The 136,450-nt window shown below is 35.1% G+C and overlaps 2 protein-coding genes and 2 pseudogenes across 2 annotated transcripts in view; 2 read left to right on the top strand and 2 right to left on the bottom strand.

Annotated features, from left to right (window-relative positions):
* LOC138314665 (uncharacterized) overlaps positions 1 to 5,033 on the top strand; it is a 10,171-nt gene extending 5,138 nt beyond the window's left edge. The window contains exons 7-12 of the mRNA XM_069255121.1: positions 265 to 794; positions 1,562 to 1,630; positions 2,035 to 2,097; positions 2,273 to 2,404; positions 2,825 to 2,878; positions 3,322 to 5,033. Coding sequence (XP_069111222.1) covers positions 265 to 794; positions 1,562 to 1,630; positions 2,035 to 2,097; positions 2,273 to 2,404; positions 2,825 to 2,878; positions 3,322 to 3,614 — 1,141 coding nt within the window. The 3' untranslated portion in view covers positions 3,615 to 5,033. The remainder of the gene's footprint in view (positions 1 to 264; positions 795 to 1,561; positions 1,631 to 2,034; positions 2,098 to 2,272; positions 2,405 to 2,824; positions 2,879 to 3,321) is intronic.
* Positions 5,034 to 6,094: 1,061 nt separating this feature from the next.
* Positions 6,095 to 11,694, bottom strand: LOC138314666 (uncharacterized; annotated as a pseudogene).
* A 3,171-nt stretch (positions 11,695 to 14,865) lies between these two features.
* On the top strand, positions 14,866 to 46,742 carry LOC138314664 (methylmalonyl-CoA mutase, mitochondrial-like). The gene is made up of 17 exons (XM_069255120.1): positions 14,866 to 15,033; positions 16,576 to 16,707; positions 17,362 to 17,493; positions 17,623 to 17,729; positions 18,235 to 18,418; positions 19,006 to 19,140; positions 19,354 to 19,471; positions 19,894 to 19,973; positions 20,378 to 20,509; positions 20,673 to 20,933; positions 21,247 to 21,489; positions 21,702 to 21,827; positions 23,423 to 23,524; positions 28,132 to 28,272; positions 42,558 to 42,685; positions 45,000 to 45,088; positions 45,882 to 46,742. The coding sequence occupies exons 1-17, from the start codon at positions 14,962 to 14,964 to the stop codon at positions 45,941 to 45,943; spliced, it is 2,244 nt and encodes a 747-aa protein (XP_069111221.1). The 5' UTR covers positions 14,866 to 14,961; the 3' UTR covers positions 45,944 to 46,742.
* A 13,059-nt stretch (positions 46,743 to 59,801) lies between these two features.
* Positions 59,802 to 87,812, bottom strand: LOC138314663 (5-hydroxytryptamine receptor-like; annotated as a pseudogene).
* Positions 87,813 to 136,450: the final 48,638 nt, after the last annotated feature.

Below are 136,450 nucleotides of genomic sequence, written 5' to 3'. Positions count from 1 at the left end.
CTTCTTCATGTGTTAAAGTTTCATTGATGTATTTTAAACTTAAATGGATATCAGACAGGCGAAGCTTTATTCGGAACTATATGATAATAAATAAACAAAACAAAACACAAAAATACAACATCCCTAAATTCATACACAGGATACTATCTATCTACGATAAGTTGTTACATTTATATTACCGATTGTCTATCGAAGGTTGTCGCTGCTGTTTTACAATAATGAATATGCAAACTTGATAGCTACACATATATCACTTCCTTTCAGACGACAGCTGTCATTGGTGAACAAGAAAGCCCAGCCAAGGTTTATAAAATCCTCTGTTAGAGTGGCAGCCGGTGACAAAGTGCGATGCCAAATTCTGGTCTTCACCGCTGCCGCCAACGATAGAACAAGAACATTGAGGTTCGAGTGCGTGCATCTGAAGCGAGTAAACGAAATAGTAGCGGTCTGTGAGAGCGAGTACGACCTAACGGAGTTGAAGCAATGTCGATCCACTGAGATTCGGGTATCCGTTGGTGACAGAATCCGGGTGGACATCGGAGGGTGTGGACGCGTGCAGAGAGCGATACCGAAGGAGCACACCTTCATCCCGTTCTTTGGCGCAATGTCAGACAACCATATCTCACTTCCTATTGATATTAATGGGGCTTTTGGCCAGTCTATCTTCGTATTACTAAATTTCACACTAATTTCACGGACAAAAACAGCAATTCATAGCACTCACTTTGACCCACAAATGGCAGGAAAGAAACCGAGGAGGAGGCGATCAAGATCACCATACTACAGTCATGTTGGTACGTATATCAAAGTCAAAATATTGAACATGGAAAACGAGAAATTATCATTGAATGGCATGTAATAGTAAATGAAATATGTAAAAATGATAGATAGATATTTTCTATACACATGTCAGGTTTATATGGTATAATGTGTGCATTTAATGAATATTAAAGAGAGTAATTTTGCTTCTCAAAATCATGGCGGATTTTAGATGGACAGTTCTGTGATTATTTGATAATTTTTATCTCGTATTATGCCAACCAAATATGCCGTGACTGTCAAAGCGGGTTTTTAAAAATAACAAAAATCTTGATTCAAACATCGATGTATTAAGTAGTATCACAATTTCCAACAATATTCTTTGTCGTGTAATGTTACGGTCGCTGCATTGTAAAAATCGAAAACCAGAAATGTATCACATCATTTTACAAAGATAACAATTAAAGTAATACATTCGCTAACTTGTAGCTAGCAATTCCATCATCAAAGTAGCTAGCAATTCCATCATCGCTAGTAGCTAGCAATTCCATCATCGCTAGTAGCTAGCAATTCCATCATCGTTTTCGATTTTAAAAGGAAAATAACTGAATTAAGAAATCGCACATAGACAGTTTATTGTACTATTTCATAAACTATAAATGCTCGACATTATACGCATTGGAATAAAAAAAAATAATAGCAGTCTGGTTTTTATTTAATGGTGGGTATTTTGAGGATATTTTTTATGTATTGCTATGTTCCGTCAATACCAAACTTTGTTAATTGCAATGTCTTATTTCAGGTGATGTCGAAGATTCAAACTACGGTCTGGCCAATCGGCGTAGTAACTGTCCTTATATCGCGATCAGAGGTAGATATAATATTTGTCTGCTATACAAGTAAATCTAATATGAAAATATATTACACTAATTCAATGCATAAGTTGACAAAAATAGGATATAAGTTTATTGAATTCTATTAATGTTGACTGTTTGGATAAGGTTACATCCGTCCAAAGCAATTTAATAGTGTAAGAAATAATAAGCAATCGTTTGTCTAATTAATTAATGCACTTATAAGATATGCATCGTCTGTGCATCGAATTAATTAATGCACTTATAAGATATGCATCGTCTGTGCATCGGGACTTTTCTACGAGTAGATGTTCATTCTACTGGTTAAAGCCACATATTACGAAGGCCGTGTATTAAAAATGTGTACACTTTTTATTCAGAATTCACGGTTCTATCTACCTTTTACTTTGATTCATTTCAGAACCGACACCGAATCCATCGGAGTTGATCAGTAATGCTAGTATCAATATCATTACATTAGCAGGTAAGTGTCTATAATGAATAATACAAAGCATTAACAACTATCCGGGTTTAAGGAATATGCATATATTTTAGTTCGTTGTTCAATTTCAACTTTTCATGCATAGTACTTCTTTTGTAACCTAGGACATATCAGAGCACTTGCATTTCTAATGATCTTTGATTTTTATATATGAAAGACAGCCAATGGACGTCACCTCCGACGAGTCCGATAGTACCGACGCCTGATTCGTCGAGGGCGACATCTGCAGGAACTCGTGTGATGATAACGTCGGGAATAAACCGTCAAAGTAGCTTGGAGGTCCTTCTAAGTATGTTAAGTATTACTGTCATTGCTGCTAAACGAAACGTCTATTTCAAAATATTTCAACATCATGTTTTACTGCTTACCTTACAAAAACATCGGGTTCAAACAAATAATATAACTTTAGTGAATATGAAAACACGTTTGTTACCATAGATGCTTTGATGTCGATAATGTCAGCGAAAACAAATATAACGACATAATTATATTCAATCTATCCGCCAAATCAGCCCCTCGCTAGGAAATTGTAAAACATAACATTAGAGTAATACTTGTACATGTATATCATGGCAGTCATAATATGACTTTGAAATAAAACAAATTGCTTCCGAACGATGTTTGTTTGCAAACAAATTTAAGAATATGAATGTACATATTACGTTTATGTACATGTTTTTATTATGGTGTGCACCGTTGTCTTTTATAGATCAATTAGACGATAGCATAGCCTTGGAAAGAGCAACTCCCAAGTTTGGTAACGGTAAATAGCATTACACTAAAGGAAAATTGTGTTAAAGAATCACTATTAATTTGATAATGCCAGATTATCATTATCTAGCGTGTCTTTGTATCAATTCCACCAATTTCATTGTTTGCTTGTTCATTTCAGCTCCAACTCTGAACAAAATACAAATGTAGCACAAAACTGATATGTAATGTTTCTAGTTAATATATTGGTGTAACTTAGCATATGGCACAAAATCAGTAATGATTAGTCCGATAAAAAAATATTTTTAGAATTGTTTTAATATTGAACAAAATCTATTTTATTTCAAGTATTATGATACTTAATTAAAATTTAACTATCATTTAATTCTAAACTACTATGTTAAACAGCAAATAGTTATTCGTAGGAAGCCAAATAATTTTATAAACATAATTGGATAACATTTATTAAGCGCATCAACATAACATTAATTTCAGAGGTGTTCGGAGACAGATCACTGTATAAACTCGCCACGAGAGTGTCACCACACCACACACTGGGACTTACAGTACACCTGGGTTTGGATACCACTAACGTGGAGCATGTACTCCAACAAAACCAGAATAACAGTGTAGCGGCTAACTTCAGAATCCTAACGGGATGGCTAGGCCTCGAAACAGGATCACCAGAGGACGCCTTACAAGTGCTGTGTAACGCTTTAGAAGAGATCGATTACCACGACTTGAAGGATGAACTTCAGATTGCTTTTAGAGAAAACAGGTCAATATAGTCTTTATGTTGTAACAGGAAGGAAGAAAATGTAGTGGTCAAACCGGGATTCGAACCTTTGGCCTCGTTTGGAGTAAGCTAGGCGACTTATTGTGAGGCACTGAATGTCCCTACACAGATCTATGATTCATATTTTAGTAGGCTTTCAAATGGTAATATTTTAAGTGAGCTGCTCTGTTACATCTTCAACGTGAGGATTAAGGTATCACCAGTCAAATTAAAGTATCCTCGGTCAAATTGCAGTAAAGCAATGAAACGAGAAAATGGTAATAGACCAGTGCACAAGGAGTCTAAACAATACTTTTCTGATTTATTTTTTAAAGATGCTCCACCGCTGACAAATGGTATTTTTTCACTATCAAAAACAGCAGCAGACGATTTAGTATTTTTCTTCAGTTACAAAAGTTACTTACTTTACACCATTACCGCCGTTGAAAAGTTTGAGCTTCTAATTTTACTTCAAGTTAAAAATATAAAAAAATAATTAATTGCATCCCGAAAAAATTCCGTGGCACTATATCCTATATGGAAAGAAGTACTGATTACGCATGACCCAAAGGCAAAATAAATTATTTTATATTATTTTTTGTGTTAATTAGACTTATGTATACACTATTAAACACAAATTATTGTTCAAATGATGAATGTCATTTATGCTCTGTCGGCGGTGAAGCATCTTTAATCAATCACATTGATGTGTGTGATTTTTTTTCTTTAAATGCTATATACATGTATATATTTTGTTTATGCTAATTATATGCAGTTCAGTTTTGTATATATTTTTTTTCTTCAAAATATTGAGTGACAATTATTGATAAGACACGTATTTTGTTTGCCAAATAATATAATACCATGCTGTGAAGTAACCTTTTTTTCCACACGATTTATTTTCCCGAATTTTGCGGTCCAAATATTCTCCGCGAATTAACAATTTTCATTGAATTTTTAAATCCGCGAATAATTTTTTCGTGAACATGTTTTGAAACGGAAAAAGGAAAATTTAGTAGCCAAGAAAGAAAGATGATTTACAGTATCATTTAAGAAGACCTCTTACTTGATTTTTTATTTAATTTTCCCTAACAGATTAAAGATGCTCAACCGCTGACAAATGGTATTTTTTCGCTATCAAAAACAGGAGTAGACGATTTTGTATTTTTCTTCAGTTGCAAAAGTTACTTACTTTACACCATTACCACTATTGAAAAGTATTAGCTTCTAATTTCACTTTAAGTTAAAAATATGAAAAATAATTAATTGCATCCCGAAAAAATTCTGTGTCACTATATCCTATATGGAATGAAGTACTAATTGCGCATGCACCAATGGCGAAATAAATTATTTTATATTATTTTTTGTGTTAATTAGACATATATATACACGATTAAACACCAATTATTGTTCAAATGATGAATATCATTTATGCTCTTTAATTTTTCTTAACAGATTAAAGATTTGTCATAATGGCGTCACTATGTGTAAATTGTAATCCCATTTTGATTTATCTGAGTTACATTCTTCCTTCAGTTTCAGTCAAAAGAAACAGGGGAAGTAACTCCGATAGGTCAGGAATATCAGTATTGTTGTTAATTATGAATGAATCTGTTATGTTTTGACTTAATTGTTACGTTATGGTTTTACAACTCATCACATTGAATGCAATGGACATTTCCAAGTTGTTATTCCCGTTATTATTTATATAGATACTGTTATTTATTATTTGTGAATTATTCCCTTTACTTTTTAAGTTGTATATTTTTTTTATTTGTAAATTGTCTTAAGGTATCTTTGTCTCCATATATCCTTATCTTCTGATATGCTATATAATTTTACTACCGTGCTTATTGTCAACTATGATGTATTAAATCATCTTGTATACAATTAATGTAGGCGATTGATTCGTCATGTTTATATTTTTCTTTTATGATACATTTAATTTACGATGTAACAACATGCATTGGTAAGGAATGTTATAAAAATGGTTATATGACACAACCAACGAAATTATTACTCGTGACGTTTCGATAACAACACTGCTATCTTCATCTGACGTAAATAACCTTTACAATATGTTTACACTGAGGAGGCATGTTGGTACGAGATGGAACCTCAGTGTTTAAGTGTGTACGAGATAGTAAAAATTGTCGACAGGTGAGCATATGCTTGTGGGAACACCGTACCATTCGGCCTGTCCTTCCCCATAAGTCAACTCGACGTACCACTAACCAGTGGCTGAGTTGCATGCCGAATGGGCTGTACTCCTTTCATCCTTTTCCCGCCAAAGGATAGTGAAGAATGACTGCACCTATTTCACTTTTAAAATAGTTATTTGTATCATATCTTATCTATAATATATAGTTACCAATGATAGTTTGTTATCTAATCGTTTGGTTGTAACCGGATACATATTATCTGACTATGGCGATTTTTTACATAAAAATTAAAACCTCTATAAAGAAAATATCGCGTACATTACTTTTTAGATCCAAAATATTTATTTTCAATGTTTAACCGAAGTCGAATGGTATATAATTCCCTGTCTGTCCCCTAGTCATTGTGGAAATTGGAGTAAATGTGCCGACCACTTAGTGGCTGTATTGGCCGACAGTTCCCATTCTTGGTTATTGCTTCATCTCCGTGTCCGTCATGCATTTTTCTGAACACCTTCATCTGAAATAATCACACTATGTAGAGCACATACCACATTGTAATATTTTGAGAATATACCAATTATAGCTCTGTTTATCGGTATTTATTCAATGATACAGGTACTTAATTTTCCCTATATCTCGGAAAGTTATTATCACTTAGTGTCAATTAAATCTAAAACAGCTAAAACTGTGAAAACAGCACCTCAATGCAGATTTAGGACCTTCAACCAATTTTGATTTCAACTAGTGGGGAGTTTAAAACAAGTTTACATCCATATATTTAAAAATGTATACATTGTACTAAGGGAGATAACCTACCGTATCTGTACTGATAGCGACCGGATTACGAAGGATAACCCAGTTTACACTTTCCAAACAGCCCGGTGTAGTGAGCGAACCACTGTATACATACGCATCCTTAAGTTTGGGTATCAGAAGGAATGGGTTAAATATCGTCTCTTTTCCTGTTGCTACATAAATTAGAAAGATAGTTAGGTATTAACACAGTCTATCAATTGTCATCTGTCAAGTATAAAATGGTACTCCAATGGTCGTTGTGATATCCCTAAACATTGTAAAATGCTAAACAGTTTAAAATTATCAATTTGTTTCTGAAATGTTCATCATCTGTGACCTAAATATTAACAGGACATTTGACCATGCTTATGAATGAAGAAGATGAAAAAGGTGAGTGATAATTCGAGAAGCTTGAAATTTGCAGATCAATTGTGTCTATTTAAATATATTTTTATGATGCAACAGTTTATGTATAAAAATAGTTTTAATCTTACACGAAACATCGAGTATATACTTTTCATTTGTCTCCATGAATTTATCGAATCGCCCTCTTGTGTTTGATGAAGCCTTAAAAACAAAGATGTTAATGTATAGAATAGTATTTGTCCGAGTTGCTTATATACATGTACCTGCACATAATGTTCTCAGAAGATGTGAAAGATCTACATTGGTGGTATTTTACACAATAAAACAATGGACAACATTGAACGGATCTGACATCCGTGTATAACCATTACACATCCATTAATGTGTCTAGTCTATTGTATCCCCCTATATAACGAAAGTCACCAACATGGAAAGATTAACGTTAAGCTGGTTATGATCAGTATGATTCTCCATTCCCATTTCCTATAGTACGGGAATCACATCTATAAAGCTAGCAGGCAATTAGGGCACGATACTTTGTAACACAAACGAGTTCGATTTTCGTATTTAACACACATAAAACTGACATATCCATTGAAAGACTACCATCGAGATTTACTTTGATTTTGGAACTATTCATATTACAAAATATGAAATGGCCGTACAGTACACAGACAGACTAGAAAATCTGTTTCAGTACTGCACCGAAGGACTACCTATATTTAGGCCTAATTAAGATTTCAACGACAAATCCGATATACCGCCAAACTCGATATATCGCCAAAATCTAGGAAAACAGAAGGTGGCGATATAACGGGGTTTTAATGTACAGATAAGTAACATAAAGGCTAGCATTTGTCATGTAGATGGCAACAAATGCTTTGGTAGCATTTTAAAGAAAAACAGTAAGTGTAGCAAGTTCTAACTCACTATAAACAGTTACCCTTTTGGTCACCCTAGGATAAAATTAGAATAGTAGAGATGCCTTGTGGTTCTGTCGCAGCGCTCATTTTGAAACGTTGACAACTCAAAAATAAAGACCAGATGTTGGCAATAACACATGCAACGTTACTAGAATCTATAATCATCGTAAAATTTCCTTTATTGGTTGTCTTTCAAAAAGGCTAAGCATTAAGCTTTATCTTTCTTACCTGAAAGAAGACTGCAACTACTGCCAGTCCATCGGGTTCCTCCATCGCCTTATCAAAGCTCTCGTACTTAGTGTTATAATGTACCATATGCATCTGCAAAACAACAAAAATGACATCTATATTAGTAAACAATACGAGAATTATAACTACTGTAAACCAACATTTTTTCGCGTGCGGCTTACTTTCGCTTCGCGATCCAAGTAAATTCGCTAAAGTTAATACCCGTATATTAATATCTACAACATTTATATTGATAGGAATTTATCTTCAACTTTCAAATCCGCAAATGTTTGCTTTCGCGAAATTGTTTTACAATGGAAATCACGACATTTAGAAGCCGCGAAAGAAAGATGGTTTACCGTTTGCAAATGATAAGTGATTGCAGATATACGTAAAAGTTAGTATATCATTTAAGGTAGAATGCTAATTGTATCTAGGACTTAAACAGCATTGTATTTTGTATCTATATGTTATATCATAATAATGTTACATTTTAATGATGATAGATCATTGTGTATACCTCAGCATCCATCCTGTGACCATTGATTTTTGTGTTCGGAGCCACCTTCTTCATCACAGGCGAAGTGGAAGTGAAACTGGATCAGTTTATATTTATCGTCGGGTACAAATGGTATACCCCGTACCGTGCTGCCTTCGCCAAGGAGTGTAAATGTTGGAGCATGACCTGTTCAATATGTAAATAGGGAACAAAGTCTAACAATATTGACGACTACAATAGAAGATTTTAACATCAATGTTAACATTAACGCTTATGGCAACTACAAGAAAAGTAACTTTCATCATCATCATCGTTATCATCCACACATTACTAAAAAGTTGACCAAATACGTACATGTATGTATTGAAGACTTTGGTTTGGTTTTTATTTGTTTATTAGATTCAATCATTTAATCATCGTGGTCTTATAAGGACGGCCTCCCAACGTGCAGTGTGTTGTGGTGTGTGGATGTCGGTATGCTTGGAGAGGCTGCGGTATATTCGTGTTGTGGTGCGTGGATGTCTGTATGGTTTGAGAGGCTGCGGTATATTCGTGTTGTGGTGAGTGGTGTCTATGCTGAGGGCTGGTATATTCGTGTTGTGGTGTGTGGATGTAGACCTATATGCTTAGAGAGGCTGTGGTATATTCGTGTTGTGGTTTGTGGATGTCTGTATGCTTGGAGAGGCTGTGGTATATTCGTGTTGTGGTGTGTGGATGTCTGTAAGCTTGGAGAGGCTGCGGTATATTCGTGTTGTGGTGTGTGGATGTCTGTATGCTTTGAGAGGCTGCGGTATATTCGTGTTGTGGTGTGTGGATGTCTGTATGCTATGAGAGGCTGCGGTATATTCGTATTGTGGTAAGTGGATGTCGGTATGCTTGGAGAGGCTGCGGTATATTCGTGTTGTGGTGAGTGGATGTCTGTATGCTTGGAGAGGCTGCGGTATATTCGTGTTGTGGTGTGTGGATGTCTGTATGCTTGAAGAGGCTGCGGTATATTCGTGTTTAGGTGACTAGATGTCTGTATGCTTGGAGAGGCTGCGGTATATTCGTGTTGTGGTGATTGGATGTCTGTATGCTAGGAGGGGCTGCGGTATATTCGTGTTGTGGTGAGTGGATGTTTTTATGCTTGGAGAGGCTATAATAGAGCAACTATTTTAAACATTGTTAAAAAGACTAAAATCTAAGCCAATAATACCGTTGTTAAAAAATTTTCCTCGAAATCCCAAAATTGGTAGGTTGCTGAACTTTATTGAAAAGTCTTTGTAGGTAGTCAATGAGTCCTTCACATCAATAGGAGACTGGCGAACTCCCACACAATGGCCCCAAAAGAATGACCAATTCTCAGGTCCTGAGAATAAAACGAATTTTTATGACATACATTGTAAATCGATAAATCTCTCACTGCATTGAATATTTAACATGACTTTTATAATGATATTTATTACACAACCAGTGATTTATTCGTGTATGGCGTTTCGATGACTAGTATGATGTACACAATATCACCTTCATAAGAAAAGTGACCAGGTCGCATAGATACACACAAAAAATGTGTATTGTACACATCGTACTAGTCAGCGAAACATCACATTTACACAAGAACCCACTGATTATGTAAGAAAAATCATTGCATGAAACATATTTTCCAAACTGAATAACTAAAAATTCACCATGACATGTAATCAAATAAATACACTTGTAAACAGCTGAGAGAGTAAAAAGAACAGTAATTGCGTGGTATCTTCCCAATAAATATATGTTTTATTGAAGTATACAGGTCAAACAAACCACCAGAAGACCATATTAGTACTACAAGGTAGTGATGTGATAGGGGAGGGCAACAAAGGGTCATGAGACAACCCTGAGTCTGAATGAACACGGTTGAATTGAATAAACAAATATGTACAATCATTCATTTTATTCAAAAGTACGCTGGTTTTATCTTTCCAGACTCCAAGAACAAAGATCACCTAAGTATGTCTTTATATGCATCAGTTGTGTTGGCTGTGATGAGTGGTTTTGAAGACTATAATAAGTTCGCATTATCAGTTTACGGAAATTTTAGAGTTTTTTTTTTTTTTTTTTAAGAAACACTGAATAACGAGAATGTCTTGTTTAGTGTTTCATTAGTTAAGTAGCAAAGGTTAAACTTGATTTAGCAATGGAAGGAAAGCAATTAAAATTTTAGTTTATTGAATATAAATCTAAACCATGACCAATGATAGAAATAAAGTATATTTCCAGTGCAATAATACATTTGGAGACATACGTACCATAAAAACTAGCTCTGTCATAGTCAAAGTCATGCTTATCTTCCTTCTTGTCTTCGTCCTGATCTTGATCATTTTGATGCACTTTCACGTAATATCCTCCCCTCTCTAAACTTGTTTTCCACGGGTCTTGAAATCCTTGGAAGCCTTTCTGAAGCCAGGAAGAGATCTTTTGTCTCCAAAGGTCTCTGGTTGACATTTGGGAGTCATGTGATCCTCCATTACTACTAAATGTCCCTGTGTAGAAATGACGTTCGGTCCAACCCCGTGAGCCGTCGTCTGCTACGTATGAGTCCCGCGATACTACATGGTTGTTGCCCCACGTTCCATGAGATCCATCATTCCCATCCCATGTTCCTTGCTGTACATTATTCCAGCTTCCAACCTGTCCATTTTGACTGCTGCCCTCGGTGAACCCCTGCTGTACATTTTCCCAGTCTCTACCCTGTCCAGTATCACTGCTATCCCAGTCCCCATATGATCCTTGCTGGGTATTGTCGACTACAGATCTTTGTTGATCATCTGTCCCGCCGTTATTCAAACCTTGTTGAGTATCACCCCATCCTCCTGCTGATGCTTGTGTACCTGTAGATCCAGAAGAGCCTTGATACGTATTCTGTGATCCAGTACCTCCATTCCACGGCTTTTGAGACCCAAATGAACCTGACCATCTACTGTTAGACCACGAATTCCCTCCGTTGGCAGAGCTTCCTCGGTCTTCATTGCTGCCCCAAGCGTAACCATGGACACTCAAACTACGGAGTAGAAAGATGACGAGCAGCAACACTGGTCTGTCCATGATAGCAAGGTTACCTCTATCCTTTTCCTGTCCCAATCGAAACTTTATATCGTTCCCTTTTTCTTACCCTTAAGATATTAATTTACATGTATATCTGCCAAAAGTTATCATAATAGTCACTTACGTCAATGTCGGCGAACAAACATCATGGATAAGGACAGGTAATAGTATTAATCGCAAACAATTTTGTGTGTGACTGAGTCAGCAGAGAAACACGACCACCTGCCACTGACAATACCGAAATCAAAGTCATCTGTTCCAGAATCGATGGTATTAGATGGTATAACATATTAGGTGCATTCATGAACAAACAAGTACACATACTTTCATTGAATTGGATAGAAGATAACACCCAGCTAACATAGTTACTTTAACGGGATTGGTGACACGGACAGCTCCAGTGTCTTTCCATTTAATATGCATTTCACTTTATATCTTGCAATGTGTTTAAGATACAAAACTTTATTTTGTATAACTTTAATTCTCTTGAATAAAAACGTAGCAAAATTTACGGAAAACCCACAGAAATATTTAAATAGAAATAATAATATTCAATTAAAATTGATGACGCATTTAAGACTGTATTCTTTATTGTATGAATTAAACCCATACATAAAAAAGGCGTACCAATAAGGTGCTTGCTCTTTGTTTACAATTGACGCGTAGCTAACGTTATTAAGTTTCTGACATCGATATGCTCAATATTTTGTAATTGTAACATCATTATGCATAGTGAAATAGATTTGTCAATGCTTTATTGCAAATGTTACTCAAAGCTTTTGAAAAGATTAGGAAGGTTTTGTGATGTCAAGGATTGGCGATATTTCCCCCGAGCGAAGGCGTGTACAATGCTGTCTGTACTTATTATTAATAAAATGATATCCTACTACGAAAACAAATAATATCATTCGTATCAGAAGTCAAATTTAATCTCTTTTTGTACACTAATTTGTATTTACAGTTTATGTACAATTTCAGTATATTAAGTAACCCTGGCCAAATATCGATAATTGCTTTTAGAACAATTGACCATAAAACTCACATGACAAGACTTTAGAACTAATACTAATTAAATGTAACGGCTAAACGTTGCCTTCAGGAAAAAAGTTAGACACGGCAAAACATATTGTCTTTAGAAGTATTGATAATTATTCATGGCAATGTAAAACGTTGTCTTCAGGGCTCTTGACATTATGACTACATGTATATTGATTATTAATAAATAGCGATTCTTAATTTGTAGTCTCAGTTTTGTATAACCAAATACATGTATTTATCCATCTCGATGCCCTTAGTAAAGCAATACATATAAAATCCCATCCTCAACACTCCAGGGGTTACTATCACTGACGTCATATACCCCCCTGAATTATCTCATAGCAAAACGTAAGGCAACATAAGACACGGGTAATTTCAGCTGGATTTGGTCCTTTGATGTACATCAAAAGAATCGAACAACGGTACACTGTATTTGACTGAGCGACTTTGAAGTGGGCTTCACTCTCTCTCTCTCTCTGTGATCTTCAAAGGAAGTTTCTCAAGGCTTGGGATAAGTTAGTTTTCTTTCTCCTGGGCTGCCTCCAGTTTTACAATGATATAGTCCTAGGGTGATTATAACGACAGTGAGTATCTAGGATGATAGACTCTATGTTTTTTTTCTCATTAGATTTTTAGAAATTTGAGTTCATGCCAGTGAAGGAAATGGGATATAAAGAAAACAAATGTCAGTGTGCTCGTTTTTGAGCTGTGGTCACTGAAAGATACCTATTTGAAAAAAAAATGGATTTTAAGAGAATTGTGCCGTTTTTACCATATAGATGTACACGATAGATTTATGCGTTAATTTACTAGTCAGGTGTTTGATACAAATTGGTGTTTGCAAAATGTATTGTATAGTGTATTTTACTAATCAGGTGTTGTACATGTACATGTATGGGTGTTTGTAAAATGTATTGTATAGTGTATTTTACTAATCAGGTGTTGTACATGTATGGGTGTTTGTAAAATGTATTGTATAGTGTATTTTTACTAATCAGGTGTTGTACGTGTATGGGTGTTTGTAAAAATGTATTGTATAGTGTATTTTACAATCAGGTGTTGTACTGTATGGGTGTTTGTAAAATGTATTGTATAGTGTATTTTACTAATCAGGTGTTGTACATGTATGGGTGTTTGTAAAATGTATTGTATAGTGTATTTTACTAATCAGGTGTTGTACATGTATGGGTGTTTGTAAAATGTATTGTATAGTGGTCTTATAACATTAAGTATGGTGTTGTAAAATTATTGTATAGTGTCTTCATTAATAAGACTATCATTATTTTTTTTTCTCTGAATAACAACATATGTTACCCATACCCCTTAATTTGGAGCTGCAAAATCCACCCTTTTCAGCCATTTTTTGCCAGATTTTACCTTTTTAAAGAAAAACTATAGTGAAAAGTTTGTTCTTTCTAAATCAGGCAAAAAATAGGGGGTTGGTGTGCTTACTTTTTGTCCCATTAATTTAATTTAATTTTTTTTTTAATTTTAGAATTAAAAAAAGTGCTCAATTTACCATTAAAATAATGTAAAAATAGGAAGCCAAAAGGCTTTCATTACACACACTGATGTTCAATATCTTAATAACCAATGACCTGGTAAAGATTTACTGTAACAGCTAAAGTAGCTGATACAGCTTAACATGCTAACATAGTGATGATTTAAGTAAAAACAATTTAAGCAAAAAATACCCAAATTAAGCTGTACTGAAAGCGAAAAAAAACAATCTTTTCAAAATGACCACCAAATGGGTCATTTATTAATTAAAAATCCCCATATAAAAAAATCTACAGAATGTATTAAGAATACAATGTTGTTTCTTTTAACAAAATTTACAACTGACAACTTGCTAAAGAAACTGATAAATTTCATTGGTCACATTGAAAATCTCATAACCTCTTTCAGCTACATGTACATTTTTTGTATGTCAAAACGAGACATTTTGTAGGTTTATTTTTTTTTTTTTTTTTTTTTTTTTTTTTTTTTTTTTTTTTTTTTTTGTAAACCATAAAATATATATTATATGCATTACGTACACACTATACTTGAGCTTTTAAAGAACTTCAACATTATTTTTTATAATCAACTATGAACGATTTACTTATTATTTTGTAACATTCTGTTATTTATTTTAAAGCTCGCACGGAATACATCCGGAAATTATATTCCGCCATTACTCGAAACTTATCTTAAGACCTTACACATCCGGTTGGCTAAATTGTCCTTGGTGGAGTCAACACCGTTACGAAAAACATCTTCAAAAACCTTTCGTATGGAATGGCATCGAGAATGATCAAGTCAGCAGGAATCTTGCGTTCCTGTATTCACCGGAATAGCTCCTCTACGAAGGTTAATTACCTTCGTTATCTCAAAATCTGTATTTACATAACCGTGCACTCAATACCTAACATGAACATTTTCTGTTTCTACAGTACGTTAATCCAATAATATTAGACGTCGATAACTTCTGATGGGCAATACCGAGGTTAAAGACGACGTTATGATCAAAAGTGTCTCGTGGTGCTATACATCTAACAGTATTGGAGTATTTGTACATGTGAACTTACATGTATTTTTTATTTGCATTCCGTTTTACTTTTATCAGCTGTTTATGCATCACTGCACAAACAATATATTTAATATAACGTACCTGGTGTTACCATCTGATCATATCTTAACGTAAACTGTAAATGTTCATCGTACTATATTTATCAGGTCTTAGAGATATCCTGATACCACTATTATAACGGAATAATTTAATTTCATATGTTATACTCCTTTCTATTGGTTAGATCTTTTGAAGTTATTTTTCCATAGACTGAAAGAATAGTACGTCAAGTATTATGACGTCATATATACGAAATATTTTTGCTTGGAATTTTAAAAGCGGCACAGTAATTGGAAAAAACTGAATTATTGGATAAGGTATCACTGCGCCACAACTCAATTTGATTTATTGTAAAAGTAAGTAAAATCATGGAAATATATACCTAATCAGTACTTCAGTGAATTATCTGAATTAAATTATAAGCATTATTCTCAATATCTTTTGGGGTTATGAAGTCATAAACAAAAAACAGATGGAAATTCTGTTTCTTAGATGCTTTGTGTCTATAAAGAATGTCCTTTTGTTTTTCGTCTATGACTTCATAACCCTAAAAGATATTGAGAACAGTAATGCTTAAATACCCCTATAATAGCGAAATGTAGCTATGTAATCAGTAGCATAACACATGGAATCTGTCGAAAAAGGTATTTATAACAGGACATCTCCCCGACCTGTATATATATATATAATACATGATTACATACATGCAATACAATGAATTCAACAAATACCTTACCATTACATAAAATATACATGTGTAATGGGAGCAGGTCTGTATGGTTTGTAAATACGGTCAACGTCACTCAGCTGACGGAGCATGCTTCTTTTGCTCAGCCGGTATAGCCGAAGTTTTTCACACTGGAGACCCAGGTTAGATTCCTGATCGGGGCTCTTGTCAGGAATCATGTGTAGTGTATTTTCCCTGTTCTTCTTAATTGGTGGCAAACTAAATAACCCATGAAAGGTGGTTTAAGAGTCTTGAGTTGAGATTTAGAAAATCCCAAGAATAACAGGAGGAGTAGTGTAAAAGGAGCGAGTCGGCCAGGACATGGTTTGTACAATACAGTACATTTGTACATGTACATACCTGGTAGTGTTTTATACGGTCTCTGTCACTCAGCTGATGGAGCATGCTTCTTTGGCTCTGTCAGTAGAGCCGTAGTTTTTCACACCGAAGACCTGTCATGGGTTCGATTCCTGGTTGGGGCAATCGACAGGAATCGTATGTATTTTCCCTGTACATTAATGTGGTTGTACATGTATACACTTTTTTATCTGAACAGAAATCATCAGCACCACTGACATGGTGTAGATGTTTACATAGACAGCCACTAGACCCTGTCTGGGAGGAGAAAGCAAAGAAGGAAATCAAAGGCAAGGATCCACTGGAAACCTTGACCTGGAGAACACCAGAGGTAAATGGTTTGTTAGATAGCTTAAATGTACATGGCAATGTCTGCAGCATGAAAGGCAGTGTAGAGCATAGTTCTTGAGGGTTTAAAAAAACAGTAAAAAAACACAACATGGCATAAGGGAAGTAACTCTTCACAATCAAACGATCAACTGAAATACATATGTATTATTATAATTTTATTTTTTCACCATTATTATATATGAGTATATACAATTCACAGATACCTGCATACATATTTGTTACTTGAAAGCCCTATTATTTAATTGTATCAGATATCAAAAAAAAATTGCAGTTGTACTATAACCATGACCTTATAATTTGAAAATCAGTTTATGTGTTGGTGATATGTGAATTAGTTACATGTACAAGGGACAACCAATCATGACATATTGTAGATCTGTATGAAATAAATGTAAAGGGTACTTAATTGTGATATCTATCTATGAAAATAAACAGTAAGTAGTGAAATGTTAAAGCATTGGGACCAATATAGATGTATGTCACCTGTAGCTGGTGATCTATGTACATTGTAGATAATTATACAGGTAACATGCTCATGTAATCTTATAAATAAGTGCATGTCTGTATCTGGTATATACAGTACTCATGCTAACCAAAGTTCAATCTAGTTAGTCTTTATATTGTATTTTGTCAGGGAATAAACATCAAACCAGTGTACACAAAAGATGATACTGCAAACATCGAAAGGGAGATCCCAGGGGAATACCCCTACACCCGTGGTCCCTACAGTACCATGTATACATTCCGGCCATGGACCATCCGACAGGTAAAACCATACATTTCTTAAAAAGATAAACATTTATGTCATTGATGATAAAGAAATCAATATTAATATACAAATGAGAATATTGAAAAAGTGGATACATTATGAAATTGTTTTTGATTTCCATTTCAGTATTCGGGATTCAGTACAGTACATGAAAGTAACAAATTCTACAGAGACAACATTGCAGCAGGACAACAGGGACTCAGTGTGGCCTTTGACCTGGCTACTCACAGAGGGTAGGCATATTTTGATCTATAAAGCAAGCATGAATTATCCTTTCTTGTGAATATTGTATTCAACAATTTACAGGTTATATGTAAAAGAACATTGTTTTAATGTAAGTTACTTAAACAAATAAATAATCACATACATGTACATATCAATTTTACTTGTATGTACCGACAAGAAGACTAAAGTAATTTTCATAAAAATAAATCATTATGATATTAAAAAGTTTATTATAATAATTGTTTCAAGTTAACTTATATCTGTAATTGGGACTTACAATAAAATGATTCATTTTGACTGATTAAAATATCATTAGTGGACATTTAAAAATCAAACTAATGGGCAATATTCTAGATGACATTTCGTTTTCAGATGATTTTTCATCTATCTTAGCAGTGATAAATAACTTGTTATTGTTGACATGACACAAATTCACAATATTTTTTTCCAGAGTGACATATAGTAACTGTGGTATCTTTGTACCTATGATAATCAAATTAATATTTTTTATAGATATGACTCTGATAACATCCGTGTACAGGGTGATGTAGGAATGGCTGGAGTGGCTATAGACACAGTGGAGGACACTAACATCCTCTTCAGTGGTATCCCTCTCAACAAGATCTCTACATCCATGACCATGAATGGGGCAGTCCTCCCTGTGATGGCTATGTTTGTAGTGTCTGCCGAGGAACAGGTCAGTAAAACAGACAGAAATAAAGCATCAACCTGTTCCTCCCCGATATAAGCTTACTCAGCTTTAAATACATTTGTTTTGCTATGATAGTGAATGGATTCTCATGATAGAAAATATTAATTGTTGTGTCATTTTTAGGCATTAATTATTTTTTAAAAATCAGAACCAATTCCTAAGGGCAAGATACTCTCACTCAAAGGAATAAGGTGGTGATCAGAACACATCTCAAGGGTAGATAACTCTTACCCATGGTGTAATAAGGTAGTGATCAGAACCACATATCAAGGGTAGATAACTATTACCCATGGTAATAATGTAGTGATCAGAACCAAATCTCAAGGGTAGATAACTCTTACCCATGGTAATAATGCAGTGATCACAACCAAATCTCAAGGGTAGATAACTCATACCCAAGGTTATAAGATAGTGATCAGAACCACCGTTCAAGAGTAGATAACAAGTGTACTCTTGAATTAAAGTATTACTTCAATATATAGCCATTGTAAATATACATGTAGTGAATTTTGGTGTGCCACTTATATGTTATGTATATTTTTATGTATATATGTATTATTTATCTATTTTAGGGTGCCAAACAATCTGAGCTAGCAGGGACCATACAGAATGACATCTTAAAGGAGTTCATGGTCAGAAACACATATATATTTCCACCAGAACCTTCCATGAAGGTCATCGGAGATATTTTCCAGTACACATCAAAGGTAAGACAGTAAAGGTTATTGACTAACATTAACTTCTGTATGTAGATCAGGGTAATCATTAAGGTCCCTTAAATTTAAAAAAAAAAAAAAAGTTCCATACGTACATGCATGTTTTACAGCTGGTATTTCAGGAAGTATTGCATTGTAATAATTACCAAATGCGAAATTTGATAATGCTACTCTAAGATTATGACTACTTTTTGTTGTCTTCAGAATATGCCAAAGTTTAACTCCATTTCAATATCTGGCTATCACATGCAAGAGGCTGGAGCAGATGCTGTGTTAGAGCTGGCCTTCACATTAGCAGACGGTCTTCAATATATCCAAACTGGTAAGAAAAAGTGTTAAAAGCAAAGAAGATAACATGTAATAATTGTATGAATTAAGTAAACTTGATTTAAATATTACAGGAGATTTTCTGTAATATCTTTGTTCTATGTCATTGTCTCAAATTCTACAATAGTCGAGGAAGCTTGCAAGGCTAAGGTGTTGCTATTCTAACGATAGTGGTGGCAGGGCTACCAACATCCGATAGGAATAAGTCAAAGTGAGAGAGGCAATTTAAGATATACTGCAGTGTTATGCATAATTCTTTTTTCACAGATTTGTTGAAATGATGCTTATTTATAATTTCATTGAAAAGCATGTATTCTTCATGTTACTACAATAAACATCAGCATCCATCAGATTCCATCACTTGTAATTTACCACAATGTTTTGTTCTTACAATTGTAATTAATTTGATTTTAATAGGGTTAGAGAGAGGTCTAGATATTGACAAATTTGCTCCAAGACTATCATTCTTTTGGGGAATCGGAATGAACTTTTATATGGTAAGTACACTTGGCTTTAGAAAATAATAATGTTGAATATTAAGTAAACATGTAACTTGTATATGAAAAAAATGCTGTTGATAAATTAATTGTGTTGTTTGATGTTTTCCGTAGTTTTGTCCAGGCACATACATAGAAAATTCTGTTGAGGTGGCTTGATATTTGAGAGAGTAATAATGATAGATTAAACTAAAATTTATAATGTTTATATTAACATCTCTTTGTCAATTTAACACATTTGTCCTCCTAAATGGTAATAAGATACTGATTAAAATACAAATGTAATTTTCTGGTATAGAATTGAACTACTCATACATTTGTATTCTTTTATTTGGAATCCAATATTTAGGATGATGTTTAGTAATATATTGTTTCATTATCTTACAAATATTGGTATGTTGTAGGAAATAGCTAAACTGAGAGCAGCTAGAAGACTTTGGGCACATCTCGTTAAGAAGAAGTTTCAGCCCAAAGATCCTAAGTCTTTGTTGTTGAGGGCACACAGTCAGACATCAGGCTGGTCACTCACAGAACAGGTATACATATGTATTATCATTTCATTAAAATATGATTTTTACTCATTTGGTTCTTGCAGTATATCAGAATAACTTATTGAAATAACAAATAAATTGAAACTCTTTTGGAATACATTACTGCTCACAAGTAATAATAATATTGAATGTACATTTATTTTGACAGGACCCCTACAATAACATCATGCGAACTGTAATTGAGGCTATGGCGGCTGTGTTTGGCGGTACACAGTCACTACACTCTAACTCCTTTGACGAAGCCCTTGGTCTACCAACCCCGTTCAGTGCCCGTATTGCCCGTAACACACAGATCATCCTACAGGAGGAATCTGGTATCCCTAATGTGGCTGACCCCTGGGGCGGCTCGTACATGATAGAGAGTCTGACTGAGGACATGTATGAGGCTGCACTCAAGGTCATCAAGGAGGTCAGTGAGATACCTTCTTTCTACTGTCTATATCAATTTTATGTTAAGATGATGAATCAGTCACTTTTCTAATCATTAATTTCTTAACTATTCACTATTCAGCTTTTGTACTCATCTTTCATTAATCATGCAGTGGTTTGTACCTTTTGGTAAGCAGACAGTTTCTCGTTCGCAATTTTGCCAAAACTCAATGTTAAGTTATCCTTAGAAAAGAATGTTGAAAGAATGATTGATTTTCAATTAATATCAAGTAAAGATTGAAAGAAAGTTTGGATATATTTGCTAATGGATGAAATTAACCTGTAAACTATAGATAGAAGATATGGGTGGAATGGCCAAGGCAGTAGCCTCAGGGATGCCCAAACTGAAGATAGAGGAATGTGCAGCCAAACGACAGGCCAGAATTGACAGTGAGCAGGAAGTGATTGTGGGAGTGAACAAACACAGATTAGCAACAGAGGAACATGTGGAAGTACGGTCTATCGACAACAATCAGGTCCGCACAGAACAAATAGAACGACTTAACGCTGTCAAGGCAGCACGAGACCAAAATAAGGTAAAGTTATATTGTTTAAAGTCAATAAAAATATCAAATGTATGGTTTGTTCTCTTCATTTAATAAATTGGATTATGATTCCTATATGACACAGATCATTGAAATTGTTCACAAATTATCTAACTGACAGTTTATGTTAGACTATTATGAAACACCTGTTTTCCCCCCACCTCAAATCACTATTTGTAATTTATGATTTGTTTCACCAATAGGCAAAAGAAGCATTAGAGGCTATTTCTAAGGCCTGTGAGAGTGGAGATGGGAATCTGTTGGGTCTCAGTATGGAAGCAGCTAGAGCTCGGTGTACTGTAGGAGAGATTACTGAGGCCATGACAAAGGTACATTATTGATTGTAACTTGTGTTAATTATTGATCTGTTGCGTTGATTGAAGTATTTGGTAAAAGCTACTTTGAAATCTACTCTTGATATGATATTTTTAATTCAAAATAAATTTATCAGCATGGGATATTTTTTTCTAAAGTTTATTAAGTTCGATTTTTTCTTCAAAGTTCATGTTTTAATTAGTATTCATTACAGCTAGCCTAGATACACTGTTCACAACCCTTACTGGTTTGCAACTACATGTATTACAAAGCATTGATTTTAATTCTTGAGTATTCAGACATTCAGAAACGGAGGTCAGGTGAGATACCATCCTTTTACTGTCTATATCAATTTTATGTGTTAAGATGATGAATCAGTCACTTTTCTAATCATTAATTTCTTAAAACTATTCAAAACTATTCTCAGCTTTTGTACCTCATCTTTCATTAATTCATGCAGTGGGTTTGGTACCTTGTTGGTAAGCAGACAAGTTTCACGTTTGCAATTTTGCTAACAAGTAAATTCAGAGAAGGAAAACTTTAGATAGAAAGATATGGGTGGAATGGCCAAGGCAGTAGCCTCAGGGATGCCCAAACTGAAGATAGAGGAATGTGCAGCCAAACGACAGGCCAGAATTGACAGTGAGCAGGAAGTGATTTGTGGGAGTGAACAAACACAGATTAGCAACAGAGGAACATGTTGAAGTACGGTCTATCGACAACAATCAGGTCCGCACAGAACAAATAGAACGACTTAACGCTGTCAAGGCAGCACGAGACCAAAAATAAGGTAAAGTTTATATTGTTTAAAGTCAATAAAAAATATCAAATGTGTGGTTTGTTCTCCTCATTTAATAAATTGGGTTATGATTTCTTATATGACACAGATCATTGAAATTGTTCACAAATTATCTAACTGACAGTTTATATGTTAGACCATCGGTTTATGGCATATGATCATAACACCTGTTTTCCCCCCACCTCAAATCACTATTTGTAATTTATGATTTGTTTCACCAATAGGCAAAAGAAGCATTAGAGGCTATTTCTAAGGCCTGTGAGAGTGGAGATGGGAATCTGTTGGGTCTCAGTATGGAAGCAGCTAGAGCTCGGTGTACTGTAGGAGAGATTACTGAGGCCATGACAAAGGTACATTATTGATTGTAACTTGTGTTAATTATTGATCTGTTGCGTTGATTGAAGTATTTGGTAAAAGCTACTTTGAAATCTACTCTTGATATGATATTTTTAATTCAAAATAAATTTATCAACATGGGATATTTTGTTCTAAAGTTTATTAAGTTCGATTTTTTCTTCAAAATTCATGTTTTAATTAGTATTCATTACAGCTAGCCTAGATTCACTGTTCACAATCCTTACTGGTTTGTAACTACATGTATCTTGTACAAAGCATTCATTTTAATTCTTCGAGATTCAGAAATACTAACATAAATTCAGAGAAGGAAAATAAATATCATGCAAACGGTTTAAATGATGGCAGATAAAACTGTATAAAGCTTAATTTAAAAGGAATTTATTCATGAATATACCTATACTCCTTAGAATTGTTCTTCGTCATAGAAACAAATGATTGTTGTTGCTTGTTTAGGTGTATGGTCGTCATACAGCCTCTGACAGAATGGTCAGTGGAGCATATAAATCAGCTTTTGGAGAGGACGATGAAATCAGCAGGGTAACAAAAAAAGTGGAGGTAGGTATCTCAGACATTTATATAAATAAAGACTGATGTGAATAACCCCAGTCATTAATCTAGTAATCTGCTTGAAATCACCCTAAACCTATTGGTTTTCAAAAATGGCTCAACTAAACAGAATGTACCAATTACAGTGATGTGATACGCACAATGATTGCACGATATGCAGACGGATGTGCGGTCTGTGCCATATTATAGAAAGCGCACGATGTACGGTCTGTGCGGTAGTAAGAATGGTGTTTGGGCGGGCGATAGATATCGTGGTTGATATAAATTTAGGAATTCAATATTTTATTGAGTAAACATGCGAAACGATGATGAGGTTTTAATGCTACTGTATTGGAGACATGGTAGATCTAAAATGTGATATATAAAGAATATCCATTAAATAGTAAATATATATTTTGTTTTCTTTTGTTCACCTGACTATTTATGTACTTGAGGCTACTAAACAAGTCTACTGCACTGGGCTAATTAGACCTTTACAATGATGATTTGTTACGTATTTAATAAACATATCAATCTTCAAAAACTTTTATCTAACAAAACTAATCAGGTTATACAGGTTCAGAGACGGTCACAGCATGCTATCAATTGAATTGAATGCTATAATAGACCCCCTGGGGTTAAAGAAAATGGATGAAATATTATACAACTTACCTGTGATGCCCGACTGATCATCATCTCAGGTAAAGGTATTGTCAGCTTCTTAGGTGGTGGGAATGGGGAAAGTGTAGGAGAAAAGGGTTCTAGGCCTAGTGACAATATATAGATTACAGTACAGTTGGCGTAGGGGAAGATGAAAACATATATGGGGGAGGTGGGGGGCAAAGGTCCGTCAATATTTCAGTAACACCACCACCCTCACCACCCACTTCGCAGCACCCAACTGGAGATAATTGGTATATAACTTTTTTCATATGTTATAACATAGTATGTAATACGATGATATATTTTGATGATGGATGTGGTGGACGCCAAAAGTCATAGATATTTTTGGTGATTGGGAGGGTTCGGGGTCTCCCCGGGAAAAATGATACGATTTAGAATAGGCAGAGATAAGTTTTACAATACGATGATACATCTTTGAATTTGCGAGCGCCGAAGACATGATTTTTGGTGTTTGAGGGGTTCGGGGTCTCTCGTGAAAACTTCGTAACAATTTAGAATGGCTGAGATGAGATTTACGATGTATTTTGATGGATTTTAGCGAGCGCCGAAGGCGTAAGTATTTTGTCGTGTGGGTTGGTTCGGGACGGTGTCCATCGGGGTCTCCTACGGGTAAAAAATGTACGATTTAGAATGGCAGAGATGAGTTTGAACAATGCATTTTGTTGAATTGGTCGGCGAATGCTGGAGGCGTGAGATTTGTTGTTTAGGGTGTCGGGGTGTCTCCCCAGGAAAAAAAAGTTTTAGATTTTAGAATGGCTGAGAAGAGTTTTACGATGCATTTTGTTGAATTTGCGAGAGCTGGAGGCGTGAGATTTTGTTGTTTGGGGGTGTCGGGGTCCCCCGTCGAGAAAAAATAATACGATTTGAGAATGGCGAAGATGAGTTTTACAATGTCTTTTGATGAATTTAAGGAGTTTTTAACACGGTTCATTTTTTTATTAGCTCACTGGTCCGAAGGACCAAGGTGAGCTTATGCCTCATACCGTGGCGTCCGTCGTCCGCTCGTCCGTCGTCCCGTCGTCCGTCGTCCGTCGTCCGTTCGTCCGTCGTCCGTCCGTCTCCGTCTAACAATCGACTTCGTTCCCTAAACCTCCGCTGGTCGTGATTTTCAACACAAAAAATTTGGTGGTAGCTATCCTTATGGTGCTACTAACTGGAAAATTGTACCTATGATGGGGCTGAGACCCCCCAGGGGCCTGGTGGGTGTGCGGGGCCTAAAAGATGGGTCATTTGGCTATTTCCATATAAACGACTTCTTCTCTGAAACCAAGCATGGGATAGCACCCATAATGCAATGGTAGCATCCTTTATAGGGTGGGGATTCAAAATTGTACAAATGATCGGGGCTGACCCCCCGGGGGCCTGAGGGGTGTCTGGGCGTCAATTGGGGTCCATTTGGCTATTTCCATTTTAAACGACTTCTTCTCTGAAACCAAGCATGGATAGCAACCCATAAGATGCAATGGTAGCATCCTTATAGGGTGGGGATTCAAAATTGTACAAATGATAGGGCTGACCCCCCGGGGGCCTGAGGGGCGGGGTCAGAAATGGGGTCAATTTGGCTATTTCCATATAAACGACTTTTCTCTGAAACTAAGCATGAGATAGCACTCATATTGCAAATGGCAATTAGTATCGTTATAGGGTAGGGATTAAAAAATTGTACAAATGATGTGGCTGACCCCCCGGGGGGGGGGCCTGAGGGGCGGGGTCAAAAGGGGTCAATTTGGCTATTTCCATATAAAAACGACTTCTTCTCTGAAACCAAGCATGGGATAGCACCCATAATGCAATGGTAGCATCCTTATAGGGTGGGGATTCAAAATTGTACAAATGATGGGGCTGACCCCCCGGGGGCCTGAGGGGCGGGGTCAAATGGGGTCAATTTGACTATTTCCATATAAACGACTTCTTCTCTGAAACTAAGCATGGTATAGCACCCATAATGCAATGGTAGCATCTTTATAGGGTGGGATTCAAAATTGTGCAAAATGATTGGGGCTGACCCCCCAGGGGGGCCTGAGGGGCGGGGTCGAACGTGGCCAATTTGGCTATTTTCAATATAAACGACTTTTTCTCTGAAACTAAGCACGGTTATAGCACCCATAATACAATGGTAGTATCCTTATAGTGTGGGAATTCAAAATTGTGCAAATGATAGGGCTGAAAACCCCCGGGGGCCTGAGGGGCGGGGTCAAAAGTGGTCAATTTCCCTATTATAAATGACTTTTTCTCTGAAACTTAACATGGGATTACGCTCATTAATGCTGAATGTGTGGATAGCATACTTTATAGGGTTTGGGATTCAAAATTTTGCAAAAATGATGGGGCTGAGCCCCCGGTGGGCCTGTTGGGCGCGGGAGTCTTCAAGGGGTCGTAATTGTAGCTATTATTCCATCATCAAACGATCTTCTTACTCTGAAACTGAAAGAATGAGTAAGCACTTATAATGCAATGGTAGCTTCGATTTGAAAATTGACCCCCGGGGTCTTAGAAAGCTTACCTGCATTTAGAAATGATAATTGTGAGTGTCGTCATACCATGCAACCCAGCTCGATCTGAACATACCAGATTCACACCATCGGCACATTGTTGTGTAACTTCAAAATAATAATGAATCGATTGTCTTGCTAAGACATATAAACAAATTAATATTTTAAGAAGCATTTTGTTTGAAATAGTATAATCCCTTGATGGACATTTTTAGTTTGTGTGTATCAAATTTTCATTTTTAAAGGATGGAACATTCGAACGTTTTAGGAAACACGTCACACAGCGGAAAATTTTCTAAAATGAAGTACAAAAATGTGCAGGAGGACCTTTTTTCTTTCAAATGTGCATTTTTAGAACATTTCACTCGGCGGAAATGGGTGGGCAAAAATACATGTTTGCTCCCCCCCCTGGGAACGGGGCCCCCACCCCCCCCGCTTCCTACGCCCCTGCAGTACACAAGTCATATATGTATATGCAGGTAGAGTGTATACCTGTATACCCACGTACATATATGTACACTTTACAGTACATATATAGTGTATGTGACACACTTTTGTACCAAATGCATTGGGTATACTACACGCGCATCTACGTACATGTTAATATGATAATATGATGTAATATTGTATTTTATGTGTATGTGCAAAACACTAAAACAGATCTACATGATCTCTACATGTTATGATTAACTCCACATTATGATATACATGATCAACTTGAATTATATAACATGACTTTTACTAAATGACACAACTTTTGCTTTATTTTGATATTTCAGGTTTATAAATAATCATAAAGAGATCGCCCAAACTGACAATACAATGAATAAATCAAAATAAATATATGTCAATCAAAATATATTTCAAATATTACGATGAAATATTACATGTGTAGAAACATGTTTAAACAGAAATGATGCATGAGATTTAGATATCGCGCATGACTGACCGATCGCCCCAATCGCACAGCTGTGCGGTGTGCGATCCAAACCGCACAGATGTGCGCACGATGTATGCGTTTTTGGTACGTTATGCAGTCACACAACTGTAGCTGCTTGAAATCACCCAAAACTATTGGTTTCAAAAATGGCAACTAACAAAACTTTTGGAAGAGCATTGAATTGTTACAAGATGACATCCAAGTGAAATTTTCAATTCACTTTAGAATTGATTTGTTTTTAATTTACTAAACTACATTGATATTAAAGATATAATAGAAACCTATATTTACCAGAACTTATGTAATAGCATTTCAGCTTTTCCTTTATTTTTATTAGAGTTATTCCCCCTCTATCACTTTGAGGACAGGGTACAGATCACCAAATATTGGCATGCTCTATATGTTATCCTCTTAGATATTTTTGTTTATTGAAATACATACAAAAATATATCTGTCATCTAAAATATGAAAAATAATGATACAATTTGCTTACTTTTCAGAATTTCTCAGAAAAGGAGGGTCGTCGACCACGTATCCTGGTTGCTAAGGTAGGACAGGATGGCCATGACCGTGGTGGTAAGGTCATTGCTACAGGATTTGCTGACCTTGGCTTTGATGTTGACATTGGACCATTGTTTGCTGTAAGTATAATTGTGTGTATAGACATTAAAGCCAATGTATATGTAGAGCTGTGAAAAGTCTTTGTGTCCAACAGACTTATTTATAAAATATATATTATTATATGCGTGACCAAAAGGTTGATCCCATATAATTGATCACTCTATATTCCATGTACATTTGTACAATTGATCACTTCTCTATATTCCATGTACATTTGTTTTTACTATATTGGGTTTCTGAATGTAACTGATAGAAGATATAGCAGAACTTCCTCATAATACATACAAACTTCAACCAAAATGTGATCCGCCATAGGTAGATACACAAAAGAGGACTATATGAACATGTCTCCTGTATTACTGACTAACGGTTTCATGAATACAAAAAGGCTACCAACCACATGCATGTATTCCAGGAGTATATAAAGATAGTGAACATGGACATTGAATTTGAATATGTACCAAATATTTAGTGGAGTATTATCCATTGGCAGCCAGACTGTCAGTCTGTAGACGTTTCAACCCATGTTCACCAGAAATGTCCTGGATATTGTTGGTCAACTGTGTGATTAGCTTAATGCTTGTCATTGGATTACATTCCAGTCTTTCACCTGTCTGCTCCACAGCCAGCAGGATGCACATTCTGCAGCTAATCAGTGTACTCGCAACCACTGTTCCTGCCTGACTACATCCACTAACAGCTCCAATGCCAATCAACAAGGCTGTCTTGCCTGTATAACAATTGTTTAAAAAAAAATTTCATATATTCTTTTGAAAACGTGTGATATGAACTGTCAAAACAATATTGACCCCTACTCCATCTGATTCAGTATTACTTTTCCATATCACATCGTATTCACAAGGTAGTAACATATTGATACAAAATGGAGGAACAAATGATGACCGTTGATTTGAAACCCGTCATCTGTTAATGGTGGGCTAAAATTACATAATAAACTAAATATTAAACAGTTTTATTTGTAATCATGAATTTTCAAATTTAATGCATCATATATTTCTGCAGCAAAGAGTTGCATTGATGTTTTGGTCACACATCACAATCAATGCAAATTGGCAGCAGTTAAGGAATGGACAAAGGTCTGATTTTGGAACTGATTCTCTCCAGGCTTAGGTAGGAATAGAGCAAAAATTTACATAGAGTTCTGGGTATGATCTGGAAGAGTTCTGGGTATGATCTGGAGCAGTCTATAAACAGGAATAGGGGATGAAGTGATTTATAGTGGGCATGGGAAGGGTTGAAGCAAGTTGAAAACAATTCAGCCACTTGCCAATCTTTTAACGGACGGAGCTACTTGTATATTCTATATGTACTAACAGTCACGGAAACAGGCCTGAGTGTGTAGCATATTAAAGTTGATAAAGGTCTAATATCACACTACTTTGTTAGGTTATCGTGCTTATGCCACTATTGATATATATAGTTTCCTGCATTTTGTCAGAATTATTATCTTTGACCACCATCTACATTTTTCTATAGAGACCGCAGAACCAAATGATTTCGCTATATACGATATATTAACGTTTGCCACTGTCCAGGTTAAATGGAGTTTTCAAGTCTGGTCACCTGTCACTAATTTTGAAGAATGGCATCTGGCATACCTGTGAATGAAAAGAAATAAAGATCTACCATCTTGCTAAACTTTTATGTGGGGGGTTCCATCTTATGTTGAATTCCGCACCAAAAATTGACCAACATATTCATGAAATTCCAATATTGATTACCTCCCCCTGTCAGACACACACTTGCCAGAATTTTAAAATTTCTTTACATATTTTACATCTACATGTATTGCCCAACCCACACATTAAACATTTGAAACTGATGCGCCCTGAGTACCCAATCAGCAGGCTCCGAAACATTCACCTCTCTATGAAATCTTGTGCCCAAAAGGGGATTTCCAGGAATCTATTTTTGGTTTGATTCTGCGGTCCCTCTATCACAATACCATATGGCCCTATACTGTACCACCTTACACACTAGTCTTCCCTTGATTGACAGACTGCGGCTGAAACTATTGCACTCTATTGCACTATCGGAATCTGCATTATGAGCTATCGTTGGAAAAACTTTCTTCATAAATTCAGTGTTTTTTGATGATTTAAGATCGTTGCTTATTGTGCTTCAATGATTTGTTGACTGCTTTATTTGAAAAAGATCATACCCAGTAAAATAATGTTCATTATTGACTGTGAAGTACATAGATGGAAGACAACAGATCAGAAACCAATTCCTTGGATTTTAGCCACTTATGACATTCATATCTAACATATGTTTTTGATTTTTCTATTTGGTAAATGTCAAACGTCAGAATAAAGATAACTGGCAGTACTATAGGTATATTACCTCATGTTGGTGACAACAAGGACTTAGCTAGTATGGAGTACAACTGTTGTGTAGTGTGGCTGTGCCATGCTCCCGATATGAAATTGAGGTATATACTCGTAGTTTTAATCTATGTCTCTCATGTCCTGTCCTTTACATATGTAGGTGGCATGGACATTTCTATTTAAATTGATCTGCTGTTTGTCAAGAGACAAAAATACTAATTTAGTGGTTCCGTCACAAGACAATTCTGCAAATAAGATAAATGTATTTCATTTTTCTTAAGTATGTTATTATAAATGGCCTAGGTCAGGCATATATATTTCATAATAAAATATAATTGCATTATACAAGCAAAGCTCCACCACACCTACATCAGTTCATAATGGTATGTATGAAATGTGATAAGACATAATTACTTGGCTTTATGGGAAAATATGACCACAATGTGAATAAAAAGCTCTAGCTTAAAGACGATATTAATATCTAACAGATTGTTTTTCATAAACTAGTACTTAAAAATAAATGTAATCCACTCTTGTAAGTTATAAAACCGAAATTCCCGTTGAGTGATAAAATGGAAAGACATTATAAAAAGGAATGAAATTGAAATCAAAGTGTGCGGCCTGTATGATTTTATGTATACATAATTATCCACAGATAAGTAGGCCATAATATATCATTCGAAACCTTCAATGCTGTTATATATACTGGCAAAAAACCATCCTCATAACCTGATGCTAAAAACAAAAATGAAAAAAAGTTAGAGTGAGCTCAATATCTAGGCCAAATCATGACATGAATTATGTACATTTGGAACAAATTTATACTCAGACGGAGATTTACCATTATTCCTTGTGAACATCAGAAAAAGTGAATACAGACAGAAATACGTCACTTGTTGATTTTCGGTAAATACGTCACTTGTTGATTTTCGGTGCATGTCTGCCACCAACTTCAGAATCTGAAGCGGACATTTCTTTGTCTTGTTTGGATTGCTATATGCATGTATTATGATAGCCGTTTGATTAAACGATTAACATCGTAGAGTTGAATAAATGCCATTGGTTTTTTTTCAAAATAGTAGATGCTTTGTAAATTAATTATGTAAACTATTAAATTTATAATTTTGTATTTAGGGTAATAAAAACTATAGTTAAGATTTAACTAAAATTTCGTTTTGATTGTTTTTAGTAAAATTTATCAAATTTTTATGTTAAAAAAATGATTTCAAGACAATTTCTCCAAACTCGGTGTAACTTCAAAGACCAACCTCTAGAGAACTTACCGAGTTAACTCTGGTTGTTGGACCAGTTGAGTTGGGATAATTCTGGTTGTTGGACTAGTGAATTGGGGATAACTCTGGTTGTTGGGCCAGTGAAATGGAGGATAAGATAGAAGATGCTATCCAGTTTGTGGTAACGAGGGGCCTAATTATACTAATGTGCGATTAAGGGTCCTGTAGTGTTTATAATCTTACAGACAGTTGGCTGTCATTATCTAAACACAAGCCAAACGTTTACCCCCTCGCCAGCATTAAAGGTATCTAAATAGCCAATCATATTCTGATGTAAATCACAATGCAACTGACACTGATCCAGGTCTCAATAATGTTTTAGCTGAAGTATTCGATAGTTTCATTTTATTGTACAGACATTTTTTAGGTTTCCACGTATTTACTCTAAATGTTGGTTATCTGCAATGTATTATGTTTGTCTCTATTGCTTAAAAAGACGAACATGTCATTGCTTTTAATACAAAAAAATGTAAAGTTACTGACAGCGTAAAAATTACTCTGTTTTGGTATTTGTTTGAAATAATTCCGAGAAAGTGATGTATTTTAATAGACAAACTACCCGAGTTACTATGTACAATGTACAATTCATTGGTACATGTATCACCGGAAAACATAAAATGAAATTCAGAAAATGAAAAAAAAATAAAAAATATTTCTATATGTATTATAACACCTGGGAAGTTTTATGATATCAACAAATGTAATGCAATACTGATCTAGGGTACAGCGTGTTTGACCTAGAAGCCGATCAAGCTTTCTTCTTTGTTGTCCATCTGGTTTTATTTTCATTGTTTTCCATAATCGTCTTTCTTACTTACCGGTAATTTTGTACCTTATCTTACCGATAGTGATAGTGATTGTCTTTTTGCAGGTATTCGTTTCTTTGATGCATCACTGATAATTTTGGACTGGATTTTACGAACAGATACGTGTTGTGTTGTGTGTTCCTATGTCGGTTCAAGTAATTTTCGTTACACTGCAGTTTACGCCAGTTTTATTTAATCCACGTGTTTATACTGGCGGTTATAGTTGCTGCTAGGAGATCGAGTATAAGTTCACGCAAGGATGAATATGTCGTTCTGGACGCAGTGTCTTCAATAAAATTCCTTTTAGATTAATTAGACTGATGTGAAAATTAAATTTAGGCATCCACATGTTGATGCCAATGTGTCGTGACGAGAAGATATCATCAGTACCCACCTTTTATCATTTCAATAAATGTTAATATGTTGCGTAATAACACGGTGTGAAATTGGCTCGATGTTTCGTGTTAATTTGGAAATCATAGGCTAAGCAATAGACTGAGACATGTTGATTATACGACAATGCCACAATTTCTTCTCATTAGCATCTCGTGTAGCACTTAATGACATGTTTTTCATCCTTTTTTGGATGCTTTCAAACTCAATTTAAAATAATCCATCTGATTACTATTAGCTACAAATTCGAAATAAACTGGATTTGTAAACGTGTAACTTGAATTAAAAGTTGCTTCACTGTGATGGCTCAAGTTACTAACAGAAATCGCGATGGCATCATATCCAGTAGTAACTGAGTTTGGATCTAAACGTCACGTTTATTTAGAATACACAACCTTTTTGAGTATACAGATGTTATGCTGTAAGTAAAGCTCATTAAAATACATGCAGTATATACCTTACATTCCTAGGTATAACCAAGTCAAAAAGCAGACAATTGATATGTCCCACCAGTCAGTACCCGATCGCGAAAACTATTGATATATTTCATTCGTTTTTAGAACTGATCTTCTGAACACCATACCTGGAAAGAAAGTTTTAAATTCAAGAAGGTTATCTCGTACCAGATTAATTATGGCATACGTCTAGATTATTGCCACACTTTTCCCTTATAGATGCCTAAGATTTTAATTAAATGAGATTGCAAAGCTGAATTGAAAATGTTTGAGTGATAGATGACTTTCCTCAGGGAAAATATTGCCAGATCAGGATCTCAATGTATTTTTGTGATATCTATCAAATGTAGGTACCAGACGATTTATTGTTTTAAATGCAAAAACACTTAACATGCCATAACTAGAATCCAATGAATGGTCCCTGGTCCATATAGTCTTTAGTCTTGACACTAAGGAAACAACTGTTGAGATTGAAATTGGCCGACAGAAGTGTCATAACACAAACGTGCTTCAAATGTTTTATTTAGGAAAAACGTCATAGAGTCGGTTTCGGTACTGGATGTGATGTATTTGCTTTCTGAATTCTCAAAATATGTATCAGAGGAAATATAACAAATATGTAAAACTCCCCTTCGTAAGGTTTGGGTGTCACGACTTGACTGTGTTTTGAGTGTATGTCTGTTCTAGCTGTCGAACTGTAAGTAAATAATAAGTACCCGAGGGAGTAGGATTGGGTTTATTTCGTGTGTTGTAGTAAGTTAGGGGATGCTATAACTAAGCTAGGTCTGTCAGTGTTGTTTACCACTGAGAAGTAGCCTAGCTGATGACACTAATATATGTTCTAGCCAATGTAACATATGTACAAATTTAACTTCCCCAGGAAAGTCGGCGGATCAAGGCCGTGGTCTGGCGGTAGTTTTATTGGTAGACCTTTGTCATTGTGACAGAATGTATTGTATTGGTAACAGCGCGCCCACGGCCAGGAATAATTGGTTCTTCTTTTCAAAATTAAGATTAACAGCTAAGGCATTAAACAAGGTAACATGGGTTGGTACTGTTTTTTCGGAATGTAAACCTTTCTTCCATGCCGACGTGCTTATGTTTGATCTTCGTAATAGTGAAGTATTTTGTGTATGCTGGGAGATAATCAGAATTCTGTGATGTATAAATTATTTATACATTAAGGCTTTTCGAGTAAACAGCATTAATCGTTACGATACTGTAACTACCAGGAGAAATTGGTATTGTGTAAATAGCAATAAATATATTAAAGCTTCGCTACCATTATACAAATGTGTCATGTACGGTAGAAATGGAATTGTGATTTCCATAGTTGGGATAGTTTTCTTGATTATAATTCAAATAAACTGTGTTAGTCAAATTACATTTTTATTATATTAGCACACTCAGAATATCATGTAATGTATAACACTTGATAAAACATATTATATTTCGTGATAAAACAATGATTTACTCCGTGATGTATAAGTTTCATTACAAAATCAATTAGCTCCATCTGGACATTACAATCACTGCCGGGCTATATTGGTCATGACCTTCATTTCGATACTGAGCTACAGCAGATGTAACAGAAACTGGTTCACTGACCTGATCTGATGGACGCTTGACCTAGACACGTGGCAGCCTGTTACAGTAAAACATTCTGCTGACCTCCTACGCATATTTCTTTCTCTTGTAGTTATGGCCTTGGAGATGGTATATTTCAGGAAAATAACAATGACACGTGACTTATCGTTGTTTTTGTACGTATGGTTATATTTGTTCGGCGAATATGTTTTTGCATTACTTTCACAGCAGTTTTAAGTACAGTTGTTACAAATTACTGTAAACGAGATAATTTTAACATCGGAAATGTATGTCTACTTTTAATATACCGACATTTATCGAATATATTTTCTCTCAAAAGAATGTTTCTCTTAAACGCAATAGTGTGACGTCGGATAATCTGCTTCGAAATTTACATTTGAGGTTGTCCGTCGGACTTTACCACTAAACCATTTTCAAGTATTCTGTTTGTAAAACCAACCGAAACTGTCTATGTTTTTACGCCGATTTGACTAAAGAAAATAACATTTTAAAGGTAAAATTAAAAATCTTTTTGCATCAATTTAAATGAATATAACAAAAATATTCGTGAAATATTTTTACAATGTATCAGCCTACTATTTGTGAAAGTTTTTTTCTGTAATAAATTTAAAGTATATATATTGACTATTAAGGGTAAATTGATATTTTCTAATCTTCTAAAAACAAACCCAAATTGCAATGCATTCCTTTAATGCTAGATTTAAAAAAATAATAATCATCTGAAATGATTGTGTGTACCAGTGACTAATGAAGCTGGGAGTTATAACAAATACTGTCTATGAAGGAACTTTCTTTCGCGGCTACTAAATTTCGAGATTTCTTTTTAAAATATTTTCACGGATTTAAAATTGAATGAAGGTACTTTAGAATTTTAAATTGTGCAAGAATTTTCTGAGAGATCAATTCGCAGAGATAATCTTTGGCGAATTAACATCGATTGCTAAATTCGCGAAAATAAATTACACGCGAAAGAGAGTTGGTTTACAGTATACAATTATCAAAATAGTACAATGTAGATATCTTTACCATATATTGTCCTTACTTAATGTTTCCAGAAGTTCAAATGTTGTAAGGAAATTTATGGGAAAGGATGATTTTAAACTGTTTTAAACGATGTGAAAATAAGCTACTCAATGGCATCGTAGCCTATATATATGACATATGGTAAATAGCTGAGTTTACGAGAGAAGACAGCTGCCGGTGTATTATAAACAACATACCTTGACAAACAACGACCTTGCTTTCCTGTATTGAGCGTTGACCTTTTACGCTGAAGATTGCAAGACTTAATCAATGAAGGGTTCCTACGTTATGTAGTGCATCATGAAAAGTAAATGAAACTATCTTATAAACCAATTTAGTTAAGACCCTTAACAAAAAAAACTATATATTATGAGAGGAAGATATAACGAAATTTAAACCAGAAAGTGGTGTTAGGTATGTGACTGGGAAATTGGTTCCTTTGGCAGCCTATTTACAAATTCTACACAAATCACTTAATTGAGTTTCGTTCGCATTGTTCAGCAACAAAATATAGTAACTTAAAATTGCCAGAAAGAATGAACAAGTTTGTATAGTAATCACCCTCTTTGAAAGGTTTTCCGCTTGTTCTCTTTCTCGTAGTACGAAAATGTTATTTCTCTTTAAAAGCAAAGTGTATATACATGATGTGATGAGGTTTGAGAGTTTGTTTGTAGACTTACTGTCAGCATAAAAATCAAATGAAAGTACTCTATTGTATTATAGGTGCGATGTACTTACCTAATGAATCACACAGGCTCATGTACTATAAACTATTTCGTTTTTACAAATACCGATACATAATCTGCCGCTAATGGTGCCATTTCGATGCTTTGTTGTGAGCTGCAAGGAAGTTTAAGTCTCAGACGTTTGTAATCCACTGAATGCCGTCTCTAGAACATCCGGATATCTCACGAGGTCACCTAAATAATAACCGGATAAAATACACATACCTTGACCTCCCATCATTATTATGACCCCCGTACCGAAATGTCCGTCCGTTTGTCCGTTGTTTTTTAAGGGATTGAAATATTCTCAAATTTAGTAGGAGGATTTCCTATGCCATCTGGATCCACTGTTTAACGTTTTGGGTTCACCGGATTCAGAACGGCTGCTCAGTCATCTTTAATTTTAACAATGACAAAAATGAAATTTTGTAACTGTAGCTAATTGATTCATAGTTAATACTGCAACATGGTAACGTCGGCCCTGCGTATAGGACGTTAGAGTTGTACAAGCTGCCCTTATTGCATGATCGTAAAAGGCGACTTAATTTAGGATTTATCTTTTCATTCCTTCCTAATTGACTTAATTCTTTCTAACGTCTTCCTTGATACCGCATCACATTTGGCCATTAGTCGAGTACTCCTGTGAGGCTTTGGGTATTTTCCCCCTACCCGAGATACACCATAGTCTATAAAAGTGGTAGTTTCTGCTCCTGCTTAGCGCTCAGGATTCAGGGACGACTGGTTTGCCCGTTGTCAGTATAATGTGTCCGGTTAGGGTGTGTTGATTGGTGTCTTCGGCGGCATGTTTCAGTTATATAACACTATAAAAAGGCCAAGGGTTCAACTATACAAGAAGACACGACATGAGCATACCAAAACATGAATCTTGCACTTCACGGAAGGTATCACATCAACAGGAGGCTGTCTTTACCTGACCCTGGCTTTTAATAGGAAGTACATATAATAAATCAAACCAACCAAATCAAAGCATGTTAACGTGGACAATATTGTAGTATCTGATACGTTGGTGGGTCAGTTATTTAACGGGACCTTTCCTTACGCTTTGACCACAATCCCTTCCGGTAGTCTTGATTAGGCATGATTTTTAGCCTTTTTGGCCTGGTCCCCGGCAGGACACCATACATGACAGGCCTGAAGCCGGGGCTTTTAGGCAACATCGTAGACTTGCCCGAAGTGAAAGTCTCTCCGGTGTCCCGTAGATTTTTGTATCATGTGAAGGATATGTGGTTGATTACGAAAATCTTCGAGACACTGGAGAAATTTTACCTTTGAGAGCCTTGGCCACCGGCCGGCTATGTTTAGTGTCCGGCCAGGGACTAGGCCAATATGGCAAAAATCGGAAGGGGCTGTACTTGTATTTGACACTTTTTTGCGACGATTGGTTTTCGCAAATTATTATCGACAGCAAAACTAATTGCTTGCAAAAATAAATCTGTATGCCGTATTACACTTTAATTTTGGTTATAGGTCACGATATTCATTTTTAAGGCCCGCCGTATTATCAACTGAAGGCCAAACGTGAGGCGCTGTCAATGGATGTACAATGCTCACGCTCTACCTGCAGGGCCAAGATGCGGACTTGTGAAAGCTGGTATTGGTTTCAGAATTGCAGTCGCCTCTTTAAATCTTATTTTACCCGACAGGTACAATTTAATAACTTGTTCTTGTCAATCGCATTCTTAGGATGCATGATAAAAGATAAAAGAATTGTAAGTATTGATTTCCAACCTCTCTCGGATAAAAATAGGTAGGCCTTATGGGTGTATATATTAATTAAGACACATGACAATCCATTGTTGTAAGTCAACATTCTGGATATGTCATTGCAACTCAACTTCTTTAAACCTTGAATTGTTTTGCTTAAACACCTTTTTATTATTTTTACGATATATCTAGTCACCGAAATATATGATTCTTAGATGTCATTAGATATAAGCGATTGAGATACTTTTTTGTATAAAAATGTTCAATCCTGCAACGTATTCTATGGTAACAGATTTCGTAGCCATTTGTATGTCATACAAATGTATTATTATACATGTTAGGTACCAAATTTCAACTTTATACTTTATATTGCATGCCTATTACTTTGAGATATTTTGACAGAAAAATGCCATTTATCCTTTCATTTATATACACCCATGTGAGAATGTATTTCACTACTTTAAGAATGTTGTCTATATACATTTGAACGGAATATTCTCATTTACTATTTCAAATAATTTAAATTGAATGTATAAAGAATTTAATGTAATTGAATCACAGATTTGGATGAGTACAAACAGAAAAGAATTATGAATATATGCATGCATATATGTAATTGTGCATTAATAAACTTAGGCTTGTGTATATATCTATTTGTTTTTGGGGATGCGTTGATTAGTTGAAACAACATGTGACCAATCCCATGTTGTTTGTATTTTCAACAATTGATATTTTTAAATCAATCCATTCAACTCAAATCGAACATGGCTGTTTACAACTTCATGTCGATGCCTGTTTACAACTTCATGTCGATGCCTGTAGGCCATGTCATTTTCTGCCTATGATAAACTTTCCGTTCTTTGTTGGTGTTTACATTACAAAAGTAGGACACATATACATTATGTATTAGTCTGCTTGCATCTGTAAGTATTCTCATCGATTCACGTGCATTAGAACATATTATGGAGGTCAGAATGGCCATCTTTTTACCAATAACTCTATTTGGTATCAGTTTGAGATCAGACTCGATGTAATATGATGCTAATACAGTGGTTCTATTTTGTCCATTTTCCACTCCACTCCCCCTATCTATGACAGAATTCTACGTTGTATAGACTTTGATGTTTCACCAGTTTCATGTTGGAGAATGCTTGATTATAGACTATTCGTGTAGTACCGTGATAGGAGATAGTAGGCGGATTATTAGAAAAACAGGAGCCTAGGGAACGTCAACTTTTATGACCATGTAAAAGAAGCAGTCCTAAGATGTAACACTAGTCGCTAGTGCGTATTGTATATCCACCTTCTTGGATAAAGCGCCATTTGCTTGTTTGAGTATTGGATGTAAAAATGCTATCCTGTTAACGTCCTGTTAAGAACAAGGAACATCAAGGTGCCTTTGGGAGGTATATTATTGTTGTGTCTCTTAGTGATAGTGAAGTTCTTGCCGTTATTATAGTGCTATCACAAAGACGCATACCGACAAAGATACCAAACAGCACACCCCATGTGGCCACCTTACATTACACTGATAACAGACGAACCAGTCACTACAGCTCCTTAAAAATGAACTAGCGCTTACTGTAACTATCATGAAAATGCTTTTGAATTTCCCGTTTCTATCAATATTTTGCATTGGATACAACGAAGTGGAAAACTTATAAATTTTTTGATCGGTGATGGCACAGTGTCGATGGATTATCGCAGTTAATACTAAACCAAACATAATAATGAACCTGTTTCTGTGACCTTTTTAATTTACTTCGTTGCTCCAAACACAATGTTATTCAGAAACTTTAACGACCAATATATGATCCGTAATTTTAATCTTGTAAAATAATGAGCTTCGTTGCTCTGAAATTAGTTTGTGCCTCACGGAACACTAAATACTGATACATTTTGTCACGCTGACCTAAATTCAATAGAATCCCCATATACATGACCCTTTGGTTATGTTTCCCTTGTCGTTCAATACGGCCTCATGTCCATATTAATTATACGATAATTTACTATACATTGTGTATGATAAAAATCAATTCAATTTCTGCGACTTTTTTTTTTGTTTTTTTTATAGGCTCCTGATGTTTATACGATACTCAAAGTATACTTACTGTTCAACACAACCCTGTCCTGTCCTTTCAGTAAATACTATTAGCGTCATATCTAGCATTTCTCAAATTGAATATTTAAATGCCAATAAATTATGCAATATCTATAATAATGATTGTAGACCATTTGTATGAGATGTCCCCTACTAATTCCTTTTTGCCTCCCCAATATACAAGTATAGTCAAATATTGTTTGATATTTGTTTATTACACACAGCCGAATTGTTTTTAAATCCAGCAGTTCTTTTTCTTAACTTCTATAAAACAATATGTATATTTTACGAAGACAAATTATAAAAGATTGTTTTTCAGAATTTTCAGTTAAAAGGTGTATCTTTAATCCTTATGCCAATTAAAACGACTTTATGTAGAGTTAACCTGTACTTTTGAAAACAATACAATAAATAGCAGTCTGAGCTATTGATTATTTCTGTTATTCAAATTTTATATCCTATTACTGCATGGTTGACGTTTAGTCATTTGTAAGCCCTACGTTTAAAGCACTTATGTAACAGCAGAGACCAGCTGTCTACCGCCAAACAGGCTCTCGGAGTTGACAAATTATGTTGATATAAACTTTCATTTGTTTTAAAACCTAATGACAGCATGGTGTTAATACTATTGACAAACACTGGCCCTTCTGTAACATAAAACAGTAAATCAGTAATACAATTGTGAACTTCAATTTATATTGCTACAACTTACTTTATACAAAATGATTACGATGAACAAGCATTCCTGTTTGGATGTTTGAGGAATTAAGCTGTGGAAACCATTCAAAGGCACGGACAATCATGTATGATACTTTATAGGCATCTTATTTTAACACTGTAATAGTTCTTGTTTATGTATATCTTGATGAAAACGTATCTGAATAAGTCACGTTAAATGTAATAACCGTAAAATGTGAAATGAAATAGAAGATCAAAATTTGGAATCTTGATTTGGCCGCGTGTAGTTACTGCTCCGGTGACATACATATCATGATTAGTACTCATTTTGAGCTCTTCTTTGGTTTTGTAAAATTAAAAACTGTGGATTTTAAATATTGTAATTCTCAAAATGTTGGTAAATTGTGGTGGTGAATATCATATTAAAATCTATTCTTGTTACGTGATAATGACGCATATAACCTCAATCAATAGTTTGAGGTCCTCTCTTCGCTATAGGCAGACAACAATACGAAGCTATAACCAAAATTGATATCTGAAACGTAAGAAGGAAGTTAATTTGGGCAGTTTTAATTCATTTCGGTTTAGAACAAAATCTACTACATGTATTCAACTTCACATTTATTTTGACCGGCGTTTAATCTCGATCATTAATTTTACCGTTATGATCTAACGAAGAATACTACTGTAAGCTAAGTTATTTTCGTATGATATACATTAATATCGCGGGATACTGAAACGCGAATTAAAGTAATTCGCAAACCACTGTATAAAGCGTTATTACAATGGTAATTAAACTTAACAGTCCTAGAAAAACGCGTATTCAAATAATTCGCAAATAATGGTATAAAGCGTATCTACAAAAGGTAAACATAACAGTCCAAAAGAAACGCAAATTTATGTTCGCGAGTATGTTGAAATCAATTAAGACGTATACGGGAAATTAAAGTGGTTTAAAGAAGACAGTTTGAAATTCAGGTTGGTTGGACGTTGCTGACGATCAGATTTCCACATAGAATGGCTAATAAAGTGTACATGGAACCGCTCAAGACAACAAATCACTGAAATAAAAACCGTTCGTCTATTGATATGTTATTTATTTGTGTTGGGCATTATTCAGCACAAATTTAGTATTTTTGTTTTTTTGGCAGACACCTAAAGAGGCTGCTCAACAGGCCATTGATGCCGACGTCCATGTTGTAGGAGTCAGTTCACTGGCTGCCGGCCATAAGACATTGATCCCGCAGCTAATTGATGAGCTGAAGACCATGGGACGACCGTACGTATAGAATATAAGTCTTATAATAGGTTCACACATCTTATGCTCATTCCTTGACAGGGCACATGTAATCAATTTTCATACATTAATTCTGTGGTATTATGTAACTTTGAGTTTATTGAATGGACGTAATTGGTTGATAACATAATTGTACATACAAAGGCACAATTTAGTTAGCTGATTTTGCAATTGATTTTCAATAAAATCTGCCAATACATTATATCATAGGTCAAGGCCTGCAAACACGTTTAAAACTCATATACAAAAGTTTGATATCAAAGGGAATATGCTTATATACAAGACACGAGATGCAGGATTCGTTTGTAAACTCTAAAACAGTGGATTTCATGAACTTTACAAGTTGAACTAAAACCCGATACATTTGCTGTGGAATTGCCTTAGGCTTCGTCATCCTTCTGTATCACAAACGTTACGTAATTGAATTTAGTTTACGAGTGGATTTTATGTCGTTTCATGTAAATATGTAAGGTATATAAATATATCATTGTTTGTTCACCTGTGTCAGACAATCGGTAGAACTGAGCCTGTTACACATGTTACACATACTTTAAGTCAATCAACCTGCACCGCGAAGCTGTTCTCGCCTATATTCTGTCTCGTTCAAGTCTGTTTGTCAAATGTACTGGACTTTTCGTTCTCAGCAACGGTCATTTATTGGCATGATTTCGTAGATGGCAGTCATAAGTAAAAGAATCAGAACCCTTCGAGGAAAGCGAAAGGTAGATGGTAGATTTCGACACATCTGACCATAGTCGTTAAAGTGGTCACAAAGCGTCTTTTACAAAACTTAAATTTCACGTTTCTGCGTATTTGTAGTTTTCGACATTAGCAAATCATGTTTAAAGTATATCCCCAAGTTACATCACAACTACCCTTTAAATAGTCCGATGTTTTTTTTTACATAAACATTTTCGTCTAAGAGTATTCACAATCAATATCTACTTCATTCTGGAAAACTCATTATTTTCTATTTCTTTATCTGCAATGTTGCTGTACCATGCGCTCTAACACCTCCGCTTTTACGCAGTAAATCTTAACCAATATCATCGTAATCTACAGCCTCTCAATAACATACACTAGACACACTCTGCTTGAACAAAGTACTAATAAACCTCGGACGCCATCTCCCATTTTGAATATCTCAAGGCTCTTCCTAATTTCATACTCGAAAAATTTCCCATTAGTTTTGCGGTTATTGTTGATTGCGTTGTGATGGTGAGGTGACCCACTAGCCTTGGTGGTTGGAGAGCAGTTCTAGGTCACGGATCAGTAAGAGCACGTTTTCTCATCATTACCCCAAGGCTGCTATATGGTGTTCTTCTAATAGTTATACCAGTATCCTATGTAAATCTAGCGGTCGGCTTGTTCGGGGTATCGCTGTGTTTTGACCTCTGCTCGACTTCCAAAGCCGACCCATAGGGAAAACTCTGAATACTGAACATGTATTTTGAGCCAAGTTGATTGTCTGAAGGGTTATCTGGCGTCAGTCTCTCAATGGTTCGAAATCTGACTGACATTTAGGAAAGTGAAGTTCAAGTTTCATATTTATCATTAAATTGTGAATACATCTGACGATGGTATTTCGATTACTTGTTGATGTTACCTCTCGCTTTTAGACGGGTCGTATATACATTGACGGATCATTCATCAACGACTTGAGATAAATTATGTTTTGATAGATTAAATGAATTCAAACGACCTGTAAAGAGTTATTTTGACCCTAATATCTCAATACGTACTGTTAGGTCATTCATCATAATCCTGTGTAAAATTCCACAAAATTCCAAAGGTAGGGCAGATAAGAATAATGTTCACGGTACTGTCACAGGCACAGGGATAAATGAAATATCATTATCAAAGCTTTATTCTGGGTTTTATTTTCTTATACCTTTCATACATAATATCCAATGTTTTCAAATGAACGTCTTTTATTATTCTTTACAAATTACATGTCATTCGTGCATGGTACTTTGCTCGATGAATGATTCCTCGAATTTTTTGATAATAAAAATGAATTATATTTCACCGCTTTTCGCGTCACGGATGCATTATTTTCACTTTCAGATTATCTTTTTTTTTATAAATTCAGCGTCAGTAATTCCGGCATACTACTTGCTGAAATGCCCGTTCCGTCTCATTGTACTTGATCAATTTGCCATTCATTAACAATAATCTCTTCCCGCAATGGAACGGGGGTCTAATAGAATCACATGGGTCAATCAAATATCTCAATATAATTCATTGGTTTTATTTACGATTTTGAATAACCGATGTTTTGATTTTGACATTGCAGGGATATTTTAGTTATTGCCGGCGGGGTCATCCCTCCTCAAGATTACGATTTCCTCTTTAACGCTGGTGTCGCGCAGATATTTGGTCCAGGTATGTTGAAGAGTGTGGTCTAAACCGCATGCATATCAAAACTCCATAGCATGCAATGGTTGTGTTTACTTTCTTTTGTGTTGGAGCTTTTTCTTTACTCTCTAGGAACAAAATCGTGGTTAGCCATTTAAACAAAGAAATTGCGGATGTATGCTACCCGTTATAATATTAGGCTACCGAAGAATGGAAATGTTTCCGCTATAAAGTATACCGTAATATGAAAGCACTTGAAGTCTGAATTACTATAGGTATACAGAAATGCGAACAAAGGAAAGATTTATGCTTTCGTCTTGCTTTTGTAAGAACTTTTCAGATCGATAATTATAGTATTACTCCTGTTTTTGAAATAAATGCCCTGAGTTGCGTTGAAAATCTGCCCATTCATCATCTGTTTCATCGCTACAGCTCTCCATTGTTTACATGAAATATACATATTCAGCTCATAACTTTTTATCTCCTCAAGGAGAAATTTATATATTCGAAACCGCAAAGTGCTTAATTTGTGCCATAAATCTCCATTTCGTTTCATTTGTTTAATGCATGCTAAATTGCCTTTTCCAATGGATTTTCCTTGAGGAATCGTGTTGCCTGTTATATGCATATCATTCACTTCTAACTTCATTCAAATGCTTTGTATCATCAGTCACCAACGCGATATAACGTAACATATTCCACTTTGTCATGGAGAGTTTTCCTAAACAGGTTACAAGTTCTAAGATGACATAATTTACGAAGCACTTTCCTCATATTGTGAGAATAAGACATTAATTTTGTTCTTTTTATGTTGCTATAGGAACGAGGATTCCTGACGCTGCTGAGAAAATTGTTGATGAATTAGATAAAATAATGAATTGAACATTTATAAGTGACGAGAGAATGGGTTAGTTAATTGCGTGTGGCCTAAATTTACAATATTGTGCGAATGAAGACAATTTTAAGTTTGCCTATGTGTGGCGAGAACAAATCTACCAAGTTGACTCCAATGGAAGGATGTGATATTTTCCCAAAAGTTTTATCCTATACAGAATGATATTGACATTACTTTTCACCATTTGGTGCTACTCTGCCACTGGTTTCTGTATAATACTCCTGTGCTTTAGATAACTCAATTTAAACTTCAAATATATTGTAATGTGTTTATAGCATGAAAAGTTCTATATGAACAACAGTTTCAATATCACGAATATATAACACTGCACAATTTATGCCTGAAATATGGATATTTCTATCAAGGAAAATGTAAAGGAAAGTTTGTAAGGTTTTAATGAATTTTCATTATTACTTTTACCGATACATTTTTCTGTTCATGATTTGTTGTCAAATAATACCTTAGAAGATATTGAGTGATTCCTAAAACATGACAACTCTGATGAAAAGGATGAATTTGATAAAAAGGATGGAGTATACAAATTTTATGAATATTTTATTCTTCCGTAATCGCCTGAATGGTGTACCTGTTTTAAGAATTAACATACAACTGTATATTTTGTATGGTTAATTAGTGTACATTCACGAGCAAGCGGACAGACAAAAACAAAGGGAAATTCGAACACTTATTCCGTGTCCTAAAACTAATGAACAAACAGTCATACCACGATAAAAGAAATGTTTGCGACCATAAACTACTGATCTGTGATAATTTAGATTCATAAACTACTGATCTGTGATAATTTAGATTCGTTGAACATTGAAATTAGTTTGCACCTAATCTAGGCTTACAACTTGATGATTGAGAATGCTAGAGATATTTGATTGTATTTATCTGTCTGTAATGTATGTTTGGTGTGATCAATAATAAATAATATATAATACTATTCATCTTGTTTTTTATTGTATCGAAATGCAATATAAAAACCAAGCAGTGTTAAAGAACGAATCATATCACATACACATAGCCTAAGGAACGTCCTGTAAATCTGTTTAATTAGCCTAATGAACGTCCTGTACATTTTATTTAATATGTTAAGTTTAGAATACACTTGCAGTTTGGTCATACAAAACAGAATATTAATATAATCTTTTTTGAATCGTTCATATAAAACAATGAACTTTTTTAATCTTCCTTCTATAAATCCAAAATGACCCTTTGTGCGTCCACATAACGCCTTTCTTTTATGAAAGGTTCTGTAGTATGTCATAAGATGCATATTAACGTTACAGATATAAGGTACGCCAAAGATTCTATTCTTAGTATGCGTATGACATTATAAAGGGATTATTCTTGCCCTACTAAATACTTCAGCAGCAAAACAGATTCCATTATCTCTGACAAATAATGATAGATCATTGGAAAACCTCGAGACGAATTAGCTGAAAATACGCGAGGTATCTTACGCATTACACGATCAGCACGGTAGGAAGTGTAATGTAGGGCCAAGTCGGCGACGGACACAGAGGGATTAAAGTACCATTATACATCACATTAACAGAATGGATGTAGGGGCTCACAGTAGAACAAAAGGCGTGGACAGAAATATATATTCAGTTTGGTTCTGTGTACTTTAGTTTTACAATTTGTACTTTAAGTCGATGTAGAGTTTTGTGTTGTTATATGACATATAACGATGAGATATACTAGCAGTCTATTTCAATACAAGTTAGTAGCTGTATTTTTTCTTACTATGATCGCAAAACTTTTATCCGAGAAATAAGAAAAAGAAATGGTTGAATCATACTAAACTCTGAAATCCAGATTGCAAAAAAATCCAACTATTTTTAGTTGAAATTTTAGAAATTGCAAAACATTTGAGCCGCATATATAACACTTTATGAGCAATACACAATATGGAAGGAAGAGAAACTATATTGACTATATTGAACACGTCAATATTGGCTCATGGGCAAAAAAGTGCAAAGAAACCAAAAAAAAAGGATAATCGGATGAAATAGAATTAGAACAATCGATGAGTGTTAAGTACATCGTATTGCAGGAGGGGATTAATGAGCAGATTAAGATTCCATAAATATGTTATTATCTGTGTAAAATACAAAGTCCATCATTATCTTCGTTATTTCTGGCTTACATTATTTGTATAATCCTTCTTCAATTATCGATAGACTTTTCCTGATTACATGTTACCCGATATCTTTTGATACAAGCCCCGCTCGCCTGAACAGAGTGGAACAAACACCGGGGTTCCTGAGTAAAATGTTGTTTTTTCATTTGTTTTGGAGACGAAAATATAATTCAATAACTTGCACATTGACATATTTTACCTGACTGGATATATTTTGTCACTTTAGCTGCACACCCAGTTTATTACACTACAGATGTGCTTTACAATATGCAGACAAGTCGAGTATAACTATTTCTGGAAAGGATTATTTGTCAATAAGTTTTGAACATGTTTAATTAAACGCAACATTAAAAATCCTATTATAATCAACATATTAAATTCCAGTATGTGTATTCAAATCGTACATTAAGTTATTTTCCTTTTTGAAAATCATACTTAATTATACTGATTTAAACCATATCCAAGCGTTGAATTATCTACAATTCCAGATATAGCTATACGAATCTTTTCCGCATACTGCACAAATGATTACACGCATTGGGGGAAACATTCTGATATGTTTCTATTTTGATAATTACTGTCTAATATGTTACCTTTGTTCCATTCAGTTTTAATTTATAGGGCATCTACTGCAAAGGTTTGTGATTTCTATTGAATAGTGTACTCGAATCTCATTGGATGAGACTACATGTTTTAATCGACTTTTGATAATGACACGTCCTCTAACATAACCTGTCTGTGTTTAGTATTCGTGGTGCAATAGGCATGTCGTGTACCTATACGGAATGGACATATTACCTATACTCTTGTAAGGAGATTGTCCTTTATACTTAATCATCATGAGGAATTACACTACATGGGAATGCTGCAATGTATGAGAGGTACTCCAAAGTTTACATCAATATTGCGATTAAGTGTTGCCCAACCGTACAGTGTAGATGCATATCTCCTATCCTATCACTGTCTATACATTTAGTTATCTATATATATCTTGATTGAGTTATCACAAATGCGTCGACCAATCAACGTCACATTTCATTAAGCAGTATTTTGACATTAATTTTTTTGCATTTGCAAATGTGTTTAGAGTTGCGATGCCAGTATGATTAGGTATATAGAAGTCGGGTGGCAGTGGTTCAGCAAACACTTTAAATTGATCCTGTATATAAACTTTAGTGTTTATGTTACTTACTGTCAACTGATGGAGGTGACGATCTGTCACCGTAAAGGTGAAGGTCATGATACTGAAACATATCGGACGAAAGGCGGAATGCATTCCATAAAAAAACATACAGGTTAAACCATATTGCATTAAAATATGAGTCTTGGAAAAGTGGTAAGTGGATTGTTTTATGTTCTCTGTGAAAGGTGAAAAGTCTTCCAATAACTTAAATGTACTACCATGACCTGTCAACTTCCTAACACAGATCCTCACTTCAGGCTTGATACGTTTAGAGCTGCTGATATGTAAGGTAAAGACAACTCTACCACTTGACTTCGGTGAACTCTTGATATTTTTATATAATGCTATTACAGCTATGCATATTCCTTTGCATAACACATGGACTGTTCTTTGTGTCAGATATCGATTGTTACTTACGAATATAACGTCGTTTTACTTCTAAGAAATGACGTTACGCTCACAAATACGATTCTCATTTAACCACAATTTGCAAATACAATATAGATATAATGGATCGGGTAAAATATTTGAGGGGCTTTACAAACTTGCACTTCATCGCCCTGCATAGATTTCGAACTCGTGAACTAAATTGGTCGGTTTGAGGACGCATCACCTGTGATTCTGATATAATTTGACACCCCCATACTAGCAACACACCTCGTCTTGTAGTTAAACAAGGTGACCTGACTTTGTAATGGGAATGTTAGACCCATTGAGGATGACATAGGACTATGTAGGTCATAGATCATCATGGTATCGTCTGTAATAAAGATGTGCTGTCTATCTACGGACATTTAATATTCCGTTAGGGATTAGTTTTTTGTATAGCTATGTAACGTAGTTCTTTCTTATGATAACGAGACTTGATTAATACTCTTTTATCATCGTCTGAATATACAAAAGTAATCACCTACCCGAGCTCTTTATGTTCTAATTTCAACCTCATGTCATCATAACATCAACGCTCGTTATATGGATCAAGAAGCTATATTGTACAACGCAGCGAGGACATTGGGAATCTAACGAGAATCCGAGAGTGTTAGTTATATTTTCATTGAAGAAGATTAAACATGCTTATTCGTGATTACGTATTTTTGTTTTAGTTATTACCTTGCTAAAATATAGCGTTCTCCCGGATCTTTTTGTGATATTGAAATTGAAAGACGGAATAATATCATTATTAAAAGGTGCGTTTATTATTCAAAGTGATGCAATAAGTGGTGGTGTCGAGATGGTAAGGGATTCTTGCTTTGCAACTACAACTCCCTCTCTCGCTCTCTCGATCACGTTGTAGCAAAACAAGGTTGGTGTAAGACAGTTGATAGGTAGTGCCACCTTTAGGTGCAACGATTTTCGAATACATATCAAATACATATAACATGAAAAAATGTTCTTTGAATAAATGTCTACTACCGTGCTTTTTATAATTCGACCTATTGTGTGCATACCTTCAGTCCGGTGTATTCGTTACTGCATTCATTTGACACTGTAAATAAACCCAAACACAACTGAGATAGGTAATATATTCCGTCGTCAGTATCATGTGTCCCCATTGGGCCATTCAGGAGCATTGATGGTGGTGTTTTGTCACCGTATTACCATTAAAAACCTCATATTAATCACACCGGTGAGATTCCAAATTGACTTATAATTCTTCATCAAAGGTATCGCCGACGATTTGTACTTGTTAATTACCTTTGATCTGTGCACGTGCACTGCTCGCGAATTGTTATTGTTATTGTCACTGGCCATTACTACCAGTTGATTGTTGGGGTAATTGGTTTCACACTTCCTCGCTGCACTTTCTCTACTTAACAGTGAAGTTAAAACTATATCAGCAGGTCACGTGATCAGCCTCTTATGGCAATGTCAAACAAAATATCAGATCATCAGTTTTGTCTAAAAGGTCGTTTAGGCGGAGTTATCAATTTAACTTTCGAATGCAGTAATTCATCCTTTCAAACATCGATTGAAACTAGTCATTTGCCGGCAATTTCAATATTTCGAATAATCTTTCGGTCTGGTAAAACTGTGTCAAAGGAAAATTTTACGTCAAAAATGCACTTTCGATGATACATTTAGATTTTTAACACGAGTGGGAGTTCTAAGCGTGGGATTTTTTTATAATGATACTTCTTTTATGTGAAAGGGGCAAGTGTTCAATCGGGCTTTAGAAGCTGTTTGAGCTATGGCAAATAGTACGTAGCCGTATTTTGTATTATATTAATACGTTTTCCTGGAGAACCATATCATTCTCAAAATCAAATTGAGTTTGTATACCGTCGCTACTCCATGGTGCATTGTAACACATTTACCTTTATAGATATTTACAGAATAACATGTTCTGCTAATTAATTGTTTTTCTTTTCGATAACCGATATTTGTGTTAAGTTTGGTAGAACGTCGTGAATTCTAATAATTCGTTTCATGAGTGGTTTGGACAGGGGAGATACTCACTCAGGTTTTTGTGACAAAGTGTTGCGTTGCAAAACGCGTAAACGATCTACCCAATCACTATTGTTTTGTTTATCTTTTTCAAATCTTCAATTTATATGCTGTTTCGTCAACAGATCATATTTAAATATCATTTGAATACTGTGGTTGTCTTCTCTGATTAACTGTTGCTGTGAGCGATCCATGGATTAAATTAACTAAACTGTTGATCACTTTGTTACTTATCAAAACATTCAAATTCAACTTAGATGGCCAGAGGCCATCAAACTTCTTGGAAAAGTTTTTGCACTTTGTTTTAGTCCCAAAATTCATGAAAACATTCCCATATACATTCAAGAGAGCTGGCATTACCTATTTTAATGCAACGTGCCGCTGTTTCAATTCACACAAAAATACATGTATTGAAATAGGGGATCATACATGTGTGGCTGCATTATGTATCTACTATAAAATGCATGACTACATCAACGATTTAACATGTCATGAACATGTATGGGGTGAGTGGTATATTTTTTATGAATTTCATATAACGAAGTCACCATTTTAATATTCTATATACCATATCCGTCTACGGTGACAATAATTACGTTTATGACGTCATGAATACTTCTTAAGTTACAATAGTACTATCATACGTGTGTTTCTTACGAGGTTTATGACGCGACTAAATGCACCAGTCGGGTAATAAATATAAATAATTCTAGGAGTGATAGGTGATAGGTTGGTTATACTCAATCAGACTGAACATTATTTCTATTACCCTATATTAGCTTACAACAAAAACCAATAATACAAATACGGAGTATACAGTGTCGTCCTCTGTCCTCCATTCCCAGTGATGCTGATTGATCGTTGGTTGACATCCAGAATCCCATCAGCCTTGTTGTTTTGGCTGTTTGCCGAGGGACTGTCCAGAATACTTTCATGTGTCCGTCACTTCTATAGTTTGATTAATGTTCTCTCACGGCTGATCAGGCTCGACAAAACTATTTATAGATCTTTCTCTACCCTGGGGTATCCATCCTCGACAAAGGTTAATCTCTGTGGAAACAAAACTGATTTTTCTATGAAATTATTACGTCTTATATTAGTACGATACTATACCTAAATGTAGCATTTATATCATAGTCCCAAAATTGCTTTTCATATGAAATAGCCATGCAAATGAAAAGTTCCGTTATCAGGGGGCAGTGTCGGTATGTGAGACAACAGTAAATATTATTGTGATAATTTGCCTGCACGTTATTTGTTCGTTGTTTGTTTCAGTTTTGTATCAAATGCAGCTTTTTATTTACACAGCAATACATGCTGATGATAAATGACTTGATCAACCTTGTCGAATATTATAAAAATGATATAGTCAGAACATACTTGATGATTTGTAGGACTGTGAAAATAATATTCGCTATAATGATTATCATTAAAAAGAAATCGGTAAAAGAGGTTCAATTGACATGTTTGCTGCTTTCGTTGTTAATTTAGTTCATGCAATTTTCTTTATTTCTATCTTTCAAGAGGATCACCAACAAGCCAATGACTGTGAGATGAAAACTTAACAATACAAGATATAAACACAAAATGCTCTCGTCGACATACTAAGGACGGCCTTCCATGTATGCGGTGTGCTGGGTGTAGAGTCTGTGGCCGTTTTAGGAGGCTGCGGTATATTTGTGTTGTGTCTCTTTGTAATTGTGTCATTTAATAGTGCTATATCACTCAAACATTCTGCAAAAGACAACAAACAGGCAAAGATATTTTTTTATTTCATTTGGATGTCCAAACAAATCTAGTTTCATATTCGAAAAACAAAATGAAATAATTCTGAGGATTTGAATTGAAGAATTGCACTTCAACACGTTATGTAACGTGGATGACTTATATTGTTTGGTTGTTGTCTAGCCTATAGAACAAATGAATATAAACCATGTATATAAGATGTGAACTGACCTACATTGTACATACCACTTCAGTGTTAACGTTATACAACGCTTCTTCATTGTTTCATCCCAGTGCGCCAACGTCTATGGTTACTAAGGCTTTGATAACAGCTATGTTAAAACAGTTAACCCATAAACTGCAGACAGTTGGCGCTTACAATTGCAGGAAATAAGATTGTTATGAGTTAAAAGAAAGGTAAAATGTACACCCATTTATCAAAGCGAAACTTTTCTGTGCGTGATATCACGTAGCTAGATCATTGAAACAGCATTGACACGTGTCTGAATCCGTCAAATATCTGAACCATTACAATTATCTAAGTTCTGCCAAATGTATCATTATAAACAGAGCATTTTTAAAACGAAATTGATATGAACGAGAAAGGCGGACGATCCGGGTCTTAGTGAAGATTTATACGCTACGTAGTTCATCACTCTAACTCCGATTTATCTTAACTCACTGGGATATATGGTCACACTCTCGATTTTAATCAGACTCGCTTCCATCTACTGGCCTCTGTCATCGGGATAAGACTCCTTAATTTCCCGGTAGTGGATCGATGTCATGGACTAATGTATGGTGTATCCCTGGGGTCATCGCTGTCAGGCCAGCCACGCACATCCTACCTGTTACCCCGTATTTGGTACGAGCTGTCGACTTGTTGGTATGACGTCTTGGGCAGCTTAATCTGATTTGTGACCCTCTAATCAGTTTACAATGGCTATACATTATGATAGTAAACACTTTATTCGCCTAAACAAAGAGCATCTCTCCACTTTTAATTCCCCTTAGTTTGACGCCTTCTCTGTTGTCTCCATCTAAAAATCGAATTGCTGTTATATTGACTTAATTATTGCAATTCGTGCTCTCGAGGTTGTGATCAACCATAAAGCTGGTGTTAAACAGTTTCTTCACGTGGGTTGCATGTCCCGAGTAAAGCATGTTTGATAAATATAGCGATTATAAAATGAGTGGTTGTTTCCTATAGACAGTATTTAACAAGAGTCAGGACTTTTAAAAGGTTACAAAAGGCGCAATTTCTATAGAAGGTTTTTAATCGCTTTAAAACCTTATAAGGTTGAAATGTATTTTATAATTATTTAAGAACGGGTTTGTGTGACTGCTGCATTATATATCTAGCAAACATAAGCTTATATGATTCGCAAACACAGCTTTAAAAAAAATCCTAAAACCGCCCTTCAAACTTAAAATTACTTTCATAATGTTCGTAGAACAACCCTTTTACTTATAAGTTCTAGTTTCTACCCCTATTTAGCGCTCTGATTGTGGGAGTGGGACGACTGGTTAGCCCACACACAGGACACCACATACACGGAATGTTAAATGATCCTGGCTGTTAATAGGACGTAGAGGTAATAAACCAAATTAAACCATATATTATATTGAACGAAAACCCACTGTCTATAAACTGTGCAATTCTGTTGTATGCGTTATGGTTGATATGTAGACTTGTAAAGAATGTTTTAGACATTGACTGTGTTTTAATTTAACCTGAATTGTTCAAAGAATCTTACCTACCAAGCATACTTTTTCATTCTGTCACATGTAACGGTCTGTGAAATTACATGAGCAGTCTTGATCGTACGCTAATACGTTTTGTTAGTATCAAACAGTATTTACAAATGCAGTCCGCAGTTTTAATCACTTAACATCTTTATAAACGTGGCAATAAAGTATTTGTTTTAGAAACTAACTTTAAATTTTAAACAAAAAAACAAAACAGTTACATAAAGCAGCAACTTAAAATATTTTGACTATTTGGTTGTTTCAATGGGCGTGAGCATCTAAGTTCTGAATTCGCCAAAATTCACCATGGATACTCAAGAGATGGTGAAGAATTTGGAGTGCAAAATCAATTAAGAAATTGTTTACAGTTATGGGAAACAAGGAACCTTACTTTTAAATGTAAAACATTAATAACAAAATGATTGGTATATTTAGTATTAACGATTATTGTGAAAGAGGAGTTTACAAGGGGAATATAAGGTGAAAATACCAAATAGATATGGGAATGGAACACACATCATTTAGAAAGAAAATGTGTTACTTTAGCATTTTAAGTTCTATCGGTATCATCGCAAAGGAATGATATATCTGGTGGAAAGGTATATAGTAGGCTAGTTACGTGTATTCGTTCTAAGTTGCAACCTGACAAACAACATAACGAAGATTGGTCTCTGCATTTACCCTGTTAAAATCATGAGATCGTATTCTGAAAGGGCAGGTCGAATATTTAATCAAGGTATCACTCCTTTTATATCAATGATATTTTGCGTGTATATAGATGTTAACTTCACCTGATGAGTGTCTGTTTCCGACATTACATGATCGTGAAAGGCGACTAAATTTGGATTATTATCTCCCTAACGTCTCCATTTACACCGCCTAACAAGGACATGGCCGCGACACTCATGCTTAGTGCTCAGCATCAAGGGTTATGTGACGACTGTGGCGGCAAATTTCACGTAGCTTTCACGTAGCTTTACAAAAAGGGTAAGTGTTCTATTGTATCAAAGAGAATATACTGCAGACCATACGCACGCATTTCACACACACACACACACACACACACACACGCGCAACACACAAGAGCTATAGCTAATTAGCTAAACTCTTGTCCTCATTATAGTGCTATCTCACTGAATGATGTCATCGAAGACACCACACAACCACAGCACATCCGATCACATTATACAATCAGTTATTATGGACCATGGTGTATCGGCCAGGCGAGCACTCAATTGTAGTCTAAAAAAGAGTCAGTCTCTTTTTACACCGGCTCTGGTCTTTTGTCTGGAATTGAGTGTCCGTCCCCTGTGCGGAAAGGCCCTGGATTCTGCCCCTGGCCGAGACACATCAAAATATGGTATAATGATAGTTTTTTGTTACAATCGCGTTTGGCGTGATGCAGATAGGGTGACTGGTTTGTCCGTTGTCAGTATAGTGTGGTAGAGTAAGGTGTGCTGTTCGGTGTCTTTGGTGACGATATATATAATGTATAAGAGTTTCTCCATTACAAGGAGGTGCAGCTCGAATACACCGAAAACTTACATATACATATGCACATACAACACAAGCCATACCCAGGATGCCATCCTTAAATGACCATTGTTATGAGGACGCTTGGTGTCTTCGGTGGCATAATGTAGTGATATAGCACGATACAAAGGATACAAAGGGTACAGAGTTCGTCCGTTACAAGAAAAGTAGACACAACACGAATATAAGGGAAGCCGTCCTTAAATGAAACTAGTTTCGATAGAATATCAAACGTTATAAACCAAACCATGCCGTTTAAGTTGAATTTTGACGAACTTTGGTTACCCCGAATATAGTTCTTATGTAATGTTAATACTGATAATTCATGTTGTTATATTGTAAGTGTAATAATTAGATGGAATTTCTAGGCACTTACTTATGTCAGAGACCCTAACTTTATTGGAAAACTTTTCTAAAATCAATATGATTTGTTAATTGAAATCCCATCCATCATCATAACAGTAAGTTTCCGTACATAATATCTTGATAAACATGATGGTATATCACATCATGTGTTAATCGCAACGATTTTATATTACGTGTTTCTACCATGTGGCGACAGTAATAGGATTAATGAATATGTGTCAATTAAAGTTAAAAAGTCATCATTAATGATTCAGAGAGCACACGTCGATGTAACAGTATCTACTCAGGACGTATGGGTTAGTAGAGCAGACAGGATGGTATTAAAACAGAGCACGAGTGGTGATGTAGACAGGGTATATGGGGCAGATTAAAGATGGATTGGGTGGAGATCAGGGTATGGGTATATTAGGCCTTTCTAGGATGGCCCATCCTGTATGTAATTTATTGCGTATATTAACTGCGGGTATGCTTGGGAACCTTCGGTATGTTCGTGCTGTCTTTTAATAATGTAACATTAGCCATATTCTAGTGCTATCTCTCTGAATATCATTATCAAATCAATGAGCGACACACCCTATCCGCTCTTCTAATATACACATTCACATTACACTGAAACGGACCAAACCAGTTGTCCTAGCAGAACCCAAAGTCTTCCTCTGAGGATGGAAGAGGCCGCCAAAAGTGTGATGGTGGCCTTGTAATCGTGGAATCGTCGCACCTTATATATAGTGCTATGTTATTAAAGCATGCTGCTTAGACATTAAAGTTGTATTTCTTGTAATTTTCGCTGTATCGATATGTCGTTTTAACATCTGATATTTGAATATTGACATGTAACTTGATGATTTAGCTCCCCAAAACCATATGTCAGTCTATAAAAGAGCCGAAATCTAGGTAATATATTCCTGGTTGTGAATAAAACGCCTTCAATCTCCGCCATATTCAGTACCTTCGGGTTTTGTCGGAATTCCGAATCGTATCACGTCCTGCACGTGGTGATCCAGGTAACTAGCGTAAGCGCACATATGTTTGTTTACGTTTTCCTTCTGGCTAATATGAGCAAATCGTGCTTGTTTATGTCCACAGTGCGGGTATTTGAAACATCTAATTCAAACATTGCCGTAATTCAATATTGTGTGTATAAAAAATTGTAATGTGCGAGCATTAGTTTCTTTGTAAATCCAGTCTGCTATGGTCGACCACGTGTTTTGTTTACGAAAAATTGTTGACACTTCTCTTGGTTTCACAACTCTCGTGTTACTTCGAGATTGTCGCGACGATGTTCGGAAGAGTTCGGCATCTTTCGAGCCTATTTTTTACGTGTACACGTTAAAAAGATTTTTTCACTTTTATAATTAAAATACTTCCAGTGCTGCAACTTTATAAAAAGTGGTAAAATTAGAAAGTTTAAACCTCGGACAGACGGAGAAAAATGTGTATAGCACCTATACAGTTTTTACTATGACAAAAAGATCGAAAGTGATAGACCATACAACTTTAATTGATGAGACGTCGGCGGACAAAGGTTAAGTTAAGATAAGACGTTATGAGTTAAGAGCACTGACAGATCGGTAACACATTGTGGATGGTTTTTGTTACCTTAACCTGATACCTGCATTTCCTGAGGCCGTCCTTACATGACCGTGGCTGACAAAAGGACATAGATTTAACCAAACAAACAAAGTATCTTATCAGTATGATTAATCCAGTGATGCTTGTTACAGTATGTAATCAACATATTATTTATTATTTATACATGAATGTACCACAGTCTCCCAAAACAAGCACTTTAGGAGAGGTCGTCCTTAAATGACTCTAGTTGTTAATAGGACGCAAATATACCAAACAACTATACAGGTAAATACTTATATTGTTTACAATATTGGTTACACATGGAATGCAGTTTATTTATTTATTTTTTTTTTTTTTTAAATCAAACAATAGAATATATAATAATCACAGAATCCGTGTATCATTTAAAGATGCTCCAACGCTGACAAATGGTATTTTTTCACTATCAAAAACAGAAGCAGACGATTTAGTATTTTTCTTCAGTTACAAAAGTTACTTACTTTACATCATTACCACCATTGAACAGTTTGAGCTTCTAATTTTACTTTAAGTTAAAAATATGAAAAATAATTAATTGCATCCCGAAAAAAATCCGTGGCACTATGTCCTATATGGAATGAAGTACTTATTTAATATTATTTTCTGTGTTAATTATACATATATATACACGATTAAACACTGAATATTGTTCAAATGATGAATATCATTTATGCTCTGTCGGCGGTGGAGCATCCTAAAGTAAAGTACAGTCTTCGTCGTTTTTTACCGGACAGAAAAATGAAATTTATTGTGACATCGTAATTATGATTATTAACATAATAATGTATTATGTGTTAACATCGTCTTGCATTGTAGCTTTTAAATTGAAATAAAGTGATAAGCTGAACCAAGCTGTCCTATCTCGTTGTCCTCACTCCACCCTGTCGGTAATTTTTTGATCCATGGTTTCTCCAATAATGTCTGATCGGTGCATTTCGTTCTCTTGTACACAAGAAACATCGTTTTAAAATGATTATATAAAAGCTTCTCTTCAATCACATCTCCATTTCACTCTCTTTACGACACATCTGGTAGAGACCTGGATTAAGAAACAATTACAGAAAAAGCAACACCATGTTTTTATTGCAGTCATTTACTGTTTGAACGTCATACATATGAACTACATACGAATAATGATAAACAATGATTAACTCTCACATATCACACGATAGCATGAACTTGTAACGTTGGTTCCACTCACGTGTCGGTATGCCATTTACGTGCGCTATGCTTTGCACAGATACTATGTTAATGCCCAAGAATTCACCATGCACATGTACCGTATGATAGTATTGTACAAGTTAATCCATGCTGAATTGTGTTCGAATTATGTGTTGTAAAGTGGTTTACTGGAATATTTCTGAACAGAAATTATTTGTATAAATACGAATTATTTAAACGATAATTTAATCGCTATAAATACCTTTCACGTGATATTTTATTGTTTTCTTATAGCGTTTTACAGTCATAAATGATGTTGTTTATATTAATTCAGGAGCTAAGACCTACCAAACCAAATCAAACATATTAATTCATTGTTCTAAGTTACACCACAACTGTACTTCCTATCAAACATGGCATACCGGGCATCTTTTTATACACTTACTTCCATCTTACTGATAATAACAACGAAATCACCTACGCCTTTTCTTTGATTCATTCCAGGCATAGAACCTGTATGAACACATGTTAAGATGTTCCTCCGACTTTATAATAGTTTTGTTATGGGTATCCGGTTTTGTACATAGAATAACAAATAAATGTTTGTGATTAACAAAAATGAAAACATAACAATAACTATTCCCCATGTAAAAGACTCTTACAAAAGAATTAATAAAATGTGAAAATGTGATGATTTAAGACGTTAAACAGCCAAATAGGAATGATAATGAATGGTGACACATGATTCATGTACCGGAATTAGATGTGCACACCAACACGGTAAATGACAGCGCCAATACCGGAAGTAGCGGCGGTATCTGGGGACCTCGCTACCGGAAGTGTACTGTATCAATAACTCTTGTCTGTTCCAACACGAGATAATTGGTATGGATGAGCGATGACCGGGATCACAACACATACTTATAAACAGCACAATCACTTGGTTGTAAAAATAGTTATTTACAGTTATTCGCATATTTATAAGACATTTACAAATAAATTCAATTGATCTGTTTCCAAATCTATATCACATAGTTTATACTCTTTGATCAGATATACAACTCTCCCGAAACGGCACTCGGTGGTCCTTTCTCACATTATATTTATATTTTGAAACATATGCTACTTTTTACAATGTATCAATATACACGGAGGCGGGAAGGGGCAGGTATGGATGAATTGTAGCACAATGAAACTGGCAATAAAGGCAAACATGTACAAGTTTCTTGTGTCTGTATTGACAAGTACATTTTATTGTGTCTGTTTTAAAACATATCTTAAAATAGGTTTTATTGTGTTTTTATAAACACAACATTATATAGAAGCCATTATCTAATAAAAATAGACAATTACATTCAATTACTGATAATACTTCACAGAGCGAGAGTTTGTTTGATACAGACACTAATGCAGTGATTACGTCACATAGCGTACGAAAATATATTGCATTAGTACCGTAGTCCTTATCATAGACTTGTGTTGTATATGTGTATAAAAAGGTGCACTATTTTACAGAATGAAAATTCACATCACAGATATTGGTAGAGTATTTAGTAACATACAATTTAAATAATGAACAAAAACAAGAGGCACAAGAGACATGCATCGTCTCCGAACTGTGTAACGGAAGATATAGGTTAGAAATAGAAACTGGCACTGGATTTGGCCCCATTTTCAACGTTTTTATACATTTAAGATATGTTTAATTTCTGATTCTTTATCCCTAAGAGGTTGTTATATATTCTGTAATTATTATATTAAGTGCATCATAAATCCTGCCGACATAGGTCCGATTGCAGCGCAAACTAGACTTATTTTAACAATTCTTTTCTACCTATCGCATAACTCCAAAAATCAATTTTATAATTAATTTCTTCAAATAAAATTAGATTAGAAGGCAAATGTAAAATAAACCAATGGGTAAAGACACTGTAACGAATGTCTTGTTTGTTTATTCGGCTCCACTTTACCGCAATGCTCAGCGCTGCAATAATGATCATATATATTACCTAGTACTTAGTACTTACTCTGATTTGGAACTGGATTTTAAAAAATCAGCATCACAGGGTTTCGACAATTTAGATGTTAAATATTGTCTATAATTTGCGTGTTTTTTTTTGCTCAGCCAGTCTAAAAGAACTACCCCGTGGTGTTGATTTCGTCTGAAAACCCGTTCCACTAAATGATACTACAAGTACTTCATACCTTTAGTTTGTTGGTCTCGAACACACCGGAATGTTTGAAACCACCAAATCCCTTATTTACGCTTACACACATACAAGTTCCAGTTTTACACAGTCAGCAAAACATTCATACATATATAATATTAATCAGAACCATGGAAACTACCCATACCCTTCGATTCTTCATTCATATCATTCAACAAAGCCGACGAGGCCTTGGACCTCTTTCTGAATATACTTTGATACCTCCATACTCAATTTAAAAATAATCTTTTAGTTTTCCAGTTTAAGCAAAAACACATAACTGTGAAAGAAATGTTAAATAATAAGATATTTCGGACATTGAATCAGTATCGTAACGATTTAGCTATACACATATTGTACATCGATAAACGCATTTCATTATAACAGAAAACAGGTATGGCGGTCGCGCCACCTTAAGAAACACAAATGTATATAATGCACATGTACTGTTACCTCCTATAACGATATTTTCTGTAGATTAATTTACGAAAGGCTGTTCGAAATGATGGGTTGAATATAGTATAAATAATGGGATTCAGCAGGCTATTGAAGTATCCCAACCACAAAAATGTACTCATCATATCCACTGATAGGAAACAATTCTCGCCGCAGAATGGCCCTAGTAAGGCCCCGAAAAAGAAAGGCAGCCAACAGGCAATGAATGCGCCAGTAATAATCCCTAACACACGTGCAGCTTTTCGTTCCCTTTTCATCTCTACTTTCGCTTTTCTTGTTCGTTCTTTATCTCGCTGTCGAATTCGTTTGTGGTTGTTGTTATTTACCCTTGCGTTTGAACTTCCCAATTGTTTGTTGACAACATACACTGCCGATGGTACGGCGAGATATTGCTCACCACCATTCACAGTTACTGTACCGTTCGTTTCAGAAACGTTCATCGCTGTTTCTTCATTGACAACACACGACCCATTGTATACCGTATACTCGTCGTGGCTGACGTCACTTCCGGAAGAATTATTCCGTGTTGTGGCTTCAGCCTTAGTTATTGTCGGACAGCCGACGGGTCGAGATATACCACTAAAATGTTTCCGTCTTATTCTCGACCGAGCTGCCATGTATATTTTAAAATTCAACACAATCATAAGGGTCATTGGAAAATAAAACGCCCCGACTGTTGAAAATACGGTATACGCTAAATCCTGACTTATCATACACACACCAAGCACATCCGGGTCATTCCCTGGGTCTTTCCACCCAAATATTGGTGGAATAGAAATAATTGCCGCTACAATCCAAACAATGGCTATCATAAAACATATCTGTTTTGCACATCTCCGTCGTATGTAGTCGATATTAGATACTGCCCAGAACCGGTCCAAGGAAATCGCCACAAGGTGAAGAATGGAAGCTGTACAACACAAAACATCGAAACAAATCCACATATCACACAAATGGGCACCGAGGTACCAAAATATGCTAACTTGATTCACGAGACTGATTGGCATCACAAGTACTGCTACCATCAAGTCAGTCACGGCCAAAGACAGTATCAAATAATTCGCAACACCTTGTAAACTTTTCTCCATTAAAATGGCGGCAATGACGAACACATTTCCAATTATTGTCGAAATAATCATAATCCCAAGAAGAATCACGATAAATAGAAAGATCGGGAAACTGTACCGAGGTACGTACCACATCGGAACAGGTGCCACGCCAACAACAGACGAGTTCGACACATTGTTAAAACTTCCATTAGAAAACACAGTTGTGTTTAACATGTTGGTACCGTTTGGGTCAACATACCCTGTTATGTATATGGAAGTTTGGTTAAATGGCAAGCTTCCGTACATCATCATGGAAGTAGGATGGTCAGCGTCACGTGATGCAGTGTAAAGAACTTGCACATATCCATCTTTTGTTTAAATATAGTGCCCTGTAATCCATTTCAAACTCATTGAAATTCAAAACAATGGAATATACGTTGACAGTGTAATTATCTGTTCGTTTTGCATCACTAAACCGCTGTGTTAATGAACCGTCATTGTCACAGTTACATCAACCTTAGTATTACAGTTTTCTGATTGGACACTCCACGACCGGTATGGTACCAAGATAATCCCTTGACGACAGCGCGGAGGGTTAGGTGGTAGTGCGGTCGGCGCTACAGACATTGTCGGTCCATTTGTCAGATGATGGCGATGCTCTGATGCCGCAACGAAACCGGAAATTGTTTAACTACACCAACGGGGCGTCCCTGAAAGGAGAAAAGAGAAGTAATACACGAGGACACAACCAGACATTATATTTTTACATTTAGTAGGAAACAGAGAAAACTTGACTGCAGTAAATATTAAAACTGGAGCATTACCGTTATTTCCTGTCACTGGGGGAATACATTGGTCTAGTGACGACGTATTACATGGACAGGAAATGTCATTAAAAGTTTCCGCTAGCCGACCGTAACTGTAAATGTCCAACAGCAATATAGAATATTGCTCTGCATGAGTGTATTGTGTACATTATGCTTCTTATCGCACTGTTTTGATTATAACTGGAAATTAAATTGCATATTCTAGGTAGAATGCGGTTCGAAACATGCGACAGATGCTATGTATAAACATGCCATTACAGTTAAGAAAATACACCTGTTTCAGGTATGTTGTGAAATCTTGAAAAATGCTTCCATTAACAATTTGTTTTGTTTCTTTAACAAAACATCAACCGTATGCGTCGAAAATCTATTACAGTCTAAGCGTATTGCCCTTTACGCTCACGATTTGTGTATTACGTTAAGATGAATGATTCATAGTGGTAGGTTTATGTCATAACAATTGAGCTTTCCCTCGAGATCACGTGACAGGCTGTCGCAGTCTAGCTCAAACAAGTTGATTTGCGGAGAAAAAATATCTTCTCCGTATGTTAAGTTACTGTAGTGTGATCGCCATAGATATAATGTTAAAGATCACCTATCTCTCAGCAAGTGTCGAAACACCGTTAACCTGTGACCTTCCATAGTTAAAAATAACGGTCTGATATGAGAATCCCCTAAAATTGGTTATCCCATCACCTGTATTGAGCTGACTTTAAAAACGCACGGGCTGTAATCTACGTGTACGTCATTAGATGCGTCTTTGACATTTCAACGTTGGCAGTGATTAGAGAGAGATGTTAGCTCAGACCTCTGTCGTCCAGATTTGTCCTTTGACATTCACTTTCGATGCAATTACAATTTATATATCTACACGGACAGAAGTAGCAGCATTCAGACAGTGTTATCGCCGTAAGAAACGTATTGAAAAAGTGTAGCTGATTCAACCAATCAGATATCATATTGTACTTTGTAGTGAATTGTTAAAGTGCTCACGGTACATAATTGTATTAAGATCGTATAATGTATAAGTCAATAGTCAGGAATATCCAGGACATAAAGGTTCCCATTTAAACTATATACTGCATATACATTAAAGACCACCAACCTAGCAACAATGGATGATAACGCGATTTCCATGAGCAAAACATGTCTGCTTTCACTTTTCTTTTCATTTCTTTGTGCTTTATCGTTTTATTTAATTTTGCATAATAATGTTGTTTGCGTTTCATGCTTTTTTTCTGTTATTGATATTGTTAACTTATAAATCTACTTCTAGCAAATAAGTTTTACTAGCCTGACTACCTATTTCCGACAGAAACAACGACATAAAACAAAACATGTCCTCATTTCCAAAAATAAATATTAGGCCGCAATACTCATGAAATGTTTAATACAATACCGGCACTTTGTAACAAGCCGAAGTGTTGCGTGATAAGATAATGATTTGTTCCCACATCCAGACAACTCAGATCCATTCATTTCTACACTTACTGAAGTGGATATATAGGTATTAATGTAGTCTCAATGAGAGATTATATCCAAGGATGGTGCCATCCATAAACAGGTCATGACCCAGTTTTAGCATATTATCATAGTCGTTGAGAGTTTATGAGCGTTATCAGCGCTCTTGAAATAGTTGAAGCATTAAATTATGCAGAACAGCTAAGCGAAAAAGTAACTTAATGAGTAAGCTGGTCTGAAACAAAAGTTACCGAAGACGTGATTCAATGAATGAGAAAACACAAATTAGGATATGCATTTTAAAATACTTTCTGGTAGTTAGATTTTCCTATGGGACGATGACATTTTCCGTGACAGGTTTTCCCGGAGCCAGTCTGCGTGCTCCTTGTCCGCCATAGAGTAATTAGGTATTTGAGAACTTAGAGTACGGAGCACTTTGTAGCCGGCTACTTATTTGGCGTTTGATTTGACGAGTTGATGAGCTCCATGATGCATACTGACTGGGCGCACGCGCTATATAATTGGACCACGTGACCATCGCACGAAATTCATGCCGTGACAAAATTGTTAGACCGACAACAGGAGACAATATGAAATTGTCGCAGACAATGCTAAATTGAAGTTAAATTTCACCAGAAACTATTATTCACTTTGGTTTTCCAAGGATTCATTTACTGAAAAGGTTATTTGATATAGCCTACTCCTTATTCTTACATTTCTTTTACGGTTGATTTTACACTTTTACACTAATCATAATAGTGTTTATCTTAAGATTTTTCTATAGCTAAAATGGGCTACACTATGGAAACGTTTACAATATTGAAGACTGAACTATTTGAACTTGATTAAGATTACCAGCTACATGTACAACACGAGAGCGGCTACAGTCTCCTGCTGAGCCTACAGGGTGATATCCGTAATGTTCTCGTCTGTGTTGTTATTCATTGATATTTCACTCTACTAATAAATACATATCACGGATATAAACACGATGCCCAATGGACATGCCATGCTTCAAACTTCATTTTCTTTATGAGAATTCTGAATAAAATCTTTTCAAAATGATAAGTATACCAATTATCCTAAATAACATTTTGACGAAGGATTTAAAACAAAACAGAAATGTTTTAAGGTAGTTGGCTTGGCCGGTTATGAATGGGCACATGCACCGTAAACCAACACAATTGTCGTATTTTTTTTTCGCAAAATAAATCCAAAAACACACATTATAATTGATCTGATTTGATAAGTAAACTATACTATAGATATGTCAGTCAAATTACATGCAGTTAACGTGAATTTAAGAAAATATATTTCGTTTTACGATAACGGTACGTACTTCCGGTTATGGCGGTCACCATCGACGCCACGACCAGACGAGTGTGTGCTTTGTTATTATTATGCTGAGTATAGGCATTTGATAATAATTTAGGTCATTTAAACTAAGAAGGTAGATTGGTGAAACATACAGGTAGACGAGAGAATGATTCATTGCATAGAAAAGTGGGATTTGAAGTATTATATAGATGACCAACTCGCTACCGATGGCAGAGCAACAATCATAACAAACGTCACAACAATTGAACTGACATGTATTAGGAAGACCACAAAGCGGACACGGTAAGACATCTTGGTTATCTTTAAGCTTTAATTACCTAAGCTTATAAATAATCCATGTCTTAACCTAAATATTATCGATCATTCTCTCTAATATTTCTAGAAATTCAGTAGATCAACAGTCTGTACATAACTTACAGTCAGACAGCGTAGATTTAAGATATTTCTCTGCGTGTACTAGAAGTGGGGATACTAGATTTAAGATATTTCTCTGCGTGTACTAGAAGTGGGGATACTTAATTTCGCACACGTTTGGCATTGATTTTAATGAATTTCAAATACTTTAATTCTGAATTTAAAAAGACGACTTACATAGGCAGATGTACAATTGCTTCAGTTTATGCATATACAGCCTCAGGCGACATGAGTGTATTGCCCTAGACCAGCCAGTATTACACCCGTAGGTATGAAAGAAAATGCATTTAATATCAATATGATAGTTTTAATGCTGAATCTTTCCTTTGTCAGACCTTGTTCTGAATTTATTGTAAAAGTTTCAATATGTCATATTTGTGATTATGTCAATTCTAACTTCTCAATGAGCAGAACATCTATCTTATACATGCTCAAGTTCTGTTCTTTCTTTCATTTTTGAATGAATAAATTATTACAGGGATGTTGTTAATCATCCTTTAAGGATACAAACTTTAAATAAGTAAAAGATTATTTTTTTGTAATAGATAATCTATAAAATGATGCTGCATCAGAGACTGGATGCCAATTTGCTATTGTGCATTGTTTGTTGTCATCATATAGTGCCATTACATGCTCATATATAACATTTTCACTTTGTATTTTTTCTGATCTTAGAATGGAATTCAATTCAAACTTACATACATGTATGGGGAATATTTCATAAACAATATTTGTTATTTACTTGCTTCAATTAGATTTCTGTGTGGAATTCTAATTCTAATTACATATGTATTAAAAGTTTAACTTCCTTTAAGCAGCCAGGGGCATTTAGGTACGTACCAGGTTTAGGAAATGGAGGGAAGACATAGTACATTGATAAAAATTACTAACCTTTAAATAGGTATCTTAGAAGTCATGTGACCAAAGACCTCAGCCCTGTTATCAGTGTTTGGTTTACATATGACATTCAAATATCCCCTTGATGCTAATAATTTAATATAGTAATTGAAATCTTTAATCAAAAATACTAAGCAACCTCGAAATTTGATATCTATGTACGAAAATGCAATTTTATTGTTATGAAATATTCAATTATGTGAAGGAGAAATATTTGAAAGTGGTTGCTAAGGTACAGAACCTTTCATAGAGTATTTTTTCATCACAAAACTGTTTTAGTAATGAATATTTGTGAATGTCTCAAAGAAAACTTTTGTGAAAATGCTATATATATCAAATAACTTTGAATAGAATGCAAAATTGAATCAAGGTAAGACTTTTGCGAGTACTGCTTCGTTGCTATGCAACGGTTGGTTACTAATAAAAGTTAACCAAAATATAGTTTTCCATTGAAAAACAAATATTTTATCATCTTCCCGTGCATAACATATCTTTATCCGAAAAAATATACATTATACATTTTAGAAAAATGTTGCTAAAAAAACGGTTGCTATGGATTTAACTTCCAATTAATTTTTTCTTTGAACAATGACATACCATTTCCTCGTCATTTTTATAAAGATATGGATGTCCTCTGCAAAATGAGCATCTTTGGAAAAAAAGTTAATTATTACTTCATATAATTTTATCATGTTGAAAAGCACAACTCATTTTGCTACATATCAGTACTAAAAATTGAGGGAAACGTTGCCATGGAGACACTTTTTAAATCGACGCTAGGCAACAATTTATACATTGATTTCTGTTGTATATTTATTTATAGTCATAAATTATCCATTCAAATACATTAAAGTAAGAACAAATGAAAACATCTTATATTTCCATATAATTTTATTGCATTACATTTACCAAGTAGATGTCCTATTGTGCAATATTTCTGCGCAAAGGTTTGGTTAAGTCGTTGTCAAGGTAACACTTTTCAAAAGATGTTAGCAAAAACACTAGCACAATGACATACACTTTTTTGTTCATTTTTTGACACAGCATAACTATACAAATAACAATATCTATAAAAGAAAAAAAGTTAATTACTTTCAAACGGTCGAGCCAGCAACCTTATTTTTTTCTGTTTTTCGACCTTGATTATTGTTAGCATTTGGATTATCTTATATAGGGTATAAATCATACACAGAACAGGATATCCGTTTCTAGGCCCATCCCTCCACACAACAAAACCATACAATCCAGTAGAGCATAACTAACGTACTTTTATATTGTAATTACGACAAATCGTATCATCAACAGGGATTGTCAGAAAATCAAGATATAGAACCAGTGCATGTGCTCTAACAAAGTCAATATTAACTCAAGTGAATGAATTTTAGATAAAAAAAACCAATGTAATCGATCATTTAGTGGTGGCAATGATTGGAAACCTATTTACTGTGTAAATATTGACTCTGATCCGGTGTTCCGGGTCTTAAAGCAATTATTTGAAAGCTAATTGATTAGACCTGAACAAGTGTTTGGTACATGATACTATAGTTAGTAGGAGATATTAATCAACGTTGAGTACAATAGATAACGCCAGGTCAAGCAGAGCTGATCCCGGGGCACTGTTTAACAATGGAGGAGCAGCAAGGTTATTGGCTACTCAAAGTCTTGAAAACCTTTGAAGTAGAATTAACAAGTAGTCGACCTAACAATTACGAGTATATACGGCTAATGATCGGTGTCCGGGTTACGACTATCGTCATTTTTGGTCTAAGATTATGTCACACCATATATAAGGTTGAGGGGGAAACATGGGCCATTTTTAGGTGGCAGGTAGTGAAATACTGCTCAACCTCGTATCCACTTTATATAGTACCGTGTGATACGAAGTCAATAATGACATAAATGATTTCAATAATAGATATTGGAATACTAATAAAAGAATAGTATAATAAAACAATAATGTCCTCAATTTTTTATGTTATTTTACTTTACTACATTTAAAATTTTTAAAAGGTCGTAGGCATACAATCTCGAAATTAAAACTCCACAAGAAAAATTTGGTTAACAGTAATATGAACAATATTTTTGCGCGACGTTTTTGAGATGATGTACATGTATATACATAAATTTGTGATCTCCATTTCTTTTTGATCAATTACACCAAATGCTCATAGCTTGTATATGTTTATTGACCATAACAACTACAATATGTACTACATACGCATGGATGACCTTAACTCGTTTCAAAATTTAGATATTAACGATTCGGGTTATACTTTGATAGTATCAATAGCTTCATGTTTTTTGTAACCTTGAACATGATGTTACATGTATCGATTAACAAACAGAGCGTTAGCAACTTAAAGGTTAAATTCTTAATTAGGAACATGTAGTAGAACAAATGATTAAAATGTAATGTAATTGGAGCTCGATTACGGCATGCCTTTGGGGTTTAAAAGAGTTTAGGTTAATTTGCAAGGTTATGTAATTGGATGTAGAGAAGTGATCGTTTTTACATTACTTTGCATTGGTCAATTAACTTTAAACTTAAATGAAAGTTTAGAACCTGAACCATTTAATGGGAGAATGTTGCTCAGTGTGCTTCTGTGAAGACGTTGGTATTTTCCTTCCATTCAAAACACATTTGTTGACATTTCAAAGCGTAGATTTTATTTTTACTATGTTGTGTTCCGATTAAGCTGTCTACAATTTTTAACACTTACGTTTTAACCATATTTATTGTCATCTATATGCACAAAAGAATAAGGCAAACGAAAGTACAACTTAGTATTGCCACAACACCAAACAATACAAGCTAAATGTTTGCTTGAGGACGAAGCCGTCTCATGGTGCAGTTATGTTTACATTTATTTATACTAGAGTGTACTTCGATACTTCTTTATTCTTAATTTGTACCTTGTGTATATTTCAAACAACTGTCAAATAATATATATTTACAACCTAAGCATTTAAATAGCATGCTGGATTTTATATCGTGAACATTGTGTACTTATGCTGTTGAAAAAAAAATCAAAGTAGTGATTCTTAACTTTCCACGTAAAGACCTATGTAAACTGAATTACAGAAATGTCAACGATTTTGGTGCTTTTGTGCATTTGATATTACACATTATAGTTTCAGTTTTTTGAAGACATGTTTCCTCTATTTCTAAATAATTTAAACACGTCATTTTCAATTACAATTCGGAACAAGTAACTACACAAAATAACCATAAAACTTCAATGTGTGAATGTTCATATATAGAACTTCCAAAATCATCAAATATGTCCACATCAGTATGATGCTGGTGTGTCTTGATCAAGACAGTCTATGATAAATGTTCCTGTCAGTATAATGTGTGGACTTTCTGACGGTGTTTATCTTATGTTTTGACTATACACAGGAAAAACATTCATAAAGCCATCAATGTTTCACTTCAGAAGACGACGAAAGAAGATGTCCATATACCAGTCTACTGCCACATTATACATTCTACTGTTGATTACGGCACGGTAATCGATACTTGCGTACTCATACCTTACACCCTCGAGAAATTACGACTCCTCATTAGTCGAGGGATATTCGAGTACGTCTTTGTTCCTAGGAATAACAAAATACAGAAACAGATCGCCCTTCTGTTGCTGATTAGATTGCAATTTTACGCATAACTCGAAAAATAAAAATAAAATCGAATAATCATAAACTATCTACCTCTTTCCCATTCTGTTTTAACTTTTACGAATGACATACATTCTTTAAATAGCTAAATGATACCGATATCTTCAACGATTTAGAGCGCTCGTTTTTATATTATCGTATCAATATTTCTTATTATATTTTATTTATGTTAAAGACATATCTTATATATTTGAACATTCTGACCACACAATTTAGATGTGTTACAGTAGATAATACATATTGAAATTTTAGGATCCGGAAAAGTTACATGCTGTATTTAAGTGTGGCAATGGTTCAATCCCAGAGGCTGTGTGTTAATTGTATCCTCGAACTGTATGACCAACGACAAGGTGCAAAACAGCATCCTGCTATCTTATCAACCCACTACTTTTCACGCGTTATAATTACAGCAGAAGTGTATGCATAGCATTTTGGATATTACTTGATATGTAAATTGGTGTCGCTAACAGAATCAGTTTCATGACCATATGGCCATTCCCAAATATGATTTAATTAATAGTGGACGTAACCATATGTTGTCCCATTCTTTATAACACAGGTATGTCCAGAATTTGATTAAGAATCGCTAGATTATGCAGCTCAATCCCACTAGTGGAAATTGAAAGTTTATGGACGGTGCACAGCAGATTTAGCACGATAGCTCTAGATAATCTGAACTCTTCGAGTCAGATGACCTAAACTCTATACGGAAAACATGTGCAAAAGACCAACAAACCACAGCAAATACCATTTATTTCCATATTTTGTATTTAATTACCTGTAAGCAAATGATTCCGACGATACACTTACACCTTACAATACTTATTGATCCATTGTCATTCACGCATGGTAATTATGAAGGTGTATACATACGCACTACACTTATAAACAATTTACTGAGTTGCTGGTTTGGGTTTATGCATAACCTACATAACTAGTTGTCTTTCCGAGCATGAAGATTCTCAGTCTAAGCCATATCTCTTAATTGATATAGTTTATATTTACCTTGAACGAAGGATTTGCAATACCAGTAGCTTCTGGGCTATAGTACAATTGTAACTTCTACATCGACACTTTAATAAATTAGCTCAAAGTAATGCAACGTTGTAATAAATAACGTGAAACATTTTAAACAAAGTTACGGTATCGCTTTAAATACGGTTATGATAATGTCTGGAGATACTAAATGGGGTAGAATTCGGAGGATCAATCATATAGAAAGTAGACATTATCAACATCTTGTAGTCCATTTATATCTGACAGAAAATTCCATTGTGACACCATATATGTAGGCATAACCTATGGTTATTTTTTGTGATAGTAACGCTGCCAACATCCATGTTAAGAATTCCAGTGAAAATGCCAAATGGCAACCATTACCATACAGCGACGGGTACGGAGAAATGTATTATACAGCTGTAACAGGATACTGCTTTATTGACGATTAGCGTCCATCAAAGAGCACAGATATTTTCTACAGAATATTAGCCTCAGTAATCAGTTCTGATTTGGCTGGATCGTGTGACGCGATCACCAGGAAGGTTTGACCACATTACCAAAGCACAGTCTCCTTTCCAAGAAAACATCGAAGTGTGACTTAACAAACACAAAACAAAACATATTTTCATACTATTGTTCTTTTATAATATATGGAAACCAGATATGTATCCCTCTCCCTTAGGTAAAACCAGATATTTATCCCTCTCCTCTAGGTAAAACCAGATATGTATCCCTCTCCCCTAGATAAAACCAGATATATATCCCTCTCCTCTAGGTAAAACCAGATATTTACCCCCACTTCCCTAAGTAAAACTAAATATTCAAAACATGTACAAATCAAATATATTTTAAACACATAGATAATTCAGTTCTTTTCCATTACTGGATAACGTTTTCTTTGTCACACCTTTTTACTTGCTTTTTCTCTCCTATGCTTAGAAAACCGGATAATATAACCGAAACGGATCATACAAAATCCAAATACAATGCACTCCGTTTGGTAAACTAGCGCCTGCGGTCACATGCCCACAAATTATGATATGATAGTCTTTCTTCACTCTTAATGGTGAATGAAAACAGAGTTTTGAGTAAAGATTTGAAATCAAAACATTTCTGAAGTATCAATCTAACCATGCTTTCCGCGACCACAAGCGGTACTCCGTCTGACGCAAGGAAACTGACCGTCAGATGACATTACTTAACGGAAAAATCGTTGGGCTATATTCGCCTGGAAGGAGAGAGCAACCAAGCTTGATGTTAAACTAGTTAGCAGCGTTAGTAATTTCTTTACGCGAACTGTGAGAGAGAATTAATCTGATTGATAACAGGATTACAACAATTTGATTTGTCACGTGATCGACCCAAACCGGAAGGATCATGATGTCAAAATGTAGCCCGATGTAATGAGTCGTGTTCTTTTAGACGCTTAGCTTCACATGTGGCTATTTAGCTGATTACAGATCGTGTAATGTAACGCAGTTTCCTTCCATGATATATGTCTATCAAATTGCCTCCAAACTTTACCATTATTGTGTATTTCCTTTTACATCTAATTGTGGTGTGGGTGACAGCGAGTGGGGGAAGGGGAAGTGACACCAAATGAACCAAGATTCCTGAAATCACGACCTTGGAAAATACAATATCAAATCAAAATACATCTCATGTATTAAATTTATCTGATAATGTCAACGTCAATTACCAATTTAAGCAAAGTTCCATGGAGATTGTAACGTAATTTGTTACATCATGACCAAAACTTTTAACAAAATGCAGTGTATATCTAACGTTAGACTAGATAAATATGACAACCATTGATATATGCTTCTAGTTTCTACTATCCTCACGTCAAATCACGTTAGTTACGTATAATCTATTTATTGTTCAGCAATTATATGTTTATTCAAATTATCACTCTATTAATATAATTTTAGACAAAGCCTATCTGAGAGCGCAGCAGTTCATCCATTTCTCTATTTTCTTTTTTTAACTGTTACCAAATAGAAATATATTGTTGTTACTAATGCAGTTGACATGTGTTTAGATGCCAGGTAAATAAAGTATTTCTAACGGCGAAAGAGTTATCTCCCCAGACCAAAAGGGCGATTGAACATTTATCGATGTCAGGTGTTTTGTTCTTATTGCTTTTTGTGTGCATTGACTTCTGTACTGCAAGAAACCATATTCGTATTTGAATCATTGCCTTGGTGAATTACTGGCATTGAGTTTTAAAAAAAGAAAAACAATATTTGGCGTTGAACATCTATACTTTCACTTTGAAACATACAAAAATATATGACTGCGGCTACAAAATATATCTTAACGTCATTCTCCGTTGCCGGGCGGAAAGTGGAAATGGTCACGTAAAACGCTTTTAAATTAAGATTAAGGACAAAATGATTCAGTGAAGAATCAAACTGGAAGGTTTCCCTTTCACTGATGTTTAATTTTGATGCAATACTATCTTTTAAGTATATTGTTTGAAATCAAACGAGAGCATGACTTTGGATACTGTCTTGCGCAACGCTGGATCTTGTTGTGATTTCCGTTTCCTGATTACGAGAAAGATTTCCAACTCTACTTATATGGATGATTTACATAGATAACTTTACCGAGACATCTCTATCACAAGAGTTCGCTTCGCGAACGGGCCTTCGACCCGTTAGAGCTGCGCTTTGTGTTTAAATATGTAAGTTGATGTTCCAATAAAGCCTCCAAACATAATGGCCAATCAACGAACACTAATGAACTAGCTTAGCCATGAAATATCGTTACGCTTCAACGAAAAAAAAAAAGATAGAATAGCGTAAGCTCTTTATAATGTATGACATTATTGCTTTGTATGTAGTAAGGCTAATCAGTATGGTAGTTATAGAGTAAACTATTGGAGTTTATTAGATAGTAAAGGAGAAAGTCAGGGTTCGACATATTTGTTGTGTGTAATTTGTCACACATACAAAATGTTTTCTTGTGACAATTTAATGACAAATGCAAATGTGCACCGTGCCTTTATCTGATCGATGTTTAATGTTTTCATTTTGACAGTAGTTGATGACAGGCATACAGTACTGTACATATCCTTATATTTATTACAATCATCATGATTTTCACAATTAACACATCCCCCTGTATGCATTGTGGTTTACTTAAAGTAGAATTCAATAGCGAGAAACATTTAGTCTTTTTCTGTCTAGCATAATGTAACTATGACATTGTCACTACCTACGTTAGCCGTTACTGTGTTTAGAATCACGGACATTGATTTTGTTGCCTAATTAGTGGATCAATATTATAATGAGCTCATCAGCATGCCCACGCTAATTTGGCCCAATACTTTCCCAGCCTACAATGTTGTGTCTTGTTCCGCCACAGAGATTAACGTCCTTCCCTAAATACCAAGGATACCCATCTCACTACCGCCGTTACTGTAATACAGATTATACCGCCCTGCCCTAAAAGACGCCAATTACTTTACACAATTAACTTGTAACATTTAGCGACACAATAACACAGCTGTAGAACGCTAGTGCTATCTCGACGCTATTTGCACAAGTAAACTATGATATACAAAATGTTGATAGTACCTCGTAATCAGAGTGACGCAAGTGAACTATACTGTATAATATACAAATAAGGATAGTAGTGAATACCTTAATGTATACAGCACAGTATACCAAGTTATACATCTTCCGTTGCTTCATTTGCATCTATGACGGAGATCTGCAGCTTTCCGTGCAATCGATACAATTCTTTATAAGTGAAAAAATCTCGTTACGACGTCCTCTGGAATGTGACAGAAAACAATTCCAAATACTTTGATCGAAAATCATATAGTACCAAGTGCAATAACACCTTTCCAACAGGTCACAAATAAAGCGGATGAATACTAATTCCTTTCCGCCACACATGCAATATGTAGATAATTCCAAAACGTCAATACCTGCTTTTGCCAAATACTGTTACCCGTCCACAGCTGTCATAGCGAAGGACAGAGAAGTATTCGGATGATAATTTATTTATGACTACTGCATGCATAATTCATACGATTATCTGGTACTATGTAACTTATGTATTTCAGAGGTGGAATACGTTACAAAACATTCTCTTGGAAGCAATGTAACGGTATGCCAAGGTTGATACGCATATATTCATTTTTTTATTAATAGTATATCAGAAATCACCAGAGGTAACCCTGTAAGTTTGTTTACAAAGCAAGTGTATTTGTTAAAGAAAAAGGGGAAGGAGGAGAACATCTTTGTTCAACATTCAGAGAGTTTGTGTGTAGAAGTATGTTGAATTTTGGTACATACTGTATATATGGAGACGAGACATCAACAAGTAAAAATCGTTCGTGGGTTGTTTCTAAAGGCGGACAAGAAAAGATATCGACATTTTTGGTAATTAATCTAGTTAATCCTTACTGCGTCAATCAGATGACACTAGTACTGTATCCTTATTTCTGACGACACTATACCAATGTTAAATTGGGATTCGATTAAAGCTAATGAGAAATGAATTGCTCCGTTTCGTTTCTGTCATGTGACGACATTGTTGTATATAGCATTAAAAATCGGAGAATGATGATCAGTTCCGAATCTTTTGTGTTGTAGCGGCACAAAATGAAATGACGCATATAACAGCGTGTTATGTATATATTGTAGCAGCGCGTTATATATATAATGCTAAAAACCAACAATAGGCAGACAGAACCGCGAGTTATTTGGTCATATACTACGTCAGTGACATTGTAAGACGTAAATTATTTTGTCTTTATCATAATCTTAATCCAATGGATTATTAAAACAATATATTACATTTCAAATTTACATTTTCGTTTTTGAATTAAGAAATACTAATGTTATCGTTAAATATCATATGATTGTCATTTTTGGTGGGGATAAAAAAGCGTAAATATGAGTATTATTTGCTCAGGAAAAATATGTTTACATTCTCTCATAAGAAGGTAGCAATAAATATACAGTTTAATAACAATAATAACAACCAAACTTAGAGAGAGAGAGAGAGAGAGAGAGAGAGAGAGAGAGAGAGAGAGAGAGAGAGAGAGAGAGAGAGAAAAGCTAAAAGGTGTTTATAAAGAATACAATAATACAGACTTACGGATAGCCCTGCCAGTCTGGACCCATCTAATCTTGCATAGGTGTTCGTTCTCACAGCAGTTCTTCGATAGCTCAAACACACTTTTCACATACTACGGAAGGTTTACTATAAAATTGGAAACGGTAAGTTCCGACGATATGTTGTGAATGAAGCGTTTGAGGAAATGATAATAGTGTTCGCATATATCTTAAGAACTATCTATATATTTCATTAATGAATGGGATAATAAAAGAACGTATTTTGCCGAGCTTAATATTGAAGAATGATGCGACTTTCATATTAAGTACAAAACCAACGCCTTTATGATATTATGATATCGTCGTTTGTTTAAGATTTAATTTGAGATAGTCTTATTTAAGTTGATATCAATTGATAACAAAGTAGATTTGAGAGTTTGTATCAAGTACTTACAATTTTAATGGAGATTCATGATTTCGCTGATTGACTAGCGCAAAGTGTATAGACAAAATAAAGAAGAATCACACGAGAAAATTATAATCACATAAATTTTAATTGAATTTTTCGGCAAAGTTACAACTTTTAAGATTTTTTTTATTTCTGATCCGAAATAAAAGTGCATGTACACTTTAGTTTTCCTGTATGTATGGGTAAAACAGAAGCTGTTTTTCATCTTACAATTCCAGAGTATTAAATTATATCAGTCAATCTTTTAATCTTTTAAACAAATACAACTTTTTCTTTGTAGATATCACTACATTTTTGTACCGGCCAATAAGACACAACAAATAGATATATATAATTTACATTGTAAGATGATCACATAATTAAAAAATAAAGTTAGGTTAATGAAACACAACTTTGTGCAAATAATTTCGAAACAGACATGTATTCCGTCGTGAACAAGTGATCGTTTAACTTATTTTTCGTCACTGATTTGTAAGTTTTAGCTCTCAACTTTCTTCTCAAATTCCTCTTAACTCAAAACTTTAAATCTATTAGATCGACTGCAATTTTTGGAGCCGAACGAATATGAAACTGAATGTCCTTATAGATCATGATATCACAGAACTTCATCGATGGAAACGTCTTTGGGGCTTTTCCTGTGGTTTGAGAGGTAGCATAACAATGTCAATATCGATAATGAAATTACACTAGAATTGCCAAATCATTACTACACTAAATTTAAGCATGCTATTTTTGACCACAGAGATTATTCGATCATTGCTTGTTTTGTTACGTTGAAAGTCCTCCACCAACACTTTATGCAATTAATAACATAAAGCTCATGACGGTGGCTTAATCAAATACACAAGGACTCTCATATTTATGAAACAAAATTACGGAAGCCTTATGTTCAAATAGATAGCCAGATCATATCAGACAAATGACATATGCTTTGAGTATTGTCGGTGAGTAACCTGGATAATAGACAGATTATGAGATGAATGCATGGATAGATTAACGCTTGCCGTCCTTTGACTAAATAAACTTTGTATATCTATCGTTCACTCTTGTGCACTGATCATATATTCACCAACAGTAATGAACTCAATGTATATCGATTAACACGAATGAACGGAATTGTCGGAAATTTGACGTACATAGCGAACCGAAATACCGGTCAGTAATCAACAATTGAAAACTAATGACACAGAAACCGGAAAAAATCTAGTTAGGCAGAGTTTAATGGTATCGAGTAAAGCAATGGGAGTGGAGTACACACAACCTCAATGTACCATAAAACCCTACTAATTTGACTTATGTAAACTCGTCATTATATGGCATTCTGTTAATGAAATACTGATAATTTCAGCATGTAAACAATTAACTCACTCTCCCTTCTGATAAGTTATTAATAGGGCTAACTATTAATACAACAACGTTCAAAGACGTCCTGAAAAAGTGAGCATTATTAACAGTAAGGATTATTTGTTTGACCTGCCTCCTCAACATGTAATGTTTTTGAATGTTGTGAATGCAAGTACGGTCGTGGTGTGTCCGTTGTGGTAGTGAAAACTATTCCCCATCTTATTTTTATATCTCACGCATAACTAAAATCAACAGAATCCTTCATGCATCATTTCGGTGCATAAATCTCAACTCATAGGGATTGTTTGCCATCTTAACATATTCCTCTGATATTCAAGAATGTGCAGTGGTCGGTCTAAGGAATTTAATGATTATGATTCTTAAACTGCTTATTCTACTGTATATGTAACGTTGACGTGTCAACAATACAAGACACAGTGTTAAAATAATCGTCAATGTGACAAAACTACCTTACTATGTAAATATACTGTCATACCATTGTCAACACGTCCCGACATTTTGGAGAATGTGCAAGATATGGTGAACTAATCATGCTTTTCCCAAGAGTGCGATAAGAAAATACCTTACGGATATAATGGCGTATATTTCGCTATAGAGAAAAATACAATGTACCTAAAGGTCACACTTTCTAGCAAGTGCTTTCTCCTACGTTCAATATTCAAATAGCCAACGTCAATAGTCATAGATGATAACATAGTGATCAGAATATGATAGTCCGTGACTGAATATGATGCTGCTTGATTGCTGCCAGAGTGTACAACAAGAATTATTAAAGAGATCGTTACAGCTAAGTCATCCAAATACGATAATCCATCAGTCGCTACTGTCATAGTCTTCATCTAAATTGTTGTCAATGGCTACATCAAGCGGTCTAAGTCTATCATATCACACAGGCCGTAGATACTCAAACGGCGACTACCTTTACAGTTTATAACAAGAGCCCGACGAGATTGGATATGATACGTGGTATTAAATCTAATGCTGTCGATGTTCTAACTAATTGACCTTTTTAGCTTGCTAGTAACTCTCAGATTTGTACTATGAAAAAAGAATGCAACATATCGACGATTTTCTCAAAGTCTCCTTTGTGTGGCTTTTAATACACTGTCGCAGTGGTACGTGTTTCATTAAGATGTAGTAGACCCCGGAGTGTGTTCACGAAACGAAATCCTTTCTTTGAATTTTATAACGTCTTATTTTCTGCGTAATAGAAAGCACTTGCTGGTGTGAAAAAACTTTTACATCGATGTGATAATCTTGCACAATAAAGTGATTTGAGAAGTGTTTCATTTCACACAAAACGTATTTACTATCGGAGTAGCTGTAACAGTCAAAAGTGAATTGTACATAAAAAATGAAAATCAACTAAGAAAATGTAAATAGATTGTGACGGGTATATTAACATCATAAATGTAGCCTTTTTGAGGATGTTTCTATTCTGTGTTAAAAAGATTTATCAATTAAAGCCGAATTGAGTGTGCAAAAACGCTATTTACCGCGTGGCTTATTCTCGGTTTAACTAAAAAAAAGCGTTGAAATTGTAACCTTTGGCACAAATACCCATCAGACTCTCGATAACAAGTCATGACACTAGTTGGTGTTGTTAAGTATTCCACCGTACATTGGTAACTAGTCTAATTGTGCAAACACGGGTTTTCAATTTATACAATAACTCATAAACATGAATACCAATCGCATGCAATCAGCTCGTACTCAACTTTAATGACACAGCAAAGTTCATTGTTAATTTGTCTGCCATTTTAATGTTGGTTTCCTATGTAGAAAGTCGGAGTGTCAGAATAGTTCCAGATGTAAAATTAGGTTAATATATTGGTGGGCTATCTTGGTCGAACAAATTAACTCTTAACTTAGCTTGTACGCTCGCCCACAAAAATGGACTGGTTGTGGCAAAGGTCAGTTCTACATAGACTGACCGCTTGTTAGGTTCGAAGTGCGGGGAGTATCGGATACAGGACACCGTTTCAGCTATAAATCGTAACTAATGCTTAGTCGATACAGATCTTCACGATACCGGTGGTTTACAAACATCCCATTAGTTGTCCTGAAAGGTATAAAGGATATGATATATAACGTTTCTTTGCGATACACTCGAACCTCGGTAGCTTGAACTGATATACCTTAAAAACTATATTCAATTTGAAACATTGGAACTACATGTAGGCCCTACTAAAAGTCCCACTTTGAATTCAAACAACTCAGAAAATTCGAAATGGAATTATCATTTTGTCGACATCGAGTTTATGACATTTGACCTGTGTTTCAACTGTTTAACCATAATCCATATGAGACATAAAATGCTATTTTGGTGAGGTTTTTTTATTGTTTTCTCTGTCACAGTTGTATTAGTGATAAAAACAAAAAAATAATGATGATACAAAACGACTTAACTCAACACTCATACAGGTAATATTGGTAAAATGGAATTGAAAAGTTAACTGGTTTTTTTCCTACTCATTAGTCTTTGGTACAATGGGAATTTGGCATCTGGTCCAGTTTATAAGAGTCTTTCTCTACCTATGGTTTATTTTGATAACGTAAAAAACATACCAATTGAGCGTGGGTGCCACATAATAATCGTATTTGTTTTCTTTATAATTTGTTTAGTCGTCGACCATCTGTTGCTATCACAAGTATCGGCTGACCTTAGGGCTCTACCACATTTTTGGATTCCACAGACTGACCTTATGGTAAATTCACACGAGGATATCGAACCCCTCGCATACCGAAATAAATGACTTGTTTATAAACATCATAAAAAACCTATAAATATGCCTTTACCCAGAAAATGTTTAAAATACTCGGTTCATTACCACGTGAAATTGACAACACTTATATATGTCTTGTTTTAGATATAAACTGTTTGTACATTAAAATGTCATATTGAAGACAATTGTATATCACACATAAAAATTACAAAAAAACAATATCACAGAGTTCAATGAGTTTTTATGTCTACCATTGACGAAAAAATATAGTTTCCTGTGGTCTAACACTTACCAAAGTAATTCGTATGTTTAGGTGTAATAGTGAAGCAGCCCCACAGTGTATGTCAGTGTTCAACATGCTTATCTATTTGTTTAACATGCACTATTTCAATCTGCATCATTGTCAAACATTTTTTTCGTTAACGTATGCTATGGCAGTTTTCTTGTTTTGGAATCTAAATTATCATTCTGATCAAACGTCGAAGAAGGACAGTGTTGGGAGAAGCTATTTTAAGTGTATTTGGTATAAAGTTTGGTAAAGTAGCAAGTGCGCTCTAACGTATAGAATGTGCTAAAATGTCTGTTAGGATTTATAGATGACACATCAGCAAGCTCTCTAGATGTCGGCTGTCGATAAGACAGATTGGACGACTTTTGTACATCTGATTTCAATTTCCCAGACAAGCTTTTTGTCACACGGAACCATTTTACGGCCAGTGAAATGTAGAGACTTATGAAGAACCATTTAATGTATGATATTTACAAGTCGTACGTGCAAGCACATCAGCTACACAGACATATGTTTATTATACGGTGATAAATGGACAGTATCGTATGTAATTGTGTTCTAATACTACACGTGTTCATTCCGTAGTGTGAATTTCTTATTTAGTATTACTTGGGAGGCTTTGAATGGTGGACGATGAAATTAACATTTTTTTTAATTTAATTAAAATGAAAAAGTTGAATTTCACAAATAATAAACATTCACAAAAAAAAATTGAAATAACACTTAAGACTTAAAGAAATACATCACAATTGGTATAATGCAACAGTTCAATAAGAGTAAAAGAAACATGATTTTAGATGTCACTTGGTGTATAGGATAGATAAATCATACTGTTAACTGATAAGAAATGTTCACATGGATTTGTTTGATTTGGTTATTAGGCTAGGGTCATTTATGGACGGATTGCTCTGTGTGAAATATATGTGTTGTTTTGTTGTGTGAATGTCTGTATGATTTGGGAGACAGCAGTGTATTCATGTTGTGTCCCCTTGTAATAGTAAAATTCACTTTAATCTTTCCACATGAAAACTATTTTTACCAAAATGGTTCTTAGAACCTATTTTTTCTGTATTTTGTTTAAATTACGCCAGTGTAGGTATGTACTGTTTTACGACAGATATCATTTTCCTAAAGAGAAATGTGTACTATTCTATAATCCGATAGAATGTCTCGTAACTATGAAATTGATACGGTACAGATGACGCCCTAGAGCACATACTCACAATGCATACCTCTTTAATAGCTTTATAAATTAAATATAAAAAATTTTCCGTTAACATATTGTACTTGCATCAGAGCCTGAATTCCTTGTACCAGCTGACAAACACTCATCTCAGGGCGCTACAATGGGATGACACTATGATAAAAGGTGTTTACCTCATTAAAATTGATCGATTTTAAGTGATTTAATTCTGTGGATCGTTTAGAAAATTAGACAATGACTCATTATGTATATTGATCAATGTCACAATGCCATACATGATGAATAAACTTCAGCTATATAAAACTTCCAGTATAATACCTACCCTGCTATTACTTTCTGTACAGAACGTCACCATGGTGACCAGATACACAGAAGTGTGTGTCTGGCGTCGGATAATTACCGTCTTTTTATTCCGGGATAACAGTTTAAAATGCTCAGGTGTACCAGTCCTTTACATAATCATTCAAATGTAGCACAATCGATACTGTATATCGGTGATGTACTGTCTCGTCTGACTCCTGTTTTATTTACCATGGCATTAGATTTCCTTTTAGTAATTTAGGTACTTTTTCGCCGCCTATTTTACGCCGTTATTCGCTAGTTTATGTTATTGCTCAGGAACCCTTTTCTAAAGTCGCTGGCAAAACCATAATTGCTAAGTACTCCTAAATTGCATTGACAAGTCACTAAAAATATTGCCATTTACGTTTGGGTATTTAGGATGATTAGCACCGTACTGTTGTTTTAATTATCCATGTCTCTCTATTGGAATATGTTCTAGACATTTGCTCTCGTAGTGAACTCAAAAGGAAAATTGCATCCGCTCTGCAAGACGCCTAAGATTCTTTAGGCACCACGTGGAACAAAAGATTATCCATGTGGCTTTTGAATGTTTGTATGCTGTTTTAAGTTTACCGGAAGGTTAAGATCAATTTATTCGTAATCAATTCAGAATAAGATTCAACCGCGAAACATCTATGGTTAATCAATTACTTGAAGCTGTTTTTGTTTGTACTTCCACCGATTTCTGTGGGATAATGCATATTGCTATCACATGTCTCTGTAAAAAGTTAATCTTCCTGTCTGAAGTAAGCCGCGAGGTGTGTTTTCCAAATATTCAATATGCTTGAAAGATCGGCTTTGTCTTATAAGCACATCGAGCTAAAAAGTAGTTACCCTGTGTTTTGAAATCCACGTCTACGCTGCCTTTTTCTTGATTCATGACCCTATAACATGCCTGGTTGTTATTCAGTATTACACGGTGAATCAATTCTAAAAAGCTGTACATGTATCTTAACTAAACGGTTGATTGACATTTAGCTAATTCATTTAAAAGCACATATGTTTATAGTTCAATGCATTACAATCCAATAAATCGTTATTAACGATTAGATATTTTATGCTAATTAAGCTTTTGAATATTTCAAATTTTTATTTTCTCCTATATATGATTTGGTATCATTTCCCGGTTCGGATAACAAAAGTCCAAACGGTATTAATCACTCGTAAACACGATTAAATATATCAAGTCTCCTTGTAGTGAATTTATGGACAAAAATATCAACAATGGATAAACTGTAGAAATCAATATTTCAGAATTATGATCATAATCATGATTATGTTCATTAACTTGTGTATTGAACATACACAATTGTTGAAGGCCGGTATCTTATTTGCATTGACCTAATTCGGTTAGCTTAAAATATTTGCCGACATGGGTTATGTAATGGTACTTTGAATACATTTCATGCATCTGTTAAATCCATCATACGTTATAGGCCATACATATTAGACTGACCAATTGTCATGTCAAACGTCTGATATAAATGCCAGTGTCTTTTACGTTCGTCCCTCCCGTCTGATGCATATATCTGTCTCACGTCGTCACGTTTATCAAAATGTCTCTCTCTTCTATCTTGTCTGATACATGGGTCAATATGTGCGTCCGTTACAAACATTCACCATGTACGTCCGTTTGCCATGTCTGAAAGTTCCGAGATTATAAAATACGTCCGCCATGACCCCCATTCACCTCCGTCATCGCACATGTTTGTCACGTCCAGCAGGCTAGAATGGAACACGTTGTTGGTGTAAGCGTCACCATTCTCTCGCACTAATGAAGGCGATAGCCATCAGAAACGCACTTGTTTATTATCATCTACAGAACGTTTCACAGTGATTCAATTTGGATACATCGACTGTAATCATCCACGTAATTGAAAAGCCATCCCCCAGTGTTCTTATCGTCCCAATCACAGTCTGTCGCTCACAAGTCCTACCGCTATACGCAGATTGTTAAAGAAATACTCAAATCATTTCGGTGTGAGATGTACGGGAAATCCGCATCAATAGGATACAATTTCACTGGGAATTAAAATTTCTGATCAAAACTAATTTAAGTACATATTTTTATTTTATTTGAGATGCTAATGGAAAATATGGAATGTATATTAAATAGCGTAGCATTTCATATTTAATATCCTTTGCTTATTTCATTGGGAAATTAAAGAATAAATGTATTAGTACTTTGATCATCGTCATTATCATTACTAATTTATCTTTATGCCTTCACATCATTTTGACTGCATAGGACCTGCTCATGATTACAGTTATGATGATATAGGACGCGTCATATACGGAACATGGATAACTTAAACGAAAATCAAACGCCTGATACGGAAATGTAGACCAACGACACTCAATGAATAAATTCGGTTTAAATTTCAGATTTTCCACATTTACAATCACGTTTGTGTGTGTACATTTAATCGCATTACTGATGAAAAGAATTGAAATGTGCCGATGAATCTCTGTAAATACCTTATTTACCTTAGATTGTATTTCATTTAATTGAAAGTGTATTAATCTAACCAGTTATCGTGTATCGCATTATAACAAAACACAAACGATGCTTAATGATTAAATTTGTGAGGTTCAAGTATTATTTATTAGCATATTATTACATATATTTATATGACTAATTATCATTTAACTATATATTTATTTGTCCGATAATGCATGTTTCCTAGCTCATCATATTCATTATAATAGGAATTCTTTATTAATGCTTTTTAAAATTTTGTTTTTAAATCATAACAGTCTTTTTTATGTAGAACAAAGGCATTTCAATGACAAGGTAAATACGGAACATTTTATAGTCATTACATACTAAAAGAAGAGTTGTGTATTAGTACTTACCTTGACGCGACCTGCCATACAACATCGTCTATACAATCCCATACTCCAGCAGCCTTACTACACACACAACTATAACAGCTGCTTTAGACTCTCTCCCTTTAGTTATTCATGTATATAGATTTTTCATAACAGAACTAATGCACCGTGTCGTGTTTAAACACTTGGCATACATATAGTTCCCCGTGTCACAAACGTCCCCGTTAGGATCAGACGGATTGTCCAATCGTGGGGCAGTGTGGGGTTCCAGTAATCTCCCACAGCCAGACTCTCGTGCTACGTATCCGGATCCCAGTTGCTTTTGCTTGTAACCGTTTAGTATATATATAACTAGTCTGGGGCTAACTTACAGTAGCCAATTTCGTTTGCACTATTTTTAGATTAAAAATCTGGAATATAGATTCTGTGTTAACGGACTTACATTAACAAGGGCTGTTTTAAGATGGAGGTTGCTCCTTTTCTTTCATAGAGCCTAAACTTTTACACAGACACAAGTACAACAAACAAATCCCGCATAAGGACAAACTGTGTATTGGTTATCTATAACAGCAAACACTGACATATATATCAAAGCATCAAATAACTTTTTAATGACAAACGTATATTAATTAGAAATGCTAAACTGTATGTTGGCGTTCATCTCATATAGCTTAAACAAATATTGCAGAAAGATCAGGAAAAACAATATGTTGAATAACTTACTTATACTGTCAAATAGCTATCAACATACAGATACACAGACACCAACACTTCTTACAACAAGTGCATGACCTCACTGCTCTCATAGACTAATAATAAAAAGAAAATTCACACTAAATTAATTTCACAAGACTGGCTGTAGTTCCGTTGTTCATATTACGTGTTATGTCACACACGTCATATAACTATCAGAGATTATCTATACAATTTAAGAACATATTGGCACCATTCACATAGCGAAGCAGATACCAAAACAATTACTAAACTAGACAAACATAAAACGCAATGTAACTTCTTTCTTCGCTAAGTATGCATCCTTTGTTCATCGACAACAAGTAAAATACAAATTGTGGTTAAAACTTGGATGGCGAACAATAGGATGAAAATCGGTCTATGTTAACAGAACCGATAAAAAGTCAAGATCACTGACGTCATAGAACAAAATGATTCTCACGAATCTATAAACTACATGGTCTTCACTAACGTGCCAAGTGTTTACATTACCTTTCGACATAGTCACTTAGTTATGATAATGGCAACAAAACGAAATAGTAACACACTGAACAACATTGATGTTAAATTGTTTAGAAGGAGTCTCTACTAATTATGATAGCCTTATTTACGCTAATTATGTAAATGATTCTGTTGTTTACATGGGAAAATATACAAAGAAATCCAAATAATAACTGTACGATTGGAACCCTTCGTGTCCGGGTACTTTGAAAATTTGCTGTTCCTGCACAACCATATGATCAATCAACTTCAGACGAAGAGGTTTTAAAACAAGTCTGCTTACCAAATCAAATACAGACTATTGCTGTTGGTGTAGTATGAACAACAGAACAAAGAGCCCGACTCCAAATACAAATGTAAATCGGTTACATGTGCGCTCTACCTTAAATGTCACTGGTATCTCATCTATACAGAATCCAAACTATTTAATCAACCCGAACATTTTCTCTTCCCGTATTTGATTAAATAGTAACAGCCAGAGATATACTTGGTAAAATTAGGCACAGTGGATGTTGGTATGGTCGATGCATTTTGGTTTGCATCAGTTAAATGCTTTCTCAGTCCGGGCGATCCACGATCAATTTACAATTACCGATTTCTGCGATGTTTCCACTTTTAAATATCGCCGATTGTCAGCCAGAATTGGTGTGTGTTGCCATGTCGTATGTTATCGTATAGCAATTTAAAATGGGCAATAATTCTCGCGGTTACAGGAGACAAAACACGTATTACAAAAAAATACAGACTCGAAAACATACACACACAACAGATATTGCAGATCAGGTACACTTATCGATCTACTGCTCGATAAGTTATAATAATTGCGATCTAAAAGGCGACTAGATTCGGGGTATTATTGTTTATATTCTTTCTGACGCGCGTATCCCCTGAAACCGTATCCCCTGAAACCGTCCCACTTTAAGCCTGGATCAAGAGTTCGTGTTTGTGAAAAAGACTGTATGATTCTGTTCCATGGCCTAGACACAACACAGTCTTTGAAAGCGGTAGTTTCTGCTCACAGCGCAGTAGCATTGGCAACGTGCAAACCAATCATCAAACTCCTATTATGCTGAACTTGATAAGCAGGTGCAAAATCTACCGTTTCCTACATGTCTAAGAGAGAGTTTTGTCATATGGTTATCGACATATGAAAATGGTCGGGCATTTACGAAGGGACTGTTATGAAGGTAAAAGCCTTTTAAAGAGGTAACGATATTGTCTGCAATTTAGTCGCCTTTTTCATGTAATTTTGAAACAAGATATACATTTCTGCGAGATTGTAGTCTAGAAGCTATATTTATCCCTTCCTTAGTCATGTTTCAAGATGCACTTACTAGTAATTATTTCATTTAGTATTATTAATAATAATATAGTATAATGTTACTGTCAGAGCTTGTAGCAGCGTTTCGTTACCGATAACCATATAGTCAACCAACGAACCATCTATCCCCTGTGAATGCTGTACGATGCTAGTTTGTCAAGGTCGGGGGACACAACTCTTTGTATTTCGTTTAAGAGCAAATGATCAACCAATCGTCGAACATGAAATTCGTTTGAGGCTTTTTACTAATTACCATAAATGTGGAATACTAAATGGCACAACGTACATAGACTTTCGAACGTGAAGACATGTCCCTTGTGAACCTAACTGCACGCACCTGCATTTGCTGCCGACAGTCGTTCATAGTACCGTGACTTAACGTTTGTTGTGACTGCATAACCGGATTTCAATAGATCGATTTAATCTCCAATGTGTAAATTATTCAAGCTCGAGCATTTCTGTGGACCCAGAGACGTCCTATAGACGGCGTAGCGCGTGCATGTGTATTGGTGAACTTTCGACCTTGTTGTACTTTTAATAAGCCACAATGTTTCTGTGTATTGTCTCGTGAAATCGTGCCTTACAAATGTACCTTCCGTAACGAAGACATTAAAAATGCAACGTGATTAGTTTTGTGTTATAAAGATAAGGTTTTAATTGTCCCGAAAGCTACTTTTTTGTTCACGTGAACGTTAAAATTGTTATCGCAAGAATGGTTACATAAATGAGATAAGGGTACATTTACAACAAGCAGAGAGTACATACTATGTAAACAAATTCACCAATACCTTGGGCCTGGTTGTACCAACCCTGTCCCCTCACCGTCCACTGCCACCTACAGGATTCGTCAACATCAGAAATGTTTCCTTTTGCTTAGAATCCGTAAGCAATTGCAATAAACAATGTCCCCGAAGGGACGCGTCTTAGTGAAACAAATGGCATGGAGCAGGACTGTCTTCAACAATTTACATGTTTGTTTCTTTCCAGCTCTCATCTAAGGTGTGGTTAGGATTTATATAGTATAATAACGTACAGCTAAAACAATCTTAAGACGACCTGATTGCTCTGTATGCGAGCTTTGGAAGACTGTGGAATAAATATTCACTATCACGAAAGGACTCAACATGGATATACATATCTACCTACCATGACTTGCCAGATACTAATATTAGGGAGTGTTTGGCACAGGACAATGAATATCATAAAACCAGGACTACCTATAAACAAGGCACCAGAAGCCAGTCAGTCCATATCACAGAGGTCAAAATTCATACACGACTTATATTATATAAACAACCATAATTAGGTTATATTAATACAAGACTCGCTAATTAGCGGTGTTGATTTTGACACTCGTATAACCTTAGTACACTTACATTGTATGCCATTGTTCTATTGATTTCATTGATAACGTAATTGATTACACGGACAACAACACGTTACACAAAACTGCTTCCGATACATCAGGCATTGTAGCTATGCTGTATAGAAATATGTTTACAGAAATATATACCAAAACAAATACACGCTATAGGTCTAGTTGCAAACGAAGAAGTATGCGCATAACTCAGAATAATCCGTATGAGTCCATGGAAACGTTCCGATGGTGACACATGAGAAAGAAACGAAAACAATTGATTATAAAGTTTCTGAATGTTTGCGTCTTCTGTCTACCTATTCGATAACACAAGATTTGCAGCTGGGTGAGGTGTTATGCTGTAAAGTTTAGCAACAATTAATAATTTCAAAATAGTTTTTAATAATATTTTTTTCTAATAGTCTTTTAGATATCATTTCATTTCGATAAATTTCATATTAAATGAAAATTTGGTTTGAAGAATCTTACAATCATTCATTTGAGTATCATCAAATGTTTTATTGCGTAGCCATTCTCCTAATAGAGAATTAATTGAAAATCGTAATAGTCACGAATTTTTTAGACACACTATGATTATTTTTATGATACCTGATTAATACGTGATATCGACAGGGAGTTGGAACAGGACACATATCGACCATTTTTACTTACAAATAAAATGTTCTATCTTTTAAGTTAGTGTTAGTTAAAGAGACAATTCAGTCTAAGAGAACATTAAAATTTGTACATATATCGGAAAAAACACAGTTCTAATGGAAATAAGTCGGTTTTACTGTGATATGCCTGAAAAGCCCATGGTGGTGACTTGTGTGTGAAAGGTTCAAACTCGCTCGCTATCCGCCATTACACACTGAAGTCGAACTTCTTTTTATGCCGAACCCTGTCCCTTGCTCGTAGAGTAATGCAGAACTGCTCAAATCGCTCTGACAGTAGTTTGTTTACCTTAATAATTTTATCACCTCCTCAGTGGTTATGCAGTTCATTTGTTTAAAGTGAATAGTCGGGCAAAGAAAACCAGTCTAAATGCGTTCATTGGCCTTCCAAAAGTTCTCACACAATAATACGACGACGGCCAAGTTCTGCTTAGTTTCCCAGTTCTGACCATTAAAGTAAAGAAAAAGTTGAAAGCATTGAAAGCGAGGCTGCGTGGAAATGTAACCACGGACATAGTGAGCCGGGAGGACGTTTTAGAATTTCCATACTTTAAATTAATTTTTTCGTACGCAGACAGATTTTGACGAGAGATTTTATTTTTCCATTTCATAAGAAATTATACTGGATACATTCACACTATTTTTACCGACTTCAGCCAGCCTCACCCGACTGTTCACTTTAACGTGCGTGACTTTGACTCGGTATGGGTACAGCGTCCACGTTGTACCTGCTAAATCGTATTGATCAACGATTTGATATTTCAGCGATATTAATTAGAATACTTAACAATGTCATGGACTTGGTCAATGTTTTACGTTAAATGTTTCATAAGAAATGTAGAACAATACATTTATGCTATATTTTGCTTCTTGGTTATGTAAAAGAATTAGCCTGAGTGAATTGTCTCTTTAATTGAATGTGTATATACAAATGCACAAACAATGCGATATTTTGGTCGCCAACGATCCGTATGTTGTGGTGGATAATTAAACTGAATTCTCAATCATGTGTCGTGCAGTTAACAAAGGGACGGCAATCCTTTATGGTGGCGTGGGACCAGTAAACATCCTGTCATCATTATACGGTTAAAAAAACTTTATACACGATACGTACAATTCTGAAATAATTTCCGAGTTAAATAATGTATGAGTAAAGTATGATTTAAGTTATTTACTAATTTTGACTATAAAGGACGAAGTTGATAGATTCACCGTGTCTATTGATAAGCTAACTCGTAATTAATTTATATTGACATTTTATATTCTAACGAGAAACTGAAAGCGGTTCAATATTTAAGTAAACTTAATATGATAATTATAAGCAAGAGGCATTCATAAATATATGAATATATATATGTTATTAAAAACCAAGTTAAGAATTAATTTGGTGACAAAACCTGGTATGTGTAATACTTGGTTTTGAAATTTAATTCGACTTTTAGCTAAATTCTTTGAAAGTCAGTGAAATGGACAAAATCTCATAAGAACCAAATATTTAAACAGCACTTTCTCTGAAAGAACAGACGTTTAAACAAAATCTAACCTGTTTTCTTTAAATCCAAATCTCTCAAATTTTCTTTTGTCACAGAATGCATTTTATATCCAATCTTGAGGCTTTACGTTTCTGCTTTTACCAGATTTTAGGTTACGTTTATGTAAATAATGTGGAGAAGTAACCTCTATACCCTAGCGTGGACTATCTTTCTCCAAACACGTTAAGTGAGTGACCGATAATAATGTTATTATCCAAACAACCAGCCAGCGAACCTCATCATACAGCTGACAATGGGTAATTAGAATCCGATACCTGATATACGCTAGGCATTTTGTTAATTTCGCGCTAGTGTAATATTACCGTCACATTACCGATCGGTGAAAACAAACTCCGGCATGTATCAGAGAGACATGCCATAATAAAAACATGATCTGGTATTAGCCTTGACCGCGGATTGTAATGAACTTGCTCCTAACGTAACTGTCAGTCATTTCAACGCATGTCTGAAAGTAAAGTAGAATCAGACCTTCATCAATTGCAGAATTGTTTTAGCCTTATTCTTTATAGAACCATCAGTTTTGTTAAGTTGCAAAATATTACGATAAAATATAAGTATATGGAAAATTGGATATGTACGCTTAGTACGCTAAAAGGACATTTTGTTTTGTATTGTACCTGCTGGTCCTAATTGCATGATTGTAAAAGGCGACTAAATTTATGATCTAACATTGTTCTCTTAACACCGCCTCATATTTTGCCTTCTGTTGAGCACTCGCCCCTGTGAGGTAGGCTCTGAGTCTGTTTCCTGGCAAAGACACACCAAAGTCTGTAAAAGTAGTAGTTTCTGCTCCTCCTAAGCGCTCAGAATACAGGGCGTATGACGCCTGGTTCTTCAGTTGTAAGTATAACGTGACCGGGTGGGGTGTGTTGCTTGGTGTCTTCGGCGGCATGCTTCAGTGATATACATTTGTAGCAGTATAAAAAGGTCAACAGTTCCACTATAAAAAACTACAACATGAACATTCCGCAGTCCCCCAAAACGCGCACCTCGCACAACACACTGCATACATCGAAGTCCGTCCTTACAGGACCCTAGCTGTTAATTGGACATTGATTAATCAAAGAAACAATTTTGTTTTAATTATAATCTGACAAGAAACACAGTTATATCGTTTGTAAGGAAATAGTCTACACCCAGTGTGTGTAGGTATTTAGCTTTCAATTGAATACTGAATTTACCGTATGTTTGAAGCTTGCCATAGGTCAAACTTTGTTATGGTTAAGTTATCACAGGGAGGCTTACCGTTTGCAAGACTTCTTGAGTATATGACTGTCATCGTACGGGTTGTCGTTTTCTAGACCGCCAAGTTGATTGCCAATTCTATTCAATCAACAAGTCGTTCAGTGTATTTCCAATCAAAGATTTGGCCCAGTTCTTCATTAATATACCAGTGTCCAAATTAGTAGATTTTTTTCTTAGTAACTGATGAGTTGAATGGTGTGAAGGCGCATGTTAAAATTGGTATTTTGTATCATATTTCACTTGTGGAATGTTTTTAAACTAATAGAACAACGCCATCTAAGTTTCGCATTTGTCTCAATTCAACAGTTCATGATCAGGTTTTCTCACCATAACTCTTTAAACCTATGATAGTCATTCTCAAATGAAGGAAGTTGATTACATTTCTCCTTCAAAATTTAATTCTATTTCAGCAGTAAAAGAATATTAGCCTTGAATTGAAATTTGTTTAGATTTGAAAGGCTATCCATGAACCTTAATAGTGAAATGACCGGTTCATTTCAAAACCAATCAAGTCATTTATATCAATAAACTAGTCATACAAATGACACAAATTATCGTGTATCAAAAATTATGTATAGTGTTCTTACTGATAACATAATAATTAAGAGGAAATAATTTTGAACCTACAAATTACCGGGAAAGAAAAGAAAAACAAAGAGAGATAGAAGATAATTAACTATCGTACGTCACAATATTCGGTTTTTGAGAGACGAATTAAACAGAAACTCCCCCTTCCTTGCGGGAAAAAATACAAAAGAATGTGTATTGGCAATTATTTGGTATGACTGTAAAATCTAATTATCTTTGATGGTGAAGCGTTTCAAAACATGTTGCAAGATTCGGTAAACTTCAAACATTGCGATACATCTTATATCGAATAGCTCACGTTTTTAATTAGCGATTTACATTTCGATTACACAGAGTGCTTTAAAACGGAAGGTAGGTCCGGATGGTTGTTATGGCTGAAGTTGACGATATTGTTCTGAGCTCCATTTACGGAGTAGAGATTTCTGATAGAACCTGTCCACATTACGGAAACGGCACATAGATAACAGCAGAACGATAGGAAGTTGTTGTATTTACATAACCATACTCTGTAATCATACAAAGTGCATTTCTAAAACTTCAAACAGATCATAGGCAAACAATTGTCTACCGAGATTGCCACTTGAACAGATTTCCAATGACAGCTCTTAACAAAATATGTTGCTATGATGTATTAAAGAGATGCGTTAATTGCATCATTGAAGTACATTATGAATAAAACAGCATTTCATACATCAAACGAGTTATCTAGAAAAGAATGTTTTTTATCGTCTTTTAACAGTTAAAAAGAAATCTGATTTTCTTCCATTTGTCCTTTTTACGTCGTCTTTATACCAATGGAGACTGTGTGATTAATGACGTTAGAGAGTTGATTCACAGCTATGGAAGGGGACAATTTGGTCAACCACGTGGCTTACTTAATGTGACTGCTTTTTGATCTTGCCTAGTTTACCGATCATTTTATCACGTGGCGATGTTCAGAAGACAATATTAATGTGGTATAATATAAGTGTCGTCGCCGAAATGTTGTTTATCGTTTGGCTGGCGTCATAGCCATGTTTCTTTTTAATAACGGACGATAAATGTTCCCTTTCCCCAGAAATAGGAAAAATCCAACTGGCGTAGTAGGACTCTTATACTACTTTAAAATTAATTTTATTTTTTGCATGAAATTTTAAAAAAGTTAAATATAATTCTTGTTTTCCATCGATAGGGCGTTAATATAATAACCGAAAACCAAAGTTTCCAAAGAGAGGTAAAGAAGACTTAGGAATAGCATTTTCATCATAAATGTATTTTTCCTTTAAAACAACGATTACACTCCTTGTTTCAATTTTCGGGAAATATTGATCTTAGTAGTAATTTTAAACAAAACTGCCGATATATAGATATTCAATCTTTCCAATGAATATATATATCAATGACCTTGGAAATATTGTCACGACTTCCGTCAAACATCCCGGCTGTATTTGGGATACACAATACCGGGTGTTTATACCGATACAGGTCGATCCCATTCACGTCGAAATTCTATGGCGGATGTCCTGACTTTGTTGTGGCGAATCTATTGTCTCCTGTGGCATTCGGAAGCTTCAAAGTGTCCCGTGCTCGTTATTATGCATTGCGGTGTGGTCGACATGGTCTATTTCGTTCTCGACATGAGGACCTGACATATGCGTGGTGGCTATCTGGCGTGAGATAGAGGTTAATGTTTAGGAATCTGGCCCATCAGTACGTGTGATGATCTCAACGAGACTCGCATTGTTTCGTATTTGTATATCAATTATGTTGTTTAAGAGCTTCATAATATGTCATAAGTTTAATTTAAGGAATGGATCTACAATAGATATTTCAGGTGTACTTAAGAATGCCTATTACTCTTGGCAAACCAGTCGTTCCATTCCCTTTATCCTGAGCCTATTGCAGGATTAGAAACAACTAATATGCACAAAGTGTCGAACTCAATTAATGTATTCCATAATGTCACGTTATAGTTAAGAGTAACGATTAGTTATTCGGTGCTATTTCCAGCACTTGTATGTGTCGTCCATGTACCATATATATGTTCATGTTTTTTTCTTTTGTCAAGTCGATCGAAAGGAATTTTCTCGATGTTAACATTCCAGACCCACAAAAGATTTCATATGTATTTATTTTTATTTTTGTCTGCGACTGACGCAATAATGTGTTGTTAACAATAATAAACTGGACATGAATTACAAACAATCATTTCCTCAACAACAAACAGATTCCTGTAACCTCTTCGGGACATTCGTTTAGTGTATAAACAATAATTCTGTGACGAGTTGGAGTAACAGTTTTCCAAAAATATCCCGAATTGACGTATGCTAATTCGTTTATGAATGACAGAGCAGAAGAATGGTACTTGCGGGCCCATCAGTCACACGGACATTGATCGTAAACAATCGCCGACTCGCTTCACATAGGTTAGGTCGAACGTAGTTAGAATCAGCTTATTTCTATTTAATGCTGGGTCGCTGCCTTGTGTCTCAGTATTTTTCTTTCATGAAAGATTGTGTTCTTTTCTTCGTTACATTCTTTAATTATACGTGTTAGATTGTTTTTATCTGTATTAACCCCTGTTCCTCTCTTTTGTGAACTGTAGTTTGTCTTGTGTCACTTATTTCATATCTCCTTATTACCGTGGCATTATCAAATGTATTCTTTTTTTCTTATAATCGGGAAAGGTAGTTCAAGTTATGAGGTCTCGGTCTTACATTTTTAGGTCACCTGAGACGAAGTCTCAAGTGACCTATTGAAGTCTCAAGTGACCTATTCTAATCGCCTTTTGTCCGGCGTCGTGCGTCGTATGTCCGTAAACAATTTACATTTTCGACTTCTTCTCAAAAACCGCTGAAGCAAATTCAATGAAATTTTGCACAAACTTTCTAAGGCATTAGGCTAATCAAAATTGTGAATCATATGGTCCCCACCCCCCTGGGGCCTGTGGGAGGGGCCAAAAGGGGTAAAATTGACTATAATTTCAAAAATCTTCTTCTCCACTCACAGATGTGATGGAATCAAATACTCTTCAAATCAAATACTCTTCACAAATATAAAGGTCTAAAGGTCCTTTACAATAATCATGAATTTACTATAGTTTATATAGGAAAAACACATTTATGATTGTTGTCTGCTTATTTTTTATAGGAAATTAGTCAAAATGGGTTAGAATTATTAGCCTGAGATAGCATTTTATTGTCATATCCATATTGGTCCTGGCTGACCCCAAGGGGCCTTAGGGGCGGGGCTAAAAAGGGTCAAATAGGCTAAAACTTCAAAAATCCTCTTCTGAATTCACAGATTTGATAGAACCAAATACTCTTCATAGATTGGAAGTTCTTAAAGCCCTTTACAAAAATTGTGAATTTCATCTCCCTGGGATCTCAGATTTTCCCCTGGGGAGGGGGTCAAATTTACTATAGTCTATATAGGAAAAACACATTTATGAACATTATTTGCTTAGTTTTAATAGGAAATGAGTCAAACTGGGTTAGAATTATTAGCCTGAAATAGCATTTTAACACCATATCCATATTGGTCCTGGCTGACCCCCAGGGACCAGAGAGGCGGGGCCAAAATGGGTCAAAATGGCTAAAATTTCAAAAATCTTCTTCTGAATTCACAGGTTTGATGGAACCAAATAATCTCCATAGATTAAAAAGTGAAATTTATAAAATCACTGACACTGACTGACTTCTAGTTTGGTTTTGTTGTTTAACGTTAGCAAAGCAAATTGGAATTTTAAGCATAAGGTTTGGTAACATAATACACTAACTATCAAAATGAAAAACAAAAAATAAAAATTCTAATATGAAAGTTCAACTTTAAAGTTTATTTTAATTCATGAATAATTTTTATAAATTTGAACCAACTTTGCAATGCAGCACTCAGGTGACCGTCAAGGCCTCTTGGGCCTCTTGTTTCATTAATACAGAAGAAACAATCACTTAATTAAACAGAGCCAAACATCATTGGGTGCAACTGTTATTCAGTAAACAACTTGGTTGACCGTTGGATCAGTTATATCGTTCATGTGTGGTAATATTAAATTCCTTGGAAATGGAAAAAACAGAACTTTATTATCAGTGATAATGACCCGGTTTCCTGTAGCGAGCCATTTACAGGACTATCATCTCTAAAGAACAAGTTATTTCGAAATTGATGGTAATCAAAATATTTTACTTTCAGAACAGTTACATATATCCGCTCATATGGGGTTTAAAAGAAAACCAAACATATTCAGGTTGGCCATCAAGATGCATTGTCTGACGTAACCATTTTTGTAATGTAATAAAATACATTTACTTTGAAATTGTAACCAGGTTTATAATTAGCCAGAACTGATATGATTGCTGGCGTAAGACTGTAATAGTAACTGGCTAGCTCTTTGTAGTCATTTCTACGTGTTCTGTAATAATTCATAGTAATTGTAAAACATCCCAACAGTTGTACCTGGTACGTGATCACGTGTTTGGTGGAGTGGTTAAAATTTCTAGAAGACTACAAACAAATGGAACATAAAGAAATATATCTTGATTGATCGTAATGGCGATGAGCAATGAAGGTCAAACAACAAGAGATGTTACAAATAGGCCCCGCTGTGGTGGGAAACGGCTTAAGGACCTTGTCTATCGTTGATTAAGGACGTTCCATTATTTAATGGCCAAGGTCGGTAGAACAATAGACGGTGTCGGACACCTTAACCATTCGACTACCACAACCTCAAAGCATATTTAGGACATAACAGTATATTGTGATCAAGGTCAGTGAAACAGTAACATGGTGTCAGATACCTTAATCTCAAATAAAATGAGCATTATATACATATTATATGTAAAACGATATATCAATAAATGACACAAAACCAGTAAAATAGTTTGTTTAATGAATAGTAAAACTATTAAATGTTGAAAAAGAGTAACCATTCACTTTACGTTGTTTACGTATTTGGACCGTTCCAATAAACACAATAAAATCTTAACCAAATGTCATTCCCGTGTTGTAATTTATCAAAACTCATTCATTAGACGCGATGCAGCTGTTAAAATATTCACGGCATGATCCGTTTTGAGAATTGACATTTAAGAACACCGGAAAAAAGGTATTAGTGATTTATGAATATTTTACGTGAGCTCTGGGTAATATGACATTGCGACATTAAAATCAACCGACACGAAAACGAAGGATTCTAATTCAAAATTATAACGTTCAGTTGATAAATAAACTGATTTAATATCATTTAATAGCATCTTTAATTGTATTCAGAATTAAGATTCATAGCAGAAAGTCAAACATTATGTCTGAGGGTATCTCAAAATTACCAATAACCTTATTTGATACATTTAACAATTTTATGTTTTGATTCATTACTTTTCTCATAAATAATTTACTGCAATAATTATTGAAATATTAACTATGGACTATCCACAGTCGTTAGACACAGGTATATACAATTATACGAAGGGGAATATTTCACGAAAAACAGCAATTGGGGTCTCGGGGTTTGAATAACTGCATAAGAATTACGTATAAAGTCAAGATAACAGTAAAAATAAATAATCAAACTGATTCATCCTATTTAAAACCATGTTGTACTTACCACTGGGCTGGAGGTTCTTTGACTTCTAGCATGAAAGCATCCGGTGACTGCAAATTAATAAAAATATTTATTAGGTACTAATAAATGTAGTAATTGCAGAATTCAGCTAAAATGGTAGCTTTGAAGTGACAAATCATAATCTGAATTCTCCATATTCACGACTGCAAATAATGATTACGTTCATATCAGTGATACAAAGAGATGCGTCATTACCACCTTCTTTGAAAGTTTTCCTCAATTCAAATCGGTTTAATGTGATTATGTGACCACTTCCGTAACGTCATTTCCGCTCTCTGTGCGCGGATAAGAGAATGCAGTTAGATGTCAATCGCACGAATCGACACAATGACATCACACATCAAAGCATTATAGGTGTATAGCGCAGGGAAGAGATAAACCAATTATAATGGCATTGTTCGTCATTGACCAAGTCCGATTAATGCATTAACATGAAACTTTATTTAGGGTCAGTACTCTTGCTAAACCTAAATTAATAGTATTTCTCTATGTAGGCTCGTCAGTAAAACATCACAATCTTTTGCCCATGGATGAAGAATGCATGTGTAATTCTAAAGGTCGCGTTCCTATTAATGTCCAATTCTACACGTTTGTAGTACACTGTTCGTACTGTTGCGTGTGTGGTGCTCCAAATGCCACGTACCAAGTGGGTTTACAACATGACTGTCGGTATTCATTTTACATTATCTTCAAAACAGAACACAATCGTGGCATCCTTTTATCACTAAGACATAGGAGAACAAAGTAATGTTTCTATAACCTACAGACACACTTAACAGTACCGTAATGGTCTGCACGCGATTACTGCGAAAAGGACACGTCATTTCGTGTCCATATGGACACTTGACGTAATTTATAAATGTTTCATTGGTCACTCTCATGGTCAGATAGGAACGTTTTGAAAATGTTATCTGCGTTAAGTTGAGTCAGTGATGACGTTACATAGTATTCCTATGATGGACACTTTGTTAGATTCCGTCAAACAAACCTTAATCTGTAGACGACATGATGATACATATTGAATTCTTTTAACCTTTTAACCTTTTCAGATTGTAATTGTTTAGTTTGGTCAGTATCATATGGGATATTTTACTGGATATTGTCATGGGAACACGTTACTGTTACTGGATAACTCATCGTTAAGTTAACTCGTTACTCTTAAATATAACGTGACATTATGTTCGAGATATTGTGTAAATTAGTAGTTTCTGGTCCTGATAAAGGCTCGGCAAAAAGGGAATGGAACGACTGGTTCGCCTATTGTCTGTAAAACGAATAATGTAGGATATTCTTGTTAAGTGTCTTCGACGGCATGCTTCAGTGAGACAGAGAGCACTGTTAAATGGGGAAGAGTTTAAGAGGTTGCGATATAATATTCGTTTTGTGTCCCAATTTAATAGTGTTACGTTGCATTCTTAAATGGGTTTTTTCATGTTTTTGTTTTTATAAATTTCAACTAAACACAATTACAATTGGAGACAACACGAATATACCGTAGTCTCCCAAAACACAAACACTCACACACCGCAACACATAAGAAATGACCCTGACTGTTAATATGTTGCTTAACCTAATAAACTAAATCAAACGAAAACGCAATAATTCAGAAGACATAGTGGCCAGCATTAAGTATATCATCATTATAACAATGCTATTTAATATGGTCTTTAATTTCAGGCTGGAAATAAATATTGAAGGGGCGTTGTATTGTTCCTGGGTTATGTAATAACTTACGGTAATAGTAAACGCTATAAAATTGGATTAGATGCTGTGTTTTAGAATTATTGATAATATCAAACGCATGTTTCACGGCGCTTCTTTACAAACACAGTATGTCGGTTGTTTGTAACAATTAATACTGAATTCGAATGATTCACAAAACACTATTGTATTGGAATGCAAATGGGAAATAATAGTTATCATTCGTCTCCTGCCAAAACTAATCAGCGTTTGCATCAATTCAAAATGAACCCCAACAAAGAATAATGGTCATGCTGCAAGACTTTCACGTCTTCTTTCTTTTTACTAATCATAAATAAATGACAGGGATTCTACAATTGCGATTTTATGACAAAGAGACAACGAATTTTAGGTGATAAGGATCTTAACTTCCACTTTCGTAATTTGACAAGCTATTTGCTGGACGCTAAACACCTATGTTTGGTCAATCATTTCCATTAACATTGTTTCAACCGATCACTAATTTTTATTGATATGGCTGTTGTAATTATACATGGATTGCTAATCAACGTCCAACTGATCCGTTACATTCACCAAATACGGACTTTATTCGCCTTGATAAAATGCGAAATCTGAAGATTATGCACCAAAAGTGACAAATCCAATTTTGCCTGACATGAGCCCCAAATGCATGCACTAACGCTATTTTCTGAGGCCAACAAGCTTTCTTAAATCGTAAATTGATTCTTTCTGCATTTTCCAAATATCGACGAGATCAAACAACGTAGCACATGAAGTATGACTTTATTTATGACTTGCTGATATTTATTTATAATAAATTTCGCCAAAAAGCCACTACTGAACTAAACTGTGTGCTACGTACGCTAAGATGCAATCCTCAGTTTAACCTCTTCCTTGAGTAAATCTGTGTGGGGATTTAGAGTGCATTTGTAATATGCCGCTGTGGTATTTAGCGCTTACCATTATTACAGTGCTATCTCATTGAAATGTTCTTCCAGACCTCTAAACAAAATACCCAATAACATATCATTATCAGGTCAACATATACAATAATCGTCCTACATCCTTTTCGCCGAGTTAATTGCATATTCTGTAGATTACGAGTTCTTTTAATTATAGTGCCATGTAATCATCTCGATTTTAAATTTTGATATTTTGTTTCTGTAACCCAACTTTCAATCGCGGCTACAAAATTTCGCAACTTCCATTTCAAAACAAGTTCGCGAAAGTTAATAGCGGATTTGAAAATTGACTGGCCATCAATAATATAGATTCTCATTCGCGGAGATAAATGTTGGTTTATGGTCAATCTGATGGTATGTTTTCTCTTTCCATCAAGTTTATCAAATTGTTGCGTTCTGAGATATCGCCGAACAGAAAATGCATATTATGTTTGTTGCTACCTTGTTTGATTGATTTACCCTGCAGGAAGGGGCGTTAAAATTGTACCTGCTGCCCCAATTTCATGATCGTAAAAGGCGACTAAATTTAAGGTATTATCTTTTCTCTCCTTCCTAACTAACTTTGTTTTTCCTAATGTCTCCCTTGACACCGCCTCATTGTTGGCCTTCTGTTGAGCGTGTAGAGAGTCTTTGGGTTCTGTCCCATGGCCGAGACATACCGTAGTCTATAAAAGTGGTAGTTTCCGCTCCTACATATTAGCGCTCAGCATAATGTCAGTGGGACGTCTGGTTCGCCCGTTGTCAGTATAATGTGACCGGGTGGGGTATGTTGCCTGGTGTCTTCGGTGACATGTTTCGGTGATATAGCACAGTAAAAAGGGCAACAGTTCAACTATACAAGAAGACACAACACGAATATACCAGTCTTCCGGAGCGTGCACCTCGCACACATACACACAACACATCGCTATTAATAGGATGTTTATTAATCAAACAAAGAAAGAATGATTGATTTGTTGTGTAATAAGGTTTGTGAATGAAATATGTTTTGTAACAATATACGTGTACATGTATGCGCAGATGTATGTATGATTACTATAGAAGTCCAATTACATTTGGACCTAAGTGGCACATCGGGTTTGGTCTCCCACATCCTCCTTCCTCTCTGGGCCCAACGTTTCCATTTCCATGATGTGTTCGTTTTGAACTTGTTAGTTCGGTCTGATTATGTTTACATTTGTATCCATGCTTGGCGAACATCAACGCCGTAATTTTGTCTCACTATACTTACCTGCTTATCTTTATGTATTAGTGTTTTATTTGAATATGATCTTCAGAAACGGTGTTCGTTAAATATATATATAACTACTATTAAGAGGTTGTTGGATGCACTCGAAACAAACTCTCCTGTCCTGCCGCGTTGAGGTCAATCTGTAACGCTATTTTCAGGTCTTATCACACATTGAAGTGCGTAAAAATCCCATTAGTTGATAAGCTTCTTCCATTTAAATTAAAACATATGTATCTGCGAGTAAATACTTTACGTAGCGGAGAATAAAAACTGTTTGGGTATTATATTTGTAGTTAAGTCAGTACACTAAAAGTTATTACCTTCAACAATACAAACGCACATAGGATGTCCGTTATGCGACCAAACAACAAATCCTGTATATCACTATGCGAGATAGGTTTAATCTACGTATGTTAAGAAACACAAACATTGTCCATATTGCATTTATATCAACGGTTAAGATAATCAAAGCATGGATTGCATGTGGTATGTGTAGTAGTTTGTACTAGGGAATGTTACGAAAGGCTTTTGATACCCTATAGTCACATTATAATGACAACAGGTGTAACGTTGTGTCGAACTCTTGCCATGACTTTGTTTCTTTGTTTGATTCTATTAACGTCCTATTAACAGTCTGGGTCATATATGGACGGCCTCCTATGTATGCGGTGTGTAGCGTGTATGGAGTGTATGTATGCGTTTTGGGAGACTGCGGTGTTGTGTCTTCTTGTATAGTGGAACTGTTGCCCTTTTTATAGTGCTATATCACTGAATTATGCCGCCGAAGACACCAAGCAACACACCCCACCCGGTCACATTATACTGAGAACGGGCGAACCAGTGGTCCCACTCCCTAAGCTGAACACTTAGCAGGAGCAGAAACTACCACTTTTACAGACTTTGGTGTGTCTCGGCCAGATGACAGTACCCAGAGCCTTCCTCACAGGGGCCGTTAGGCATGGAACCACGAGAGTAAGCTGGTGTAGATATAATTGTGTTGAATTTAATCATTTTCAATAGTTTTTGTAAATGCAAACCTAACTGCAGCTCAATTTATGTTCTTTACAAATAGATTATGATTATTAATAATGAAGATCAATTTCTTTTAAATAATAGCAACTTATCAATGAAGGATATATCAAATAAGCGAAGCTAATCATACAACATTAGTCTATATAAATCTGCAATTATTCAACAGATCTGTTGGGCGGTATCACACGTATTAAGGTTTAATATAGAAATACCTAACGATATAGACTGATGATTGGTTTCTCTGTTATCTTATTAAAATGTCAAAAAGGAAACATGAACACTGTCAAAACAAAACTATAATCATCAAAACTAGACATACATAAACAATTCTTTGACATTATCTCAGGAAGAGTGACAGGCTGATGAGCAGACGTATTCACTGTATTAAAGATTCATTTCCTGTCGTTGAATACCGCACCTCAAAAGGAAAGTAGAAATTAAATCAATGTTGATCTATCAATTTATTCAGTATTCTACCATAGGTAACACGCTTCGAATACGAGTTGAGGATAATTCTAAAATAATTTTTACACCCATCATCTAGACACAACGTTAAATATATGAGTTTACTTATCGAACCGATGGGGTGAAACACATTACATGGATATGGTGTGTACCCCAATTGATATATATATATATATTAAGTTAAAACAGTCGATAAGTAATTCTTAACTACAGTGTATATAATCACACCTCTGCAAAGCGTTTTACCGTCTGTATCTCTCAACTTTCATAACAGACAATGGCTCCTTCACACCAAATCGAGGAGGTTCATATTGAGGTTATTATCTGTAATATCTAACTCATCACCTTTCGATTAGGTCTCTGCTTGGAAATTTCACTGTTTTTATATTTTTTTAGTGTTTTAGCACTGTATTCCATTTGTTGACACATTGAATTTATATATGCAAGTGTTTATCAGAGAAATCTCTTGACATCTAATGCTGGAGATAGATGTAAAGGTGAGTGTGTAACTAGTGTGCATACAGAACTTGTCACCCGTTGCCTTCTCTTGTTAATCATAGTATGCAGCCGCCTAGAGAGAAGTTTAGTTATCTGCTGCCCTGAACAAGTTAATAATTAGCTCGGCCGAAAAAAACAATATTGGCCTAGATATATTTTGTAATTATAACGAAATATAGCTCGCGTGTTGTAAAGCTGATACCAATAGTCAGGGACTCATAAGGTGCATAATAGGAGTATTCTTTACATCACGGTATCACGTCCGAAACATCGGTAATACAAAGCGGAATCAAGATATGGATAGCTTATGCCTTTGAATGTCGCTTCTTTTATTCATCAAATTTGTTATATCCCGACAGTATTGTTGTCTCGGACAATAACCATGTGATCAGGTAATATTCAATCACCATCAAACCCAGCCTACACGGATGTAAGCAGCACATAAACCTCGTAGCCTGAAAGGGCAATACGAGATTGTAAGAATAGAATCCAAAGATGTCGGGCAATTCACATGTATTCAATTCTTCGTATGCATAATCCTATCTTGAAAGAAAAGTATCGTAAACAGACTAACTATAGTACATCGCCTGGTTCTACCCTTCATTTTTGAGCCTTATTACCTAAGTTTCTTGGGATTTATTTCGTGAAGGACTATGATGTAGATTTTCATGTTGTTATTGATTTCTTGTTTGTGTTCTTGGAAACTCTTTTTTTTTTATTTCGAAGACGTTTACATCACGGAATAATAACTCAAACTATCGTCACATCTCTATGTAAACATGTACTGTTTAAGGCAAATTTGATCAGGACGACGGACACAGAGCAATTGTTTAATCAATATGTATTGATTTTATTAGATATAGCCTTCAAAATGTTCCTAAAACCTTGTTTAGTTAATATTTCAGCATAACAACTATCGACAGCTTGCGAATATCCGTCGTCTACATAGCGAAGATCAAGGTCATGTTTTGTAATCTACGTCATTGCCTGATCAACTTTTGGATGTAAATAAACAAATGAAGTGATTTTGTATAATCCCGGGGTCCGTGATCCGACCGGCATAAACACACACGTGTATATATTGAATGTTTACTTGAAAACCGAAAAGTTACAAAGAAAACCTGTTACTGTAGACCTAGAAAAAATAAGTGGTTTAGAAGAATTTTTTTATATCTAAAGTATTGCAATAAGAAAAATGTATTCAATGATTAATTATTTTACTTTGAAACAATATCGATATGGACTTTTGTATGTACCAGGAAGCAGTTGCGTTACTTTAATAAATTGGTTTCTCAGTATGGTCATTATTTTGGTTCCGTTGTAATGAAATGGTATGTTTAATAAATTATCAGAGTTTGATATGATAGAAATCTCATTTTACAGAAAACCATGCATTATAGTTAATGCATAGCTTGTACCGTCTTTCCTACCTACTATTGCTACCTGTCTGGCTTTCTTCCGCTCTCTTCCGCACGCGATGTTATATAACGGTGTCAGTTTGCAAGCGCTTACCGGCTGATGACGCAACCATATCAGAATACGTGTATATCATAAAGAAAATTGGACCACTTGATATCATGAGAATTTCACTTCTAGTGTTCGGGAAAATAATGGTCTATTCCTGATTAATCGCTTCAAAACACGGTTTCACCTTTACTTATACAACTGAAGTTTAGTAACAACTTAACGGTCAATGGTGTGAACATTCATCTCAAGGTCAAAGATGACAAGGGAGAAATAAAATAGAAAACTATCTGGGGAGATTCGAGAAACATTATTTACAATCATATCCATTAAAACATTATATCTACCTGGAAGTTTTATCATCATAAAGAACATGTATTACTTATACTCAAAAGACCAACACGCCACCTAATGTCATTAATTCAACGCTTTCCTTTAGTGTATGATAATTTACAAACAGAAAACATACCAAACCTAATTTACAAGACACTAGCATAGAACATTAATAATCAGTCATAGCCAAAATATTGTGATACGTGGCAGGGATGTGTTTTGACAGAGTTTATTTGAAAGTTTGGCATTCCTCGCAGTTGTTTATTTTACCAGGGGGAACTTTGTTCTAAAGAAAAAAAAACGGCCAGTGGATATCCTACCTAAACTTCCTGGTTTCAAAACATGAATAGATGATCGGGTTTTGTTCATGTGTTTCCAAACAATAAAGTTGAATCGATATTCTAGGTGACATGTCTCCAGTCCTTCGATTATCCCGCTCCATTAGACTACCTTTTTGTATCACAGAATGGCACCCAGCGTCAGGACAAACGATTAATTATTCAATTCTGTATACATTGCTGTTCACAATTTGTTTAAACCTTCTGTCGTTAGAAAATGGTCTTTATTAGCGGGTGCCGTACCGTGACATATTGGTCAAATCTGTCTAATTGGCCTCCGTGTAGGTGGCAAGGCTAGGCAACATAAATCGTGTAGGATGAAAAAGGGTGCATATTGCATTGCGGAATTTCTAAACGTTTTATTGGCAGGTGACGAAAATTAATCATTCAAAACATTTTCATTATTACTGCCCGATTCCTCAGTGATTTTATATTCCGGCTAATTCGATCTGCACCGGACGTGTTCTCTTCACTCGGATATCCGTGGGCTGTCAACTGCTGACATGCTTATTGCCATAGAAGGGCTAGAACAGGGCATGCTAATTAATAAAGATACTTTTTACAATATTTTGAGTAATAAATGAACTTGTGATAACATTATTTACTTTGGAATGATTGTTGTTTTTGTGTGATAGGACAATAAACATGAATGCCAGTTTGTTTCGCAAACCAGTTTCATTTTTAAGATACTGGTCTTGGATATTTTCATTTATTAATAGAGGTCCGATTATGACAAACAGGATATTGGTAAGCAAAAGTCAGAAGCATCAGTTTTCGTATAGTCACTATTAGTGTAATTTTTACAATAGAGGAAACTTTTATACGAATTTGCAGTGCTACCCAACTGAACCATTCAAACCATGGTAGATACGAGATCCCTTTAATTTCATAGAAGACAAATGCTTTAACCCATAACCCGAAAACCTTGTTCTACATATTTCGTAGAAGCGTTCAATCCACAAAGCTTCCAAACTGACTTCGATACCGATTCTGTATCTGTTCGAGTATCAAACGGAAATGGGAATGTGTTGTGGTAGAGTGATGAATGTGATGAATGGTTGTAGATGTATCGGTGTGGGACTATATAACTCTTCTACAGGTTCTAAAGAATCTACATTTCTAAGGTAAATCTCAATATTTGCGTCATGTGTACAATAACGCCAGTCGTTATGTTGACGTCGTGACGTCACGAGGTTGGTTTGCGTGGATAGTGTTAATCTGTGTAGTACATACTACAATAGTATGTGTATTTCCTAAGTGTACTCTTTCAGTACACAAAGGTCCTTCATAGTGAATCTGACTGAGATCCAGAAACGTACAATTACAAAGTGATTATATGTGGGGAATCCCATAAATCTCTATAAAAGTGATGTGATATTGATCAATACAGCAAACATCAGTTAATATTGCTGGATCGGATGTTTAATATCATGAAAACAAGTTATTTTGTTTTGCAAAATACATATATCAAAGTGAATTACGTAGAATACTTAGGAAAAATTGTCGTAAGATTTGGTTTATTATTTATCAAAAACAATTAGATTATCGTAAGGAAACTCGTTCAACATGAAAGAATGTCATGGTAATATCAATGTATGATTCTCGTTTAATAAAATAAACAGATTTAACTTAGTTTATTAGCAGTTCAAAATCGATTTTACACCATAAACTACAGTTTATGAGACAGAAATTAGATTCTTAAATTTTGTTTATAACGGCCGTTCATACCTCCAATAAACCTGACCTCTTTCGGGGAAATTTACGACATCGTGAACGTTTGGTGTTACCCTAATTTCAGTGAATTTTCTTGGAATAAATTAGCCATCTTACTCATCTACTTGAGTTAAATGTTTAACGTAGGGGTCATTTGGTCAAGATCCTAAAGATCACTGTATAGTTGATACGGATTGCAGTTAACATCACTTTTATATGATCGCTATCTGGAATCCTTACGTTTATATTTCATATTTTGATACCTGAATTTCTCGTCCATCTTGACAAACAATCACTTGTACCATAGTGCTTAGAATTTGTTCCATTGAAGAACGTTTTGGATAATGCACCCTGTCGAGACACAGATGGTCTAAACAATAGTAGTTAATGCTTTTGCTGACGGTTCAGCATACAGATGGATCGCCTAATGCAAGTATAATATGAATGGATGGGATTAGATTTTGGTGTCTTTTGTAGCATGTTTCCGGGAGAAAACCATGTAAAATGGTAAGTGGTTCATCTAATATAAGGGGACACATCACGTACATACCACAGTCTCCTAAAACACACAAGAAAGCTCTTCACGTACATATGCCACATTTTCACAAAACACACAATATAGTCTTTCTTTTACAGCGAAAACTGCACGGCATTCGCGAAGACAGACAACGGAGTATCAGTATACCATTAAGGAGTTATATTTTCAGCTCGGTGGAGGAATGAGATATGAACACAGCGCTAAGCCATAGGTGCTAAACATTGCACATAGGGAAAATACAACGCAGTCTCTCGAAATAAATACGTTACCACTAAACGCAAGCACGTCGCATAAAACTCAAACTAGTTGAACTGAAATGACCCTTATGTGAATATCTTAATAATGCATCACCAATTCCAAAAACAACAAAAGGGAATATGGGCCACGTTCCAGGAAAATGTAGCATTTGATTTTAGAGTAAAGGTACAAGTAGCAAAATTCAAATTATGTAACGACCGACAAAAATGAGTAATTGAAATATTGGCTGAATCGCACACCTCTGATTTGTATATCAAATACACGAAGAAGTGCTCTCATTTTATCGTGGTCTTGAAAAACAATAGTTCAGTAGAAATATAACAAGAATAAAGATAATGCATTAAATAGATAGCTTTAAGAATGATGTCCAAGTGTAACGCACTTCACCGTGAAAACGGTATAGACCAGTGTTGATATACACCTGCTTTGTAATTAAGTATCAAACAGAAGGAAAAGAACTAGCGTTAACGTCGCATAATGGGTCCTATTAAAGCATTTCCAAGTAAACCATTTACATGTTACAAAGCGATGGAATAAAGGTCGAGGCTATAAAAGAGAGCTTGTTATGTTGCTGAAAATGCCGCTGAAAATGCCACAACTAACACTAAAAAAGTTAAGCTCACAACTTGCGGTTGACATGATTTAGCTTTATTGTGCTAGTTGCGTAACGTGTATCTCACACATTCATATTTAGAACAATAGAAACAAATATTAAATGGTAATGGATCACAAGAAACTTAATTTCCATTATAGGTACTAGTTCCATGGAATCGATAATACATGTAATATACAGGCCATGACCTCGTTTCTTTTTGATCCATAGTAAAACTAGTATGAACTTTCGATCATTTTTTCTGCTCGCTATACGAAAATTGAATACATTATCTAATTTTAAAATTAAACAAACTTGACTATAAATAATTGTTGGCTGACCAGATAATAATGTATTCCTATGCTAATCACCAATAGTCCAGGCTTCATATGCACACATCTTCTCTACCAATGTACCATGTATATTTCGTTTTACGTTGTCTTATACAAGGTTATATAATAATCGATTAACCATGTCATTTTAGGCGACCAAACGAGCTCAAAAGAGCGTGCATTTATGTTTTATACACCATTGGATGCAGGCTTCTTTTGAAAACCTGATTACTAGCATCTTCGCACGCGCCAGGTGAGTGTCCTACAACTAATGCTGTATTCAGTCTTCTATCTTCTCGATCTTAAGTTCCAGTTCGTTAACTTTATCTCCAGGAATTCTCGTTTTAATACGTCATATCTATAGAATCAGGGTTAACCTGAAATTATCGTTTTACTCTCGAGTCTCGGTAGGAGGACGAAGTCTTGTAATGCTCCGTGTGAGTGCAATGGCGCGAATATCATGTCTTATGACTTAAGCATTGAAGTCACTATTTTTTAATTTCATCGGGGTATGAAAGAAATTTTGTTTTCAAACTGTGTGAATCCGCGCAGCGAATTCTCACAACAATTTGCAAACAAAATTTATTTCATAACCCGATGAAATTAAAAATTAGTGTCTTCAATGCTTATAATTAATTTTCCAGGCTACTTTATACAATAAAATACGTTTTCACGGACGATTTTATTGATTTTTTCCAATGGTTATTTTTTCTTTTCAATACGCAACGTCAATGTTTCTATTGTGACGTCACGATAACGTCGGGTTTCCGCGCCATTCTCGGATTTTTTTCATCGTGGAATGGAAAAAAAAATGAATAGTCCAATCAGAAAGCCAGAAAAAAAGAGAAAATTAATTATTGATATTTGAAATCAAAATACAAATAGCTCGGAAAAATGAATATACCTCATAATATCTTGATCTTATTGGAACATTTGTAAAAGTAGCCTTGAGAACCAAGAATTAAATAGGATAGAATGGTAATGTTAATCTTTAAGGGTTTGGACATTCGAAACCTTTGTTAAGGGTTATCTTTCCTTCAGAAGACATATATGGCGTATTGCGTGTGACGGTCGATTTTACTTCGTAAGTTTTTATTCACTGAAGCATATTATCAACGGAACACAGCCAAATAAAAACTTTCTTTTTAGTCTGCTTCAAAACCATTAAAACTTACTGCTGTTTGATTTCACAATGTTTCCGCCTCAAAACGACATTGATTGAGGTACGAGATATCTCTTTTGTTATTAGCGTAGAACTCCAAGACAAAAGTATCAATTACCTTTCAACTATTTTTACCACATTAAGCTAATGCTAACTTTGCCATCAGTTAAATGTCATTGATGTAGTTTTAGTTGGATTGGAGGTAGCGTTCCATTTTGAAAAGGAGGCATTGATTTATAATGACTACCATCCGAACTGGAATGCTGGAATTTCATCTGATCAAGTGTATTTTAGCGTGATGTATCGTGTTTTTGTTGATACTTGTTTTCTTTTTTTCTTTTTATTGATTTTGTTGTAGTGAATAAGAACGGTTGGATTGCTTGCTGTTGGTTTTCTTTTAATTTTTCCCTCCGCCATGAAACAAAGGTAAGTGTCAATGTCCTACCCGGCTAGCCCTGTATGCATTCAATGCAAATGGTTTGTGTCCGCAACAGAAAATCCAACACACCGCATACATGGGAGGCCGTCCTCACATGACCATAGCTGTTAATAGGACGTTAATTAATTAAACATACAAACAAACAATCAGAGTTTTGGGAAAAAAACAATTGTCGTGAACTTTGCTATGGTTGTTTTTTTCACAATATGATATGCCCGCCAGAGCTTGATTCATTGATCTTATTTAACATAGAAACAAGGAGTGTTTATGAATTTCGGATATGTCCGTTTTTTACAATAACATCTATAATTTAGAGGCATATGTTATGAAATATATAGCCAATGGGTACGAGCTTTTCAAGTCATTTCCTGCTTGGATTCTTCTATATTTTTTATTTTGTGTCTTCGTATATGTGTAATCATGTAGCTAAATGGTATTTTCGACACGATTTCACAGCTGAAGTGGCATACAAAGACTGCCATGTAAATATTGCAAGTTCATACGCCAGGGTAATTATACTACTGATAAGCATTCGATACGGACACGTTATGAATGTTTGTTTGTTTGATTGATTAAAGTCCTATTTGCAGCCAGGGTCATGTAAGGACGACCTCTCATGCATGCGGTGTGTAGCGTTATGTAGAGCGAGGTGCGTGTTTATGAATGTATACTTGTCGTAATGAAGTATCATGGTAACAATACCGTCGCAATACCACAGAAACTGAAGTATACCATAGTCACTAAACCAGAATACGTGCAAATCTTTATTTTATATCCAGCCATGAAAAGGTCGCAACATATGTAAAACGTTACCAATACCCTTTGCCAGGGTGACCCTTTTTTGTCTGTATGATCAATTGTTCCGGTTAGTAACATATGTGCGTAGTTTGTGGCAACGTAACGTTTCTGCTCTAGTTCCAATGCCCACTTAAACATATACAGTAAACATTGATAATATACCTACAATTATGTTTTAATTATTTATAAACTTTAATATGGGCTTTTGTAGATAGATGTAAATAAACATACTACCATGGGCCGTTATTGTTGAAAACTTCTTCAGAAAAATAAAAAAAAAATAAACAAAACAATATGATTTCCAGGAACATAAATAGAAGAAAGCAAATGGATAGAATAAAAAAATCCGGAATGTTAAAAAAAAGTACACAACATATATCAATTAGATACCTTATTTTGCTGTTACGATATTGGTTTAGTTGAAAGGGAATACATATCCCCGGCTACTAACACACATATATATATATATTGTAGACTCATAGGGCTAGCACTCAGATTGCTACTTCAGTATATTTTATAGCGGATATTGCAGGAAATGTTTGTAGTTATGAAACATGTCTGCACCTCAGGATGAAAATAAATCATCGTAATAGCAGTATATCATATACAACTGGTAATTTATATCAAGTTTTTACCTAACAAAACTGTAAAATCCGAAACTTCAAAACGGATATTGCTGTTATCTGTGTTATAAACCCAGCTATAAACCATACCTCAATAAATTGGAAATAACATTCCTGTTGCATCAATTATTAGATGTTGGTTTAACTTTTTTTAATTTTCAAACTCAGCTCTAGTTAGTGTAGACGGCCTCCCGTTTCGTCCTCTTTCTTTTAAGTGTGCTCTTAGTGCTTAAATTTGTGATTAAAGACTCTTTATCTGTGAACTGTCTTATTATAAAAACGAAAAAAGTGGTTTTAAATCCATGAAACATAAAACAAAGACATCAAGCAGTGTTCTATTAACATTCAGTTTTTAAGTATTTGAAGACAACCTCCCGTGTATGCGCGTTGTGTGCGTGAAGCACGTGAGTATTTCGGGAGACTGCCGTATTTTCGTGATTTGCATCTTTGTATTTGTAACACTTTTGTCCTTTTTATAGTGCAATCTCACTGCAGCATGCCGCCAGTCACGCAACATGCACGCACCTCACGCTCGCGTACAACGGACAAACCAGTAGTTCCACTTTCATAGAGTATGGTGTCTTTTGTCAGGGGACATACTGCTTCCTCACTTAAGAGTACCATACTAGTTATAGGTAAGCATGTCGCCCAAGTACTTGTATACTGCAGCAACTACTGGTTGTACAGGGAGAACAAACATAAGATCACGACTTTATCGGTGTTTGTTTGTTTGTTCAATAAATTACCGTAGCATTAACATACAATGTCATGTAAAGACGGCCTCTTAAGTGTATGACTTATTGTGTGTATAAAGTGCGTGGTGCGTGTTTTGGGAGACTGCGGTATATTCGTGCTGTGTGTTCTTGTATAGTTGAACTCTTGTCCTTTTAAAGTGCTATTTTACTGAAGCATGGCGTAGATGACAACAGTTGACACACTCCATTCGGTCACATTATACTGACAACGGGCGAACCAGTCGTCCCATTCCCTTTATGCTGAGCACTAAACAGGAGCAGAAACTACCACTTTTATGGACTTTGGCGTGTCTCGACCAGGGGACAGAAACCAGAGCCTACCTCCACGATCATATAATGGAGACAACAGGTAAGTTTTTCTCTAATACCACAAAGTTGAATCATTTATTGATGACGCCTCAAAAAGAATTGCTTACCATGACGATAAAACCAGCAAGTAAAGATAAAGGCAGCTTGTTAAAAACAAAAGAATTCAGCTAACAATACATTTTATCTTAATTAACGAGCCAAACGCTATGATATTTACAGTACAGATTCCCTGTGTGTTTATTCAGGTCATCACCCTGTGACTGGTAGTGTACTTTCTCCCGGATCGAGCACTTTTATTTGCTAATATTTCATATTAAACACGGGCTCAAGTACATTCTCGTTAAAAAAGCAATATAAAAAGTAATGATATTGGGGGCCATACCTCGGTTTTGATGAATTGGACTAAAGAGGATAATAAATATCATTTAAACTGAAATTCAAGTGCAATAAATGATTATGACTCAACGAAAACACGATGAAATTGATTTGATATTTTATAATAACCTTACCATATGCTCAGTGTTTGTCAGATGTCTTTTGCCTGGTCGGCAGGATCGTTTGGTATGAACTTTGTCCTTTATCTGTCTTACCGCATTCTCTAATATGAAAAGTTCTAAATAATTGTTTTCATCAACTTGTCACCATAAAAGAAAATATGTATATAAATTAGTTTGTTTATTTCTCCGCGGAAGTTCTCAGCCGATGTTCATAATATATATGTACAAATAACAATAACTTCAAAACTATTCATGAACATTGTATAGCATGGCTTTGTGCAAAATCAGAACGACCCATCGATAGAAATTAAGTAATAAATAGTTCCATTTCTCTAGGGAAATAAAGTCCGACTGACAAGTTTTATAGCATCATTATCTCCTTGATATGCTCATGATAAGTGACATCAAAGTGTCAGCCGGTGAAAGTTAATTGCCTGCAACCCATTCAAAAGGTCGATATATGCACAAGCAGGATATCTAATGTATGTAAGCATATGCAAAGTTACGTAGATGATGGTCCTGCAGACTCGAGCGAATTCATCGGGCGCACAAGATTTTAAACTGGTCGGTCGTTGTCCATCCAACGCTTAACAATTCTTGACACAATTATTTGGTAAAAAATAATGAAGGAAAATATGTCAACCGTCATATGAACACTCGTGTAAGTCTTTCTTTTGACATATTCCATTTTGTATGAAAAAATGCGAACATATCGAATTTAAACAATTGAGATTATTATCCCAATTTCAGAGAAACTCTTAAAGAAATATTTCTCTAAATATCATAAGTCGGTTTCTCTTGATCGTAGTTATGAGTGTTTTAGCCCCCAAAAACTGATGTATGAAGTGACCATTTTGAATTTTAAAATTTAATTTGTTAATTTTACCTTAATTTTTGTTTAAGTTTAGATTCATTATGGTATCCGTTGTTCCTCAAATAAACATATTGCAATTTTAGACCAAACCGAAATATATATAGCGGACGGGCGAACATTTGTTTACAGCTAAGAATTCAAAAGAGAGGTATACATTTGAACCATTTAACTATCACTCACTTATAAGCAAAATATTTTGAACAACGATACCTCGCGATCAGTTGCATTCTGTATGAAACATCCGGATTTTTCTTCTGGACTTATGGTAATTTCAGAGGTCAAAGGTTAAAGGGTGATATTGGATTTTTTTATCATTTGAGTCCTGATGCTGATAGATCCTAATAGGTATACTATTTTGCTTACAGCTAAGTGGTCGTAAAATAACCTCAATCTAAACCTCTTCTTTCTAATACAAGTTTTTCCAATAACCTCTAATTGGGAAAAATGGGTTTTGGAGCCAATTAGAATTTGCAGAGATTTTATATGTGTGTCTGGTTTAACAATATAACACTTTTCTTAAAGTTGAATGATTCCATAATTCCCTATTTACATATTCTCAATGCTTTTTAATAATAAAACTCAACTGTATTGACTTAACCTCATTATATAGGTGTCATCGTGAACTAGATTTACCACAATCATACTGGACTATGTTAACCAAACTGTACCTCGGTCGTAGCGGACCAACCATACTCACCTCACCCATTTGATACTACATGGTTTTCGTGGTTTTATTATACTTAATGGGATCAGAGCAACAAAGGGAATCGTTAGAAGCTATTCATGCGTGTAATTGCCATGTTACTCATAATGTAAGAGGTCATGTGGAAAACCGTCGGACATCAGAATAATAAGTTTCTTTTCTGTGAGAGCATTTGATGTGCAGCGGTCTAGAAATGGTATGGAAATGGATGGATTCACCAGTAGATCCACCATTAAGTGTGTCTACATCAAGGCGATAACCAATGGGTCATACAAGTAATTTTATGAGAAAATGCGAAAGATGCATTAGAAGTAAGGCAATGCTTTACAGAATTGTAGGTTTGCTGAGTGAGTTCTTTGAAATAATGAAACTTAATTTAGGTTTTAATCCTTGTTCTAAATAACAGTCATTTAACATTGTTGGTATTGTGTATCGCTATTACTTTATTTTGTGAAGTTTGGCTAGTATATATAGTTGGTCACCATGACAGTCCTTTCTTACATTATCATATATTTAATAGGTCCAATCAAGAATGGAATAACTGGATTTCGTCCCCCCCCCTGACAGATACAATATTGTATATTTATAGTTTCCCAAACCAGTCCGGACGTTATGAATATTTATTGTCCACATATTATTAGGGTTTTGCTCAACAATATATAAGAAGCTTAACGGATAGTCTTCCAAAGTTTCTTAATTTATATTTTGTACATGAACTTACGATTTTATTAAATCAGTGCCAACTTATATCTAAACAATAGTGGCAAACTATGACTATTTCCAGTTGCCTGTTTTTTCCCTGTGCATGAAGTTTTGATAACATAACCCGTATGATTCTCAATAGCAAAAAAGATTTATTTTATTTCATATATGTTTCCCATTGAATTGCGATAGATTCAATTCACATGTTCAAATAAAAATATTTTTGACAAAAACATTAGGCTAAAACGATGTTTAGGCGATGATTGGGAATTGCACATACAAGTGGGTCGAATGCAGATTTGTGTCGTTGTCGTAGCATGACTTCAATGAATATTGGTCTTGTTTCGACTCATCTTGTGCGATGATATTTTAAGATGGTATTCGGGTAGCTAACCAGTTTGTCACCGTAGAAATGGTAATGATTTATATTAATCATAAACTATAGGAATGCGGGATGTCTGTATATTTAGTTAATCATTAACTCGACACGCCGGCAGCAAACACCTGAACCCATTCATTGGGAAAACGAAAAACATTATTATCACAGTTGTAATGTACAGACAGAAAATATCGGTCTTACTTCGGCGAAACATTTCGAGTCAGATAATGTCAAATGTATTTAATTATAATAATATCAACAAATAGGTGATAGTCTCCATATTAATTTAAGGAAATTAATTAATATTAGTCAAGCGTGTTTCCTTTATTGTATATCAATATAAAGTGTATATGAATTAATGAAATAAAATTTATATGAATATTTATTTACGTCATTTTACTTTAAAAATTGTATTACTCTGCAATAGTTAATGCGAGTATGATATATTTGATAAACCATGTAATTGCCATTGAAAGTTGATTTTAATCACCTCCAAATCACTTTGTCACCATCACCACAAACACATAAAATTTGTCATATAGTCAATGAAATAGCTTTTACATGGCACAATTTAATGAAAATACGGGAAAATGATATCCAGATTTATTAACATAATATATTATTTGAAACGTGAATACAAGGCACTTTTTTTCTCTTTTCTTTTTTCTTCAAATTTATAATATGACGCTGAATCCATTTCATCTTGCACACGTAACGGTCAAATTGAAGTGTTGCATTATCGCCCTTTTCCGAACCTCTTCTCCTTTGAGGTTCACAATTTCTTCTGGGACTCTTTACGTTAAATGAAAAAAAAATCCAAATTTTTAATTAAAAAGGGCTTCTACACGAAACCAATTATATGATGACGCAACCGCATGTTTTGTAATTACTAAAGGCGCTAGGTAACGAGACACTTTCATTAATCGATGCAAGGTCAATATTTTATCCGTTTTCACTTGATGAAAGTGCATCTCTCCTTTTGGAGCTCGACCAGAAATGTTAATTGTTGTTGATATTATCATTAATGTAAATTAGTCTATTTAAACCTTAAAAGTTATGCCACGGACTGCATTAAACGTAAACAATTAATTAATATTATCGAAACAAGCGCGTTATCCATAGGCTCAATTGAAAATTAATGACCTGTTAAACGTTTACAATGTGAAAATCAGGTCATGAATTTGTTTCTGTTTAGAAATGGTATATTGTAATAACAAAACCTCTGAACATTCCCCCTACCAAACTGCATTAATCAGCGAATATATATCATTCACGAAACATGTAGTACGCTAGTACTACGGTATATTTAGTCAACGTGAAGATAAAAACATATAATTAATAGCGTAAGACTTAATCGAAAAACTGTACATTGTAAAAAAAATTTCTAAGGAAAATTAGAAAGAATCTACAAGGGGAGGCGCCTAAGGAAAATTAGAAAGGACCTACAAGGGAAAGCACCAAAGGAAATTAGAAGAAAAAAACCTACAAGAAAAATAAGAAAGCACCTACAGAGGGAGGTGGTTGTGTAGAGTTGAGTGAACCTACAAGGAGAATTGTCCGGGAGATAGTTTAAAGGACAATTACGAGAGGCGCTTGAGGGATATTAGAGCAGTCTTAGATATGAGTTAAATGTTAAATGTTACAGACGCTGTCTAAACCACTACGTCACATTACATCCGATCGTGAAGTCACGTAAAAGTACAAAGAATGAAATCAACATCCTGGAAACAAGTAAATTATTTACAGCTGATAATGAGTTTTACGCCTCGCTAACATATAAATAGTGACATTACCATCTACATTAAGTTACTGATTACGATAGTGTTATTTCTTAATTCAATAGTGCATGCGTTTTAAAACATATCACAAAGCCCATTATATGATTTGATTTTGTTTTGTTAATTATATTTACATCCTGTTAACAACTCATTATATATACTTGTGTATTTCTATATTATTAAAATAGGTTATCGGATTAATGTTAATAGAACTTTATTTTCAAAGTCATTACTTACATTTTAATCAGTTCTTTACAATCTATTTTTCTGCTTTTGGTCAATGGTCCAAATACTGGCCGTATAGTGGATGTCATTTTAAGTGAAGGAGTGGTCGTCCTTAGATTACCTTAGGTGTTAATAGGACGTCAAGCATAAACGACAGAACTACTGATATGATATAGGGCAGTTGATTAAGCATTACCTCAACATAACCTAGATGTAATTGTTCAGATACCCTTACTTATTCTTCTAGAATTTAACGTCCCCAAATAGCTCCAACGTCCTTTACAGATAACTCTGTTTCGTCCTACTATCAAACTTATAATGGGTAAAAGTACAATGGCAAACGTTTAAAAAGTAACCATTGGTCTATAACATGACCTTGCAGACTGTTCTGTGCACGCGCAGATAGTTCATTTGGTACTATAAGAAAAATCCGATTAACAGATATATTGTTCAGGTTTTGTCCACATTTAATCAATCTGTGGCTTATATTATACGTCGGTGTTGTCCGTTTTCTTCAGGTCTCCTGACCGTAATCAGGCCAAGTAGTCACACCTCACGTCTCTGTAAATGACTCTCTGTATAAGACACGTCGTAAACGACACGATCTGTGTAAGACACATCGTTAAGTTGGTTGTTAGCAGCAGCTGTGATATTGAAAAGTAATAACTCAGCTTCATCTTATGGCTATATTAACCATACCGCTAACGTTATTGTTTATCTCCCTAAGTATTAAATGAAACTGACCTTTACTGATTGGCGTGCTGATCACTTTATGTTGGTCAATCTGGTTATGACAACTTCCATATCAACAAACGTGGTAACAGAATGAGATCACTTGGTGCACCTACAAGACTTTACGTCATTTTATTAGAGTACACGAGCACCGCTATCACAAGAGGACACGATGCTAATTTACAAATGTCTCACTGACACCACACACGAGTATGTTTTTATTAAAGATTTGATATCACATCTAATCAACATGCAGTTTAAATGTGACCTTCCTTGTATGTGATGCGTTGCACGGGATAAGTAAGGTTGTTTTTTTAGATTGTAGTATGTTTGTTTGGTTATTCTGAGTAATATTTAAGTGAAGCGTACTGCCTACCAAAGAGAGCACTCCAAACCCGGTCACCTCACACTGACAAGTAGAAATACATCGATGGCTTTCTCTCTCTGTACCCTTGCCACACTGGTTTGCCTCTCTCTGTACCTTTACCACACTGGTTTGCCTCTCTCTGTACCTTTACCACACTGGTTTGTCTCTCTCTGTACCTTTACCACACTGGTTTGTCTCTCTCTGTACCTTTACCACACTAGTTTGTCTCTCTCTGTACCTTTACCACACTGGTTTGTCTCTCTCTGTACCTTTACCACACTGGTTTGTCTCTCTCTGTACCTTTACCACACTAGTTTGTCTCTCTCTGTACCTTTACCACACTGGTTTGCCTCTCTCTGTACCTTTACCACACTGGTTTGTCTCTCTCTGTATCCTTACTACACTCGTTTGTCTCTCTCTGTACCTCTACCACACTGGTTTTCTCTCTCTGTACCTTTACAACACTGGTGAAACCAACTTAAACTTAATCGTTTGACCTAAATAATATTTTTATTCAATGATAAATATATGTATCATGTAGTTGGTTCATCAATGATAAGGCAGCGCCCTAGCAACACAAACGTTGATAATCGGTGTTTAATTAAACTATCATATACTGTTATGGTATTTTCAGAATAATGAAAATGTAGATGTTACTGTGAACAACAAAGTGAACAATTAAAGTTTGATGGGAAGGTCTTGACAAACGCTGGGGACGTAATAATTCAATAGCAGTAACGGTAACCTAGTCCTAAATTACATACCCGTTGAAGTTGAGAACATTTTACACAATCACATAAATGTATGGCATAGCCAGTGTGAAGCTTCACACTTCAGGCATCTTTAGACAAACCGGCATACACAGATAAAATAAAAAGTATGGAAGATCATTAAAACTATTAACTTACTGATTTAGTGTATAGATGTCCTTTTTTTTATTTTTCTAATTATAAATGGGTTACTCAAGTAACATCTGTCGCAATTTTCTGGTGATGCTAATAAGAAATATCGTTGATAAATTATCACATTCCTTTTCAGTCGTAATCACAGACATCCTCACTACGTTATGTATATGTATAAGGACCACATACATTGTAATACATATTGCCAGAAATTGTTTCACATTGTTTACAAAATTTCCCAGACTTTGTGTCCTTAAAACTTTAATCTTGGATTAAATATTCACAGCTTTACGAAAACTTTACGTTCTTTCTCCTGACTGACACTCACCAAGTTTTTATCTGTATAAACCACGCGGTATAAAACAAATCTGTTTGTGGTGTGCCTGTGTCAGTATAATATTATTTGTTTGGTGTACTGCGGTATGTCTTTAATTTGCGCTTGCTTTAATAAAGAAGTAACACAGTAAAAATCCGCTATCACAAGGAGACACAGCGTCGACATACCACAATATCCCAAAACATACATTCACTCACCACAAGCTTTCACGTCATGTACAGGGAAGTCGGTAGCTGTTAACATGGTATAAGATTGGATATAATAACGCATTTTATGAGTATGCTTGATAAAACAGTTTAAAAAAGCTTGCCTCGTTCATAAAATACCCACATGTATATGAAATAACGCATTTTATTTTTACGAAATACTATGACATTTCATTATATACTTATTCACTTTCAAGATTCGTTGAAATAATAGATAATAAAAATGAATATATCTGCTTGATATAATAGTAATCCTTCGCTGAAGTAACGACAATGAGAAGACGTCATTCAATCCGGACTTCACACCGTACCAGACATAGCACGGACATTCTATATCCACCAATTGTTAAAATCGAGTTATAGGAGATGAAATATGTTTTCCGGGTGTCCAATACGTCTGCTGAAGTCTACAGGTGACTGACCATTCACGCGCAGCGCGTTAGTGACATCTTAATTAAATGACGCCACCTGGCGATGTTTCCCTGACGCGTCCGCTAGCCACCTTACACGAACAGACGAGGGAAAAGTACATTGATGACGAAAGACACTTAACATCGCTGCCATGTAAACGGTCGCAACGTTATGAACGACGATTTCCTGTCAAACATTTTGTGATGCTTTGTATCAATTTCACTCAAACCTGTGGAACATTTTAACGTTTCGTACAGAAATGATATTTAAATATAAATTAAATTTCTTCATAAAAGTATTGAATGGACGTAACGAAGGTAAACTTGATATGTTAATCTATTCTGATTGCCATCATTAAAATAAACCCATACTTTTATTCTGGCTTTAGATGTAATCAAATTTTTGTTGGTCCTTTTAATAAGCAAATGAGTATAAAAAAGTCATCAAATTACAAAGAACATACTATTGTCTGCTTTCATCAAACATAAACGCATCTCAAGCTAATTATATCGATTTCAGTATTCAGACATGTTTGGTAGTTACATTGGAAATTAATATATTTATCATATTGAACATCAATATAATTAGTCAACACACAGGTTTACATAGGTTTGTATAAACTTTCCTGCAGTCATGGGATATCTCCATAGCTGACTTTTGCTGTTGAGCAACCAAGCAACCAATCCACTTTTCAGATTGTTTCTGTGTGTTGCATGGCTTAGTGTTATTTTTTACTACATAGAATTTGTTTTATCGTTAGTTTTTTTTATTGTTTTAACCACCAGGCTCATTCAAGTGTGTTACATATGTGAATTGCGCGTTTTGGGAGACTGTGGTATATTTGGTATATGCCTTCTTAGTACAAAGAAATATTTGCCCTTTTTTATATTATTGACGCTTTAAAGCTAGTAACATTCAATCTAGATAGGATATAAATACAATTCAATATCAGTTCAAGATATTACATGGATGCCTAAATATAAAATAGGATATAAAATACAGATATAGTCCGATAACCGGTTAAACGTTTTTGCGTTGTATTATATCGATTTCCGGGAAAAACGAGGAAGGAGGAAAAACGGCATTCATAGATTGTATCCGGACCACTTGGACATTCTAAAATTTAGCTATTGAATTCAGTTTATAAAAATCCAATGTTACATTAAACATCTTGCTTATGAATATCGATATTTTCTATAGCAAGCATTAACTTATAATATCACTGTAAATGGTAGATATCAATGCTACATAATGCGTTTTCAAAAACATATTGTCTTATAAGCACAAAAAAACCTGTTTACATAATAAATATGATATATTTCAATATAATGGACTAACGAACTAAAACTAAAAACTCCACAACAAAACTCAATTATTTTTAGAAATGATATTAAAATCATCTACCAATACTCCACAGGACGGACACATCCAAACATAATCACTGAACAAAAATGTATCAACACAATTCTGACCAACGTCCAAAACGTTAAACAAATTATTATATTCACTTGTGTATTCAAACGATGGCTTCGTAACATTATTTTGTTTCCTTAGGTCCGCATAAACCAGTGCTCTTAACAACCCCATATCCTTAACGGAAGCTTACTCTTTAAAAGTCAGGCATTGTGTTTAATACTTGAACCAAACAATATTTCAGAACGTTGCATGGAGGCAGGGGAGGGGGCATTATTTGATATCAATCCGTATTTCATTACTTCAAAGACTCAAATACACAAACCTCGTGACTTTCTATCAATCAACATTAACAATAATTTATAAAACTCCTCAACTTTGAACTTAAGCAATACCCTTCCAATGTTCTTTACCAATTCAACATCCGTATTTGTGATTTCTCTGCTGCTAACGTCAATGGATCTAACAGCAGTACATTATTACTAAGTGTTTATATTCAGCAATACCAAAAACATTTCATAAATCCCCTTGGAAGTCTTATATGCGCATACACAATGACACCCCTTAGTAGTTACAATACACCCATATCATTGTAAGAACATAATTATACTTACGCGAACAATACCATGCTGTTCTGTTTATAACATATTTACATCCACAGAGTTGTAGAAAAAACATCCTGGTTGTCTATATGCCAGGTTTGGCATACATGGTTTTGCATACATGTGCATCAGTTCTGAGTCTGTCCTCCGCCTTTGTCTGTATGTATGTACTCCTCTAGGGATAGCGTCCCGGAGATTACCTCTCACTAGATATACAAGGACCCAAAGCTTGCCGAAAGTTCGATAACGTCGCAGCGAAGTGTTTTCTACGGTATATGACCTATAGAGTGCGCCCGTAGCGAAAATCCCAACTCATTACGCTTGGATCCTATTACCAGACTTTCATTAACACTCACTATATATTTATTAAGTAATAATGTGATTGGGACCTTTGGAAACCTCCCAGGTTTTATAAAGTATATGTCCACCACTGAGTGATAAGATTAAAACATTGCAGCAGTCATTACTTTATTGGAGGAAGTTGAGTAATTTAAAATCCCACGGTGTATACAACTATCACTTCTATTGGACATTGATATAGGTCAACATGGGATATACATAGAAAGATTCCGTGACCATCCAGACTGCGAGTCCGCCGAGGTGCATTGTAAGCAACGGAATCGGTATCGGTACACTGTTGATCCGGCGTATGGTTCATTCTATTTAACGGACTCGGCCATGTAATGTACACCTGATCGGGACACGGAACTCGCTGCCAGTCAATCGTTGCCCATCCAATAACGCTAACAGGCTTCCAGCAACGGTATAATAGCAGGAGCATGTAACCGATAATTTAATCCATCTCGCGAGTCCGGTCGATATGACATACAGCCAGTGATCAGAACGCTCCACTATTTCAACGAAGCAATTTTTCCGAAAATTAATAAAGAAAAAATAAAGTGGCCACTAGTATATATATATATATAAATACATGCGGTATGTGTGCTACAGCGAGATAATTTTGAGGTAATGTAAAATGCGATTTCTCTTTTAAATGAAGGACAATTTACTGGTCCTCATGTCACGTATACTCTATATTGATCATGAAGAAGTCAGCTAATTACATTAGAAACCGGTCTCACCGGCAGGAACATTTTAATGTGATTAACTGGTAGTTACACAACTCAGGAAAGTCTTTAATCCAAGCAAAGCATCGTTTGAATACTTAATCGTCATCATTTTCATCACTTTACATTATACTATCAAATATTAGAAATTGTTTTAGAAATTGATGTCTAATTTCCATTCAATTTACAAACATCGTCATTTTCATCACCAGAAATATCTATAAAAAAATCCCAAATATTTTAATTCTAATTGTTGTCGAATTTCCAGTTATAAAATTATATATTTTAATCAGGGCCAAAGAATTCAGCTATGGTATGGCCAAAAAATTGTATAAAAAACTTAATCATTAACAATTTTAATAATAATATGTCTATGACGATATGGGTAAAACAGACTTAAAAAAGATAACTGAAAAATAAATCAAGATGTACTTCAAGACGTAAAAAAACAAAAATAACAAAATCGATTAATCTCAGATTTATCCATACGTAGTTTTAAAATAGAAGTTGAATATCGTTAGATAGTTTCAATAAATTCCAAAAAGTAAATTCATGGCATATATCACAAATGTGGTAGGTATGTAGTTAAGTATTACTATTTTATCTAATTGTATATGTTTTAAAATATTACGGTCTTACTAGTCAGTATTTTAGGATTAATATCGAAAGAAGGCCCTTCAAATGTATGGTGCATAGCAAAATAATAATTTCCTACTGTATTCTATTTATTTGTTTAACGGTTTTGTAATTATTCTAGAAGGGAAACAGTAGAAAATTTAAACAAAAAATGAAAATTGAAAACCGAAATACATGTATATAAGAGTCGGCACATGAAATGATAAAAATGCTTAGACTACATTAACCGAAATACACCAGGCGACTTATCGACAATATCTGATGACGGATTCCCTACAGAGGTCGCACACACATATAAAGCCATTGCGAACTCCTGTTTCATCTCCAACCAATCGCTATTTAGTGATACTACTACATATTTATTCTGTAATATCACTATCAAAAAATCAAAAATAAAAGCGATTTCCGAAATCTTAACCACAATCTGCCGATACATTCGTAGTCAAAATCTCGTTGGGCCAAATGATCGGAAACGTTACAGGGATTCTTTGGAAAAAAATACTATCGTCATTGACTGTTTGCAGCGATTATTTAAGTTGATGCATTTGTTTATTTTACACATATTTGTTTTATTTGAAACCATTTTACATTAAATTCAGACAATATGTTGAGATAAGAACATTATAGCTAACCTTATTGATGAGGTGTCATTCAACAGACGGAAATCCAAACCGTTTCAAAACATATTTCATCTGTGCGTTCTCGACTTTATATTTCATTCTGTCGCACTCCCTCACCCAATCTTTCTGTAGGCTACATAGTACAGAACAAATCCTTTTATTAAAACATGACGACTTGAAAGAAGTCCCTATGTTCCCTCATGGAGACACGTCCTCAAGTTCATTATTTACAAAATGCATTACTGATTTTCATGGAAATTTCAGATACAGTGTTATTTCATTATTGTTTATCTCAATTAGTTAGCATTATACTAACAATGGACAAATTAGTCTTCTAATCATCCTACTTTTTTAGTGAATGCAATTCACTCTAAATTATATACACGTAATAAGTAAATTCAGTTTATGTTCTGTCAATTTTCCAAATCGCTATATGTTTTCAGATTTTCTGTACAGATTGACTACACGCCAAAGCTGCAGGGAAAATGGTCGATTCTCAAACATTTCATGGTCACCGAGACGGTGGTTTTGTCAGAATAATGCATGTCGCTGATTCCGTAATACGATCAGCAATAGTTTAGGTATCATATCTGCAGACGTCATGAATACTAACGTGAGTTTTACCCAACAAAGGATGGTTCAGACAAGTTGGTGGTCAATTTGGTTTCTTCAATTCAAGATTTAGGTTACTACCTCTGCTTGAGAATTTGGTCTGATTTCATTTCGTACAACGTCTTTTTTATTTACATAAAATTAGCGATTCATGGTACGTTGAGCTCCGAGAGGAGTGTTTTGAGATGCTTGTGTTGTGTCCAGTTACCAGCGAATGTACCCATAATAACTGTAACTTTAGGTTTTGCGGTGACTGTGAAGGGAGTTTATTTCAGCTCTAATTTGTTGCACTGAAGAACACAAAATTCCTTGAGATATTACTATGCGAAGATCCGGTGTCTCATGTCTATGTGGGTTCATTATGATCGGTTCCAGTATGAGAATATCATCCATCATAACGCGGTGAGTACATCTGTCCTCACCTAAAACAGCAATTTTACAATAAAGCATTCTTTCGATGATCGGTTCCAGTATGAGAATATCATCCATCATAACGCGGTGAGTACATCTGTCCTCACCTAAAACAGCAATTTTACAATAAAGCATTCTTTCGATATTGAAATAAAAATAGCTAAATAAAACATTGAATCCCGACCTTGCTAAAATTAAAACCTTTCACTAGGTGGGAAGGTAATACAGAACCCAAGCGGTCGTTGTCAGCCATGGTTCACACCAAAGTAACAAAGACATGTCAAGAATATTGTAGCTGGACTCATAGGTAACATGAAGAGTAAGCGTTTATTTGAAAAAGGTGACTTGTAATACAGGGGCTATACACCATACACCATAAAATAAATGGCATTTGCATTGCTGTTATATGTAGCATACTACAAAAGAATAATCTCTCGGATATCATGAATGACGTGAGACTGTGGAGTGTGTGATTTAGGAGACCGAGATATGTTCAGGTCATGTCGCCTTGTATTAGCGGGATTTTTTCCCATTTTCATTGCGCTATTTCACTTTAGCATACCCCAACAAACTAAACCAATCACTTCACACTGCCAATAATTGTACCTGCTGCCCCTATTGCATGATCGTAAAAGGCGACTAGATTTAGGATATTATCTTTCTTCCTACCTTACTTTTTATCTTCCCAACGTCTTCCTTGACAATACCTCACTTTTGGCCTTTTGAACGCTCGTCCCTGTGAGGAAGGCTTTGAGTTCTGTCCCCTGGCCGAGACACACAATAGTCTAACAAAGTGGTAGTTTCTGATCCGTCTTAGCGCTTAGTATAAGAGGACGACTGGTTCACCCGTTGTCAGTATAATGTGACCGGGTTGGGTGTGTTGTTTGTTGTCTTCGGCGGCATGCTTCAGTTATATAGCACTATAAAATGGGCAAGAGTTCCACTATACAATAAGACACAACTTCAATTACCGCAGTCTCTCAAAACACACACCCGGACTCCATACACGCAACACACCGCATACATGACAAGACCCTAGCTGTTAATTAATCAGTCCTTCCCCTTCCTTAACGCTGAACGTTAAGCGGTGGCAGAAACTGCCGTTTTATGAAGTTAAATCAATGGCATCCATCGAGGGTTGTCTCTTGACACATGCAGATATTGTCAATGATGGAATAAGGTATTTTTCTCTTAAAATCAATTGAATTACAGCTATAAGTTCACATTTACATGTGATCGATTCGGATTCAGTGACGCTATTTAAACAATGGATGACTAGCAGTATTGTTGATTAGTGAATAGCATTGAAGTGGTATACACCTGAAGTGTAATTATAGCATATAAATGGTTATGTACATATCATTGAATGACTAGTAGATATATGGTGTATGTATTATATATGTTTGTAACATCCGGATAATTAATTTAACTAGCGTATATTGTAAGGGCATGGTGGTCATTAAATATCACTATGTAAAATATCGATTTACAGTCGCTGTATAAGCATAAATAAATCATGCATTATTGTATTCATAAAAATCATCATTTCAGGTGTTGTTATGTAAATATTCGTTCTTGATGACCTGAATGATATATTAATAATGTTATTAATGTTAAGAGACTTGCTTTCAACGCGTAAAGTTGCACTACTGATAGACACTACGACTGTTAAACATCCAATCATTCAAATTCGACATATTTGAACGCAAAATATGAAACAAAAACCGTTGAGAATAACCGAAGAAAGTATTTGGTTCTAGAATGGATATTGACCTGTTAGGATAACGGGATGATGATTCGCTTTTGCCGCGTACCGGGACATTCAGGGTGGTACAACTCCCTAATGGAGAAAACTAACGTCCAGATCGCGTGACGTTCCGTCATTCCGGATTGTTCTAGTCGACTAGCGTTGACAACAATGAATGTCGGCGATCTTTAGGATGGTGCTCAGACCTCACTACCGCCTTAATTATTTCATTACTAACCATTAGTGGGGATTGGATTAGATGGATTTACCATTACACGGACACTATGTTCATTTTAGGGCCTAAAATAGAACTTCATGTCATGATTTCATTTGCCTCAAACTAATTATTTGAATGGCAATTAATACGGAATCCCATCTTGATGAGCGGGTCATCAGGTTTCTTATAATAAAGCTTGATTATTAACAAAGCTCAACTATTAATAACTAACATGTTGGTTTCACAACCCGTGACCGCACACCACAACATCATAATGCTCAGTATCTCCAGCTGTTTCCTTTTGTTATTGTAACGACTGATTTTTAGTTTACTAAACGACCCTTTTTATCCAGCAAAAGTATTTAATCATATCAACGTGTTACAGTATGTATATGTTTATAACATGTAAGCGGATATAATCGGCAGTTCAAAACCGATAAGACACAAAAAATATGCGAAAGCTGTGCCAGATCACGATGCTTTGTAATTGTAGGGGATTATGATATATCAAAGAAAGAGTATGTCGGTTATTGAACCATAAGGTATTAAATTGGGTTGGAAAAATTGCTATTTTGCATATGTCGACATTATGAAAGTGGCATTGAAAGATAATGGATCCCCGGTAATGATTAATGTTTCAGTTTTAATACAGAAATCTGCAAAGCAAAGTAGAATTTCTCACGCTTGTCATAAAACATTCGAAATTAGCTTAACCACGTGACAAGTGTCCGAAAGTTTGTCAATAGTTTACAAGCGGGAAGATTCGTTGTGTTGGCCAATAATATCAGACGAACTGTTTATCCTGAGTTATCACATCTGTCGTTTTTTTTTCTAATTAAATGACAAGAATGCCGAAACCATCCGCAGTCAATGGGAATCGGTGTAGACAGATACGTTACCAATATGGTACAAACATAATCATCTCTTCTTCGACGCCGTTTTCAATAGTTTTGATCTATCGTTTGATAATATCGATGTTGCAGTCTTGACTACAAGTTTTGAAGCAGATTCGTGTTATTGAATTCGCTTATTTTCTAATACTTCATAAAGACATATACCAAGAGAACAGATACGTTATCGCTGCTAACTTAGGCAAAAATCATCTAAAGTATTGCAGAGAAGTGAAACCGCTGAAAAGTATGTTTTCTTTGATGCATTTTGACGAATTTATGAAACAGAAAAACATAATAATCCTGTCAGATTTCTACAGTCATATATTCAGTATGTTGTAACATATACGTTACTGTTTAAAGCAGGATTTTAATGTCCTATACAGTAATTTGTGATTTATACAAATACAAAATTACTGACATGTACTGATAAGGAAAAATATAGAAACAAAATACTTTGGTACTATTTTTATATGAAACTATTCGAACACACTTATGAATCATACAAACCAATGTTCACAAATGAACTTTTCATAACTGCAATTGATAAAGACAAGTTGCTTTCGAGACGGACAAATGGCTTTGAATGGAAAGAAAAGTCCAAAACCAAAGCAAAAATTCTGTTAAAGTGTATATTTTGTGGCATTTCTAATGACAAACCTCAATTTAGTTCATTTTAACAAAGTCACGTATCTGTTATTTACCAAAATATGACGGTTGACTGTAACAATTATAACTTTTCTTTGAGTAAAGATAGGAGCCAGCCCTTTTGGATTTAAAAAGTAGGGATATTTGCCAAAAATATGACAATACATAAGAACTTTGTTTTCAATTTTCATATTTTATGTTTTCATTTCTGAAAACATGCAAATTAGTGGAGAATGAACGTATAGTGTGTATGGCTGTTTTGGGAGGCTGTGGTATATCTTGTTGTCTCCATATAATAGTGGAACTTTTGCCCGTTTATAGAGCTACATGTAACTCACGGAAACATGCCACTAAAGACGCCAAAAAACCCACCTCACCCGGTTAAGGGGTACTTAAGGAAAATTAAGTCCGTTTGGATAAATAGAACATATCCCAAGTCGCCTTTTTCTAACTCGCTACTGAGACGATATATTGTGATATGTTTTCGGGTGTTCATCATAGCTATGCTCTTATTGTACCTACAAGGATTTTGATATAATAAAATTGAATTATTTTAGCTTAAAGCGGTGAATTGTTCGTTACGCTAATCAAAGAAGCATTTCAGATCCATATCTGTCCGGATATAACCTCGTCATCCAATCGATCGTTCTGTAGATTTTCCCTCCAGTATAAATGATGATCACGGTATCTCGCTAAAGAAATGTAAAGCGCATTGTGCAAGTGGATCAAACACACGAGTAAAGGCCAGTTCCAGCGTTTGATTTAATAAAAGCCGCCTTTGGTTTTATATGGGACATCCTACCAAGCCTATTAGTTACAATAAAACTGTGTCATGATCTAAAAAAAACAAACGCGATGTCTTTGTCCAAACTGCACTTAAAACAAACCACAAAGCAATTATTTTGTACAAAGTTTAATCCACAAGGTCATTTGTCTGTATTGGTTCTGTTCGTGTATACATGAACGGCGTGAAGAGTCGAGTGAGCCTCCCTATACATACAGTGATATATAGCGCTCGATAGTAATTGCGTGTTTAGGTGAACTTCTTTTATATATTATTAAAACCTTTTATTATGTACAGACACAAAACAGTTATAATGGTGTTTTTATCACGCAAATCTATAAATAAATCAGATAGAATTTGTCGGTAAACTGTTGAAAACGTGATCTGGGATTCTCATTGTTTTACTCAGCTCAGATACAAGATAAAATAAGAAGCTATAGTGCTTTACTTGTTCAACGCCCAAAATTAATGACAAGAAAACACGGGGAATATCCTCGTACCGTGAAATTCGTTTACCGGCAGCTTATGCTGCATGTGATATAACTTCCGGTGTAGTGTCTGCTTCAGACAGATGCTTGCCAATTTCCACTATATTTACTCAAACATTTTGAACAACATTTATATTCTTCATATAAATACTGGGATATACTGATCGGACGGTCTACTCTTTATACGAAGTAACTGTGTAGTTATTTGACATATTTTAGGAGACATAGTCTGGTTAAGTCCTCCTTTTACAGCGGAGAACTACGGTTCTGCCTCACTGAAGCTTTCTACCAACGTTCATCAATCGGCCATACTTTCTTTACAACGGATCCACATATTCGTGCATGCTAGACAAAATCAGGAACAGCTATTGTTGAATCGCTTATGTAATAGTACATGTTATGATTCTCACTTACCATAGCCTAAAGTCCAAACACTGGAAAACAAAAACTAAGGCGATGTTAAACAGTTAAAAGAAAAGGCACAAAAATATTTGCTTGTTTAATAAGCCTTTTACAACTATACAATGAAGACAATAGGGAAGCGTAAATCATACTCCGTAATGTTTCCTCTGTATTTTATAGTTCGAGTAGAAAGTATTGGTACTTAGCTCAAGCAAAAATAATTATGACTACAATAGTAATAGTACGAATAAAAATTTGAAACTCGTTATAATATCATAATAACTCTGTATCGCTGTACTTTGCAAATAATCCTCATCCACTGAAACCCTTCAAGGGGAATAACTCTTTAAAGGCAACTTATATTATTTTAAAACATATATCAATTATAAAAACAAGAATATTTGCCCGAGTGTTTTTTTATCTAAAACGTAAAATTTAAAACGATAAACAAATGTGAACACTGCATAAGAATCCAACAAAAAGTTAGAAAGTATAATGTAATGTGTACATTGTGTTATACTATATCCCGACATATTTTAAAATACTTGTTGTACTATCCTTATTATAAGCCCTGCAGGTACTATCCTTATTATAAGACGTTACCGATATATTATGATTCAGAAATTATTGAGAAAACGTATATATGGCTATCCCTGTTATTTGATCCTATTCAAATAAATATTGTTGAAATTTAAAACAAATATTGAGTTGTATAAAAATTTTCATAAAAATTCTTATTTATAAAAATCTGTTTTTGTAGCTTGGCAGTACCAGATACCAATTACGATCAAACATTTTTTGTTCCTAACTTTAAGAATTCATCCTTCAAATACACGCAAGAACGTCATTAAGATGAGAGTTCAGTAAAAGGGCGATGTTGAAACGTTTTGTTTGACTTTGGCCTTTCCTACTGACAGAAGGTGTTCGTCAACCGGTTATGAGCTATCTGTGGCTACATGAGTGTCCCTGAGAGGTTAGATAATCTGGGTATTGTGCCGTTCAATGCCCGACCTTGGAGCTGATAAACATGCCTCACCACAGGGGAATTATCGTTCTTTGTTGTACGATACAAATCACTAATGTAAGACTGGAATAAAATTGGTCGTTTGTCGATAGTTTCATAATACGAAAATAATGCTGAATGTTTGGGCATCTATTCTGTAAAGTTTATACTAAGGGAACAAGGC

This window comes from Argopecten irradians, chromosome 2 (assembly GCF_041381155.1).
Source record: "Argopecten irradians isolate NY chromosome 2, Ai_NY, whole genome shotgun sequence".
Taxonomy (NCBI): domain Eukaryota; kingdom Metazoa; phylum Mollusca; class Bivalvia; order Pectinida; family Pectinidae; genus Argopecten; species Argopecten irradians.
Note: the sequence above shows the minus strand (reverse complement) of the source record. Positions and strands in the feature narration are given on the sequence as shown.

Excerpts from the sequence above, each read along its gene's own strand:
- LOC138314664 (XM_069255120.1), top strand. The coding sequence starts at position 14,962 with ATGGCATCGAGAATGATCAAGTCAGCAGGAATCTTGCGTTCCTGTATT. Across the intron at positions 17,730-18,234 it reads GACCTGGCTACTCACAGAGG|ATATGACTCTGATAACATCC; the intron begins GTAGGCATATTT and ends TATTTTTTATAG. Across the intron at positions 28,273-42,557 it reads ACATTGGACCATTGTTTGCT|ACACCTAAAGAGGCTGCTCA; the intron begins GTAAGTATAATT and ends TTTTTTTGGCAG.